We start from the raw sequence: 127,458 nt of genomic DNA on the forward strand, positions 1-127,458 counted from the left end.
GCCTAATGGAAGAAGACATCTACTTGGCCAAAGTCCAAAGGGAGGAAATCTATGGACAGAGGCCAAGAACTATGGAGGGGAGGAGGTGGCAGGTCCTGTCATCCCTGTCCTTCTCTTCCACTGAGGGGGAGGCCACACCCTCTCACCCCAGCACCTTGGGAGGGCAGCTCAGGCAGTTCCTTAGAGTGCTGGATAAGATTCTCTCTTTCTCTCTCTCTCTCTCTCTCTCTCTCTCTCTCTCTCTCTCTCTCTCTCTCCCCTCCCTCCCTCTACCCCTCTGTCTCTGTCTCTGTCTCTATGTCTCTCTCTGTGTATGTTCATATGTGGCATACATTTGTGTGGCAATCAGAGGTCAATGTCAGGTGTCCTCCTTGATTGCTCTTAAGATAATCTTGAAATCTGGAGCTGGCCAATGCAGTTATACTGACTGGCTATGGAGCCCAGAATCCTCCTGTCCCTGCCTTTCCAGTGCAGGGCTTACAGGCACATGCTGCAGAGCCCAGCTTTTTAAGATGCAGAACAAGCACTTATGGACAGAACCAGCCCTCCAGCTCTCTCACTATTTCCTTGAAGAAGTTGCCAAGATCCCCTTTAGAACTGCTGGAACCACCTGTGAGCATTTATCTAAGGTGAGCAACCTCTCTTCTCTGTTAATTCACTTAACGTAGCACTTGGCACCCTACTGCATGACTGCAGCTTCTCTCCCTTTTCAGGGGTACTCTTTCAGAAAATCAAAGCTGACAATAGTGAACTTTAGATATAGAGGTTATAACGAAACCCACATATAACTATAATCCCAGCATTCAGGAGGCTGAGGTAGGAGGATTGTGTAGGTTCAAGGCCAGCCAGAGCAACACAGGAAAACCTTGTCTCAAAAACAAACAAATCCCACAAAACAAAAAGCAAATCCCTAAATTTTTGTGAGAGCTGGGGATATAGCTGTGTGACAGGATGCTCTTACCTAGCACACATGAAATTCTGGAGAGAGAGAGAGAGAGAGAGAGAGAGAGAGAGAGAGAGAGAGAGAGAGAGAGAGAGAGAGACTCTGAAGTCATGGAACAGCAACTGTTTCTTATTCTCTGCAGTGGGTGTGGGCAGGTGACTGTTGGAAGCACACCAACATTCAAAACAGACTACCTGAATGTCAGTGAAACAGGAAAGCTCTGCTGTGGGAGTAAAAGTGTTTGGAATTAGACTGGTTCTGATCCTAAGCCCTATCTGCATCTTCAGCTCCAAAGGCATGGAGCTGGTCCCTAGACCTGTCCAGTCATCTACTTTCCAGACATCCCTGCCTTTGCCCCACTCATTCTTCCCAAGGGATCTAAGGACTAATTTCCAAGGCAAGTAGACTCCATTATGTCTCACCTGCCTCTGCTTCCTGGTGAGGCATTGCCTAAGCACCGTGGGGATAGCACCTCCTAGCCCCATCTCATCTCATAACCAGATCACCATGATTCCTTCCATGCTCACACAGAAGACCCTGCTCGGCAGGAATCTTGCCATCTCCTTATCCACTGTTGCTGCTAGGAAGGGATGAGAGAAAACCAGTGTGTCTCTGTGAAGACAAGTGCACAGGGAACGTACACAGAATAGATCCATGGCTGCCTGGTTCACTGTGGGCTGACGTAAGTGAGCAATACATGCTTTCTGGATGAAGAAATGGTTAATGGAGGAAGGAAATGTTTATCCAGTCACTTGCTCTGTTCATTGTAGTCTCAGGCACTAATCAATTATCTCTCCAGCCCAAGAAAGGGAGAATGTGTGCTCCCACAAAAAAACACCTGGCCCCTCTACATTTGAACTGCATTCTCCAAGAACCTTTCCTTCTGCCCACTCCTTGTGGCCACACCCTGTGCCTCATCATCAGTTGAAACTGCTCCACCTCTGAAATCTTGAGTTCCACTAACCCACTCTCTCACCACAAACTGCTGCTCCTCCCACCCTCTGCTTCCCTGACCCTGCACCTCCTCTCATTCTGCTTTGCATTCTGTCACCTTCTACTTGTCTCTTCCAGCTGGGACTGAGCCGTGGCTGGCTGACCCACTCTCAGTAGTGGATTCCATGCATCCACCTCCCCTGCTAGTCCCCCTGCCTTGGCTCAGTAAGGGCCTCTTATTTAGAGCGCTCCTCCTGCATCTTGGCCATGCTGGAATGAACCACACTGCTGGGCCAACTGGCCCCACTATTGGCACAGGACCTTTCCCTAGCTGTCTCTTTCCTTTGGCTACTTGGCCATTCATGCATTCAGCAAATACATGCTGCACACTTGCTTTGGGTCAGCACTGAGACTGTGGGAATATAGTTACTGGCAACACAGGCCCTGATCTTGGCACTGACCTCTTAATGGGAGAAGCGGTAAACAGATGCATAATCATAATCAAGGGGCAGAATTAAGGGATGTAGTTCAGGGGTTATCATATACATAAGAAAAAGTTTGAAAGGAACTACAACAGGAGAGGAGCTCACCATTTCAGAGATTTAGTCTATCACAGTGCAGAAGGCATGGTGGCATGCCTGGGTGACAGTGGGAGGCTGTGGTGGAGGCTTCTTTTTACAATTATTTTTATTTTATTTTTAATGTGTCTGGGTGCTTTGCCTGCATTGATAACTGTGAAGCACATGCACGCAGTGCCCGAGAAGACCAGAAGGAGGTGTTGTATCCACTGCAACTGGAGTCACAAATGGTTGTGGCCAAAATATGGACTCTGGGAAACAAACCTAGTCCTCTGCAAGAGCAACAGACACTCTTAACCACCCAGCCATCTCTCCAGGCCCCAAGGTTCCTTTCTTGTTGAAGACCAGGAAGCCTAAAGAGCTGACTAGAACCAGGAGCAGGTCCCAGCCAGAACAAGGCAACTTTCAAAGCCCAGGCTGCAGTGGCCTAACCCTGCCAGCCAGTCCACACCCTAGAGGATACAAAACTAATGCCACAAGCTAGAGATTATGGCCAAACCACAAGCTTATCAGGGAGGACATTTCAGATTGAATATAACAATTTCTAGAACTCCTGACCTCCCCCCCCATTTACTAAATACTGGGATTACAGGCATGAGTCATGAGGCCCCAAGTTTGATCTCACCATGACAACAAAACAGTGGCCTCCTGTGATTGGAGGTTTTTGTTTTTGTTTATTTGTTTGGGTTTTTTTTCAAGACAGGGTTTCTCTGTGTAGCCCTGGCTGTCCTGGAACTTGCTCTGTAGAACACAATAGCCTCAAGCTAAGAGATCCCCCTGCCTCCTGAGTGCTCGGATTAATTAAGGCTTGTACCACCACCACTTGGTTAGGTTTTTTTTTTTTAAAGCTGGCTTAAGTTTTTATGTGCATGAGTCTTCTGCCTACATGTACATATGCATATTGCAATGTCTAGTGTCCAAGGCAGCCAAAAGAAGGGGCTGAAAATCCTGGAACTGGAGTTAAGAGCAATTAGAAGTCTCTGTATGAGTGCTGAGAACCTAACCTGGGTCCTCTACTAGAGCAGCAAGTGCTCTTAACCACTAAGTCATCTCTCCTGTCTAGACCTGTTTTGAGACTGGGTCTCAGGTAGACCAGACTGGCCTTTAAAGTGTTAACACAGAAGATGATGACCTTGAATTCCTGTTCCTCTTGCCTCAGTTTCCTAAGTGCTGCTATTATAGATGTCAGCTGTCATGTCAGGCCAAAGCCCTGGACTTGATCCCTAGCATTGCAACAAACAACAGAACAATGGCTTCCTGGAATTAAGAATATTTAATTTAATGTTATTACTATTGCATTTATGTGATTTGTGCATATTTTGTGTGTGTGTGTGTGTGTGTGTGTGTGTGTGTGTGTGTGTGTGTGTGTGTGGTGGGGTATACATGCCATTGTCATATAGAAGTTAGAGGGCAAATCTGTGCAGTCAGTTCTCCAGGGGGTTTGTTCTGGCAGCAATACCTTTACCACTGAGCCTGCTCACTGGCCCAGAATGTTTTTATTTTAAACAACCAGATATTTATGTACATTGTTTGGTTCCTACTTTCCTGATGTAGCCGACATCCACTTTTTTATTGGTCATAAAAATACTATCGTATATTTTATTAGATTACTTTATCTTTATTGAGTACCAGGAGTTTCTGTTTGGTTTTGATTAGAACTTATATTTGTTTCCTTTATAGTCTTGGAGATTGAGCCCAAGATCTTATATACTAGGTAAGTAAGTGTTCTACCACAATTACAGCCATTTTAATTTTATATTTTTCAGTATTGAGGCAGTATCTCCATAAGTTACCTAAGATGGCCTTGAACTTGTGATATATATCAGACTGGCCTCTGGGTTGTTGGGGTTATTTATAGAGGGGGTGTCTATGTGGTCAAGGCTGGCTTTTGTTTTTAATTTAAAATTTATGTTTTTATTTATTTTCCCTACAGAAAGCACTCCCACAAACACCTTGAGACAGGATTTCTATGTGTAACCCTAGGTGTTCCAGAACTCACTCTGTAGACCAGGCCAGCCTCAAACTCGGAAATCTGCCTGACTCTGATTCCTGAGTGCTGGGATTAAAGGTATGTACTACCATACCCAGCTAATTTTTTTTTAATTTTTGTATGCTGTGTGTCTGTGTAGGAGAAATGTGTGCCTAAGTTGCCCTTTGAGGCCAGAAGAGGACATCAGATAGATCCCCTGGAGCTGGAGTTCCGGTTGTGAACTGTCATATGAAGTTGCTAGGAACAGTAGGGCAGCAGCATCGTCTCTCCAGCCTTGCCTGGTGACCTAAGTTAGCCATGGACTCAGAATCTTCTTTCTTTAGCCTCCCATGGGCTGGGATTACATGGGTATACTCTCATGCCCCTTCACAGATCCCAAACACTAGTCTGTTAGATGTGTCTTGATATATCTTATTTTCTTAAACAAGTCTTTTAATGATCACTGGCTACCACCTCTTGATACAGCAATAGTGATGGGAAGTGCTAAGACATGTGTAGTAGGCCTAGTTATCATCTCTGCTTGACTAAATCATTCGCAAAAGGGGTTGTGTTCCTAAACAAGTGTATTCTGTCTTTTAAATTCTTTTTTCTTTTTTCTTTTTTTTTTTTTTTGAGCTGGGGACCGAACTCAAGGCCTTGTGCTTGCTAGGCGAGCGCTCTACCACTGAGCTAAATCCCCAACCCCGTATTCTGTCTTTTGTCATAGCCTGTTCACTATGATTAGTCTTGTTAAGTTAAACATTCACAGTACTGTGGTTCAGTTACTCAGACCTGACCACCAGAGTTAAATGGAGACCATGTACCAGTGTTGTGCACATTACACAGTTAAATTGCCAACCGATGTTTACATTAATTGAAAGCTCACCCTGGGAGCAAGGAGGACTACTGTTGTCTCCATCAAAACTCTGTGTCCTGGGTCAGGCTGACCACCTGACTCTGAAAGGGGGTAGAAGAAGAGAAAAACAAGCACCTAAGAGAATTTAAAACATTTTATCAGGCTGGAGAGAGGATTCAGCCATTAAGAGTACAAACTGCTCTTGCAGAGGACCTGGGATTGGTCCAAGCACACACATTGGGCAGCTTACAACTGCCTGTAACTCCAGTTCTGCAAGACCCAACCCCTCTAGCCTTCGCTAACACTCACATGCACATACCTAAATACAGGTGTTTTTAACACCTAATTTGATGTTTTCTTGTTTATCTGCTGCTTCTGTCTGCTACTTGATATTTGTTTTAATTTTGCTCACTTTATATTTAATAAACTCACTCATTCAAAACCCAAAGTATGGCAATTATAGGTCATCTCCTGGGCTGTGCAGAACAGGCAGTGAGCCTCTGTGGTCAGGCTCTCCAAGTTTTCAGGGAATAAATTCAAACATGGTCACAATGTCAGGCATCAATTTCATCATAAAGATGGGTCAGGACTGGGAAAAGCACATGCATAGTAGTCTTGTGGCTAGACTGTAGTTCTCAGATGTAATTAGTTAGCTTACACTTGTTTTCAGTGGATATTTGACACTCTTTAGCCAAAGGATCCTGTTAAATACATATTAAAGCATTTGTAAAAAGAAATGGGGAGACAGATATGTGGGGTCAGAGGATACCTTGTTGGACTCAGTTTATTCTTCCTACCTGGGGATCAAACTTAAGGTTGCTAGGCTTAGCAGCAAGCACCTTTACCCTGTGAGCTACTTCTCTGGCCCTTTCTCAAAGGATTCTACAATTAAACAGCTCGAGCCTGGTGTGGTGTGGCCCACACTTTTAATCCCACTATTCAGGAATCTGAGGCAGGTGGATGTCTGTCCCAGGCCAGCCTGGTCTGAGTGGCAGACTCTGAAGTCACTGACTTGCAGCATTTAACTTTCACAAGAGCCAGCTGCAGTAAGCACAGTTACAAGCCTCATTTCCTCAAAGGAGGAACCAGAGACAGGGGATTAATTCTCACTATGCAGCAGCGCATTAGAGCCAGCAGTGAAGCCCAGTAGTCTAGCTCAGAAGTCTGTGTTCCACAGCCCCTCATCAAAGTTCACCGCCCACAGGGGGTGAGGGGGGACGAGGAGGGCTGGGTACCTTGTCAGACAAGATGCTGCAAGCACTGGAGCAGCCACTCTCTGAATCCAGCTACTCCCTCAGTGGCTGTCTGCTATGTGAAGTGGGTCAGTCCCTTGGGGGTGAGTGTGTGGAGACTTTGCTCAAGTTGAAGCAAAGCCTGTGTTCTCTTGTGTGCAGCTGCTGACTCTCAATTGCCCTGTTCTTGTTGGAGAGACAAGTGGATGTGGTTGAATAAAAACCATCTTTGTGGAGCTGTGTGGTATGAACACAGGCTAAAGCGTATCAAACACTGAAGGACTTTGGGTCAGGATGACTTTTCCCCTTTCTTTTCATGTGTGTGCTGGGATCACACCCATAGCCTTGAGCTTGCAGGCAAGTACTATACCACTGAACTAAATTCCCAGCAAAGTGTGTTTCTGTATGTATCTCTTCCCTCAGATTTGTATGTTGAAATCCTGTGCCTCAAGAGGATGGTATTAGAAGAAGGGATCTTGTGGGGGCAGGTGTGTATGTGACCAGTCAGCCTTCTGCAGCTGTGACTAAACACCTAAGAAAACAACTTAAAAAGAGGACAGGTTTGCACTGGTTCTTATTCTCAGAGATGTCGGTCCCACGGCTGCAAGACTCCATTGGCTTCAGGGCTGGTGAGAAAGAACACCGTGGTGGCAAGAACAAGTAGCCCAGGACAGGTATGTGCCTCAAGATGTCAGGAAGAGTGAGATAGAAAAAGGTAGGGGTTGGGGATTTGGCTCAGTGGTAGAGCGCTTGCCTAGGAAGCGCAAGGTCCTGGGTTCGATTCCCCAGCCCCGAAAAAAAGAAAAAGAAAAAAAAAAAAAAAAGGTAGAAAGGGGTTGGGGATTTAGCTCAGTTGTAGAGCGCTTGCCTAGCAAGCACAAAGCCCTAGGTTTGGTCCCCAGCTCTGAAAAAAAAAAAAAAAGGTAGAAAAAGGTAGATAAAGAGGAAGAGGGAGAGTTTTCATAGACATGTCCCCAGTGACCTACTCCTCCAAGCTGCCTTTAACTTAAAATTTAAAAAATCCTTTACATTATTTCTTTACATGTGTCTGGAGGCCACAGAACAGCTTGGCACAATTATCTCTCTTCTTTACTACATGGGTCCTGGAATTAATCTTAGATCACCAGGCTGGGTGCAAGGGCTATTACCTGTTGAGCCCAGGCCCCAACTCTTTTTTTTTCTTTTTTTAATTCATTTATTATATATAGGTACACTGTAGCTCTCTTCAGATACACCAGAAGAGGGCATCGGATCTCATTACAAATGGTTGTGAGCCACCATGTGGTTGCTGGGATTTGAACTCAGGACCTCTGGAAGAGCAGTGGGTGCTCTTAACCGCTGAGCCATCTCTCCAGCCCCAGGCCCCTAACTCTTAAGAGCATATTCAGCTATCTATCGATCAAGTTGGAGCTGTTATAATCCAATCACTTCTCAATATCACCATCAGCTTGGGATCAGTGTTCAACACATGAAGAATTTTAGGGAGTATGACAGTTTATATACAAACCATAGTGAGGGATGATAGGGTTGAGGGCAGGGTTCTTATGAATGTGATTTATGGGTTTGTTGTTTTGTTTTTTAAGACAGTGTTTCACTATGTAGCCCTGGCTGTCCTGGAACTCACTCTGTAGACCAGGCTGGCCTCAAACTCATAGAGATCCAAATGCCTCTACCTCCAGAATCCTGGGATTAAAGGCATGTGTCACCACTGCCAGGCTGTGACTTGAGTTCTTATAAAGTAGGTTTTAGGAAGCTCCTTGTCTTTTCTACCATGTGTCTTTCTTAGCAGTAAGAAAATGCCCATGAAGGAAGTCAGTTGGACTAGAGTCTGAGGGTACCCTGACTTTGGACTTACTTGCCTTCAGGATTGTGAGAAATTTCTGTTGTTTATAAGCTCCCCAGTCTGAGGTGTTTTGTTATTGCATTCAGAGTGACCAATTATTTCATCTTATCAACAAATATTTACTGAAAGGGTCCTATATACCTGTATTGGCTCAGGCAGGAGCCATGAAGATATCGCTGACTGAGGATGAGGGAGGTGGCCAGAGATGCTAACATAGGTTTCCTTCAAAGTATCCAATAATCCAAGGATGCTGAGGTGCCATGGTAGTGGATTGTTGAGGCTTGGCGACATATAGAGAGTCTAATACATTATCTAATATTTAGTGACAAATACCTAAAAATAGACCCATCCTAAGATGAATAAAGACTTGTGGGTTCTCTAAAGAGTTGGGTTTTTGGAGTTGGGAGAAATGGCTTAACGGTTCAGAGCACTTATTGCTCTTCCAGAGGACTCGACTTTGGGCCCTAGCACCCTCACAAACACCTGCGACTTCAGTTCCATGGGATTCGACGTCTTTGGGTGTAGGTACCTGCACTCCTGTGCAAATACATACATACACAAAATTTAAAATAAAAAACAAATGAATTTCATTAACTACGATGGACTGCTATCTTAAGGGAATTATAGTCCCTATAGAAAAAAAGCCAAGTTTAAAAACAAAACACAGCATTACATTTGGCTCAATACTATCAAAGCTGCAGGGTATGTTAAATAATCACACATTTTGCTCATGTAAACCTCGAATCTGCTGTTAATGGCATTTATACAGCACAGGAAAATAAGCAAAATATTTAACAGGTGAGTCTTGATAAACCAGTAGAACTTGGGTATAAGGGTATGGGAGGTGTTCTGAAGTCTAACTCAGCAAAGCTTCTCATACAGAATGACACCAAGTGCTCAAACATCTAGGGGCTGCAGGAAACAGAACTGAACTGAAGCAAAATGGCCTAGAACCTTTAACTGCAACATTAGAAATAGAACACATCAATAAACTGCCCAATACTCTTGCTTCAAAATTCTTTTTAAAATATTTATATATTTACTTATCTGTCTATGGACATGAACATGTCACGTGGGTTCCAAGGACTCAGGCCATCAGGCATGGTGGCAAGCACCTTTACCTACTGAGCCATCTGCCCAGGGTGGCCTTGAATTCACTATACAGGTATTACTTTCAATGCCTCATCCTTTTGCCTTCTCCTCTGAAGTGCTGAGACTGGATGCACACACCACCATGCCCAGCCTTTTTTCTTCCTTTTTAAATACAACAGAGATGCCAAGGTTTAGATCATCAATATGGGAACCAGAGGCAGGAATGGGCTATTCTACAGATTTAGCCAAGGCGGTTATGAAGCCAGCACTGAATTTAAAAAAAAAAAAAAAAAAAAAAAAAAAGCACGGAGGGACACTGAATTAAGGAATCTGGTTATGGATGAAGGAAGGCATGGTGCTGGCAAACAACTGTGGTGATCACAACTAGGGTCTGGAGGTCAGAGAATATTCTAGTTTTGAAGATGTAAAATGACTTTTGGTTGAGTTGAGATATTACATGCTAAGTTTTGGGATTCCAACCTTTATACATTTATTTATTTTGTTGAGACTGTAACCCAGGCTGGCCTTGGTAATTCTACAGTCTTTCTACAGCCTTTCAGATACTCGAATTTTAGATGGGGATCACTATGCCTAGCTTTAGAATCAGCAATTCTCCAGTCTAATTTGGAAGAACACAAGTGTAAGAGGGTACTCTGTCTCAATCACCTAAGTCAAAAATTCTTGAGCACATCTGCGGGTGCTCCCAGAGGAAAGATCAGTTGTCCCAGAAAGGAGTTGAAGCAGCTGTTTTAACTTCAAGAGACTGACAGGGTCTTGCAACTGAAGCACGAGGTGGTCTGAGTGCAGTCTACATGGCTCCATCTTAAGAACTGGGAGTCCGGAGCATGTGCCAACACTACTTGGATGGAAAAGTTGCACAGAAAAGTCCTGTAGCTGATCCGCTTTGCTCAGAAAGGTCTCCACCGAGAGTACAATCCTTCCTAATGCCAATAGAAACTAATGAGCCACAGCCCAGGGGCAAATTAAGATAAAAGTACCCGACCGTTGCTGAGCGGAGGACTAGAGGGGGCCTTGAGTATGATAGCTTAAGTGCCTACCAAAGATTCTCGAGCCAGGATTTGATAGTGGTTTTCACATGACTTTAGAGAAAACATTACTTAACCATTCTCTCCTTCCCAGATTCGTCTTTTCATAATGTGTTTGGAAAAGGCTAGAAAGACAGGAGAAGGTCCTCTCTAGCAGACAGCCTCTGCTGTTATAAAGTCATCCAAAGACCTCAGATGAGGTCAACAGAGGCAGCCTGTACTGAAAGAGCAGTACAATTTACGAACTTCCTAAAAACGATAAGTGGCTATAACTGTTACATTCTAGTCTCGAACGATATCAGGTTCAAACTCACTTCCCCATCTCATGCTTTCTCGTACGATTTTTCTTTTCATTTTCGCTTTTTCCAACCCCAGAGCAACTGCACATCTCTTTGGACTCGCTCTGCTCGTCTCTAGTGTTTCCGCCCTCGGGCGTCCAAGTGGGCGTGCACTTCCGGAGTCAGGAAGTGCGTCATCAACTCGCGCCAGTTCCTGCACGTTGTGCCGGTTCGCCTAGGATTTGGATTCAGGCGTATTCTCCTGGGCCGGCGTTCTGTGACTGCGTGCCGTACTCCGGCTTCTCTGCGCCGCGATGCAGGTCTCCAGCCTCAACGAAGTGAAGATTTACAGCCTCAGCTGCGGCAAGTCTCTCCCTGAGGTGAGTCCTCATCCTCTCGCCGCCGCTACTCCTCTCATTGCCCTCTTTATATATCTATAATTTATTATTGGCTGACTGTGCTGGCTGGTTTTATGTCAACTTGACACAAGCTAGAGTTAACTGAAAGGAGGGAACCTCAATTGAGATAATGCCCCCATAAGATCTAGCTGTAGGACATTTCCTTAATTAGTGTTTGATGGGGAAGGGCTTGGCCGAGCGGGCCAGTAAACAGTATTGCTCCATGGCCTTTGCATCAGCTCCTGCCCCCGGCTTCCTGCCTTGTTTGAGTTTCTGCCTTGGGTTCCCTCAGTGACGGACCGTGGTGTAGAAATGTGGCTGATATAAATTCTTTCCTCCCCAAGATGTGACAGCATAGAAACCCTAAGACAACACCTTTGTTTTGCCTGTAATAGATTCTTGTAAGATCATGCTGACTATCTAGAAACTACTCTACATCCTTTAATTGAAACATTATTGCCTGAAATACAGTCAGAGCAATACAGTCACAGACTGTAAGGCACTCACTTACTGCAGAGAGAAGGAAAATTATGGCCCACCCCTAGGCTCTTCAAAATATCATGTTCCAAATGCAGGCTGCCTCAGTGTATACTTAGGGTCTGGAGACCGCATGTCTAGAGACTTCAAAAGATTATTTTGCTAGTAAGAATAGTACATTGGCTTTTTTACCTTTTAGAAATTTTTTTTCCCATGGGGGATGTTTAACCTCAAATTTATTGACATTTTAAGCTGACAGTTCCTTGCTGCTGGTGTTGTTTTATATAATGTTTGCCAGCATCCCTGGTCCACACCTAACCAATTGGGATGACAGACTAAAACTTAAAAGTTGCCATAAGCCCTCTGGAAAGCAAAATTGTCCCAGTAGAGACCTGTCCACTCAGTGTCACTGTAACTGACAAGTGCTTTATCGTTGCTGTTCATTCTACTGTTGCCTGTAGAACAAAATTGGCTCTCAGTGAATGTGTTATTAAAAACCACTTCTTGGGGTTGGGGATTTAGCTCAGTGGTAGAGCGCTTGCCTAGGAAGCGCAAGGTCCTGGGTTCAGTCCCCAGCTCCGAAAAAAAAGAACCAAAAAAGAAAAAAACAAAACAAAACAAAAAAAAACCACTTCTTATCCAAGGTCAGCTGTTAGGCCAGTCCTATGTCTGTTCCTACTCTTTGTGAGAAATATATTTGTCTGGCAACGAGACACATTTATAATCCCATTGCTTGGGAAGCTGAGGCAGGAGGATTGCGAGCTTGTGTTCATCCTGGGCTACAGAGCTACATAGTGTGACTCTGTCTCAACACAGGAACATGCACACACATTGGGGGCACTCACTCCATATAGAAATTAATTAAAACCCATCATTTCGAGAATTTGCATTCTCTTAGCTTACATGGATTAGTTTTATGCTTTTTAAATTTTTTTTAAAGAATTATTTATTTTTTAGGTATATGAGTAGTACGCTGTAACTATCTTCAGACACACCAGAAGAGGTCATCGGATCCCATTACAGATGGTTGTGAGCCATCATGTGGTTGCTGGGAATTGAACTCAGGACCTTTAGAAGAGCAGTGAGTGCTCTTAATCTCTCCAGCCCAGTTTTACACTTTTAATGCTTTGTAAAACAGATGTTTTAAAAGATTGTTTAATATATGTAAATATATTTTCTTTTTAAAAAATCCAGAATATGAGGGCTGAAGAGACGGCACAGCGCTTATAGCACTGACTGCTCTTCCAGAGGTCCTGAGTTCAATTCCCAGCAACCACATAGTGGCTCACAACCATCTGTAATGTAATGGGATCTGATGCCCTCTTCTGGTGTGTCTGAAGACAGCAACAGTGTACTCACATGTATAAAACAAATATGTCTGTTTTAAAAAGCTGGAGAGATGGCTCAGTGGTTAAGAGCACTTTCTGTTCTTCCAGAGGTCCTGAGTTCAATTCCCAGCAACCACATGGTGGCTCACAACCATCTGTAATGGGATCTGATTCCCTCTTCTGGTGTGCAGGCATACATGCAGACAGAGCACTTATATACATAAAAAAAATTAAAAGTTCAGAATATGTGTTATCATGGAGTTAAGAGTATAGAATACTCCCACTTCCCATTTTATTCCTGTAAGCTTACATTTTCTAAAGTGAACATTATTTTGCAAATAAAAGATAACTTAGGTGTGTTTTAAAGCATGCCGTCTGTTTTCTTGTAGTGGCTTTCCGACAGGAAGAAGAGGGCACTGCAGAAGAAGGATGTCGGTGAGTATGCAGGGTGCTCCAGCTTGTCAGCTGCATGTGGGGACAGTGTCCTCAGCTCTCTAGCTCTCAAGTGTGGGAAATAAGCCTTCTCTCTTCGACATTGTTGGTTCCTGTCCCCCTGGTGGTGTGGAGTCTCCCTTTCAAGTTAACGAGGTAGCCTCTCCTTCTTTCAAGGATGGCAGCAAGGCTCCTGGGTCAGAGAGACTTTAGTGTTCATGACATGGCACGATGGCAGGAATATTAGCATGTTTATCTCAGTTGCCCCTTGGGTCCCTCAGGAGGGCTTTAGCATGGCTCGGATGAGGCCTGCACGCAGTGGGTGTACGTTTCAGGGAAGAGCCCAGAGGTGGGAGGCCCACTGCTCAGATGAAAGTGGTCAGACTCTTGCAGGACTGCCACATTCAACAAGATGGCCCAAGGAAGACCTTCTTTCAAAACAATTCCAGAAGTGTTTTGTTCCTAGTGTGTTAGTAGAATCTCTTTTGCAATAGAGAGACAGTAAACGTTTTCTTTATAAACAGAAGAACTTTGTATGCAGAATGTCTGGATGTAAACAATGAGATCCGTTTGTAACTCACCTGGCTTTGATGGGTTTATTCCCATTGAATGCTGTCCAGGTCAGGTTGCCGATCCTGAAAGGAGGCTTACCTTCCTGTAGATTTCAGATTTTAGCCAAGTCTCTAAAAACGGAGCACTTGGAGGGTTTCGGCTGTGAGATTGAGATCTTTTGGCAAGCTTCTCGGAAAAATGGGCTCTATGTAGTTCTAAGTCAGGTAGAAAGTGAGATTTTTAACTCAGGAGGAAACAAATGCTCAGAACTTACAGACTGGGTTTTTATCTGCTCCCCTTCCAGGGTGCTCATGTGTAACAAAATGGATTCAGGTTATTTATGGGAAGAAACTGTTTTCTGGCCTGCTCAGGACTAATATGTCTAGCAATTCAAGTGGTTCAGTATTTGAATTTTTTATTCTTTGTGGTGCTGAGGATTGAACCCAGGGCCTTGCACATGCTAAGCATGCTGTCTAGCACTGAGCCACACCTACAGGCCTTCCTCTGATCTTAATGTTTGGGTTTTATACACAAGGCATAAATGTCATAGATAAGTCGTGTTCACAGTAGTGACCAGTCAGAAGAATTATTACCTTTTTTTTTTTTTTTTTTTTGAGAGTAGGTATTAGTGTTGTAGTGCACAGAGGCTGCACTAGGTCTTCCTCTAGACTGGGTACTCTTGGCCACAGAGAGGCAGAGCTTACAGGCAAACATCAACTCTATGCTAATCTCCTAGATGAGCCTGAGATTTTGGAGGCGTATGCCTAGAACTGTTTAGGTGAAAACACTGATTTTTGTTGCAGAAGTGACTAATGATAGGTTAGTGTTCCTCCTTGACCCAGATCTTTAAACTCTTTCTGATTATTATTATGAGCTTTTTCTTTTCAGTTAAAGAAGATGTTCCTTTCTAAAAAATGAGGGAAAGAAAAGTCAGTTTTCCATTACAGTAGCAGAGTACCTGAGATAACTCAAAAGGAGGAACGTTTTGTTTTGCCTCATGGTTTTGGAGGCTTTGTCTGTGTACAACTGGGTTTGGGGCCTGTGGTGAGGCAGCACATGCTGGTGGGAGCTCATAGTGGAAGGGGCTGTTTGCTGTTTAGCATCTAGGAAACAAAAGGAGACAGAGCAAATGTATATCCTCTAGTCTCCTTTGAGGGAGGGCCTGACTCCAGTGGATAAGACCTCACTACCCCTCCCCTAGAAGTTTTATACCTCTCAATTAAAACATGAGCCCAGGAACCAGACATTTGGACACTGGGGTCCCTGGGGGAATTCAGATCCACTGTTAACTGGTAGGAGCTAAGAAGAAAGCTGTGCTGGGGTCGTTCTTAGGGCTGGAAGCCATTGGGTTGTATACTGTTGCCTGCAGTAGCTGTTCTTGTCCTGCATGCTCTGTCCTCCCCTGATGCCCACGTTGACCTAGTTTCCATCCCACCCCCTTTTCTATTTGTAGATGTTCGTAGGAGAATTGAACTTATCCAGGACTTTGAAATGCCTACTGTGTGTACTACTATCAAGGTGTCGAAAGATGGACAGTATATTTTAGCAACTGGTAAGCATCTTTGGAGTTACAGTTCGCGTGTGTTCTATAACAGGAAGTGCTCTGGTAGGAAAAGTTCACCCCCTTGTTTACCTCAGTGTTTCACTGTAAACATTTTCAGATATACAGAAATACTCAGAAGAATTAAATGTGCAACCATTTAATTTGACCTAGATTCCCCACTGAATAGTTTACTGTGTTTGTCAATTATTTTTTTTAAATGAATTATCAGAGTAGGTCACAGATAACAGCTCTTCTAGGTCCAGAAATACTGAATGATGGGTCCAGTGCTCTAGGGGGTAGATCAAGTGGGAGGGTTTTGTTATGGTTTGTTTTAAACAGATTCACACTATGCAGCTCTGGCTGTCCTAGAACTGGCTGTGTAGACCAGGCTGGCCTAAAACTCAGAGAGATCCACTTTCCTCTGCATCCTAAGTGCTGAGATTAAAAATGTATCACCATGCCTAGCAAGAGAGGTTTAATGTTAAATTACACTTTTTTTTGTTTTGTGAAATCATTCTCTACTCTTGACAAGATTAATTGCTTTCTTACTTAGAATCCTTAGGTTTTACTTTTTTGTTGTTGTTTTTTGTTTTTTCGAGGCAGGGATTTTCTGTGTAGCTCTGACTGTCCTGGAACCTGTTCTATAGACCAGACTGGCCTCAAACTCAGTGATTTACATACGAGCCTCTGCCTCCCAAGTGCTGGGATTAAAGGCATGTGCCACCACTGCCAGTTAGGTTTTACTTTTACCTTAAAAAGACTTTATCTGTAGATATTGATGGTCTCAGAACTGAAGTTTTGATTGTAACTGCTTTTCATTTAAATATCTCTGTACAGCTAGTGGCGGCTCTAGGATTGTGGTTGGGTGCAAGGTCCTCTGTTTACCTCCACTCTGGCCCTTTCCTTGAACTTACAGAGGTGGATTTAGGGAGCCTCGTGCTGTCTGCTTAGGGCAGTAGAGCTGGTCCTTTCATCTCTGGCTTCTGCCACTGCCTCCATGTTTGTCACTGCTCTGGGACTTGTTTGATCTGGTGAAACAGGAGGGGTGGGGACGGGGTGGGGGAGGTTTTTTGTTTTTTTTTTTTTTTCCCCTGGAGCTGGGGACCGAACCCAGGGCCTTGCGGTTGCTAGGCAAGCGCTCTACCACTGAGCTAAATCCCCAACCCCTGCTCTGAGACTTGTGACTAAAAACAAGTTGGATAAAATTTGTCTCTGGAGATAATTTTAGTCAAGATTGGGAAATTGACTACCCACGGGAATCAGACCAGGGCATGTACAAACTGTGGTCTGTCACAGAGCGAAGCAGCCTCTTGGTTTCTTTTGGAAGCATTCAGTTTAGAGTCAGGCCAGATTCACACACTCCTTTCTTTCTCATCAGCACTGGGGACCAAACCCAGTGCTTTGAGAGTGCCTTGCAAGTGCTCTCGAGACCGAGCAATGTCTCAGTGACCTTCTTAGACTTTATGATACGTAGGGATGGAAATGGAAACAGAGGTGCTGATTTTATCCACATGCATGTTTTTGTCACATTTCCTTTTCCCTGAGAGTCGAGATGATGCAAGTGAACCTTGTTGACAATGCAGAAATAAAAGGAAAAACAAATTCAAATTCAAAGCCAAGGCCCTGCATATCTTAGTAGTTTTTCCTAAGGCCCATCACATAGATGTCATCATCTATCGGTGGGCTCAAAGTCTGCATGCTTTTCTGCTCTGGGAGGACTTGCTGTCCTGTTGCTTTGGGAAACAGGATGTCTTCTCTAGCCTGAGATCATATGCCTTCTGCCTCAGCCTCCTAGTGCTGGGGTTATAGGCGTGCATTACCATGCTAGGTATATTTTTTTTTTGGTTTTTAAACTTTTCTTTTTTTAAATGAAATCCTAAGTTTTGATTCATGCTAGAAAACTATTTCCTTTTGTTTGGTTTTTTATAATGTTGTTTTGATTTTAAAAAATGATCTTTATTTTTCCTCCCTGCAAGCATGGTACATTTATTTGGAATGCAAACATTATAGAAGAATGTGACATAAGATGTGAGCATCCCCAGATAGTTGCTGTGTCTGCACTTACTCTGCCCACCGTCCCTATGCAGCCTTTAGCTTCACAGAATTGGGATCATACGCACTGTGTTGCAGTCTTCACCTCTGGTCTTTGAACTCACTTCCCTTATCATTTTGGGGGCTGCTGAGATGGCTCAGCAGGTAAAGGTGCTTGCTGAGAAGGCTGAGTTCGATCCCTGGATCCCACGTGGTGGAAAGAGAAAACTGACTGCATAGTACACTTTGGGAGCATGTTATTGGTGCTACAGCGCTGCTCATCTTTGTGAGCTACATGTTTCCTGGTGGGAGTAACCACCGATTATTTAAGCAGGGCTGTATCAGTGGAGCCTGTTTGCTTTTAATCTTTGGCCATGTGTGGCACAAGTTGCAGCAAACATTCTTCCTGTAGCTGTTATGCCTGTGGCTAGGTTTCTGTAGTCCAAAATTGGGGTGAGTTGAAATATAGTTTCAAGGTGAATTTCCATCACATACCTTACATGTATTGGACATTATCAGGGAAGTTGAATCGGTTAGTGTATGAATAATTTTTTGACCTTTCACTGACACAAATATTAAGCATCTTTTTTTGTCTTGTTAAGCTGTTTGATTGTTTCTGTCTTTTACTGGATTACTGTGAATCTTCTAGGGTATTTATATTTCATTCTCCATGGCTTGCTTGTTTTCCCTTTGTTGTCCTCTTTGGGATGTTTGGTGGGGCTATTCTTTGATTTAGGGATAACTGTCTTATCTCAGGACAGAAAGGACATGCACCAGTTGTATAGGATGTGGCTACATAAATTGTAACCTTTGGTTTTGCATCATGCTGATTTTCTTTTATAGGAACATATAAGCCTCGAGTCCGGTGTTATGACACCTATCAGTTATCCCTGAAATTTGAAAGGTGCTTGGATTCTGAAGGTAAGAGGCCAACTCTAAGCTCATAAATAGCTTTTCATAATTGTCCATTGCACTGCTCTTTAAATTGGGGTGGGTTGTGCGGTAGAATGGGGTGGGTTGTGCAGTGGTTTTGGTCGCTGTAGATGAAGTAGTTTAATATGGTGCTGCACTTAACAGACTGCAACCTGCACAACCATGCTCTGGGCTCTGCACAGGGCTACCCTTGAGGTCGGCCAGGTCTCTTATCTTTAAGGCTGGTATAAAGTAGGCTTCCAGCCTCACAAAGGTTATGGTTTCTTGCTGGTTCTCAGCTGGACTTCATTTGCTTTGTAAGGCTGCCAGCATTCTGCCCCAGCTAGAGACCTCAAATCCTCTTCTTTCTTTCTTGCTTAGCCATTCAAAAAAACAAAACAAAACAAACAAACACACACACACACACACACACACACACACACACACACACACACACAAACACAAACCCCTTATGTGTATGGGTGTGTTTTGCCTGCATATATGTATGTACCATTCATTTGCCTGATACCTCAGTAGGCCAGAAGAGGGCATCTGATCCACTTGGACTGGAGTTACAGATAGTGAGCTGCATGTGGGTGCTGGGACTTGGACCTGGGTTTTCTGGAAGAGCAACAAATGCTTTTAATCACTTCTTTTAAGGGATTCATATGATTAAACAAATCTTTCCCCTTTGTCATATAGTATAACATAATCTCAGAGAGCAGTGCATCAATAACTCACAGCTCCACCCTTACTCTCACCAGGGAGCATTGCACCCTGTCAAGGTCACAGAGGCCATTTCCAGAATTACATAGACAGCAAGTTAAAATGGCAAAGTTCAGCTTTGGTCAGTTAGCCCAGTGTTTAGGATCAATGGGGAAGACATAAATGGGATACAGTGCTGTGTAGAATTACCAGCATATCGCCCTGGTCTCGTCCTTGCTTCTAGAGAACATAGAAACTTTGTATGCCATTAACAACTGCTCTTTCACTCTGTTTTTGAGTAGAGGTACACTCTACACAAAGAGTAAAAGAACACCGTTGCCTTTTTTCTTTCTTTTTGTTTGAGACAGGGCTTCTCTTTGCAGTCAGGGCTGGTTCAGAACTCATGTCTAGACCAGACTGGCCTCACACTCATGGAGATCTTCCTTCCTCTGCCTCCCAAGTGCTAGGAGTAAAGTCCTGCGCCACCAGTTGAACACCCAGCCTTTTAAAGAAGCATTTTAAAGGCTGCTCTTTAGTTTATATTTGAAAGTCTTGAATACTACTAAGAACTTCTCAGCAAAACTATGGCAAACATTTTTAGGAATCATTCTAAATTTACTTTAATTCTGTAAGAAACTTTAGACGATAGTAATGACTTCCCATTAAGTATCAGTGGGAATATTCCTCCTGGCGTATGGAGAAGTAGGACAAACAGCATTTGTGTATAATTATTCACCAGTTAAAACCAGTTAGAATCCTCACACGAAGTTTGTGGTTTTGTTAGAACACAGGTGGATAATTGCATTTTTTTTTTCTATTTTTCAGTTGTCACCTTTGAGATTTTATCAGACGACTATTCAAAGGTATGTTTTGTAGTATTGGCTCATACTTTCTGTGCTCAAGAATTGAGTGGGAAGTTACTTTCTAAAAATATATTTACTTTTTATTTTTATGTATATGTGTATGTGTCTCTGTCAGTGTGTGTGCAGTTGCCCTTGGAGGCCAGAGGGGCCATCAGATCCCCAGGTGATTGAGAGCGGCTGATCTGAACCCAGGTCCTTTAAAAGAGCAGCAAGTGCTCTTAACTGCTGAATTGTCTCTCCAGCTCTGGAACTTATTTTTCTAATAAATAAATATTACCCGTGTTAAATTAAAAATCACTGTGTAATAATAGGTAGTATATCATTTTTTGTGCAATATCTTTTAAAAAAAGTTGGGAGCGAACTTTTGGTCAACCTAGTGTCAAGTTGGTTCTCAGCATCTCGGGGCCTCCCCTTTATTCTAAGGGATTGGTAGCAGTCACCCTTTGTTAGGTACCTATGGTCTTGATCTGTGGTTTTGATTATTGATGTTAGCCTAGGCATGTTTGTCTTCATCTCCTTATTTATACAAGAAAAGGAAGCCAACAGTTTGTTCAGTTCTTGTAGTGTGCTCTGGTGCAGGTTTGAGCACAACTGAATAGACATGACTTTTTCTAATACCATTGGTCCATCTTTGACTTTTCGTGGTCATCATCAGTGGTTTTCAATTGTTAGAGAAGCCCTTTCTCAATTTAAAATGGGAATGATGGGAAGTGTGTGGTGCCTTTAAGTATTCACCAGGTAAAAGGATTTCAACAAAACAAACTTTGTAATGTCACTTGCATCTTAGAAGAAAGTTGAGTTTCGTAGCTGAAGTGGCTTTTCCTTCTGGCTTCAGTTCCTCCAACTGTGAGGCACAGATTGTTCTTTAGCTGTTGTAGCTGCTTATCGAGGACTTTGGTGATTTTATAACTTTTTCTGGTATTGATAGGTTTGCATTTAAATACTATGCTAGCTTTTCATATACACCTCTGTCATATGCTAAATGTGCACATGTGTACACACATCTGTATATTTGTACAGAGTGAGCAGGGGGAGAGATGAGAGATTTTCTTGCTTGGGTAGTTTTAGAGATGACGAAAGTTAAGCAAACAAGCCTTGATTGTTTCCTTTTCAGATTGTCTTCTTACATAACGACAGATATATTGAATTTCACTCACAATCAGGATTTTACTACAAAACCAGAATTCCCAAGTTCGGCCGAGACTTCTCTTACCACTATCCATCCTGTGACTTGTACTTCGTAGGTGCAAGGTACTGATGAGATTATTTTTGCTTTCCCCTTCCCACCTCCCACACAGCTAGCTGGCTTCTCTTCTTAGATTACTTATAGACTTTATCTACGTAAGTGCTCTTAATAGAGAAAGTGATGTGTCATTACTGTGAAAGGGAATTACTCTTAGAAAAAGGGATTAACACACACACACACACACACACACACACACACACAGAGTCTATGTGTTACGTACGTAGTTTCTAGTAGGTGGTGTTATAATATTTTTTGTTTTGTTCAGTATCAGTGATGAATTTCTCTGTGGGCTGTTTTGTCACTAATGGCATATGTAGTTGTAGAGGTGGGATGTGGCTCAGTGGGTGGAATTCTTTCTCTGCAAGCATGGGGGCCTGAGTTAAGATCCTCAGCCTGGTCGTGCAGGCCAGTAAGTCCACTGCTAGACTATGGAAGGTGACCCTTGGGACTTGGGTTACAGATGGTTGTGAGCAGTCTGAGGTGCTGAGAACTGAACTCTCGAAGTCTCAGGTCTTAACCACCAAGATGTAGCAAATTCTGAGCAAAGTGTATAGATTTCGAATAAGTTTTTATCAGCTTTTCAAAGAGGAGTGATGACTTGTGAGTGAGAGCTGTGCATGAGCTTCTGAAGTTTATACTTACTCCCAGGAAAATGCTTGTAGTTCACCAGATTGTCTTTGTCCCTTGCAGCTCTGAAGTTTATAGATTAAACTTAGAACAAGGGCGGTACCTGAATCCTCTCCAGACGGATGCTGCGTGAGTACTTCAATTCTACTGCTACACATATTTTGCCCAGGAGGTGGAGCCAGAGGCTCCTGTTGTTATCAAATGACCTCGTTGCTTTAAACCAGCAACCTGTGCTGTCTTTTAAAAGAATATCATTAACTACGTTCTTATTCAGAACTGAAGGTGGTGTTCAGTTTCTTTTCTTTTCCTAACAGCACCACCACCTGAGCCTATGATTTCTTAAAAGTTTAAGTTCTTATAGAAAAAAGAGTTGTAATTTAATTCCAGCACTCAGGAGGCAGAATTGGTTGGCTCTCTGAGTTCAAGACCAGCCTGATCTACATAGCAAGTTTCAGGCAAGCCAGGACAATGGAGGGAGACCAGGCCAGCCAGGACTTTATACAGACACCCTGTCTTAAAACTACAACAATAAAACTTAAAATCAACTTTTAAAACTCAGTTTATTATTTTTACTTTCAGTATTAAGTTTTGATCTATCATTTGTTTTGCGTTACTTTTTTCTATTGATTTCTTTTTTGAAACAGGGTCTCTTCCTGTGTAGCTCTGGCTGTCCTATATCACTCACTATGTAGACCAGGCTGGTCTTGAATGCCAAGAGATCCGCCTGAGTCTTCCGCCCAAGTGCTGGCTTAAAGTGTACACTGCCACACTCAATTTGTGGAAATTTTAAAAATTTTATTCTTGATGTTTTTATTAGTAGACATAAATTTTTAGTTGCTTTTGCTTTTTCCTTTACTACATATTCTAATTACGTTTCCTTTTAAAAAAAGCTTTTTGGTAATTTTATTGTTTTATACTTGCTCTTTTGTATATAGTTTGCTTTCTGTTTTGAGACAGTGTTTCCACGTATCCTGTGTGGCCTGGTATTTAATATAGGCCAGCTGGCCTCCAGCTTGTGGCAGGCCTCCTGTCTCTGCCTCCACAGTGCTGAGGTAACAGTCATTGCCACCATGCTCAGATACACTTTTATTCAAAAAGGAATTCTTCAGGAGTGACCCTACCCTCTACCTCCTTATAATGATGAATAGCAAGTGAGCAGCAGAGTGGGCGCACTCCATGCCCAGTGCCATGCAGCCTTCTACCTGTTCAGCAAACAGTAACAGCAGGTTCAGGCAGGGCCCATGCTGTCTCCATTCACAGAAGGCAGCCGCACTGGGGTAGGTGGCTTGCCCAGAGCCCTGCAGCCTGGAAGCTGGAGTGCTGCCCATCTGTACATACAGAGCTTACCAACTTTGCTTATCTCTATGAGGGGATTCTGAAAGGAGAACATGGAGTGATAAAAATCCCGAGCTGGAGAGATGGTTTTGTTCTGCCCTGGTTTATTATGTTTAAAAATTTGTAACTTCTTAATACTTTATTGCATAATGGAAAATTACCTGCTCTTCAGCTGTTTAATTTCGTTCATAACCTCTGTTATTTATTACATATCCTTTATACTCTGGACTGGAGCATTTTGTTCTTTGATTTAATCCTCACAGTAACCTATCGAGGCAGGTCAAAATCCCCAGCGAGTAAGAAAATGAGGCTTTGTTTGCACATCCAGGTCTTGAGATTGCCATAGTGATGGCCTGTGTTCCTAAGAATGCTGCCTTGCCTTGAAAGAAAATAGAAGGGCCTTTCTTCTCACGGTGGAATAGTATTTCAGAAGGAGGGCCTCTTACCTGGCATCCAGCAGGTAGTGTCACCCTGGGTATCAGTGCTCTGGTAACTGTGAGCCGAGCCTTTAGCTCACCCAGGCCTCGATGTATTTCATTCATGGATGAGAGTCTGCATGTTTCTGTCCACAGGCTTTGGATGTGCTGCAGACTTAGACTGTTCATTGAGTGTCTCTTCCTGTGAACTAGATGCTCCCTAATACTTTTTCCTGTGTTTGTGTTACTCTTTAGGGAGAACAATGTTTGTGACATAAACACAGTGCATGGCTTGTTCGCCACAGGAACAATAGAGGTTAGTGGGTGTTCACACTGAAACAAACACGGTTCAGATTTTCTTTAGTATGTCTTTTTCTTGTTATATTTATTTAGTGGGTGTGCATTCCACCCTTGCCACTGTGCTTATATAGAGATAAGAAGACAACTTATCACAGTTGATTCAGTTCTTCTGTGTAAATCCTGGAGATTGAACTCAGGTTGTCAGGCTTGGCAGCAAGTCCCCTTACCCACTGAGCAATTTTTCATTTCAAAAAAGATAATTTCTGAGGCTGGTGGGATGACTCAGCAGTTACGAGTGTATTCCTCTTGCAGAGGACCTGAATTTGGTGTCCACCATCCAGGTAGAGCAGCTTACAACAGCCTGTGACTTGAGCCCTGGGGGACCTGAGGTCATCTTCTGGGCTCTTTGGGCACATGCACCCACAGACTCATACCTACATACAGACATACATGTATACGTAATTAAAAAATAGAGACTTGCCTAGCATTGTGAAACCTAGGTTTGGTCCCTAGTGGTGTCTAGATACACAAGTCAGTCAGATAATCAGTCAATTAATTAGTCTTTAGCTTTTAATGTATTTAAGAAAATTATGGGCTGGAGAGATGTCTCAGCAGTTAAGAGCACTGACTGCTCTTCAGAGGTCCTGAGTTCAATACCCAGCAACCACATGGTGGCTCACAACCATCTGTAATGGGATCTGATGCCCTCTTCTGGTACGTCTGAGGACAGCTACAGTGTACTCATATAAATAAATAAATCTTTAAAAAAAGGAAATTACACCTTTAGGTATGTAGGAAACAGTTCAGCAATAATATTCTACACATTCCTTTTTAAAATAAAAATGTTTTTTAAAGGTTTTCTGAGCTATTTGAAAGTAAATCACAAACATTATGACATTTCATGCTTAAGTATTTGAAATGTAATTTTTAAAAACAGGACTGAAGCTGAGAATGGTAGATCATACCCCAACCCTTGGTAGTAGGTATTAGAGAGGCCGAAGGCTAGCCTTGTCTACACAGTGAGTGCAAGCTGATCTTGGCTATAAAAGTCTTTGTCTCAAAAAAGCCAAAACATAGCTAGGCGTGGTGAAGCATGCCTTTAATCCCAACTTGGGAGGCAGAGGCAGGCAGATCTCTTGAGTCTGAGGCCAACCTGGTGTACAGAATTGAGTTCCAGGACAGCCAGGGCTACACAGAGAAACCCTGTCTACAAGCAAACAAACAAAAATCTCAAACTAAAACAGTAAAAAGTAATACAGATAAAAGCAAAGATTTATCCTGTGGTCTTAGCTACTCTGGAGACTGACTCAGGAGGATCAGTCACTTGAGCCCAGGAAGTCAAGGTTAGCCTGGATGGCAGTGAGGTTCTCGATTCAAACAAACTGACGAAACCATAAAGAGCTCTTTCATAAAATAGAAATGTCTTTATTGCTCCTTCCTCCCATAGGAGCCAACTCAAGGGGTCATGTATATAGTTGGGACTTTTATCATTTTCTTTTCTTTTCTTTTTTTTTTTTTTTTTTGGTTCTTTTTTTTGGAGCTGGGGACTGAACCCAGGGCCTTGCGCTTCCCCTAGGCAAGCGCTCTACCACTGAGCTAAATCCCCAACCCCTATTTTTTCTTTTCTTAATAATGAAAGTAGATCACCTTGTGGTGAAACACCAACAACTGCCAGGATTACAGGTTAAAAGCTAAGCTTTGATTCTGCATGGAACTAGTGGTAGCAAATCTTATTTTTGGTAAATGTTCGCTAGTTTTCTAGTTGCAGCTTTTACTTAAATGTGTTTTTCCTCTGTTCAGGGTCGAGTGGAATGCTGGGATCCAAGAGTAAGAAAAAGGGTTGGTGTGTTAGACTGTGCGTTAAACAGTGTCACAGCAGATTCAGAGTAAGTAGCAATCAGTTTTCAGTAGAGCTGTCAATCAACCTTCTGACTTAAGTCAGTGTGCCGGTATGAAATTAATTGCCAGAAGATGGAACTCTTCCTGACTCGTGTCTGAAACTGGTGTTTCCTATAAAGCCATGGGCAAGCCAGGGAGATTCCTGCTCTCCAGTTCTGCTCAGAGCAGCGTGGGTTTCAGTTTTCAGTCCCGCAGGATTGGTGACTGGGCAGGGTGAGAAGGTTTGTTTTGAATACTATGGTGAAGGAGGCAAGGGTGACTTTTTCTTTTCTTGTTCTTATTGGTCAAATTCCTATGCTTAAAACATTTAGAGAGTAGTACGTACTTGGAGAGAAAAAACTTGTTACACAGGTAGGAGCTTAACTAAGAAGGAAGTGTCTTTATCATGCACTCACCAGCGTGGGCTGGCAGAGGTTGGCAGCACTGCCCAGGTGTTGGCTGTAGGATGAATAGGATGAACAGGCAGACCACCCTCAGGCAGGTCTTCGCTCCAGGCTTATCTGTTGCAGTCAGTTCAGAAAAGCCTTTCTGCGAGCTTGGAGCATCCACTGCTGCTCCAGCAGTCCACGTGTACTTCAGGGAGAATTTACACACCATCCACTGTCATGTGGATGTCATGTGTGATGGTGGCAGGCTGCAGTGAAACCAAGGGCCCTTAGATTATTGCAGAGTTCTGTATGATTCCTTTTGGGTGGGACTTCATAACTCCTTTGACAAGATGTTTATGTGGAGCATCTTTGATTAAAAACAATTAAGACTGACTCAGCTGACCGGCTCAGGAGGGTGAGTGTCTGAGGTGCGTGCAAGGCTGCAGGGACAACCCTCGGGACCACAGGAGCAAGCAGTACAGTGTAAACAAACTAGGAGTGACGGGATTAGAAAGATTCATCTTTCCAATATGTAAATCTTACTCTGCGTTGAGAAATAAATTTGTGTGTTTGTTTTAAACTGCTACATTTAAAGTGATAATAGAAACATTTCTTTTTCTTGATTACTGTTTATTTTAAAATGATAATCAGCTTCACTAATCATGACATGGTGTAGAGAATATTAAGCAGTTTTAAGCCAGGAAGTTCACTTTCACGCAGAATAAACTAATACAAGAAATGCATATTAAGGTTTTTTGTTTTTGTATAAGGTGTGTGCCTGTGCATGAGTCAGGTGCCTAAAAAGGCCAGAGGAGGGCACTGCATCCTAGAGGCAAAGCTTGAGTCGCAGGCAGTGAGCAGCCCAGGGTGGATGCTGAGAACCACATCCTTCTCCTCCTAGAGCAGGTTGTGCTGTCCCCTCAGAGCCAGCTCTTCAGTTGCCACTTTGTTTTAACCCATCAGCATTAAAAAAGAATCGGAAAAATTAGTACATTTAGGAAATATACTAATACCAAGAAAATAATACTAAGGAAATCAGTTATGTTAAAGATAATTTACTCGTTCTGTAGGAAGCAGAGAGATATGTCGAGATGTGTGCTCTGTGTTCACTGTGCCCTTAGCATCACAGTGGCCTTTGTTTCTCTTTTTTGTTGTTTCTTGTTTATTTTCTTTTTGTAAAATAAATAGTCTCACTCCGGCCTACCTGGCCTAGTACTCTGTGTATACCATGCTGATCTCAAATCACAAAGATCTACCTGCTTCTGCCTCCTGAGGGCTTGGATCAAACAAAGGCGTGTGCCTGATGACTTGAGTTCAGTCTCTGGAGCCCCCAGAGGTGGAAGGAGAAAACCAGCTTCATTGAGTTGTCCTTTGACCTCCGGGTACACTCCTGCATGTTCACACGATTCTTTGTTTTGTTCTGAAGCAAACAGATGTGTAGGAGTCGCTGATCATATATCTTAAGGCTGTTTCAAGTAGAAGTGCAATAACTGTAGGAGATGGGATACTACATAATCTGAGGGAAAGGACAGAAAAAGGCCATCTAACTTTGGTCTTTAGAAATATGGGAGTACTTTTTTTGTTTTTTTGGGTTTTTTTTTTGTTTGTTTGTTTGTTTTTGTTGTTTTTTGTTGTTGTTGTTTTTTGTTGTTGTTGTTGTTTTTTTTTTTTTTTTGAGACAGTATTTCTGTATCCCTGATTATCCTAGAAATCATTGTGTAGATCAGGCTGGCCTTGAGCTGGGAGATTGCCCTCCTCTGCCTGCTAAATGCTGACATTAAAGGTGTGTACCATTATATATATATCTGGTTGAAATACTAAATGAAAATTGATTCACATTCTGAACTGAATTTTTTTTGTTCTTTAGAGGTAAGGGATTTTCATCTGTTGTGATAAAATATTTTGAAAATAATTATATTTAGTGTAACAAAAGATACTAAGCAGTTTCTGAAACAGAAGGAATAACAGAATGCTATGTAGCAGAATTTGGCCAACCAGAACCTCCAGGAGTATATCCAGTGTTTGCAATTCAGTGATTATTTCCCAAGCATCTAGAACCTCAGTTTCTGGGGTTAATGCTACATTGTTTTACAGAAAACCTAATACAAATAAATGTAGGTGTCTACCACCTCATTGAGTGGACACTGTCTCCCTGTCCTCAGCTGAGGCTCCTCCCTGGCATGTCCTCACCATTCTTTCCTCCTCTTTTTTCAGTTTATTACATTTGTTTGTTTGATCAATTGATTGATTTTCATGGGCAGGACACACCCATGCACCTTCATGTATGTAGAGGTCAGAGCACAACCTTGAGAAGTCTCTTCTTTCTTTCTACCTGTGGGTCAAGTTGTCAGGCTTGGGAGCATGGCTGGCCCCGCCGAGCCCTCTCTGGCCCCCGTTTGTTCTTTGAGCTAGGCTCTCCCTTATCCATGCAGGCTGTAACCCCTGGATTTAAGGGGCTCTCCTGAGTATCTGGTACATAGTAGACATACAAACTCCACACCCATACTGTTGTTAGAACAGAGGTAGCAATTAACTAAAGCTATGTGATTGCTTAACACGTAGTGATTTTTTTTTCTCTTTATATTAAAGCATAAGCTTCAGGCTGCCCTCAAACTCACTGGGTGACTGAGACTGGGCTTGAGTTCCTAATGCTTTTCCCTCAAGTGCTGGGATTACACCATCCCATCCCTACCTTAGTACTTTATATTTACCAGAGACTTGGTGAGTTCTTTATACAGAAAATGATGTTTTGTTAGGTACTTTAATTTGATGTATTTTGTAAAAGAAAACTCTCAATCAGTGACTTACTCAGTGTTCAGCATTTGAGAATTCTGTTTCAGAAGTATGTTTATGTAGGGAAGGGTATATAAATACACATTTTAGATACACCTTTCAGTGAGAAAAACATACAGTTGTTATAGAGGTTTTTTTAATTTTTGTAACATTTTTTATAAAAGAACAATGACCATGTCTGTTTATTGTCAGGGGAAAACATCCAGAGGCATAAATACCAAAATGTTAAAATCATTGGGTTTTTTTTTCGCTGATTCAGTTTCAAGTGATTTTATTGTATTTTATTTTTTTTAAAGATCTATTTTTAATTATAAATGTCTGTATCTGCACATAAGTGAAGCCCAGAAGAGGGTGTTGGGTCCTCTGAAACTGGAGTTATGGGTGGGTTCTGGGAAATCAGATCCTGTTCCTCTAAAAGAGCAGCCAGTTATTAACTTCTGAGCCATCTCCCTAGACCCAGTATTTTTTTTTTTTAATTTAGTTTTATGGTTTTCCTACAAACCTTGCAGCCTGTCACTTGTGTTATTTAGTAAATTCTAGAAAGTGGAGAAGTTAGAAATGGTCGCTAGAGTAGACTGTTGTTCTTTTCCATGATTGACTGTCTGCCTGAGGAAGTCAGCAGGCTAGCCTGGAAACCAGGAAGAACCAACAGGAGAGTTACATAGGCTAGTTAAGAAATAATGTGCAGAAGTCAGTGAATTTGGTATTTATTAGCAATTCCCCAGGAGGAGGAGGAGAAAGCGGTAGAAAAGTTCTCATAACATAAACCGTACAATTATTGAAGGGATTCCTTTACCTGTCTGAAGACAGTGATAAAATTGCATTATGAAATAAGCCTCGGAGGAGTAGGAAAATAACTGTGTATGACGTTATTCTAAAGTTCATTTTGAAGAGGAGCAGCAGCCTCCTTTCCAGCCACTGCTCAGTGCAGCTCCAGGCTAAGGCTGTAGGTGTCAGGAGAGCCTCGATAGTGCTCCAGGCATCAGTCTGGCCTGGACTCAGGGCTGGTAGCATGTGGCCCATAAGGAGCGGAAGCAGAGTGTTGTCCACTTCTTTTTGTGGGACATGACCTCACTGTGTAGCCCTGCCTCAGCCTCCTGAGTGCTGGGATTGCAGGCACGCATCAGCATGGCCAGCTCTTGTCTACTTCTGATCTAATCTCTCTCTCTCTTTTTTTTTTTTTTTCCATCTCAGTCTTTGGTACTAGTGTTTTTATCTGGTGCAGGAGAAGCATAGTCTAGAATTGTAGCCATACTTTTTGTTCTTCAGTACTATAGAGGTTTAGGTCTTAGTCTTTTATTTTAGATGAATGAAATTGATCTATTTTATTTTTTAAACAATTTTAGATTATGAGTGTGTGTGTGTGCCCATGAGCGCAGGTGCCTGCAGAGAGCAAAGGTGTCAGATCCCCTGGAGCTGGAGTTATAGGTTGTTGTGAGCCACCTAACTTGGATGCTGGGACTTTGAGTTCTTCGCAAAAGCAGCACATGTTCTTAATCACTGAGCTCTCTCTCCTGCTTCCATGAAATTGATTTACATCAGAAGTAAGCATACCCACCCACATCCCAAGGTAGATTGTTTCTCTGAGTAATGATAGGGATGTTTTGGGGCTTGGAGGATGGCTCATTCAATAAAGTGCTAGCTGTGCAAGACATGACTTAGTTTACTAGGCTCAGGGCCAATAGCATGTGGCCCATAAGGATCAGAAGCAGAACTGTTGTCCACTTCTTTTTTGTGGGACATGCAAACCATATTCACTAATCCCAGATCTGGAGAGACGCAGACAGGAAGATCCCTAGGGGTCCCTGACTAGCAAGCTCCAAAATCATTGAATATTCTATTCAAAAGCACATGTGTATTACAGATATCTGATGTTGACACACACACACACACACACACACACACAGAGTACACACATACACAAATCCTGGAGAAGTTCCTGAAAACACTGTTCTATTGTCTGAATAGAATGGAAGATGAAGGTGGGTTTGGGGTTCCATTTGTATAGGAAGTGTCTTTTTTATTATGAAAGTTTGGATACAGACTGTAAACAAATAGCTGGTAATATGATTTTCCTTGTTAGATTTGAAGTGAAGATAAATGATGACCCTGTTACTTAGTCACAGAGGACAAACTCTTGCCTTTCAGGATAAACAGCTTACCCACCATCTCTGCGTTGAAGTTTAATGGAGCCTTGAGCATGGCAGTTGGAACATCCACAGGGCAGGTAAATGTCACTTGTGAGCATGTGAGCCAGTTTTCTAGACATGTATTGGAGGCACCTGGGATAGTGAGTGAGGCTCTTCTCTTTTGGCTGTAGTAGAGAGGGTACTCCAGAATACCAGATCCTTTTAGCACCTCAGAAGATTAGTCTAGTCCTTTGGAGTTAGAGTTGAATTGAGGTAGTCCTCAGACATTCATGATAGGGGTTTGAATAGCATTTTTAGAGTGTGTGGCCCAAATTTGGAATTCTACCAGCCCTCTGTTCTTGGAGAGTCACAGTGGGTTTAAGTACATATTTTGAAGACCCTGGGAATCCTGCACGTAAAAATTGTGTTCACTAAATATTTCCAAGATGTGTGCATGCAAGGAGACTTTTTTTTTATTTTGAGACAGGATCTTGACATACAACCATAGCTGGCCTGAAACTTTGGGTAGAAGCAGCTGGCCTTGAACTCACAGAGATCTGCCTGTCCCCGCCTCCCAAAGGTGTGCACCACTATGCTCACTCAAGGTCACTTGTTGTAGCAGTACCTGCTGTGTCTCAGGCCACGGATTTGCTATAACAAGTGAAACATTCTTAGGAACATCTGTTTCTTTCTTAGTATAGATCACTAATTGTCAAATTAGTGACCCTAAAAACTACTCCTAGGGTTAAAGTTGTCAAACTGTTCCAAGAGCTGACTTTAGTGTTGGGCCCTAACTGAATGTGCTGTCATGTTCATAGAAGGTTGTGGAGTAGGTGGCAGTCATTATTCCAACTCTTTTATTTTTTTCTTTTTCTTCATGTGTATGTCTATGTGTGAGGAGGGGCGGGGTCTCCTATACTCCATATTGACTTCATTCTTGATATTTTGCCAAGGATGACTTTGAATTCCTGATTTTCTTGCTTCCATATCCCAAGTGCTGAGACTACTGGCATGTGCTGCTGTGGCTGGTTTTGCTGGGCTGGGGAATGAACCTTGTGGGTATGGGGTCAGCACTCTGGTAGCTGAGCTGCCTCCCACCTCCCAGTATTCTGTATTAAATGTGTTGTTTGAAAATTGTTTGACTAGAATTAACTTTTCTCTTTTAGGTGTTGTTATATGATCTTCGCTCAGATAAGCCATTGCTAGTTAAGGATCACCAGTATGGACTGCCCATTAAGTCAGTTCATTTCCAGGACTCACTAGATTTGGTTTTGTCTGCAGACTCCAGAATTGTCAAAATGTGGAACAAGGACTCCGTACGTACTTTCTACTGAAATTGCTCCCTGTTTTCCTTGCCTGTTCCCAGTGCTTCTTCTCTTTCCATGTGCTTCTGGGGCTTCTGTGGGTCCTTGAGAAAGGGGTTCTAAGTAGCCATCTGGGAAACAGCAGGTCAGTCACCTTAGGTCAGAGCATGTCTGTGTTTGGGTAAAGCTGACTCGAGCCTGTCTCCAGTTAAGTAGCATCCTGATTTGTGTGCACTTGTCCATGAGGAGGGATTGAACTCAAGTCATCAAGCTGGTGGTTAGGCTTTTTACCCCCTGAGCCTTGTTGCCAGGCCCCTGGCACACATTTTATTGAGCATGTGTTAGATGAAGAGAAAAATCACTGTGAAAGGGAATCTGCCTCTGAAGCCTTTGGTCCTGCCACCACTATCTTGATTTTATTACTACTGCCTACGAGGATGGCTGTGTGCTATATGGAGGTCAGAGGACAGCCTGGATATTATTCTTCCACCGAGGGTTCCAGGGTTGGATTCAGGCAGCACAGCAAACACTTTCCCCTGCTAAGCCAGCTTGCTGGCTCCTTCCTGGGACCTTTCAGCTCACTTACTTCCCCAGCAGTTCTGGGAGTTGTTGATTTTCCTCCAATCCAGAGTCAGTGCATGTCCCAGGTTCATACCCTGTCCCCATCTCAAACAATTTTGTATGCTAGTCAGTCTGTCTGTCTGTCTACCTTTCTTTGGTGGTAGTTCTAGGGATTGAACCCAGGCCCTTGTGTATACTTAGCCAGTGTTTTTCTACTGGGCTACATCCTTGGTGGTCTTTCTACTTTTATTTCAAGAGAAGGGCTTCAATAATTTCCCAAGTTGGCCTTGAGCTCACTCTATCCTAGGCAGACCATCAGCTTGTGATTACCCCTGCCTCAGTCCCCCAGTTGGTAGTATTACATGCCTGTGTTCAAGGGCCAGCTAGCTATGTTTCATTTTTTTCAAGTAGTGTTTTCTTAAGAATATTTTAGTGTTTTCTTTCAACTTCAAATGTTATTTTAAAAGTAACACAGTTCTGTACTGCTGATTTTAATCTGCCTTCTGCTTTAATTGAATTTATTTAAAGTTTTTTTTTTAAAGATTTATTTATTTATTTAATGTATATGAGTACACCGTAGCTATCCTCAGACACACCAAAAGAGGGCATCAGATCCCATTAACGATGGTTGTGAACCACCATGTGGGTGCTGAGAATTGAACTCAGGACCTCTGGAATAGCAGCCAGTGCTCTTAACCACTGAGCCATCTCTTTAGCCACACCTTCTACCTCCCCCACCCAAATTTTTTTTAAAGACAGTGTTTTATGTAGCACAGGATAACATCAGATTTGCTGTGTGTTCCACCTTACCTAGGCTCAGTTTTTTCATTTTTAAAATATAAGTATTAGCTGGATGTAATGGCTCATGCCTGTCATCTTAGTACTTATGAACTGAGGTAGGAAAAGCAATTCAAGTTCAAGGCTAGCCTGGGCTATGGTGAGACGTCTCTCAAAACCATTTTGAGAGAACTGAAAGTAACTTTATTACATTAGTAAAATGAATTTAGTACAGTAATTCTCTTATTCTCTTTTAAAAATGAAAAAAGTTTTATTCATGTATATGTGTGTATCTTATGTGTCTGCTGCATTGTTCAGGTGACCTTCTGGGAGCAGGAATTTATAGGCATTTTGTGAATTGCCCTAACCAGGGTGGTGGGAACTGAACTCAGGTCCTCTGGAAAAGCAGTAAGTGCTTTTAACTGCTGAGTTATCTCTTTAGCCTTACAGACTCTTAATAATTTTGATTTCAATATATACATTAATTCTATAGCCTCAAGGGTTAAATGAAAAACAATGCTGAGATGACACTGGGCAGAAGGCCTGTGCCCTCCACACTCACTGCCTTGAGTGGGCGCTGGATTCTATAGGCAGCTGTTGTGTTTGCTGTAAGGACACTGGTAGGTCAGGCACAGTCCAGCTACCTGTCACTCTGGCTTTTCTAGCCAGTACTTTGACTTTTGTTTTTGTTATTTTAATATTGCATTTTGGGGCTAGAGAGATGACTCAGTGGTTAAGAGCACTTGACTGCTCTTTCAGGACCCAGGTTCAATTTTCAGCACTCACATGGCAGCTCACAACTTTCTGTAACTTTGCTCTCAGAGGATCAGACACCCTTTTCTGGCCTTTTCAGGCACTGCACACACATGTTGCAAAGCCATACGTTCAGGCTTACACCAATACACATAAAATAAAAGTTCTCAAGATTTTATTTCTAAGAATTGTGTTTTAATCTCTGGAAGTGGTGACCTTGCTTTATCCCTCTGCTCTGCTTGGTGTTCATAGCCTTCCTTGAAGTGTAGCCTTCCCAGGTACTGTTCAACTTAGCCACAGATGACCAATTCAAGGCGTTCCCAAATTCTTGGAAACACTACCCTGATGCTTGCAGGGGTTAAACTTTCTGCTTTGCAGGCTTTGAGTTTAGGGGTTTTGAGGGCTCCTGGGAGATTTTATCTGTACAGGGTGTACTTACCTAGGCTGCCCGAGGCAGGAGGACTAGGACTATGCAGTGAGACTATACAGTAAGATCAAAATAATAATAATAATAATAATAATAATAATAATAATAATAATAATAATAACAACAACAATAACAATAGCAATAAGTAGACGTATTGATTATTTTTAATTGTATAAGTACATACACTATATTTATTTAGAGATAATGTCACTGTGCAGATAAGCTTACCTGGACCTCACTCTGTAACCCAAGCACACCTCAAAGCGATACCTCTGCTTTCTGAATGCTGGGGTTATAATTGTGTGCTACCACACTGGCTCTTACTTCTTAGAACTCCCAAGATACTGTAAAGAAGGTGTTCCTTTGATCTGGCTCCCATCCTACCCAAGCCAGAGACTAGTTCCACTTGGATGTGTCCTTCCAGACCCCTTACTGCTGTGTTTCCTGTGCCGTGGTCCTCTGGGACCAATGGCCCCTTTTGTCTTTGTTGGTCCCTGCTGTCATAGTTCTTGTTCTCTTCTTTTCCTTGTCCTCTCCTTCCCACTTCAGTGGGAGATAGCTAAGCAAGTTTCACTGTGTTAAATGAGAACTTGGCTACTGATTTTCATCAACCTTGAAATGACCATCTTGCCTGGTTATTTAGCCATCTTTAGCTCCACCCACTTCTGCCCTGGGAGCACCACATCCTGGTGTCAGTCTTCTGCAAGAGCTGGCAGAACTTGTCAGCATCCCCATCGGAAGACATCACGCTGTAATTATAGCAATCAATTTTATTTTGGTACTTTTTGTTTCTTAAGACTAAATGCTTCCTCTTGACTAACAGATTACCTGGCTTTGTGTGACCTGCTTTCCTTGTTTCTCTTTCTCCTTGTGTTTTTCCACTCCTGCCTACTTCTGGGCCTTCTTAGTTTTCAGTAGTGCAGTAGATGTCTCCCCGCACTTAAGGTGGAATGTTGGAGCCTCACACAGTACAGCGACTGAGGCTCTGGCCTCACAGGATTCTGGGTTGTGCTTCATTGTCTCTTTGGTGGCGCTGCTGCACAGCCTCCCTTTGACCCTGACACCTTCTGCTGTGCACTGGCACCTCTGAGACTCTGAGTCTTCTGTTCTGTTTTGAACAGGCCAACGCTCTGCCACAGTTTCTTCCCTTCTAAAACAAGCACTTGGTATGCTGACAAGACTAGTAAGGTTTTCCCATTTAGGTTCTTTCTTCTATGTGGCACTATCTGGATTGTGTCTCCATTTCATTTTCTCTATGTGCCATTGCTAAAAGCTGTCTTTGATAATTTCAGTAATTCACTTTTTGCTTACGGTTTTAGGGGAAAATATTTACTTCGTTGGAGCCAGAACATGACCTTAATGATGTTTGCCTCTATCCCAGCTCAGGTAGGCTCACGCGTGCTCCTGCACTGGAGTTTTAAACTGCATTTGCTTCATAAGATAACACTTGGATTGGTCAGGACAGTTCTTGCGTTTTTCATCTACTTGGAAGAAGACAGAACAGGAAGTGGTCTGGATGATTCAGAAAGGGCGCTCTTATGACTCAATGCTCAGCCCGCCTAGCTATTAGTAGAAACTAGTAACAAATGCAGCAGGCGGCAGGTGAAATGCTATTTTGGTGTATTCTTTTATGTGATTAGTAATGGCATGTGGAAATTGAGGTTAGAGATTTGAAGGAGGATGGAGTCACCTGGTAATGAAGGTTTGGGGATACTCTGCATCAGGTACTGTTCAGCAAATTATACGATACGTTTCAAGATTGAGCAGCACCTTCAGGGCAGATCCCAAATGGGGTCTGAGAAAAGAATGACTCTCAATGTCCTCTGAGGACAGACACATGCAAATAATTCTGCTGACAGGGTATAAAGGAAAATCTGAAATGTCCCACTGCATATACACAAACACTACTGTTCTAGTGCGTTACAGGGAATCATGAGCCAGAGTTGGGGGTGGGTCTGAGAAGCAGGGGATGCTTCAGGGGCTTGTGTGGAAGGCAGTCATTGAATGGGATTAGAGTGGCTTTGTGGGTAAGGTGATTCACCAAGAAGACAACATCAGAAGAGTAACAGGGGCATAGGAGGGCCGAAGTGAAAGGACAGGTGGGTGCAGGTCCTCACCTGACCAGCTGGGCTCCATCTGTCACCAGAGGCCCCACACAGGTAGGAAGTGGACTGGCTTAGAACTGCAGTACTCAAAAAGTAGTGTCCTGAGTTGAGCAAGCCAGCACATGTGTGTTTCTGGCATTTAAGTATCAGGCAGTGACTATGAAGGGTAGTGATTGTTTGCCACAGTTCAACGCCTGGTACACCATAACATATGTGTCTAGGTAAGCAGGTAAGAATGTTCTTAAGTGAGTACAGATTGATCACTGAAGAAGCCAGAGTGCATATGAACACCCAAGGGGACATGGGAGACTGGAAATAGCAGGAGCCATTCCATTTAGAGCAATGGGGGAAGAGCAAATGGAGACCCTTCCCAGGATTGTATACAGCAGTACCGAAGGACCAGGCTTCACTGATGCTCAAGTAGAACCTGACACAGAGCCTGTGGCCTTGTAGCTGGGGCCTGGAGGAAAGAGCAGACTCACTCACTGCACTGAGTCTGAGCGAGAATGGCAAGTCTATCACTTACCATATTATGACCCTCTGTTGTCAGCGGCTGGCCACAATTATCCTTTCTATCTGGCTTTTGAGTTTATTTATTTATTGTTTGCTATTTATTTTTGTTTTATTTAGAGTCTCCCTATATATTCCAGCAGCTTCCCTGAAGCAGTTTCTAGCTCAACCAGGCTTCGAATTCATGATCCTTCTGAGTACTGCGATTGTGGGCTGGTGACAGCATGCCCAGCTCTCTGTCTTTCTCGCACCATGAGTGGTCATAGGAGCTGGGCAGTTTATCAGGGTTAGTTACCTACCTGGTATACACAGGGCCTTGGTTAGAACCTTCTGAAATGGACTCAGACTACAAGCTCTTAGGGAGGAGGGGCAGGCAGTGGAAAACCTTGTCATTTTATTTGTAAGAGTTGTGCTGTCTTTTTTTTTTTTTTTTTTTTTTTTCTTTTTTCTTTTTTCTTTTTTTTTTTCAGAGCTGGGGACCAAACCCAGGGCCTTGCGCTTTCTAGGCAAGCACTCTACCACTGAGCTAAATCCCCAACCCCGAGTTGTGATGTATTATGCAGATGGGTGTGTGGTCACTTCTGCAGAATTTAGGGACTTAGTGAAGGAAAGGTGCTAAGATATTGAAATACTCTTATATGGATTCTGGACTACATAGAAGCTGAGTGAGGCCAGTGAAGGAGAGGATGAAAAAGGGGGAGAACAAAGAATTGGTAGATGAGAGAAGATTAGAACATATTGCCAAAGTTAGTATGAGACCAAGCAGAGCAGTTTAGTAAGAAACTAAGAGAAGCTAACAGTCTAAAAGGATGGCAGAGAGTGATAAGCGGACCTCACTCTGGAGTATACTTCCTCCTCTCCCCTCAGTGCACCCCACGGGCACACACACACACACACACATCCAGAATTTCCACTCCCTCATGGAGTTAACTTTTATAAGGTCAGGCCAGTCTTCTGGTAGAGTATCTGTCTCTTGAATATGTGTGGTTGTTCCTCCTAGTGTCACTTAGCTTGTTTTCTATCCCTTGCTGAACCTAAAGTAGCAGTGAAGGATTGACTAAATTTATCCCCCAACTTGATAGAATTTAGTGAGGTCCACCTGCTTGGTGAAGTGTGTTTAGGTCAAGGATCATGGACAAGCCGGTTTGGTGGCATGTACTTTCAATCCCAACACTTGGGAGGCAGTATGTTGCAGAATATTTGATCACACTATGAACCCTGAGAGTGTGATATTTACTGGAAAGAACTTTTTCTAGTTGTAGTATGGCTCAACTCTGAGCTCACACCTTTAATCCCCTTGGCTGGAATACAGACATGCCCTTAGTGCTCACCTTTAATCCTAAACAATGAAGGTAAAGTTAGTTTGTAGAAAGAACAACCCACAGTTGAAAGTGACGTCTAACTGATTGGCAGACAAAGTGATGAATCGAATAGGATGTGCCCAACTCTAGTGAGAAGAGGGAGGAAAGGAACCTACTTAAGAGAGAGGCAGAAGAGAAGGCAGTTTTACTGGAACAGTAATAAAGAGAGAGGGTGCAGAAAAGAACAGAGGATTAGAACATACTGCCAAAGTTAGTGTGGGACCACGCAGAGCAGTTTAGTAAGAAACTAAAAGAAACTAGTCAGCTTGAGGTGGAGTTGAGCCAGAGCAGCTGAGTAGGACCAGCCAGAGATCAGAAACCACTAGAAAGGGTGAGCTTATTCAGCAGTAAGTCTCGGGCTGAAAACATTCTAGGCCTAGATTAGATTGTACAGAAGCTAAAAGCTTCCAGGCCTAGGCCTAAGTTAGTACACAAAGACAGTAAGCCTCCAATATGACAATTACACCAGGAAAGTAAAAATTATTTTTACAGACCTAGTTCTAGGTCAGCCATGGCTACACAGAGAAACCTTGTATTTTGGGGGGAAAAAAAAGTCATGGCCACACGTGAAGCCAGACTGCAGGCCCTGCATGTCAGGTCTCATTCCCGCAGATTATCTGTGTGGAGAGGTAAAGTTGGTTCAGTGTGTTCAGGAATCTTTTACCATGTGTGATTTGGAAAGGAATGGCCTTTTCCTCTGAGAGGAGTTTGCCAACCAGGCCAATAGTTGTTTCACAAGACGATTGTAGTGTATGCTGGCCTCCCGGTTGGCTTGGGCTCCTTGCTGTGCTCAGAGGTTGTGCTCTGCGCTGGCTTTACCCATCATCCTTCCACTCTGTGCTGTGTCTTTATTACTGTGTGCTTAATCTTAGTTTAGAGAAGGTAAAACCACCTTCTTTTTCACACACTCATTTTTGGAGTAATTCAGACCTAATCGTGACACTCGTTTAGTAATGTTTTTTGTATTTGCAAGGCAGCTCAGAGTATTGAGAAATGATTTTGCCTTCTGAACCTTACCTGGCTGCTCAGGCAACCAGCCCTTTACGTGGTTTCCATACATGGAGCATCCATTCTGCAGGTCAGGGCACTGTCAGAGGCAGCACAGCTCTGGGACCCAGTGTGTATGACACGATGACACAGGAAGCATGTAAAGAGGATACACGTGTGAGTCCTGCCACTGCCTGCTACAGCAGGACCAGAGGTCCAGAGCCATTGGTAGAAAGGGAAGAAGGTGGGCTTTGGACTTGAGAAAGACCCACTTCGGGCTTAGTTATACCCATTATGACCCTCAGCTTTCTCACCTACCACAGAGCTGCAGGAGACCAGCTTGACTGTGGGAAATGCCATAGCTCTTGTCTCCAGCAGCATCCTCTGGCACGGTGGTGTGAAGAACAACCATGGGACATTTGTATATAGTGCTCACAAAGTGGAGTTTCTGTTCCCCATGTCATTGAGAAGCTGAAGGTCAGACAGATGTGTCCCTGCTGCCTCTCTTCCCAGAATGTCTGCCTTGAGCCATTTAGAATGCCATCGAAGCTTTCTGTTTTAGTGTGGTGTTTTTTTTTTCAGACAGGTTGGCTAGCCACCAGCCCATTGCCTTCCTCTTTTTCTCTGTGCTTTTAACCTTCTGACCCTTTGCAGATTGATACTTTTGTACACCACAGTAAAGATGAATAGCTATCAAAGCGATCACACATTGGGATAACACTGCTTGTGGTTTTGTTTTGTCCTTTCTTGACACTGCTGTGTTGAGCTGCTACAAGCAGCTCTATTTTCTGTACTTTATCTCACAGCTTGGTAGCAAGTTGCGGATGGTGCAGGGAGCTCCCCCAAGCATATCTGCCATAAACAATTTCTGGTTTTGTGTTTTGAGTGTTGGTGAGCATATCCATGACATACACCCAGATGAGTTCTGATGTGGGCGTGTGTCCCAGGGGGGCTGCTTTATCAGATCTCTGTCAGCACTTAACGTCAGAGGAGAGAGGCTTTGACTCCAGTTGCTGGGCTCGTTTCCTTCTCTGAACAGTTTTGTCTCAGGAACACTAAGCAATAGCATTTTGAGAAACTGAGTAGAAATGCTGTCCATAATGCCAGTCTCCTCAACAAAACACTACTGCTCATTAGAGAAAATGGCTACAGGAACTCCAGGGTCTTAAGTTTCAGGTGGCCTTTGTGCTGCTCTTGCAGTCAACTTTGCTATTTTGACATTACGTTAGAAGCAGCAAGAAGGCGACCCAGCAGATCCCACGTAGAGGGTGGGATTCTTTTTCATTTTGTTGGGTGGTATTTAGACTACTTAATGGTTTATTTGGTGACAGAAGACGCCTTTTCATTTTATCTATTTTGAATGGAGTTTATGCTCCACATTACATGGGACTGGTGATGTTTATTTTGAAGGAGCCATGCTTGCTGAGATCATGTACAAGCCTATGAAGGGACCTGCATTACCTTGTTAAGGGTCGGGACATGCTGGCTGATGCTGTCTGCTGTCATGAGAGCGTTGGCTGCAGAGTATCTTGCCACCTTGGAGGTGCTTCAGGACACTTGGGCATACTTGCTGGCAATTGAACTGTCTGATACTTGACATGAAGTAGAAAATGTCAACAAATTATGGATTTCTGGGTTTCTGTTATAGGAACTCCTTTGTTGAATGATAGAGTTGCCCTCCAACCTGGTTTTGCTTTCTTGAAATGTGGATGCCATGGAGACTAAAATTAATTTCTCTAATGGTTCATTCTTTCAAGATTCCCTAAAATGATCATGGTACTCTAAGGGCTATTTAGTGACATATGAGTCTTAAAAATATTTTATGTGTGTGAATATTTTGCCAGAATGTATCTTTGTATACAACATGTACTTTTGGTGCCTATAATGGTCAGGAGAGGGCATCAGCTTCCCTGGAGCTGCAGTTATAGATCATTGTGAACCATCATGTGTGTTCTGGGAACTGAACCTGGTTCCTCACAAGAGCAACAAGTGCTTTTAGCCACTGAACCATCTCTCCGACTCTGACATGGTGTCTTTGGGGGAGTTCTATATAATACTCGTATAATCATTTTGGTCTGCAGTTGGCTGTGAAGTTTAAGGCAGAAATTCCAATGTTGGGCCTTTCGCTTCCTTGACTCCTGATTCCAGGAGGGGAGCCTCTTATTTTCACACCGTGTATCCTATGCATGAAGCTGGAAACTCCTCAGACCTAGTGTAGAGCTGAGTGCCTCCCTGGAGCCTGCTCATGGCTTTAGCTCATAAAGCCTGGGTAGTTCACAGACAGGGAGTCAGCAGCTCCTACAGCAGAGGTCTCTTGCCTAGAAAGGCAAGACTGACAAAAGGGCAACTCAAGCATTTTACATTTTGTAGAGATGGGTACTTCTCTTCATTTGTTTAACTTGTTCATTGTATTATTTTTAGGAATGATTCTTACTGCCAATGAATCCCCCAAGATGGGCATTTACTACATTCCGGTAAGAGTCAGCAGGGGCAGGCACAGAGAGAGAGTTTCTGTGTTTGAACTGGTAGTGTTGACAGCCTCTGGGCTCTGTGTGACTTTGCTGCACTGTAGATTCACTGTGAATTTAGGGTGCTCTGCGGCCCAGTAAAGTATTGTCTCAGTATTCTGCTGGCCAACTGTTTCGTGCTGTTTAGCGTGGGCTTGAAATCTAGTAGTCTTCAGATGCGCTTTGTTGTTTGTTTTGCTGGGGAGTATTTCAGAATCTAGAACTAAGCAGAAGTCAAAATCAAAACTAAGAGTCTAGAGCAGTGGCTCTCAACCTTCCTAATGCTATGACCCTTTAATACAGTTCCTCATGTTGTGGTGACCCCCAACCATAAAATTATTTTTGTTGCTACTTCATAACTATAATGTTGCTACTGTTATAATGTAATATCTGATATTTATGTAGTATAAATATCTGGTATGCGACCCCTGTGAAAAGGTTTTCAATCCCCAAAGGAGCTGAGACCCACAAGTTGAGAACTGCTGGTCTAGTGTTCTCATTACCTCACTGTAGTTTGCATCTTTTAGAAATAAGTTGCACACTCAAGAAGCTGGATCGTCAGGATTATCAGTGATGACATACAGTTTAAATTATCATATTGTCATTCTCAAAGAATTGTCCTACCCAGGAACTTCCATGTTTTACCTTTTAGTCTATAGAAGGAAAAAAAAAAACAGGGATGTGTTCTCTTATTCAGTAAGGCAGCCTTTTTGTAGAGCTGGCACAAGTGACGGGTGTTACCGACAGGGGAATGTGAGAGCAGGGGACGCTCACTGCTGCCGGCCTCCCTCAGAGAGCCGTCGCTGGAGCAGCACAGCTGTCTTGGGTTGGTTTTCACCGGCCTCCACCTGCTACTGCGTTTCTGTTGTCTTAGGAGGCAGATTCTTCAGCACTCTGTAGTTGTTGGCTCTGAGTGATAATAAAGTGAAGGCTGTCTAAACAGGAAGCTGCTGTTCTCTGTATTGTCATATGCTCCACTTCCCAGCCTCACGGATGCCAGTTCACCCATGCATGTTTCCATGGCTTAATAGGCATTTGTTGCATAGGCTGTGTCAGGCACCATGCTGGATGCCTGCAGTATTACAGTACATATTACATTACCATTGCTCCATTCTCAGGGTTAAAACAGGAAGAAAGATGGCTTCAGGTCTGCACCATGAGCTGTAGGAGGAAGACTCCGAGAGTGCCTGGGAGGAGAGACCCTTCCTGCAGAGTGGGCTAGGTGCCTGTGAGAAACTCAGTAAACTGCCCAGAGTGACTTAAGGGAGATTGGAGCTTGAGTCTGTAGACTAAATGGAGAGGCGGGGTGAGCAGCAGGAGAGTGCCTGTGGAGAGCTCAGGGAGCCGGATCTCATGGAGCAGAGCAAGTGCCAGATTGGGAAGGGTCTGTAACTGTATGTGTGTGTCAGGGGGAGAATGGGTAGGAAGACAGACTTGGTAATAAGTTTAGATATGGGTTATGAGGAAGAGGAAAGAAACAAGGGTGACACCAGGACACATGTGTGCATGCTGATGTCATTCCTGTCCAGGAAAACATGGGTGAATAGTAAAAATATTTTCCTTTTGATGTTTTTTACATTGTGAAATGACCTTTTGCAGAAATGGCACAAATGTTTTAATTACACAAATAATGTATCTATGTTCTTATTATCAGTATTTTATAAAGTATGAGGCGAAAAAAAAATACATATTCTGCCCCCATAGATGCTGTTAATATTTAAAAACATTGTCTTTTCTGTTATATTGTTAAATATGTGGATTTTATTTTATGTTTTTAATTTTCAGTTTTGCTTTTTTGTGTGTATGACTAAGTCTCATGCAGCCCAGGTTGGTCAGGGATCTGCTATGTAGCCAAGGATAACCTAGAGCTCTCCTGATCTTGGCTTTGCCTCCAAGGTGGGGAGATGACAAGTGTGCTCTATCAAGAGTGGTGATGTGGTATTTTATAAGTAAATTGTATCTAATTGTATAGAATTAATCTTAGGTATATTAACTCCAAAATAGTAAGTCACCTAAAGCTAGTATTCACAGGCACTGGGTTCAATACCTAACACTGTAATTAAAAAATCACCTCAAATAGCCAGGCACAGTGGATATATCGAAGACTACAGAATTCAGGAGCAGAGGACAGCCTAGGCTACATAGCAGCCATTTCCTCTATATTTCTCCCTTTTTCTTTTTGAGACAGGATCTCACCGTCTGGCCAGGTTGGACTAGAACCTGAGCTGTGTAGCCTATGTTGCCTCAAGCTCTTGCCTCAGCCTTCTTTGCTTTCCTTTCATTTCTTTTCTTTCTTTCCTTTCCTTTCTTTTCTTACTTTCTTTTTGGGTGTTAGTGGTGGTTTTGTTTCATTCTTTCTTTCTTTTGGGGGTAGTGTAGTAGTAGTTTCGAGACAGGGTTTCTCTGTGTGTAACCTTGGCTGACCTCAAACGCACAGAGATCTTCCTGCCTCTGCTGCCCCCAACCTCAATGCTGGGATTAAAAGGGTGAGTCACTACTGCCCATTTCTGCCTAGGCCTTCTATAGTAAGTCGGATTGCAGATGTGTGCCACCTTGGTTTCTCTGTTGTATTTTATTGCTGGCCACGTATGGGCTATTTTAAAATTGAGGAGACCTCTTTTTCACATATAATTTTTTGGTTTACTGTTTTGGGATTGTTTGCTCCTTTGCTGTCCTTTCCTACACTGGGCATCACACCAGGGCTTTGCACCTCATTCTGGCCAAGCACTTTGACCCCAAACTGCACTGTAGCCAACAGTGGGAGGTTTTACTTTTGTTGTAAGTAATGAGGGCTTTGAGCTGCAAGAGCAAGAAGCGCTATGGTGGTTGGAAGCTGCTATCTTGACTCACAAGCCTGCCTCCCAAGGCCTCTGAGTCTCAGCTTGGTAGCTGAGATTTGACAGGCAGATATGAAATGGGCCCAAAGCCCTCTCCCAGGTGCCTGCCTGCACACGAGGGACCAGTGTGCACAGAGGCCTAGCGAGGCCAAGTGCTGAGCTGCAACTTGGCCTCTGCTCTCCTTCCTGACCCCGTGGTCTGCCCTGCCACTCTTGCACCAAATCATATTCCACAGCACCATTGTCTTCACTTGGCACCTGCTTTTTTTACTGCTCCTTCAAAGCAGAGAGCAAGCCCCAGGGCCGAAAGCTTACCATTTACCGGAAGATTAATATCAAACCTAAGGAGCTGCACTCGGCTCCAAGGCTCATTTGAGGCCTGTAGAGCCAGAGAACTGCGAGTTTAATACGTGGCTTGTGCCAAGTTTAGGAGGTCTGACCTGCGATTTGTACGAACATCTTATAAATCAGTATAGCCGTCCCACACATCCCTGCAGGCTGTGCTACAGAAAAGGCAGCAAGATGTTCTCTCTGCTTGTTCGCTTTTGCCCTTCTAACTGATACCATCTTTCCTGGTTATGTAGACTCTCTGGAGACTAACACAGTTCCTGACTTTAGCGCCCCGCCCCTTACCTATGCTAGGGAGACCAGGTAGGTTTGCCCTCATCCTCCTCCCACTTTCCCAGTCCTGTCCTTTGTTCTCTCTCAATGGAGTTGTATTTCTTTCCCCACTTGTTTCAGCATCTGCTTTATCAGTAGTTTAGTGACACAGGACAAGAACAGCTCTGACTCAATTTCAGGCTAGTTCTGCATAGTGAACACCTTTGATAACTGCAGACTCCTGAGGGAATCCAAGTGGTCTGTGGCACCCACCTCAGAACCCAGCCCTGAAGTTGATAGTCCAGTGGGAATGCTCCTGATGTTCAAGGCTCTGTGTACACCAGGCTCCTATAAATTCCTGGCTCCACAGCCAAGAACCCCTGCATCCTTAGTTGCCTGCATGTTCCATTATGGATGTGCATGCTTATCAAAGGAAAATGTTTTATTACTTGTTTTGAAAGCTGTTTGATTTAGAAAACAAAATAAGGTATATGTTTTCAATTTTGTTTGAAACATAAATGTAAGCTGCTATAAAGATTATATGAAATGCCATTTAACCTACCTTTCAAACCTGGCAGTTATTTTATTTCAAGATAGTTTATTAGGAAGAAACATTCTATATTTTCTATATTTTTGATTGCTTATTATAAATCATCAAATATAATGATTAAATATTTTAACACTTACTATTTAGTTTAAGAACTGGAAGGTATTTTGGGAATACTTAGTCCTTATAAATAGGGCAGAGTTAAAAGCTTGAAGGATGGGGCAGGGGTGCTAGGGAGATGGTTCTGTTGGCAGATGCTTGCTGTGCAAGTATGAGGACCAAAATTTGGATCTTTAGCAGCCATATAAATGCCAGGCGCAGTGGTGTGTACCTATAACTAAACCTGTTGTCTAGCTGCACTACTGCCTCTGGTAAGAAATGACATTTGAACTTGATCCAGACTGGCTTGGCACGTAGAGGAGACAGAATGCTCAGCAGCAGAACCTTGTCTCAGTCTCTGTTGTACGCGGATATTAATAATATTAACCCCCATCCCTCTTATAGATAGTATGCGAATATTTTAAAAGTGGTATCTCCATTTTCAAGTTTTTAAGGCCTGAGGCTTGATCTTTGTCTGTGATCACAGCACAAACCTGGGTCTGTATTGTAGATGTCTGGAAGCATAACAGTAGCATGGTGAGGGTGGCCAGGGTCCAGGCTCTGCTCTTCCTGGACCGCCTGGTGTACTGGCAGTCAAATTCCCTCTGCTTTGATGTGCATTCACGTGCACATCAGCTGTCTTCCATGGTGACCAATGACTCCATGCAGCTTTGTGTCACATGTAACACTCCGTTCCCGCTTGGCCCTTTCATTCTCTACTGGCTCTTATCTCCACTGATGTGTCCTGGGGCTGGGGCCGGGGCCTTGACTGGTCTCCCTCCTAAAGGTTCAGAGACTGCCTTTCTATCTGAATTCATTCCCTGGCACCTCATTGCCCCCTGCTATGACCAGCTACCAGATTCCTCTTCAGCCTTCCTCTCACCTGATGTGTCTCCTCTGGTCCCCTCCCCTCTTCCACGTGGATGTTTCAACTGCATATCCTGTGTCCATGCAGAACCTGTGCCCCACAGGCTCGCCTTGTCCTCTCAACCCAGGTTTCTTCCTGTACTTTTGTCCCACCTTTGGTCTGCCTGTTGTTGTTTTTGTTGCTGTTGTTTTGGTTTTTTGGGGGGTTTTTTTGTTTTTGTTTTTGTTTTTTCTTGTCTTTTAGCTACAGTCTTCCTGTGAGATCCGAGAAGCTATTACACCCTTGGCCTCCAGTATTCTGGGATTGGATGAGTGCACTACCATAGCTGGCTTTGCAGTGTTTTTCTTACAACATCTAGATTGACTTAAGCAGTAAAAATACAAACAAGTATAAATCAGTCCTGCCATCTGCTTGGATGCTTGGAGAGGAAACTGCAACAAACTGCAACACAGAATAATAACTCCTCCCAGTTTAAGATGTTCTGTAAGGTAGACAGAAAAGGCTAGAGACCAGATTCTCTGTCTCCTCTCTTGTAAAACCATTTCTACTTACAGGGGTCACCAAATGGTCAGACCCAGATTGCCAGCTAAGCCAGCCGTATATTAATCAAAATGAAATTATTAGAGGGAACTTTGTTTTTGGAGCGGGTGATGGCTACTGGTATGCTGATTAGTTTTTTTGTTAACTCGACCCACTCGATAGAGTGATGGGAAGTGAAAACCTTTATTGAGGTGTTAATTGCCTTTATCAGGATGCCCATAGGCAAGGTGGGTATTTTCTTGATTACTGATTGATGTGTGTCGAACCCATGCTGGGCTGTGGTGCCCTAGATGGTCCTGGGTAGTGTCAGAAAGAAAGGCGTGTGGCACATGCCTTTAATCCCAGCACTTGGGAGGAAGAAGCAGACAGATGGATCTCTGTGAGTTCAAAGCTAATCTTGTTTCACAGTGAGTTTTAAGCTAGCCAAGGCTACATAGTGAAACCCTGCTCCAAAAGAAAGGAAGAAGGAAAGATGAAGGCAGGGTGTGAAGAAAGGAAGGAGGCAAGCCGAGCAAGCTATGAGAAACAAGCCAGTAAACAGCAGTTCTCCATGGTTCCTGCCCCGATTCTGCTTGAGTCCTGCCCTGACTTCCTCAGAGGTGGACTGTGCTTGGGACATGTAAACTCAATAAGCCCATTCTCCCCAACTTGCTTTCAGTCATGGTGTTTATCACAGCAGTAGAAAGCGAACGAGGATACCCAGGGATTATACATAGGGCCTGTGTGTGCTAGCCAAGCACTCTACCTGTGTGCTACATTCCCAGCTGTCTGAACAGAAAACAAAAGTTGAAATACAGAGCCAAGTTCTACGGCTCCTTGGCTTCTCCTGTGGGAGCCAAGGCACATGGAAGGTGGACAAGGAACGTTTACTCATGTCTGTCTGTGGGGCATCTCCAAGAAACCTCCAAAACTGTTAAAGGATAACTTTTTTAAAAAATCTGTTGTTTGACTCTTGCAACATACTACAAAAACTTTTTTTTTGGAAAATTTAACAACCTATAAATTAAACGAGGGAAGCAGACGTATTTCATAACCAGATCCTAAGAGAAGTCTAGAAAGATAGAAGTTTATATGGAATAAAGTTACATTGAGTGGAGATGTACAGAGACACAGGAAGCTTTTCCAGAAAGGGGTTGGGGGACTAACTGGCCACCAGTCAGCTTTTGGCATTCGTTTGGGGCTGCTCCTGGCTTCCTGTGTCAGGTCCCGTCACACCGGAATCAGACCATCTTGGTGCTGTGCTGTAGACCAGGGACCTGGTGAGCACCAGCACCTGTTTTGTAAGCAAGGCTTTATTAGAAAGCAGTGTGCCCCAGCATCTCACTGATGACACAGCTGAGTAGCTGTGATGCAGACCATGTGGCTGAGAGCCCTCTCATACCCCGCTGTGCTTACTCACCTGCTTCTCTGTGAGTCTCCCACCTCTACATAAAACATGGGTTGAAGGGAAGCTGTTACTTTTCCCCAGCACCCAAAGCAGTTTTGTCTCTCTTTAGATCCATCTGTGTTGAAAATCAGTGAACAAATAGCGTATGAGACATCCAATGATCAGATGTCAGGAGCTCTAGTCAGTGGATGTATATTTTGACAAGGATGGTTTGCGGTGAAATAGCCATCTTTACACCAGATTGACATTTGCAGTAGTTTTCCTTTGCTACCATATTAAAATTCAGAAGTGGGGCCTGTGGTCTGTGAGCCTGGGCTGCTGAGCTCTGGAGCCATGTTCTGATCAACCAGCGCAGAGCAGCTCATTGTGATGCGGCACCTCTGTTTGGGAATGCTGACACATTTCTACAGCTAGGACTTTATTCCGAAGATTTGATGGTGACTCTGATTGTAGGACAGATTGGTTTAATCCTTTCCCTAAAAACTACGAAAAGAGATGAAAGCCAGGAATATGGAGCTTATGCTGTATGTTTATTGACATTTCAGCAAAGTTGCTTTGTGTGTAGGGCATAATTGCTGCTGTGGTACACATGTGAAAGGCCAGAGTCTTTGCTTTTCTTCATGTATGGACCCGTGCTGTTCACTGGGGCTTCTGGAAGTTCTGTTCAGTCCCCTGCCGGATGGGCCCTGTGGAGTTGCTTCAGCGCAGGCTCATCTTGAGCACTAACTGATATTGCAGGGAGCTCCCTAGATGAGCTATCTATTGGCACAGTACCATGTGCTGAATTGTTGTTACTCTAGTATGCACGTAAATTTTGGAAATGATTGATGTCATTTTCCTATAAAAGGCTCATTGAATCCAAGAACTGTTGGATGCAGTAATTGTGTTAGAAATCTCTATTTTATAGGACTAGTAGTAACATATTCCTTTGGTTTGGGGAAGTAGTGCCATAGGCCAAAAAAGAAAGAAAAAAAAAAGGAAAAAAAACCCTATCCCCCAGGGCCTCTGCCAGCAAGCAGAGGATATACAAGACAGAACACAAGCTCAACAAGTAGCTGCTGAGTGCCCTCCCCACTACAGGAGCGTTGAGTGTGCTTTGAAGGGAGAGGAAGCTTTTGAAGCCCAGAACAGAGAGCAGGAAGGAATCTGAGGTTGGCTAAGCCAGCACCTTGATTTATAGCTGAGGCATCGGATTACTTGCTCAAGGTCAGATAACTGCTTGTTAGCAGAGTTGGATGTAGGGTGTCTTTCCTTACTCTGTTGCCCAAGGGAAGGAGCTTAGATTTCCCAGTAAGGTAGAGCTGAGTGAGTACTGGCCTTGCCAATGACTCACTGGCATTTCCAAGTCTGTTTCCTGGACAGGGTGAGAGAGAGAGAGGAGACAGAGCATGTGCGCACCTTTTGAGTGCTTTCAGTCAGGGCTTGTCTTTTGCTGCACCCTGAACACTTGTCTTGGACTAATCTTGAACTAGGAGTGCTTTTCAGTGGAGAGTGGTGGCTTCTTCTCTCAGCTCTGATTCCCAGGTCCCTTCCCGTTCCCATCTAGGACGGACCTAGAGATGCATCGTTCTTGGGAGGTTGGCATAGCAGCTGTGCAGTTCTTTCTGTTGTGCTCTGTGGTCGATGAGCAGCAGCACCAGGACAAATGGTGTTGTTTCCCCACGATTTCAGTGACTGCACACTGAGAGAGCCCCTGATCACTTCAGATAATGGGCTTCTGGGCACTGCTCGTCACTGGGTGCACATCATCTGCTTGTGTAGTGTTGCTCCAACAGAGGGAATGCACCAGAAGGTTTTTAAGATTTGATTTGGTTTGGTTTTGGGACTAAGGATGGACGCTGGGCTTTTATGCATGCCAAGGAGCCTGCTACCTCTAAGCTGTGCCCCAGTCATTTTTGCACTTGATTTTGAGATAAATTCCTAATAAGTGTCTAGGCTAGCTCTGCAATCTAGCGACCAAGCTTGCTCTGTAGTTCAGGCTGAGCTTAGCCTCAGTTAGCCAAGTAGCTGGCACGGTAGTGTTGCTGGTCTTTGCTACTTTGTAAGTTCTTCTTTTAACCCACCCTGAGCTCTGAATCTAATTTCTTCAGGTGTCTTCTTTGAGGATGACTGTTAACAAACCACTACCAATCTCCCTAAACAACCAACAGCTACCAACCCCACATAGTGAGACTCTAGCATTTATAAACCCTCTGAAATTTTCCCAGAATTCCAAATGTCACACAATCGCAGAAACTCTGCAGCTGGCAAAGCCAAGCAAGCCTCTGCTGTAGCACCAAGGCAAGTCATGGTCAGCTGCTCCAAAGTAGCCTCCTGTCCTCACACCTGGGATTAACAGGAAACATTCTTATTATATTTCTTCTATGTTGTTTTTGAAAAAACCAAAATTCTAGAATTCTTATCATACAATAGGTCTGTGCTACCAGATTTTTCTTTGTGAGACAAGGTCTTATCACAACCCTAGCTCTAGAGTCTCCTGCCCCCACTTTCACCTTCCAAGTATTGAGATTACAGGCATTGCCCATGATATTTTAAGTTCTGTTCCATTTGACTCTATTCACTTGACTTTAAAACCTGCTGTCTGTATAAGAGTTTAAAGCAATGAAATTGAAGTTAAGAAGCATTAAATATAATGACTAGAAATCCAAAAGCAGGGAGATTTATAAGATATAGTTAGAAAGTTCAGAATAGGCAAGGAAGACCTTAGCAGCCACATCTGTAAAAGACAGCAGAAGACTGTTGAAGTCTAAGAACTTTTGAGACACCCACGTACACGGGATGTATGACAGGGAACAGTGAAGGGTTCTCCTGAAAGCCTTTGTATTCATGGAGAAGTTTTTCTGGTAGCTATGGATTGGCAAAACTCATAAGTTCAGGAATTATCAGGTATAACCATTCTCAGAAAGCATGTTTTCAAAATGTAAGGAAAAGTGAGATCTTAAAAGCAGCAGGTGTGAGGTGAGGAAACACCAACAAATTGGACTAAAGCAGAACTCTTCCATCGTTGACCGTGTAGGAAGAGTTCTCGGGCATGAGAGGAAGAGCACCTTGGAGCTGCCAGAGCCAAGAGAAGATGTGGTGCACTTTAATTACATTCTAGTTTGTCTGAATGTTTTCACTCACTTTTCAACCAACAAAAGCAGAGGAGTGGTCTTCCATTTTCTTGTTTGTTTGTTTGTTTGTTTACTAACCCAAGCTCACAGTATTTCTTCATAAGTGAATTTTATCTGTGCATGAGCTTGCTATCCAAGGCAATGCTCTTGTTTGGTCCTGTTGTTCATTTATGTTTGTAACTGGGAAGTGAGAGGAAACACGCAGTGTTAGATTGCAATGTGTGCTCTGTTTTCAACTTTCCAAAGAGGAAATGGGAGCTTCCTATTCTAATCTAAACACTCTTGGGCAGTAACATTATCTGTGGCATTTTTCTTAACAGAGGAAACTCTCCACTTCCCATCACAATTATTGGGCCACAGAAATAGCAGACATACCTAAGGCATTAATATGTGTAAATCAGGAAGTAATTTTCTGAGCATCCTGCCACATTTTCAAACATTAATTTCAGTTCTGGTTGGTTTAAAAATATGTAATTTACATGTGGAAATATTTGATACACATATGGCCCATCTTACATTATGTTAATGTAATCAAATGATTTTTGTTTTTTCTTAAGTGGGCACATGTCTAATGTTCATTCTTGAAATGAATGACTTCCTGTCTGACACTAGTTTGAATCTAATGATGGCCCAAGGCCTTGCCTACAAGCTGTGTTCTCCCTCTATCTTGGGGCTTTCCAGGCTGATCTCTCTGTCATTCTTCTTTGGAAGTAAGCCTGTAAACAGTTTCCTGTGAGTGATGTCACTCAGATGGCAGAGGGAGAGGACAGTGTTTGCAGAGTGGTTGGATTTGCCTCAGGACATCAGACTGAAATTGGAATGCATTATCTTTTATTAATATTCCCAGTAGCTATATTTTCTTTTCTTAAACATAGAAGGCAAAGGGCCAGACATGTAGCTGAAAGGTGGAGTAATTTGGGTTTACACAGAGTAAAGTAAGAGAGCTGTTGGATGTGTACTGTCTGTCCTTCTGTTGTCTGTGCTTCCGCAAATCTGACTTCTGGGCCCCTTTCCACAGCATTATTCCCCACGAGGGAACAGCTTTGTATGGCTTTGCTTTTTTATTTTTAGTTATTTATTTTTAAATTAATTAAGTTATTTAATTTTTTAAAGGCAGGGGGGTCTTGCTGTATAAGCTGACTGACCTTAAACTCGGTGGTCACTTGCTTTCTTTGACATAAGGTCTCAATTGTATTGCCTAGGATGATCTCAAACTCTAGCTCTGAAGCAATCCTCCTGTGTCAGCCTCCTATGTAGCTGTGACTAGAAGTACACCCCATCACACCCAGCTTAGTATGTTGTTACCTTCTTATGGAGCACAATGGTATTCCTGACTGAGATTCAAGTGACACGTGGTGCTAGGACACAGAAGGAAAGGTCAGTGTGCCTGTCTGTTCCTTGAATGTCTGCTCATGACCATATACCCTCATTCATCCGCTTATCACGACAGTGTCTGGATCACTTTCTAGCTCACAGCAGAACAGTAAAAGGACATCATTCTCATGGCTGCCTGCCTGCCTGCCTGCCTTCCTATCAGGCAGTATTCTGTACAAAGTAGCACATCTCTACATTTGCTGAAGCCGCGCTGACTCACCATCATCAGCCTCAGTCTACAGCTTGCATTAGTTGGCCACTCAAGGTGTACATTGGTGAATTTTCACAGATGACTGTGCCATTGTATGCCATGATGGTGTCCTATCAAAACCTGAACCTTTCTCACTCAGCCTTTCAGGCTCCCAAAGCCCTTGACCTCTTACTTGTCAGATAGGTTTGCCTTTTTTCTAGAATATCCACTACATAGTCTATCCACTACATAGTCATTTCAAACTGATTTTTTCCCATAGTAATTTGCTTTTAGGTTTCCTGTATCCCTTCTAGTGGCTTACTTATTGTGTAGATGTACAACAGATTGTTCTACCTGCTGACAAATTCCTTATTTACCCATTGCTGTGACAATAGACATTGTGTCCACAGTCAAGTCCCAGATTGGGATCTGCCCTGAGCCTTACAACCGGGATGCCTAAAGGACTACATTTTTAAATTTGTTTTCATTTTAATTTTTCTTTAAATAGCCAGATGTTACTAGCAGTGGCCATGTTGGAATGTTGCATCATTAAATATTCCCAGAGTCAGTCTTGGCCATAAGTGGTGTAACTTAGACTACTTAGCTTCGGTCTTCATAAGTTCAAGTTTTGTAAAACCCTCTGAAAGGGTGCCCCACATCCTGACAGGCCTGTGGTAGCCTGCTTCAGCTCTGTTTTAGTTGAGTTTCTCCTCCTGAGTTACTGCTGTGCTTCCTGCACCAGGTCCTCTTCCTTTGCTTTGGTTGCTAAGCACCATGGGGCAGCTGCTTCCCACCAAATTGCATGGTTCCTTCCCTGCTCAAAATCTCTCTCCCTCTCTGCTTTTCCTCTTCCACATTCCTTCCCACCACCCTCCTTTCTTCCCTCCTTCTACTTCCTCTCCTTTCTTTTTATTCTGAGATTATTTATGTAAATCTTTCTTCACAGCCATGATAATGGTTGCTTGGGATCTATCTTGAGACATCACTAAAAAAGACTCTTCCCTTTTCCCAGCTTTGCACACACATTTACTATCTTCAGATCCTTGATATGGTCAGTGTGGGAGTCTTAGTTGACCTCAGAGGGAAACGAGAGCATTAAAGTCTCTCTAGCACTTTTGAAGTTGACATTTTATCTGATTGAATCCAGATTGGTGTTTTTTGTTTTGGTTTGGAGGGTTTTGTTTGTTTGTTTCCCATTTCTCCTGTGGCTTTATTTTGGGATGTAGGAAGTCTTTTGCTGGGTTTGAAATGTCTCCTTCAGGATTTCCTGGTCCCCATGCATGCCCCCCCTGGAGGTAATGAGTAGCCAGTAAGAGGCAAGAGAGTTTTTGACCTTCCTAGGATAGCACTGATAAAATGTACAACTTTGAGAAAGTGTCATAAACCTTTAATAGTTTTATTCTTCCTTTGTTTTTGTGACGTTTCCTTCCCTGGGTGTTTTTTGTGTGTTATAGTGCCCTTGGTTTTACATAAACTTCAGACTTGATTCTGAAAGCACAGAGACTGTGCTGCAGACGTAGTAGCATATCCTTTGCTAGCGGAAGTCAAGTAGAGCGGAAGCAACTGGTGTGCTGACAACCAAGGACAACTACTAAGCCATCTGTGATTCTTGGCAGAATAAAACGACAAAGCAAGATTGTGGGAGTGCTCGCTTCCAGGTGCATGATCAAAGAGATAACTCTATTCTCCAGTGGTAATGTTGGCCTGGTGCCTCATGTCTGTGGGGCCTGGAGGTTGAATTTAGCAGTTAGGAAGGTGTAAGAGGAAAAGGCTGTAAGCATAGGACGTCGCCCAGCATCTTGTTACTGCAGGCTCTGGTTGTGAACTCTAGGAAACGCTCTGGGATTCAAGTGCAGTATGATGACCGACATCCAACTGTAGTCTATAGCCGAGATACAAGGCCAGGTTCCTTGGGAAAGTGGATGGGAGAATGTTAAAGAATCTGTGCTTCTCATTTAGCCAACAGAAAATGAAACCATGGTAACATTGCCCTCCTCCTTGTTTGGCTTTTCAATCAATGCTAAAGGAAAATGGAGTTTTTATGTTATTTAATATGCCGTTTGTGGGGCTGACGTGGTGGCTTGGCAATACTGTTCTTCCAGAGGACCTGAGTTTGATTCCCTGCACCAATGCAGGGCAGCTCACGGCCACCTAAAACTCAATTCCAGGGACTCTGATTCTTCCTTCTCTCCTCGATGATACTGCATTCATGTGTGTAAACCTATACATAGACACACACACACTTAATTAAAATTAAAAAACCTGTATGTCATTCATATTTTTAATGTAAAGCAGAGGTATGTTTTATTTTTACCTCGGGAATTAGGTTTAAACTCTCTCTCCCTCTCTCCCTCTCCTCCCTCTTTTCTCCCTCCCTCTCCCTCCCTCCCCCATTTTTTTTTTTTTTTTTTTTTAAGATGGGGTCTATTTAGTAGGCAGTCTTCTCATATGGGGTGGGACCTTGAGAGTACTTGGGTCTTTCTGACCTCTGTGGCTCAGCTTTGCCAGGAATGGCTTCTGCAAGTTGGCTCCCAGAACCAACTTGTTGCCTCCAACTCAAAATTTGGAAACAAATGAAAAGATAAAAAGATTGATACAAATATAAGACCCAGGAAGCTGAGCACCTAATGCAGACAGTGTTTCCATGGTAATCTTGGCACACGCTCCCTGAGACTCCTGCCAGAAATGTTAACTGGATCTAATTAGAGGAGCAGTCTGTATGATCTCCTTATGAGGAGCATACTTCAGGATAGGAAACTGGACAGTTCTGCTGGTCCGAGCCTTCCCCACCGCCACCAGAGAATGTCCCCATCTGAAAGGCAGGAGTCTTCCAGGTGAGTACAACATGTGGTCCTTAATTTGATTTTTAAAAAACAACTTTGTCAAAAACTCTAGTGTCTGTCCTTTAAAGGGTATAATCTAGTGGCTTCTCAAGTATTCTGAATCATGTCACCACTGTCTAACTCGCTGGTCCTTCACAACACAAGGAAGTCCCCTGCTGCCTCTCTCCTCTCGCCTCGCACAGTCCCACCAACCACTCTATCGCTGTAGTGCTGTTTTTTAACATTGTGTGCAGATGGAAGGCTCTTGTAGATGCTGTGGGGTTTCCCCTGTTTGCAGGGTCCATCTATGCTGTGCTCATTTTTTCCCTTTCTACTGAGTGACAGATTTAGTTCTTTCTGTGTGAACTACACCCCTCCCCCATTTGTCAGTTGCTGAGCATCTTTAGGACTTCATGCAGGAAGCTAACCGTTCTTCCTAAGGCAGATTCTATTATTCCATCTCCAGCACATACAAGGTGCCCCTCACCCCCTGTGCCCCTCACTCCCATGTGTCCCCTTACCTCTGTGTCTTGTCATTTTTTTGTTGTTGAAAACCAGAAACTTTAGAGATAATGTGGAGATTTGGGACAGCTCCCCACATCCAGAGTTTGTTGCTTGTGCAGTGTTGCTCCTGGACTAGCTATACATCTGAGTTCTTTGTTATACAGAGCTACTGAAGTCTTCTTGTCTTGCTCGGTTGTCAGTTAATGATTGAACAGAATTTCTTTAAATACCTGGAATCAGCAAGTCTCCCAGCCTCTATCAGTGATCTTGTAAATACAAGTCAGAGCGTGTCAATCCTACGCCAGAGTCCTCTGATGGCCTCATTTCACTCAGTACAAGAGAAGTGAGCAGCCCGCACGAAGGCCTCTTTTGGCTGTACCAGGCAGGTCTTTTTGCTGACCTAACACAGTTCTGAGCATACCACCTTTGCAGTTGCCAGATATGCTAGTCTCTAGTCCGTCTTTGCCCACAATGCCTGTTAACAGTGGAACCTTTTCTTTATGGTTCCTGGAGGGCGGGGTTCTGCTTAGCTTTGCTCACTTTCTCTACGATGGAAGGTGTTTTTGTTTGATGGTCTTGGTTGGATAAGTACATCTTTGGCAGTCTGTTCTTGCTTAAGAATGAGGCCATGGAGTGCTGCCTGTAGATCCTCTGTAAGAGTGAATCAGTGTTGCTAGGGATTATGACCATGAGCAGGGGCTGTTCCTGGGTCCCCTGTGAGAGTGAGGCAATGGACTGCAGCTGCGAATCCCATCGCACCTTGTCTTGTCCCTGGAAGCTTTCCTTTTGACCCCTTAAGCCACTGTTTGCAGACACCAGTGCACCAGTGCACCAGACACCTTTGGTTTTCTGCAGAGAATACTTCCTGGGTTCTTCCTGAGGGGGAAGCACAACAGTGCCCACTTGGCCTCTGGCATTTAAAGGACCGGGACAAGGGAACCCAGGATCTGATGTCTAGACGAGTTGTCATTCTAGCCCCACAGCTTGTCACTTCCACCTTTGTTCCTTCTGGCCCCAAAGCCATGTGGTGCAGCTTGGGTTTTCCAGAGATTCATGTCCTCTGGTCTCCTTAGAGATGGTGGAGATTAGGTGTTCCCAGCCTGTCATCTCCTTTCTCATGCCATGCTTCCTCCTGTCTGCCCAAATTCACCATGAGGGCCTCTCTCTGTCTTCCCACTCCTGTCTGTGCACTTGCTGACGAGCTGTGCTCCCTACACCACTGTACCCTCCTCTGTCCTAAGGTCCTTTTTATATTTGTTTACTGTCGTTTTAACAAGGCTTGGGGGTAGAAAGCTGCTATTAGTAACTGAAAGTTCTTTGTGGGTGTGAATATCAGCTTTAATTTTGTATTTAACTGTTTGCTTGGGATGTCCAGTCTCCCTTGGCTCTTAAAGTAGACATGCTGTGTAATGCTCATTTGTACTTGCAGAGCCTTGATAGTCTAACTGTTCCTGACCAGCTGACAGGGAAAGAGTACCATAAACAGGATTTGTTTGTTTTATTTAGCCTTGTTTTTCTTATTTTTAATATCTAAACTATTTCTAAACTAAATCAAAAGTAAATCATGGCAGATAATTTTTCCCCTTTTCCAAAGTAAACACTGCTGCATTGTAGCACAGCCCATGATCCCAGCACTTGAGAGACAGAGGTAGAAAGATGAGTGAGTAGTCCAAGGCCATTCTGAACGTGGTGAGTTGAGACCAGCCTGGGCCCAGATTGTTCTCAGTGGGTGTAAGCACTGAGATTAAATTATAGTAATGCTAATCTGAGTTTTAGGAACGGGACAAAAGGCTACAGCAGAGCATTGCACCTTTGAATGACTCATAATTACTCAGGCTAATGCATGTAAACTTGGATGTGCAATTAGGCAGCTCATTATGCTGCAAATGCAATTACATGCTAAAGACAGCTCCTCCCTTTGGCTCACCCAGTCTGTGATCACTCATTATAAAGCCTCAGCTGTCAAAATTGGAAAATACATGCTGGTGCTGGTGGGTCTTATAGTCAACATGGAGTAAGCTATAGAGAGAAATTTTTATATTATAGTTTAGCTGAATTTGGTATATATTTGCTACAGGAAGCAATATTTAACACACACACACATACACACAAACACACACACACACACACAGAGAGAGAGAGAGAGAGAGAGAGAGAGAGAGAGAGAGATTGAGATTATAATACCATCATCTCCTTCTTGCCTGTAATTTTTATATTTAAAAATCTATTGTTTTCTTTTTTAATAACTGACCTGATCCCTTAGGACTCAAGTTTTACCTGGATCGGTATTAATGAGGCTCTTTCTTATCTTTGTCTTAAGTCAATGATAAGAATATATGTGATTCTGCTATAGACATTCTTAATGTGTTTAATAATGGGCCACTAGCCCAGACTGCACCTGACATTTCATATAACCTATAGTATATTTGCTCTATTATTATTTTTAAGATGCCGAATTTTCTGTGCTGTAACGCATAGACCCAGTTATTTCTGATGAGGATCAAAGGCTTCATGGTGAGGACCGCAGCTTGCTGTTTGGACCTAGGGTTAAGGCCCAGGAGTCTGGCTGTCCCTTAGAGTGGTCAGTCACTGGCCTGGTCATGGAAGTGGCAGCACAACAGTGTGCACTCGGCCTCTGTCACTCCAGGGGCTAGGAATGGTGGTGTTTTATTGCTGAAATCCCACAATTTATATTTCTGGTTTTTTTTTAGAATGTCCTGAAAACAATTAAAATAACTTAATAGTTAACTCATGTGGCTGCCAAGTGATAAGATTATTCTGTCACCTGCATCAGCATTGCTAATAGTCAGCAAATAGAGTTCTTTTTTATTTTTTAATTAGATTTGCTTACTTATTTGTGTATTGTATATTTATGTGGCTGCTTATGTATTGTGGTCAGAGGACAACTTTTCCCACCATGTGGGTCCCAAGGATGGACTTAGACTGCCAGGCTAGGCAGCCGGCATCTTTACCCATCCTCTTAGGAATGTGTTAAGTGCACTCTCTGAGCTATAGCTCCTAGCTCAGAAAACATGACATGGTTGATGGAAAGTTAACAGACCATCAGCTGTTAAAAAAAAAAAAAAAGTTTTCCTCAAGTTATAAAAGCAAAGCTTAGTAATCAGTGTGTCTTTAAGGATTATCAGACATGTAACATTATGCCTTCGAAGACAGCAAGGGATTTTGACACATTAATATGCAGTCATTATAAACATAGCAAATCCATGACCACGGTTTTTGCAACTTACTGGTAGGCCTATGAGCAAAGCCCTGATGTGCAGAGGTGCACAGTTACTAACTTCAGTAGCTCTGCTTCCTAACAGTGACTGTGAGGTCTCTCTGGAAAGGAAGTGTGAAATATGCTCGGTCAAGTCACAGATAGGTTTAATTTTGGATTTGGTGGAAAATTTATTGGCCACAAATTTGTTTGTAGAGATTATTTATCATAAGTAGGCCTGTTTCCTGAGAGACAAATTAAAACAATTCCTTGAAAATCCAGGTAGGTAATCAAAAGGAAAGTCACAAGACATTCTGAAAGAAGCCTGGTGGCTCAGCAGGTAAAGGTGCCTGCCACTAAGCCTCACAACCTGAGTTTGATCTCTGGGACACACATCGTGAGGAAGAGAGCCATTCCCTGACAGTTGTCCTCTGACCTCCATATGACACCTTGCCGTCCCCCACCATTCCACTAATAAATAAATGTAATAATATTTTTAAAAGAGGCTGTGGAAAACTAAATTTGCATTTGCATCTGGTCTGACGTTTTGTTATTCCTATCACCATTTCTAAGAGAAGTCAGAGCATGAAGTCCATTCTTGGTCCTACAAGTTCATGTTTATAGTTGCCTCGATGCTAAGATTCTATCTGGCCTCATCCGTGCTTCTCTCACCTACAGTCAATGAGCTACAGATTGAAATACTTGTAAAAATATGATCTACGGACTGGAGAGATGGTTCAGTGGTTAAGAACACTGACTGCTCTTCCCAGAGGTCCTGAGTTCAAGTCCCAGCAACCATATGGTGACTCACAACTCTCTGTAATGAGATCCAATGCCCACTTCTGATGTGTCTGAAGAAAGCGACAGTGTACTTATATAATAATAAATAAATCTTTTTATAAAATATGATCTACATGCTGAGTATATACAGACTTGATGTTGTGTGACAAAACTTTTCCTGGGAAGATGTAACACATGTCTACTCACCCAAATAGGTATCCCATAACAAACTAAAGTACGAATACCACCAAAGTCCAGCTTGGTGAACCATGAGTTTATGGGTTACTTACAGGAAAAGAAATGACTCAAAAAACAATTGCATCACCAGAGTCTACCCCAGCAACTCAAAAAAACTGGGAACCTAGAGCACAGTCCACAGCCTGTAGTCAGCTCACAGGATGAAGAATGTCTCCCAGGTGGCTCAGCTCAAGTGGTCGAAGCCTCTTCCCAGTAGCTGCCTGGTCTCAGTCTGCTTTGCAGCTTCTCTTGAGAGTCTTATTTGCAGCTCAGCTTATTTAAGAGGGGCTGTCAGCTTCTATTGCTTATTCTGTTAGGTAAGGCCTAGTGAATCTGGTCAATAACAGGGGCTTCCTGAAATTGTTTTGAGTTGTAGAGCTTCCTACTGAGTGAAATGTTTCAATCCTGGAGGAAACTGTTACACACTTGGGTTTTGGGTTTTTAGATTCCAGGACTTTGGAGGTCACTTTCCTCCAAGCAATTTATTGTAATAGTTATTTACATAGCACTTAAATTAGCTTTTAAAAGAACTTGTTTTTGTGTGTGTGTGTGTGTGTGTGTAGTCGAGTGTGTGGTGTGAGTGTGTGTGTGTTTGTGGTCGCATGTGGTGTGTGTGTGTGTGTGTGTGTGTGTGTGTGTGTGTGTGTGTGTGTGTGTGTACCATAGAAGACTAGAAAAAAGTTGGGTTCCTTAAAACAATTACAGGCAATTGTGAGCCATCTGATGTTAACTGAACCCAGATCCTCTGCAGGAGCAATAAGCACTCTCTAACCCAACCCTAACTCCCAAAATTATTAAACAAATAAAATTAAATTGAAGTACTTGGTAAGTAATGTAGAGATGGTGTTTTGCAGTGATGGGGATTAAACCTAGGCCCGCACATCTGTCAGCCAGTCTCGCACTGTGATTTAAACCACAGAGGAGGGCTTGTCTCATTGACAAGCAAAGGCTGTGGTGTTCCGTCAGCACCTGCACACTGGCATGCGTCTTAGGGCTGGTCTCCTGGTGATACCAGGGTACACCTTTGTGCTGTTTTGCTGTTCCGTGAATGACAGTCCCTTGCTTTGGAGTCAAACTAGACCCAAATGTGACTTTATAGCTGATAGTTTTATAAGCTACATAAACATTTTTATCTGAATAAGAAAAAGAGACCATTTGGAAATAGTTTTGCCAGGGACATTTTAAACTGTAATTTCCGTGTGTGAAGCCTGTACATGCTTCTTTCAACTTGGAAGACTGTCCTAGGTACCATGAATTCAGCATTAACAAAACTGATGAGGGTCTCACATCTTGATATCTGGGGCCCTGTGTTATAGAAAAGTAGCAGTGAAGCACTTCTCTGTGTCGAAAAGAAGAAAGATGGCCCCCGGGAAAAGCTTTACTCCTTTAGGTTCCCAAGTGGCACATGCTCTTGGCAGCTCTCCCAAGGGGCCTCAAGCTTTCTGACTTGTCACTGTTTATTTCAGCTGAAGTCACTTTGGATTTGGTTCATTGCTTTGGTTTCATGTGATGTGTGTGTGTGTGTGTGTGTGTGTGTGTGTGTGTGTGTGTGTGTGTGTGTGTGTGTGTGTGTGTGTACACACTTGCATGCCTTTTCTCTAGGTATAGAATTTAAACTTTAGAGCGATCATGGCCAAGCAGTACTTCATGTATTGTAATGTTGAATATAGGTACTTGTTGATTTTAAGCCCCTACCCCACAATTAGCTAAAACCACAGCCATTCCTTTAAGAGGATCCTTCATGAATTTTTTTTTAGACACCTTGCATTTTTTGAAAATTTATCTGTGTTTGAAATCAAACCATTTCATTTATCATTTAAAATAGCATAGGTTGTAGTACTGGGAAACTGATCTGTAAGATTCCTCTATGCTCAGTAAGACTTGTTTTCGTGTCATAGCCTGGTAGCCTGTTCAGTAGTGCATTGGCTGCTCCTGCCTCCCCTTCCCCCTTTAATTGAAGAGGCGTTAATAGAGGCTATTTTCCTCTGCTCCGCCTCTTCCTCTTACCGTCTCAAAAGAGGTTAAATGCAATGTCATAACTTTCAGTATGATTTGCTTGTCCCCCATCCCCCATAATTACTGCTGAAGTAAAAGTTGGAAGTTCCATTATGCTGACCTTGGGTTCCTTTGTGGTATTTTCTAGGAATGAGCATTTTTCCTTTGAAGTAAGCACTGACTTCAATGGATGTGGCATGGTGCAGAGAAAGATAACTGTTAACAATAAAAAGCTATCTAGAAGTCACAAGCTAAATATACATTATAATATATTTATGATACTAAATGTATGTTATCGAATTCTAGTACTCTTGAGTGAGGGACATGATGAGTAACTGGATAGATGCCGTAAGTGTCTGCATTGCTTGTTTGTATTCTGATGGCTGTAACAGCGGAATACCTAGTACCTTGGCATCTTTATCCTTTCTAGCCTAAATCTTCTACTTTGTTTATTCCCTTCCCATTATATTCTCCGCCATGTTTACATATGTCCTAACTATCTTTCCCCTGGTTGAACCAAATACTTGCAACTATGGTTAAAGAATTCTGGCTGCAGGGTGAGTTGTGTTTGATCTTTTAATATCTCCTTCCAGGTTTTGGGTCCTGCCCCCAGGTGGTGTTCCTTCCTGGACAACTTGACAGAAGAATTAGAAGAGAATCCAGAGAGCACAGTGTATGATGATTACAAATTTGTCACCAAGAAAGACCTTGAAAATTTAGGTAAAATGTGATAAGAATGTTCACGAAATAGTCTTATTTTCACGTTTGTGAGTTTTGAACATTAGAATCAACTGGGCCATTTTTATCTGATCTTTCCAAACGTTCCATTTCTGCCAAATCAGATATCAAAATGTTCTAAATGATCAACTTTATAATCTCTGCTCAGAAAACCTTTGGTAAACTCAACTGGCCGAAGTTTTTTGTGCCTTAACTGGGGCAGACTCCCTTTTAGCACACCGACATCCTGTCCTGAGAGAGTGGTGGCTCTCAGAGGTATGTGATTCAAATGCGACTTTGAGGGAATGATAAATGTAAGTAAATATTATACCTTGAAACTCTCTCCGACTGTAAGCAGATGGTTCTTAGATCTCTTAGATTTATTCATAAAGGACCTAATCCAAAACTTGGGATTCAAACCTTTCGGTAGAAAGGATTCTTTTTTTTTTTTTTTTTTTCCCCAGAGCTGGGGACCGAACCCAGGGCCTTGCGCTTGCTAGGCAAGCGCTCTACCACTGAGCCAAATCCTCAACCCCAGTAGAAAGGATTCTTAATGCAGGCTGAACATTCCAGCCTGAAGTCTGAAGTGCCCTGAAGGTCAGAAGTTTCAAAAGTTTTGAGTCCGGATTTTAGAATTAGATATGCAGCTTTCCATCCATGTAGCAAACACCTGACTTAGTTTTCACAGAGTTTTATTTTGGATCAACGTGTGTAGATTTTGCGTTCTGTCCCTGAGCACACTCACAGCTTTTAGACCTGTAGTGAGACCCATCACTAACAAGCAAGACCCTCAATTCCTAAAGACCTTCAAATGACATCATTAACAAATACTTTTATATTGGGTAATTAATCAGACCACATACTTTAAGAAAATTTTGGGTGCTAAGTCCATGCAGACACATGAATAAATTGTATGTTAGCTCCTGTAGTTACAATAGAAGAACACCCTAAGTTTAATTTTTCTCTTTTATTGTTGTTGTATGCATACAACTTTAAACTGCCATGTGATTTTCTTCTTCAGTCTAATTTTCAGGTCTAAATATGGAAGTTAATAGTGAACAGCAGCGAAATAGCCTGTAACCTATTGTCTCACCCCAAAATCTGAGGTAGAAAGATTACAGAATCAAAGCTGTCTGGGATACTTAGTGAGACCATAACTCAGAATTAGAAGTAAAAGGCTGTCTCAGGGCCAGAGAGCTTGCCTGCCATGCACAGAGCTCTTCTTGGTTCAGTCTTTAGCACCACCAAGAAAAGAAAGGGAAGGAAATGACTTGGTACTACACCAAAGCTGTATTTCACGCATCACACATGGTTTCCTTTGAAGATAGATCGTTTCATAACATCCATGTTTTTTCTCTCTGAATATTTGCACCTCAATAATTTCTAGGGAGTGGAGAGATGGCTCATCAGCTAAAAGTCCCTACTACTCTTGCAGAGAACCCGAGCACCCACATCAGGCAGCTCACAGCCACCTATAATAACTCAAGCTACCGGGGATCCAACATTTTCAACACAGGCACTTGCACTAACACATGTACAAACACATACACACGTAAAACATGTTCTTAAAAGAGCAAATTTCTGTGACACAGCAGAGAGTTCATATGTGTTCCCTATATATGTGTGTCTACAGTTAATGTGTTCCTAGTCTAAATTTTTTATTGTTTTATTACTACATGTGTGTGTGTGTGTGTGTGTGTGTGTGTGTGTGTGTGTGTGTGGCATTCATGTGGAGGATCAAGGAAAGCTTTATAGAATTGGTTCTCCTTTTCCTTTATGTGGGTCCCAGGGATCGAACTCAGGTCATCAGGTTTTCACGTCAGTTGCTTTACCTGTTGATCCCCTTACTAGCTAGCCCTTGTATTCCTATTCTAAATGTAATCATGTAAACATGAGAGAAGATTCCCGAGCACAAACTGATACTGAGCTCCAGTATTGCACTGGCAGCGATGTAGATGTTGATGATGCTGAGACTGTGCGTGCTGTAGAAGTACTCCACCTGACCTGTGCCCCAGCCGGGGATGGTCCTGATGTGCATGAGCATTGTGTATGTGAGTTAAGTTTGTCAGCTTTGTGCATGGGAAGGCCATGCTATGACATTGTCCTTTGTTTCTGGAAATGTTGACAACACTGCCTCAGTTTTTGCTTCCCCATTCCCACCTAACTGTATAAAGCTGGGAGCCTACTGCTGATTCCCAGCACACTGCTTTCAAATCAAACTGCTCCAGCCCTGCAGGTGGTGCCAGCCTTAGTCCCAGCACTCAGCAGGGGCTAGGGGTGGGGCAAAGGCAGATCACTCCAAATTACATTAGAGAGTAGAGTTCCAGGACGGACAGAGCTACATACAGAGTCCCTGTCTCCATAAATAAATGAAGAGTCTGTTTCAAAACCTAAGAACCACTATTATAAAGAACCCTCTTTACCATAGTCACAGTTAATAAAGACTTTTCCTTCTTATTTTATACTTAACATGACATTTAAGACAAGGAGAATGGTATTAATGGAATTACTTGAATATTCTCCATGAATATTCAAGATTAACAGTCCTTAATTATATTACTCTAAGGGGAACCGTATCTTAATTAAATTGTTGTTCGAGAAAAGCTTAAATTCTAAAGGCTGGAGAGAACTCCATGATTAAGAGCTGCTTAATCTGCTTAGTGGGCTCCTGTAGGTTCAATCCCCAGCGCCCATTGGCTACTCACAACTTTCTGTAATTCCAGTTGCAGGAGTTCCAACACCGTCTTCTGGTCTCCACAGGCACTACATACATGTGGTGCACAAGCATACATGTAGACAAAACACCTATACACATAAAATAATTATTAATAAAGAAGGAAAGGAGAACTTAAATTTTAATGAAGACGTCATAAAGACCTCCCTCTTCTGGTTAACTTTGGCAGGGCTCACACATCTCATTGGATCACCTTTCCTCCGAGCATATATGCATGGGTTTTTCATGGATATCAGACTCTACCACAAGGTAAGTGTGGGCAACAACGGGTATTTCAGGTGTTGGTAAGCCGTCCATAGATGCTTCTGCCTACTTTTGCCTTCATAAAGCATACTACTGCATTGTGAGGGATCCGCTTTCTTTGGTACAATAGTCATGGCATATATATATATATGCATGCTACTAAATACTGATTCTGATCATTTGTTTTGTTTTGAAAAGGTGAAATTGATGGTCAATCCATTTGCTTATGAAGAATATAGGAAAGATAAAATTAGACAGAAAATAGAAGAAACACGTGCACAGAGAGTCCAGTTAAAGGTAAAGATTCTACTCATCATTGTGATTACCAGAGGAAAATAGTTAATCTTCATTTGGTGTGTTACTCTGAAGAAGTCTGCCATCATATCCACGAATTTCCATCTTTTAGTTCACACCTTTTGCTTTCTTGGCGTACTTTGTCATGAGGGTGGGTAGTCAGGTGTTTGGGTAATAAAATGTACTTGATAATAATCAACAGGCAAAGACACTGGGTGTTAGTGCTTTGATCTACAGCAGCTGCTGTGGGCTGCACTGAGAACACCTGATTGACAGTTCCGGCAGTTTTCAGTTTGACAGATGTTAGAAATCTGCCAGTGTCCATTTCCTCCTAGTATGCTTGGTTCTCAGGTTCTGTGCATCACAGGGTGTTAGTGGACAGAGTCAGGAAACAGCCAGCACTAGCTGTATTGATGGAGAGAATTTAGTGTCTGCCAGGCATAGAGCACCCAAAAGACAGAAGCACTGAGGTAGAAGGGGGATGGTGACTTAGACCCAGGTGGCAAGAAAGGTGTGGCAGCAGGAGGATCCAGACTCCTAAGGGATTTGAGGGTGATCCTGGGTGTGTTGAGAACTGCACACTGGTGATACCACTGCTTCCAGAGCCACCTGCTATTCCCCCGGTAAAGAATTGCTGTTGGTTATTCCAGTCAGACCATGAGCAGACAGGGAGGAGCTTCCTGTCTGCCTACTCCTGCCTTCCTGGCTCTGTAGCATCCCACCCATTAAGTCAAATCACTGATAAAATATTTATAACTGAACGTTGGCTTAAAATGTGTATGTGATATACACACTCTCAGCAACAAAAGGACTAGCCTTTCCTGCGATGACCTCAGTGCTTGTTCTATTTCCACAGCTTATTCAGAGTTTATAGCAGCAGAGATGGTGAGTGTGCACCTGCCCGAGTTACAGTTTACTTATACAGAAATGAGCACAGTGTGAAAGAAGACAGTAGGCAGCCCATCGCTTATCTGAGAGTCCCTCTGCTCCCATCTAGACTCCAAGAATGCATTACAGAGCAGGAAGCGTTTCAGAGGTTCCCACACCTGCAGCAGAGAGCGAGCCGGGCAGGTGGCTGCAATTCCAAGGGTCCCAGGCCCTCTGCAGCCAGCTTCCTGGTGACCTGGGAAGACAGTATGCTCCCAGCAACAGGCCATGCCACAGTTCTGTGCCATTTGGCCCACCTGCTGCTATTCCTTGCATAATTCTTTTCCTACCATGGACACTAAACTAAGAAATGGGAGTGAGCTGCCCTTTGTGAATTTACACCACTCACAGACCTGCTGGCCTTTAATGTTAAGTGTATTTATCTCAGTGTATCTTATTTCCATCTATTTACCAGAAACTTCCAAAAGTTAACAAAGAACTGGCACTTAAATTAATTGAAGAGGAAGAGGAGAAGCAGAAATCGACACTGAAAAAGAAAGTTAAGGTAAGATGTTGTAAGGCACAGAAAGTATCAGTAAGTTTCTTTGCAGTTCAGTTCATGGGTAGTAAGTAATGTGTATCTTTTTATTACTGGGGTCCCCCCACCCCTATACTTGCTCAGTATGGGAACTTTGAAAATTTGAAGAAAAAAGAAGAAAAAAGTTAAAAGCCAACCCCCACACTCTATAGAGAGAAAGCATGATTCCTCTCTGCCAACCCTTTAAAGGTTTACACTGCATTAGCAAGGTCACCATGTGTATGTTGAAGATAACAGTGATAGTTTCCCATTTTGTTAAATTCTTTGTATTTTAAATGGCTACATAGTCTGTGTTATAATTTAATCTTTTTGTTGCTCAATTGCTGTTGCTTTTTTCTGTACTGACTAGGTTTATTGTTTCATTTTTTTACTTTTGTTTGCATTTGTTTTATGCTGAACGTATTTCTGTGCTCAGGAACAGTTTGCTTCTTTTGGTTAGAATCCCGTGTGTGCTTTGGACGGACAGTCAGCGATGCATCTGTTAGCTCACAGTGTGGTCAGTGACTAGACAGTCTACGACAAAACTGCTGCATTCAGCATTACTCTCTACCCACACCGTGTGTACCACCGGCTTGTGTCCATCCCACTGTGGCCTGGACACCCCTCATGACTCCACCATTATGTCATGAACAGCACACATTGCTTCCTTAAAGTGACACCTTTCAGGCATGTGGTGACTTTTCAATTGACCACATGAACACCCTTGATGACCTGGGCAGTTTCACCAATGTTCTGAAAATGAACATGAAAATTTGAACCTCTTGATTTACATGATTTTGTAGGATTTTCTGGTTAAAAGTTTTTAAATTCTAGAAGTAACTGCCTTTTGTTTTTGACATGGCATTATGGGAGGGTACATGTTGTCCTATAGCTCCTACTTGCCTGCCTTTTCTGAGGTAATGGTAGACGGGGACCAGCCACAAAATAATAAAAGAGCGAACAGGGCATAGTATTGTCCTGAGATGAGAAGCTGTGTCTAGTTTTTCCAGATTTATGAAGACTCTGGGGTCCTCCCCAGTCCTGTTTCCTCATCTGCTGAGAGCAGACGTGCAGAGAACCAGTTAGTATTCACTGCCTCCAAACCCTTCCCAGCAGGAGAGCATGCAGGACCAGGAGGAGCCTTGGGCCACCCAGGCTTCTCGTCTGGTAACCTATCCTCCAGTCAGGTGGGTGACAGCAAGCTATAGTTGCATGAGTTGGTTCCTTTGAACCAACTCATGTGCACTGGCTGTGATGCTAGATGGCTCCCTCAGCTTCACTTTCACCTGTAACCCGTAAGGACAGGGAGGGTCCATCTTGGTACTGTCACTTCTGTGGGGTCTGGACCAGATGCTTCACTTTGCTGCCTTCTCTTCCTTAGCCTCTCCCAGTAGCCTTTCATCTTAGCCTATTATATTCTTTAAGTAAATTATTTAAATCCTCAAAGCCCCTTTAAAGTAAAATACATGGATGGTTTTCTGTTTCCCTGTCCTTTACATAAATAATAAACCAATCTGAGCAAGCTTACTCATTTAAATTCACATTTTTGTAATGTAGCTGTGTATGCCAGTGTGTGACCAAGTGTGCATACTCTGAGTGTGTGTACCTACAGGGTGGAAATACGTGGCTTCCTGCTTTGCTGACCATCTCCCCAGAGCACTCACACTGGTCTTATTAGCTGAGCCTGAGGATGATTAGCCTATGACTTTTTCAGCCTTATAGTGTCATTTTACAAGCCATGTAGAAGTGATCATTGTACTGTCTTCCCGAAGCTCCTAGAGGAAGAGAGTAGAGCTAATTTCGACTGTAGATGAAAGCATTTCAGGTATGCTTTGTCTCAGAATCCTTGGCATAACCATGCTATAAGGTACTAAGCTCAGTTTTGCTGTTACGGGCAGCATGGCATATGACAGAGCCTTCTTACAGGTCGTGGTGACGAAGGTGTGGAAGTTGGTACATTCCCTTTGGGAAACACTGTGTGTTGGAGAAAGGGTCTTTGTATGTGTGTTCATGTTTATTCCTGTAGTCCTCAGGTGCTGACCATACTGGTTTTTGAGACACTGTCTCCTGGTACCTGGGATTAGGCTAGGCTAGGTGGCCAGTGAGTCCTGAGTTTTGATTGTCTCTACCTCCCCAGTGCCCAGATTATAGGGACACATTACCATACTCAGATTTTCATGTTGGTGCTGGGGACATATTTAACCAACTGAGCCATCTCTTTCAGCCCTGCAGTTGGGAGACTTTGAGGTTGGATGGAGGCAGGGTAGTATGGAGTGGTAGAAATGACCTGGAAAGCTGGATGCACACACAGCACTGCTCATTTCAGTGAAGAACTATCATTGCACCTCCCCTAATGGTTTTCTCAGAACTTAAGGAACTCTTCCCTGGTCTAGGAAAATGAAAATCGGCAGCCGAAGCCTTTTAAATGTACTGTTAATCAAAACAGTAGAAAATATCCTAGTATTTTACTTTTTTACTGATTTGTAAAGACTGTCAAGAATAATTTGAACAATGCCTGCTATCTTCTCTTCCCACACTTTTTATACGGACTCAGTGTTTTCCTTTGCCCTAGTAAATTTTGCTTTTCAAAGTCTCGTCCATGGCCCTGCTCATGTCATTAACTATCTCTAAGAGCACATTCATGTCTGCAGTACTGGGATTAAACCCAGGGTCCCATGTACACTGGGAAAGCTCTGTGCAACTCAGCCCCATCCTAGCCATTCTGAGAGTTCCTTTAGAAGAAGGGCTTTGCTGGTGTCACTGCAAGTGAGATATTTACCTTCTGTTACTATTTTATTTTGAGACATTCCCTTCACACTGTTTCTCAGTTTGTATCTATGAAGTCCTAGCCAGTGGCAGTGTCCCATTTCCCACTCACAGCTCTTTCTTCTGTACCTTCTCTCCTCCTTGCCTCCTCCCTCCGTCCCTCTGCTACATTGTCACCTTTTTCTTCATTAATTACCAACTTGGTGAAGTAGGTTTAATTGGGGCTGCAAATGCTAGCAATGCGATGCTCCTGCACTGTGTAAACTGGTGACCACAGGGGCACATCCCTGAGAGCACTGAGAGAAACACCTTGGTGCCGTGGTGGCTGCTGCTTGTGAGCCTGGCTCCTGTTCACATCAGAGTAGTGCAGGTTTACACTTCATGTTGACACCACAGTTGAGTCATTTCAGAAGTCCTGTTGTTAAGGGCCTGATGGTTAACTTAATCTGTGGGCTCTGACTGTCTGGGTGGTACTTCCAGGCAGGCTGTCTCCTCTGTTCCCGCAGCATTAACTCTGGCTTGCACCTCTTCTGTACTTCGTAACCAAAACAGCGTGCATTTACTTCAGCGTCTGTCTTAGGGGGATAGTTACTGGGCTTGTAGTGTTTGTGCTGGATTCAGAGGACAAAGGCCTAGAAAATAGCACATTCCTCATTCAACAGCTGTGTCTTCTTCCTGACTCTTTATAACCAGTTGTGTCTTTATAGCCACATCACCTGATCACTAGATTCTCCTAGGAAGCTTCGTTAGTAAAATGGACCCTGATTTGCTTTGTATTGACTTAGTCTAAATCAGACCCCATTATTAGAGTTCAGTCTCACTCTTGGAATACAGACATAATATATGGTCTTTTAAAAATCTGTTCTTAGACAGAGTTGTATAATTTGTCATGTAATGCTTTTATTTTCAAACCAAATTGTTTGTTCACAAATTAAAGAAAGAACCCCTTATCAGTAAGGAATGCTTGAAAGAGTTGCAAACTATAGCAGCCATCAGTTCCACCCATGAGTGGGACTCTCCAGAACCTTCAGAGCGTCACTGCTTCCTCCTGACCCAAAGGAAGCTCTGCCTTGACTGATACTGGAGCCTAACGGAGCAGATGGAGAAAGCTGTTTGCTACTATTCCCAATGATAACATCATGGCGTCTGATAAGCTATCTACCCTCCAGTTGATGTTGTGTCCACAACAGGAAGTGACCTGCCATGTAGTCTACCATGCAGACCATCAGTAAGCACTGTCTGGATGCTGTAGGAACTTAGAACTTGGTGGTGTTAATTACAAGTACCTTTCAACAAATACAAATTGAGCTTCCCATATGCACAGACGTCTTGAGATGCATAGGCATCTGTACCCCATTTGGCTTTAAGGGTCCATCCAAGCGGGTGGGACCATTGCCCCACAATACATGTTCTCCATGCCAGCCCCTTTTGTTCACTTTCTCTCTGTTGCTGCAGTCTGTGTTGAGCACCGTTCCTGGGCTCTGTGTGTGTATTGAAGGCCACAGCAGTCTCGGCTCAGTAAATACCATTGACACTTTATAGGGAAGTAGTGATTTGTCACTTTTGGGAAAAATATGACTATGTTATCATTTAAAGTTTTTTTAATTGCAAATTACAATGATATGAACACTCAAAACTAGATGTTTTCACAGGGCCTCCTGGAAGGGTTGGACATACACTTCATATTCCCTTATCTTCCCTTCTGCCTTGCTTGTGTTTCTGTGAGACACATGTCCCCTCTTTAGCTGGTTATTTTGGTGTAAAAGGCTTTCCTGCTGTTGCCTGTGGTGCTGCTCCTTGACTTTCTTCCCGCTGAAGCTGGGCAGTAGTTTTGCAGTGTCGTGACTGTGTAAGTGCTATTTGTAGCCGGGTCACCTCACATGATTTTGATTCCCCTGCAGTTTGGAAATCGTTTCAAGTTTCCGTGTCATGATCACCGATCAGCCCCTTGTTCGTACCATAAGTCTGGACCTCATGGCAAGAATCTGTGTAGCTCAGATATATTTGTTTGTGCATTGCTGAAGAACTCACTCCTAAGTCTTTGTGGGCTGCTCACCTTCAAATCCTGGGATCTCCCTGCTCTGTTACGTGGAATATTTTCTGCATAGTCAAAGAATTAGAAAAACCCTGGGTTTCTGAAAGAACGTAGTTTCTCCCTTAATACTTTCCATTCACCAGATGAGTGCCCAGTGAGGCTCATGAGGGTAAATACAAAACACAAATTCTTTTTTTTTTTTTTTTTTTTTTTTCGAGCTGGGGACCGAACCCAGGGCCTTGCACTTGCTAGGCAAGCGCTCTACCACTGAGCTAAATCCCCAACCTCAAAACACAAATTCTTACAGCAGCTTCACACTCCGTTGGCCTGCACCCTCCAGACAGTGATGAGAGAGAGGATTTACTCCTGAAGTAGGAGAGGCAGTATCTTGGCAAAGCTCTTGTGACCACCGTGCCATATACTAGGTGCCTTCCTGGCTGCATTCTGGTCCAGATACATGGATAACTGGCTGCTTGCTGAGCCACTCAGCCTAGAAACCTAGGTCTTTAGTGTAGAGGGAATTCTTTTGGAAGAAAAAATTATTATTTTCTGCCATGGTCTTGGTTATCTGATCATAGTCGGGATAGGGAGCTAGAGAGCTACATGAGAATACAGAGGAGAGGACAAGCTGCGGTATTTGGGGGAGTACCCATGTCAGCACTGTCAGGTCTATGCATCTTCCTGCTGGGAGGTGGGGTTCCAGCTCAGCAGCCTGAGGATTGACACCTGTAGGCTGGGAGAGCACCTCCCCCTGGCACACCAGCCTTCCTGTTACTCTTCACTTCCCTCTCTTACAACCTGCCCAACACCCACGAGACCTCCCCTCCCTCCTTCTGTAGGCTAAGATGTGGGCCTAGAGAGTCAGGGTTTTAAGTAGCAGATAGTCTTTGTATGTTTCTATATTGGGACAAGATAATAATAAGTGTCTGCTCGGAGCTACAGAAGTGATGCTTTGAGGTAGTGCTGTTCACATGTTTTCCAAACACTGAAGCAAGTGGTAAGCATGTGTGTGTGTATATTTATAAGACAGATCACTAGCCAGACACTTGTAAACCACTTCAAGAACATACTATCTTATTCCTTTTTCTTTTAAGATAGCTGTGAAAATAAGCAATTAGACAAGCAAAGTCCCTAGGGGAAATACTTTTACAGATGGGTCAAAGGAGTTTTTATTTTATAATCATTCATCTAAAGCATTCTTGTCTTTAAGCAGGATAATTTATTTGTTGTAAATTAATGGGAAGAAAAAAATTTTTAAATACCAACAACATATCTTTGTTATTTTTAAATTTAATAATTTTAATAAATATAGCAAGATATTAAAATTTTTTCTTCTTTGTTTTTTAACCTAATAGACCCATGGCTTTTGACCTGAAATATTGATTGATTGCTAATAACACCTTTCTCACATTTACAAGTGACTCCAAAATTTCCCTGGTAGCCCCCTCCTCTCCTGAGTCCTTGTGTGAAATACTACTCCCAAGACACCTACTGGTGTCTGTTGGAATGTGGATGATGTCTATGTCATCCGTAGTCTTAAATGAACAACATCATTCCCTGCCCTTCGCTCTAGCCCACACCTTTTATCCTGATGCCCTAGTGTGACTCTAAGCTCATTCCCAATGTCTGCCTACTTACCAGGCAGCTAAAAGCTGATTCCAACCCCATGTCTAAGCCTTAGCTCTCTCATCTCATTCCGCTGCTGCTGCTGCTGCTGCTGCTTTAGTTCCATAGAAGTGTGTTTCACAGGGATTGCTCCCTGGGTGGAATCAGTCCCACCCTTTGATTTCCATCACTCTAGTCCAGGCCCCACCTCTTCATCACTTCCTAGGATGCCTCTGAATCTTGTAATGGCTCTAGTCTGTTCTTAGCCCTGTGCCATGCACCATGTGGCTGCTACCTCTCCAATTTATCATCATGTTTGCCTCTCCTGCCTCCTTCTCTGAATAGTGGCTCCCCCAGGTCTTCGGAAGAACAATCATAGAGTACTGAGAGTGTTTATAGTCTGCCTTGATTATTTTTAATTTTTGTCTTTTAAGATATCTTTTCCAAATTGCCGGTCTGCTCTTGTCAGATGATTCACTACTCCTCAGTCAGTTGAAATGCTGTCTTCATATATCTTTTTTTTTTTTTTGATTAAAAAAATGTTATTGTGTGTGTGTATGTGCGTGCGTACACATGCATGCACACACCATGCATGCACACACAGAGGCTAAAAGATGTGGATCCTCTGGAATTGGAGTTGCAGATGGTTAATTGTGAGCTGCCTGCCTAGTGTAGGTACTAGGAACAGAACCTAGATCCTCTGCTAGAGTAGTACGTGCTCTTAACTGCTGGTCATTCAGCCCTTCTCTTCAAACTTCTACTTGTGGAAACCTATTTGGTTTTAGGTCTCCTTGGTGCTGTCTCCCCAGGATACCATCTTGGATATTTCTATTAGATTCCTTTTTTTCCTCTGAGTTCCTTCATGCACCTGACCATCCTTCATACATTCTGGATGCCCTTTATATATTCTGGACATTTTTTCATACAGAGCTTTATAACAAACACATTGCGTATTTTTCTCCTCTCTGAAGCTGGGGTCAGACACTAGGACTTTTCTTTCCTTGGTCTATTTTAGAAATGATATTTACTCAAGGATGACTTTTGAACTTGTATCTCTTGAAATTTTAGTTAAGGGATTATCAGTTTATAGTTTCATACAAGTAATAAGCAGGCCATACTTCACCATGGCTTTATGTAGCGCTGCTACACAGATGCAGCATTCAGAACAGAGGTCAGAAGTGGAGCTCCAGCCAGTGAAATAAGGTCTGTTTGGTGAAGCGAGAGCCATCTCAAGTAGGCTGGTGCTTCCCTGCTCTGTTCTAGGCTGTCACTCTGATTTATAATCGTTATTGGGTGACTGGTTTCCACTGGCTTCTAGGCCCTGAGTGTGAAATGACCATCATCTGAGTCAGTGAGCAAACGTGTTTGTTATACGTGTTAGGAAGCTCGCTACCTAAAACAGTACAAATAAAAAGGAATTTAATGTCAGTTCTGAGCTGTACAAATGAATCTGAATAGCCAAAGCTTTGCTATGTAGAGATTGTACTGTGTCTGAGAAGAATAATCCCTGGTCCAAGGCAGAAAACCAGCGGGTTATCCTTAGAATGCAAGGAAGTGTCCCTGCTTCCTAGTTGAGTTCCGTAGTTCCTTAGTTGGAGACAGTAAACTGCACCTGCCAGCCACACTACCACACCGACTGACAACTTAAAAGTCCTTCCACGTGGAGGTGGCACTGGATAGCTTTCTTAGTCTACTTTAATATGGTAGCTAAGCCATATCCTAGCTTGGTGGTGGGGTACACACCTTTAGTCCTCATACTTGGGAGGCAGAGGCTGGTAGATCTCAGTGACTTTGAGGCCAGCCTGATCTATAGAGAGAGTTCCAGGAGCTACACAGAGAAACCCTGACTCAAGCAAAGCCATACCTTAAAATTTTATGTATTTCCTTGAAAAATACTGGGTTATTTGTGTTTGTTTTGCACTAAAAATATCAGTTGAAAAAAATTCTTTCCTATATAGTAAGCATAATATTAGCTCAAAGATTCATTTTTAGATCATTATATGTAATGGCCAAGAATTATCAATCAGAATGTATCAATAGAATTTGTTTTGTTGTTGGAAAGTAAAACCTAGAATCAATCAGAAAGTTCTAGAAATTGATTCTAAAGACATTGTGAACATTTTATAATGTTAATAGTTATACCTTATGGACTAAGTATTGTAAAACCATTTTCTGATGAGAGTGAGTTTGTGTGCATGCATGCATGCGTGTACACATATGCAGAATCCCTCTGTCTTAGGGTTTTATTACTGTGAACAGACACCATGGCCAATGCAAGTTTTATAAAGGACAACATTTAATTGGGGTTGGCTTACAGGTTCAGAGATTCAGTCCAATATCATCAAGGTGGGAGCATGGCAGCATCCAGGCAGGCATAGTGCAGGAGGAGCTGAGAGTTCTACATCTTCATCTGAAGGAAGCCAGGAACTGGGCACCCTCAGACAGCTAGGAGGAGGGTCTCCAAGCCCACCCCACAGTGACAGACTTCCTCCAACAAGGCCACACCTTCTAATAGTACCACTCCCTTGGCTGAGCATAGGCAAACCATCACATTCCACTCCCTGGCCCCCATAGGCTTGTTCAAACACACGAGTCTATGGAGGCCATACCTAAACATAGCATAATAAAAAAGTACGTTTAGTCCAACTTCCTAAGTCCCCATAGTCTAAAGCAGTCTCATCAGTGTTAAAAGTTCAAAGTCCAAGATCTCTTCTGAGATTTATCCAATCACTTAACTGTAATCCCCAAAGCAAGACCGGAAACCACCTGGGCAAACTCCAAACTCTGCATTTCTATGTCTGATGTCAAAGCAGTCTTCAGATCTCCAACTGTTTTTTCATCTGTGTTGACTGCAACAAACTTCTTTCACCTGGATTGGTTCCACTCCCTGTTACCAGATTTTCTCAGTAGATAGACCTCAACTCTAGCATCTCCAACATCTGGGAGTCTCCAAGACAACTTCAGTGTTATAGCTTCTTGTTTTAATGTTTGAGATCCACACATGATCTGGGCTCCTCCAAAGTGCTGGCCTCACTTCTCCAGCTCTGCCCTCTCTAAGCTCAGGTTGATCCACTCCACTGCTCTTCTTGGTGGTCATCCCATGGTACTGGCATCTCCAATATGCTGGGGTCTTCCACTGCAACTAGGCTTCACCAATAGCCTCTGATAGGCTTTCTTCACGATGCCAAGCCTCAACTCCTTTGCATGACCCCTTCAGTCCTAGGCCATCAACTATAGTTGAGGCTGCACCTTCACTAATGGCCTAACGTGGCCTCTCACAGTGCCAAGCCTCAGCTGCTCTTCATGGCCCCTTCATGCCTTCAAAACCAGTACCAGCCAGGTGACTCTTCCACATTATGAAGTACACCCTTGGCTATCTCTGGAACACAGCTTCTTTATGCTCTCAGAAAACACTTCCCAGAAGATTCACCTCAGTGATGCTGGTTTCTTCTTAATCACCACTAATTTCTTAGCTCCAGCTAACCAGCATCAGTTTTCCCAGTCGCCCCCTTTATTCTGGACTCTAAAGCTAAAGCCATGCGGCCATCAGGTTCTGCTGCTTGCTGGGGCTGGAACATGGGCCCCTTGTTCTATTACATTGTCACCAGCTTTCTGTTTTCCAATTCCTTCATTGCCTAAGCTTGGCTGTCCTGGAACTTGCTCCATAAACTGATTTTGAGCTCAGAGATCTGCATGCCTGTCTCCTAAACACTGGGAGTAAAGACGTGGGCCACCAAGTCTGGATTTAAGTTTTCCTTTACCTAGAACTTGCTCTGATCTTGAGATTTTGGTTTTTTTTAATTCTGATACTAACTTATACTGATCCCTGTCTTTCCTGCAGAGCCTCCCTAATATCCTCACGGACGATCGATTTAAAGTTATGTTTGAGAACCCCGACTTCCAGGTGGACGAAGACAGTGAAGAGTTCAGGCTTCTCAATCCACTTGTCTCGAGGATTAGTGAGAAGAGGAAGAAGCAGCTGAGACTCTTGGAGCAGCAGGAGCAGCTCAAGAATGTAAGGCTTGCCTGTCGGCCAATAGATGGGGATAGCTTCTTTCTGTTTGCCTGTTTTAAAAACCTTTTGTTCTGAGGTGTACATGGCACTGTGTTGCATAAGGACACTTTGACACCAGTCTACATTGAGCTGGGTCCCCCTTCCCTCTACTCTGTCCCCTCTCCTCCTATTAGTCCTGTTGTTCCACTGGACACTCTTAACTTCTACTCTCATGTCCTAAGTGCACACATGAGTATGTGTGTGCACATGTGTATTCTGTATAAAATCTAAGAGCCTCAAATGAGGAAAAACATGACATTTCACAAAGCCAGATACTGTGTGTTTCGGCTTCTTGACATACAGTTTCTGTGAATTACAAAGCCTCTGATTATACATGAGAGGTAATTAGTTTCATACTAATTGCTTGACATTCAGCCCGGAGTGTATCTTATTAATTAAAGGCATTTCTTCTGATGCTCCATGGAGCAGCTGTCACGTACTCTGATGGGCTGTTGCCTCTAATGGTCCGTGTTTGGCTGGGGGAAGAATTCTTTCTGCTATTTTTGATTTCAGGAAGAGGAGGAAGAACCGGAAGGAAAACCCAGTGATGCAGAAAGTTCAGAGAGTTCAGATGATGAAAAAGATTGGGTTGAAGAAGTCAGGAAGCAACGCAGACTCCTGCAGCAGGAAGAAAGAGTGAAGCGGCAGGAGCAACTGAAGGAGGACCAACAGACAGTCCTGAAGCCCCAGTTCTACGAGATCAAAGCAGGCGAAGAGTTCAGGAGCTTCAAAGAGTCTGCCACCAAGCAGAAACTGATGAAGTAAGTAGCCTGTGGAGTCCAGCCATGCTCCCTCCTCACACACTGCCCCGAGATGGCACCTGTTCTCTCTGGGTGGTAGGTACCAGAGGAGAGGGTGGGGATATCCTCCACCTCCAACCCAGCAGGAAAGTCATGGTAAAGCCACTGGCCCCTAGCTGCTCCTTAAATAACTCTTTGAAGTCTTCATATATTAACATGTGTTAGAACACTTTTAATCTCTAAAAGCCACACTCTTGTCCCGTGTTTACCATTGGGCTGCCCAGCCGGTACTTGCTGTGTTCACACCCTGCAGGTCAAACAGCATAGCAAAGGCCTCTGAACAGAAGTGGTGTTTAATTCATTAGTTTGTTCTGAGAAGGTTTTGTTATGAAGCCCAGGATGCATCGACTTTCCAGTCTCCTTCCTCACATCACTTTTGAGGCCTGGAAGTATAGGTAACAGGACCTCTGCTTAACAACCAGACCAAGGACTGTGGGATTCCTCAATTGGTAAAGTGTTTGCTGTTCCAATGTGAGGGCCTGAATTTGATTCCTAGCAGCCATGCAAAAGAGCTGGATGCAGTTAATCCTGTCTGGGAATACACTGATCCCTGGGACTTGACCAGTCAGTCTAGCCAAATCAGTAGGAAATCATGTCTCAAGAAAGAAAAAAAGGAGAAGCTGGGTGGAGTGGCACACACCTTTAATCGCAGCACTCAGGAGACAAAGGCAGGAGAGTTACAAGTTCAAGGCCAACCTAGGCTCCTAGTAAATTCCAGGGCTATACAGAAAGACCCTGTCTCAAAAACAATTAATTAATTAATTAATTAATTAATTAATTTTAAAAAGTAGAGAGTAATTGAAAAGGGTACTCAACTTTGGCCTCCAGCTTCTGCATACATGTGTGTGTGTGTGCGCGCGCGCACACACACACACACACACACACACACACACACACACACACACGGCAAACATGCTAAACACCTTACCCTAGCTCAGTTATCTGATTATTAGAAATTTACTCAAAAATTTGCAAGAAATTTTAAGTCCTTTACAACTGAATGGAGAGATAGAAGATCAGTAGAGTAGTCAAATGCAGGGAGATAAGAAGAGTGGGATAGGGCCTGGGAGAGAGGAGAATGAGGAGCTCGTTCTAGTGGGTGCAGAACGTCCATGTGAAACAGCATGTTCTGGAGATGCTGTTGCTTTGATGGCTGTGGGATGCTTGCTGCTCTCAGGCGGTCCACCTCATATGCTCTGTTGACATGGTTCTGTTACAGATACTCACCATAATGAAAGAATATCAGCCCTCAGAAAAGTCGTGCTGTTTTACACTGTTTTCGGTTGTCAAGTATCAGATGGTGCCTCCTCCCCTTGAGACTGTAACGTTGGACGCTCTAAGTGGTGTGGGGAGCAGCTGGTGGGGCTGGAGAAGTCAGGCAGAGCCAGTGCCACTCTGCCTCTTGAGCTTTTTTCTCCAGCACCCAGTTTTCCCTTCAGGGAAAGGTGATTTTAGGGGAGAAGGTGGGGTGGGGAAGGCATCAGTGTTGCTTCTGGGGCTCAGACATGTCTTTCTCATCTTCACACTTCAACAGCCAACCTGACACATGCTGGGTGCGGCTCCTTCCACTCAGGGCCTAGGAACACGTGTTCTAGTTAACCAAAGGTGTGTTACAAAGAAGCTGCAGAGAGAGAGAGAGAGAGAGAGTGTGAGTGAGTGTGTGTGTGTGTGTGTCATGGATAGAGTTTTGTCTGGGGCATCCATTTGGTTAGTTTTGGTTTCTTAGAGACAAGAGTCTCAATCTAGAGAGCCCAGATTGGCTGAGGCTTAGCCATAGCTCAGGCTGACTGTGTTCTCACCTACGTGTGAGTGGAATTGCAGTCCTGTTGCCACTCTGTCCTTAGCTTTTTGAGAAACTGCTAAATAGCTTTGCAGGGTGGGTGCACCATAACTGTGCACCTTGCTTTGTCCCGTGTTACTCTCAGGCCACTGCTGCAGACTGCTTTTCTTTATGTATTTTCTGCTGCATTTGTCTTGCTTCATGTGCTCCCAACTAGTGCTTGGGATGGAGAGACTGTCAGTTACCCCTTCACGGTCTTCTCCAGAAAACCTCATTTCCTGGTAGAAAACTGCAGTGGTTGTTTTCAGTGTAAACATAGGAATTAGGCCACTGGAGGGAGTGGGGTGTGGAAGTATGACTTAGCTCACTGGCATTCTTCCTGTGGGCTGGAGCTGGATATTGTGAAAAGCAAACAGGATAAAAGTTTGTATTTAGGGTAAAGAGATGCTCAGCAGTTAAGAGCATGTGCTGTTTTTTGTTTTTGTTTTTTGTTTTTCAGTAAACAGGGTTCAGTTCCCAGCACCAAAATGGTGGTTCACAACCATCTGAAACACCAGTTCCAGGGGACTTGATGCCCTCCTCTGACCCCCACAGAGCCAGGCCCACACATGATACATATACATATATGAAGATGAAATACTCATACACATAAAACACAATTTAAAAATGTTTTTAGGGGTTTTTAAGATTTGTATTCAATAGAGCAGAAGAAATGGCTCCATGGTAGAGAGAGCTTACTCTTCCTTAAGAGGACCTGAGTTTATTTCCAGCACCGACCATCAGAAGGTTCACAACCATGGGTAACTCCAGATCCCAGGAAACCTGACTCCCCCTTCCAGCCTCACTCTCATACAGCACACGCTCATGCAGATTGTCTGTGTAATTTTAAAAATTTTAAGAATAAACAGCAGGTCTAGCAAGATGCCTTGTGGGTAAAGACACTCGTTGGCAATCTGCGTTTGGTCCAGGTCCCACGTGGTAGAATGAAATAGCTATAGAAGTTATTTGACTATCACACATGCTCTTCTCTGCACACTAATAAATGAAATGCAGTAAACTAAACATTTTTAAACAAAAAATAAGCAACAGCTGAGGGAATCCTGCAGGACAGCACTCTCAGTGAGTGAGAGTCCCTTTGAGAAGAGCTAAGTGCTTGCTCCTTAAAGGGCTATCCCAGTGGGGCTGGCTGGCACTGGCAAAAGCATTTTCCTGAGTGCTAGTCTTGACTGGATTATTGTGGCAAATCCTGGGCTTGCAGATTTTAATACTGCTTAGTAAAGCATTGAACCATTATCCTTCAGAGAACTGAAATAACTCCTTATGTTTATCCCATGAGTCACCACAAGGCAATCCAGAAAAGACACCATCAAAATGAGATGTATTGTGTTGAAATATTCACTCAGACTTGCCCAGCTTGAAAATTATTTTTGTAACAGAGAAAGTAAACAATCAGTAGTCAGCAGGTTTTAGATAAATACACATGTCCATCAATACAAACTTTCATGCTTTGCACCCTGCTAACTGTATTTGTGAGTTATTCACCCACTATCCATTCATCAAATATCCAAGGAGTGCCTGGTATGAATGAGCTAAGACCCTCCTAGACCCTGAGAACAGGAAGGAAGGACACATGTCTGTTACTCCTATCCTAGCAGATATCCTCTGAGTCAGAGAGGTGTGGAAGAGAGAGAAAAGAAAGGGGCTTGATTGAGGGAAAACTCAAGAAACTGTGAGAGTCTTGTTGGAACTGGCCTTTTGAAAGGTATAGTATTGAGCACTCAGTGGGGTGGGGACAGGTCCCACAGGGCCCTGGAAAGCCATGGAGAACTGTCCAGCTGAGATTAACATCATCACATCTGTCTTTATCAGTCCTTCCCTCAATACAAACACTTTATATAACAATACTGTGTGTTTATCATAGAATTAAGTCATAGAAGCAGAAAGAGTCCTGTTCAGAAACCCATAGCAAAGTATCTCAGCTTTAAAACAGTGGTATGGGAGAGACTGTACTCCCAAGTACTCAGACTGTCAGAGAGTCTGAGAAGAGAGCTGCCGCCACCTCCCCACCCCCAAAAAGGTCCAGGTGCCCAGACCCTACCCAAGGCCAGAGGCTAGCGGAGCTGGCAGACCCAGAGCCAAGTTACTACCCAAAAGGCTATGCGAGGGTGGGGGGAAGGCAGACACCAACTATAACACTGGCTGCTGATTTAAATCCAAAAGCAGACTGGAACAGTTGAGGGTAGTCTAGCATGTTCCCTGTGAAGTGAAGCAAATCTGACATTCAAAGTATAGAGCTGGGTTTTCAGCTTATGAACTCCACAGAGCCTATGTCTTCCCAGTGTATCTCGTAGACAAGTGGAGACCTAAGTCTGGGCTTGTGGTATGTGTTGATTTGAAAGATGCTAGCCCTTTCGTGTGATGTGAAAGACTTCAGTGTGCTGAAGATATGTTTAGTATGAAGATATGTTTAGTAAGAAGTAGAATCCCAGGGAAAATATGTTTGTGAGTCAGATAAAAGCCATACATCTGTTTGGTTAAGTGTGCTGAGAGCGTCACATTTTTTGGCTGCTTAAATTAATCACCCTCACTGGACCTTTTGAAGCTCCATTTGCAAACTAGCAATATTGAGAGCATTGAAACTTTTATAGGAAAGGGAAAATTTTGTCAGTTACTTAAAAGACTTACTTAGTATGTATGTACATGCGCTTACCTGAGTTTATGCACATGATTATATGCATACCTATAGGGGCTAGAGAGTGTCAGGTACCCTGGAACTGCAGTGTTAGATGTGAGCTGCTGATGTGGGTGCTGGGAGTCAGACTTGGGTCCCCGTCAAGGACAGAAAATGCTCTTAACCAATGAGCCCCCAAAGTTGGTTATTTAGGAATACCTAACATTGCACTTTTAAACACTGAAGCACTGTTTACATCTTATATTTGGATTGCATTTGCCTTGTAACTAGAGTCTGTCCTGAGGAACAGTGAGGTATACTGCCTTCTGCTCTTTAACTTGCCCTCCCCTGCAGAGGGATTAATAAAAACTGGTTGAGGAGTGATTTTTAATTAAATGTTGCTAATTAAAGAAATTTTAAAGTGTGTATTTTAAGCCTCAAAGAAGTAAGTCATTCTCCTTTCCTGGGGCAGCTAATAAATATCTCATTTGATTTTTTTTTCCCCTTGTAGTTTATGCCTGGTTCCTTTTTCATATTAAGGAATCCTTACTAATCGTGTAGGCTCTTCCCTTTCTGTTCTACCCTGGATAGCTGGGTGTCTCAGCTTCTAATCTTTATTTCTGTGTCTTCTCTTTGTAGTCACCATCATGTTTTTATTAACTTGTCCTGTTTACATTTTTTTCCCTGAAATACATAATTGTACCAACTAGAAAGTGTCATGTGTTGTCACCTTCCATCCCCAGACCTGAAGCCTGGGGTGGGGAGATAAGGAGAGCCTGAGGTAAGAAGGGAAACCAGCTGCTGCAGCTGTCTGTCCTGCAGCTTCTCTCTGACCAGTCACACTCAAGCAACAGACGATGACCTGCCGGGTGGCAGCCACACACTGACTTTCAAAGGGAGAGGAGGGGAGCTTGCTTTAATGTAGAAGTCTGCACACCATCCCCAGCTGTCTCTGATCTTCTGCCATGGCTCGTCCTAACACTCAGCTTGCCTCTCTGAGCAGCCTAGACAGAACAAGTTTTTACAGGCACAGGAGGAGAGAACATTGGGAGAAGGCAGTTATGTGCCCTACTGTGGAGGAAGTCAGGGCGTTCTTAAAGAGTAGTAATTTCCCACAATTGACTTGAAAAGTCTTTTACTTCCCAAATTAAGGTTCTCTGTGGCCCACTTTGTCTCAGTGGCTCCATAGTTCAGAATGCCTGTTAACTTTGAAGCTCACATTGAGAGCAGCCATGAACAGGCTAAGGAATCTGCCTAGGTGGACAGTTTGCACTGCAGTTAGCTCATGCCTCACTTTTGAGTTATTTAAAACATTGCAACTGGATTTTAATTCCTTCCAGTTTGTCATGTGGGAGCTTGTCACTGGGACCACTTGATGGACACGTCTTCTGAAGAGAGGTGTAAATCCATGGTCTCCCACACACCTGAAAAGTAAACTCCCGCCTGGAACCCTGGTTTTAGACTTGATCCACATACTGCCTGGGGCAAGTCATTTAAAATTTACCTCCCTTTTGCCATCTATAAAGGATAAATACTTCTGTCTCAGGGATGTTGAAAGGATTAATTAGTTAGTCTGTAAAGAACTTTGAAGATGAAAAGTACTTTAAAAGTGCTTCTTAATAACGTTATCGCCTAGAAAAGAGCGCCACTTTTATGCTAACCACTTATGCCTCAGACTGTGCAACGAAGGTGTGCTTAGCATGCTACAGATAGCTAGCTATAAAGTGAGGCGAGCTTCTCATGGTGTGAACATCAAACATTGGTTTCAAAATCTCAAAGGAACTTCACTGTGTAGCAGCTTCCTCAAGAGTGGGGATCCACTCAAAATTAGTTACAGAGATCATTCCGGGAACAGAGGACAGAGGGTGGTCTCTCACAGTCGCCCCTGCTCCTAGTTCTATCAGGTTTTTGGGTCCCTCAAAGAAAGTGGAAGATGGAAGGGTCCTCGAGCTTTGTTTTGTTCTTGTGCACTCCTAGGTTTGCAGAGGGAAGAAACAGAACTGCAAGGCAAATGGCACTCTTCCTTTCTGGTTCCTTCTCCTGTGCTCTAGGATCTCATCTGGGGGTGGGCAAGTATTGCAGCCATCCTGGAGCAGGCAGATCTCCAAAACAAGTTAGTGGGGTGGGGATCTAAATGTTCTGGCTTATGATAAAAACATTTCAGTAACATGCAGGTAAGTTTTAAGTATCAGTGCTATTGGAATTTGAATGGGATATCAGTCCCGGATGGGCATATGCATTCCTGTAGTCCCAGAACTAGGAAGGCTGAAGTAGCTTGCCTAGAGTTTAAGACCAGCTTGCACTATAGAGTACAAAGTCTTCCTCTCAGTACGGGCGTGCGCTCTGGAGTGGAGTGTCAAACCTGAAGATACCAGCAGATTTCTCAATGGAAAAGGTATCAGGTGAAATTTACCCAACATTTAAATTGTTTCTGTTCCCTGTCAGTGTGAACAGAGGGATTTGTGTTCAGTTGTCCATGCAGAAGATGGGGATTGACCAAGGCTGATGAAGAAAACCAGAAGTGTCAGGGGACCCCTGTGACAGGGAACTCAGCTTGCACCCAGGTCCTTGTAGGAGGTGAACGAGGGGCCGCATGTCCACCCACCTCAATGGTTTAGATACAGAGTGACCAAGAATCACCATCACTGCAGACTATCCCAGGATACCACAGGCCAGAAACACTGTTCCTTACATTTTGGTTTCAGAAATATAATCCAGTGAGCTCAGTGGCAGCCATTGAGGTTGAGGTCCATAACCATTGAATTAATTAGTGTTTGTGTCAGCCACTGTTTTTACAGTGCACTTATGGAAAATGACAGTTTGAGGACAGCTGACTCTCTGGGCTCTGTTAAATGAGTGTTACTGTTTACCATGTGCATGAAAGACGTGTTCATGTGATCAGCCCTGATTAAACCTATCCCAAATAGTCAATCAAAGCATGTTAATGAATATGTCATTCTTTTAACCTCCTACAGCAAAACTCTGGAAGATCGCTTGAAACTTGAAGCAAAACATGGGACCTTGAGTGTGTCGGACACCACTGTTGGCAGCAAGCAGTTGACATTTACTCTCAAGAGGGTAAGTAGTTTCACAATTGTCGCCTCCGTCTCCATCCTGCAGAAAGGAGCGACACCACAACGTTCTTCTCAAAGCAGTTTATTCAGGAACCTTTCTTTCTGCATGCAAGCAGCAATCTCTCTTTTCTTTTCTTCTCTCTTTCTTCCTCCCCCCCCAGCACACTCCCTTATATCCTCCCTCAACTCCGCCTCCTCAGTTCAGACTGTGTAATCTCAGTTCATAGGTCCACGTCACATGGCCTGATCTTGAGTCATGGTGCACCTGCGCAGCTCTCACAATGGACATGGCTAGTTTCAGGTGTGTGAGGAAGTCAGGTGCTAGTCATGAGACTTAACTGCAGTCCCGGCGCCATCTTGGGACTGCCGCCACACCCGCTCCCCACATCCTTTGTGACTGTATAGCTCAGAATGGCTCCCTACACACAATATTATTTTAATCCACACAGGAAAGCTCTAGGTATGCATATGGCTTTGGGGCCACTCTCCCAAGCTTCTCTCATTGAGGAAGCCTTGTTTCCTACCCCAGTGCTTCCCTATAGCCAGAGCCCCAGCTGGGTGACAGCTACAGAAGAGTATTCATGGGAGAAAGGCCTCATGCTGGAGTCAGCCCTGCTTGGCAACCTATGTTCCTCTGGGTCTCTGTGGCCCATTGTGCAGTCCAGCTTCACAAGAGCTCTGTCTGAGCTCTGTCCATCACCCAGTACTTACCTACAAAGGACTATGAAGTGATAGCTTTGCGATGGTACCATCTGGCTTGCCCAAATACAGGCATTTCCCAGAGTGATTTCTCAGTCAGTAGTAATCTGTTTTAAATTGTCTTGAAGATCCTTTTTTTCTTTCTTCTTCTTTCTCTCTCCCCTCTTCCCCTTCCTTCCTTCCTTCCTCATTTGTTTATTTTGGATTTGTTTTGTTGTTGCTGCTGTTTTGAGACAGGGTCTCTGTATATAGTCCTGGCTGTTCTGGAACTCACTCTGTAGACCAGGTTAGCCTCGAGACCCGCCTGCCTCTGCCTCCTGAGAACTGGAATTGCAGGTGTGCACCACCACTGCCAGGCAAAGAGCCATTTCTGAAGCATGCTGTAGTCCTAATGCCTTTTGCATATTGTGGGAGGGACTAAGTTGCTTAAGTATCTGCCATTAGCTAACAAATAACACAACATGGTCTCTTTTCTCAAAAAGATAATTTTTTCCTTCCCAGTCATATCACTCAATGAAGTCATCAAGTAAAAAGGCGACTGCAAAGACAATTGCCATCCCCTATGGCTCCTTCTCTAAACTGACATGTCACTTACATGCTGTAAATCCCCCAAGGTTTTCTTTTTAAGTGTATGTTCTTCACCTTTTAACAATATACACAGAAGGAGCTCTGTGTTTCACACAGGAACATACACTTAACAGTGGAGTTCTTGCAGTTCTGTCAGTCTGTGATTTATTCTTTTAAATAGGTCAGAATTTTTAAGCTAAAACTACTTGATATGTTAGGCTTTTTTTCTGAAATCAAATGAGCAGAGTATAACTTGTTAACACAAGGCTTATTGTCAGCTTTATTGTCTGTAATCTATAAGGAACACCTTTATGTCTCCTTTGAAACAGGAGCCGTCTCTAGGAACAGACCCACAGTGTCTCTGCGTGGCTCTGTCCGACAGACCGTAGTGCAGCACTGCTCTCATTCTATAATCATAGCCACTTGTCTCCAGAATGAGACAAGCAGGAGCCCTGAGCTGTCTGAGTGGCTGCTCATCTGGTCAGTTCTTTCAGCGAAGTTGGAAAACTTGACAGGAGAGGACTTGCACACCCACTCATGCTAATTAATCCCTCACACTCTCTTTTTTTTCTCCTTCTGATGCTTACTATTGGTTCTCCAGGTCCGTGCATATGTAGGTAACACTCTGCAGCTAAACTCCACCCCACACTCAGCAAGACAGGCAGTGACTTCTAATAACATTCACTAGGTTTATAACTGTCCTGCTCGAAGCTTTTGTCTCAGAGCTGGGGAGATAGCTCAGTGGAGGAATGCTGGTCACAGACCCCAGCTCTGGCAGTGAGACGGCTCAGTCATCCCACCCCACAGAACTGTTAAGTCAGAAGGCACAAAGTTGAATGTCACTTTGTAAATTTGTGGTAAAACAAAAAGATGAGGAGATACCCTGAGACTTGCTTGAAGTGACATCAGCGCTGAATCAAAACCCTTTGGGAGAATATACTATGTCAATTAATGATTGATTTATGAGTTGTATTACTTGATTGGCATGCTCTTAATCATTTAGTTTATCAGTGTTAAATATATGTTTAAAGACGTTTATGTATTTATAGAAGTTTCTTTTTGTTCTATGTTCATTGTATATGATACATTGAGGCAAATCGAGGTGCTTTCTGCAGTGCCCGTAGAGTTCACGGGGAGGCTGCGTGTGCTAACACTGGAATCAGAGCTGTTGCTTATGTCATCAGCTAGCATCTGTCCTCTCCCCTTCCCCACAAGGGCTGCAGGCTGCAGCTGCACAGGAACAAGGAGAAAGAAGAAAAGCTGACTTGGAAAAGAGCTAATTGCCCTGTAAATCTTGATGAGTGGGTGACACAGTGGCATGGTCTTCCAGTGCAGCCCTGGGGAGAGAGGCTAATGATAGACCTTGTGTGTGGGGAGCTTTGTCTACAGAACAATAGAGGCCTCTTCCAGAACTGCCCCCACAGTCCTGCTTCACACTGTAACGACAGGGCCACACTCGCACATGAAGACTCCAGAAGTCCTTACAGCTCCTAGCATCCTGTCTGTCTGGGTTCAGCATATCTAAAGAAATGCATTTTATACACCAGACATGGTAGTGCATACCTACATCAACCTTAATCCACACTTGGGCTGAAGCAGGAAGATCATGAGTGTGAGGCCAGTCTAGGCTACACAGACACTGTTTAGGGTGGGGAGGATTTAAGGGAACCTTAATGTGTAGGACAGAATATTCTCCCCCTCTTCTGCCCCTGCCCCCAAGTACTCACTGAAACAAACCCAGAGCCTTGTTCATCAGAATTAAATAGTTGTGCTAACTCTGAGGGTCTTGATGATGTGCAGTGTGGTCTACAGGACAGGTGCTGTCCCCAGGTTCCAGAGTCTCCCTTTTAACACAGAAAACCAGTGCCCTGACTGGCCGCAAGGCTCAGCCCTTTCTCTCTGCTAAGGAAACAGGGCAAATGACACATTTACAAAATTAGCCCAAAATAAGAACTCCAGTGGAGGAAGTGCCTGCGAGCCCACGGCAAGGCATCTAGTCAGTGTTTTAGGAAGCAGAGGCCTACACTGACATGCCACATCTTTTTATACATTTTATCTATTTTTATCTGCACAAGTGTGTGTGTGTACACACAAGTGCCATGTCACACATGTGGAGGACAGAGGGCAACTTGAGTTATTTCTCTCCTCCACCATTTGGTCCCCAGGTGATCAAACTCAGGTCACCAGGCTTGATGGCAGATACCTTCACTACTAAGCCACCTCACCAGCCTGACGTAATGTTGCCCAGGGGAGTGAACCAGGAGGCTGTGGTTGCATCTCCATCCCTACCCCCGCCCAGTGAGGGAGGGAGCCCCGAATCCCAGAAGGCTTCCACCTGAGTTGGAAGGGCACGCTGGGCAGGGTTTAGTTTGAAAATGCACAGGATGTACTGATCATCAGAAATGGACTGGGCGTCATATAGGAACCCCAAGCCACAAGAAGGCAGAGAGGCAGAGGGGCCATGAGGTCACCAGTTGCTTCCCTACCCTCATCTCCCCACACCCTCTCTTTAAACTCGCATGGTTTTTCCAGAGGAACATACTGGTGAATACCTGCATTTTATCCATGTGCCAGCAGCAAGCATTGGTGTAGATTGCAGACTCCTTAGCTCCTCTGTTCGGTGGATTCTGCACTGATTGTCTGCTGAGTAGGGGTGCCATTGGGAAGAAAGTGGGGTCTCATATGGAAACCATCCCTGCCAGCCTGCCAAGGGTTAATAATAGCAAACCTGTTGTGTCCATCCATCAACCCTTCCCTCTCCTCTCCCTCCCTCCCTAGCACCCAAAAGCTTGTTGGAACCGGTCCTAATGAGTTATCCAATCAGGTGTAGGTCATAGTACATTTTGATAAGTGTGTGATAAAATACATGTCTGATCGGTATTTGATAAAATGCAGTATTTCTTTGTTTGCCTTTAAGTCTGTGTGAATGAACTCACAGTTTTCAGTGTGCATGCAGAAGGCATGAGTCCTCTAAAGGCATTCCAGGTTTCTACTTTGAGGTCAGGCTGGTGTATAGACGTTTCTCCTTTTGCCCAGAGATTCAGAATTTCTCCTTTGCCAGTGAAAACTGCTCGTTGTCTGTCTGCTGCCTCCAGGGTGGGCTGTCATCCAGCAGCCAGAACATGATGCTGAGTGCACAGCACGCTGACTGGCAGCCCTGTGCCCCACCCTGGGGTCATAGCAAACCCTTTCCTCTACTCACCTCACTTTCTTTTAGTCTGAACAGCAAAAGAAGCAACAAGAGGCTGAGAAACTGCATCGTCAGGAAAGGAAAAAGCTGCGTAGGTCTGCCAGCCACCTGAGGTCCAGACCCAGAAGAGGCCGGCCCTTTCACTGACCAAAGGAGTGAGCCTACAAACAACTTGGAACTGTTTCTCCCCATGGATTCTCACAAGGGCACCACACCCACACGAGGGAGTGTGGTAGTTAAAACTACACGTCGATGTGTGTGTGTGCATGGTGCTGGTGGTCTGACCGGCCCACTACCCGGCTCCACTAGTCCCTGGCTCCGGGAGCTTTTTCCAAGTCACTGCCCTTTTGAATATTGTCTTCTCCCCTGCTGATGATCAGAGAAAGCAGACATCATTTCTAATATTGGAAAGATCTACATGAAATGAAAAGTTTTATTTCTGCTGGAAACAAGGGATTATCATGTTGTAAGAATGGTTTGGTTTTTTGGTTTGGTTGGTTGGTTGGTTTGTTTGAGACAGGGTTTCTCTATGTAGCCTTGAGTGTCCTGGAACTCATAAAGATCCACGTGCCTCTGCCTCCTAAGTGCTGAAGTTAAAGGGAGGCACCACCATGCCAGCCAAAAAGTCTGTCCTCACTGTCTTCTACCCCTCAGGACTGAGTGAAGTCCCGCCCTTATTTGCCTGGTATCTGCTGATTGGCCCTGTCTGTGTGCATGAGTATGTTGGCAGGCTTGCTTGCTTGCTTTTGTATTCCTTTGGTATACTGTTTAAACTATTTTTATATCAAGAGTGTAAATCAATGGTAATAAATAATAAGTGAACTCTACTGGCTGTTTGTCTTAGCTTGTCACGAGATTACATAGTTATTTTCTGTTGAAGTACTATTTGATACAGGCAAGGCCTCTAAAAGGGGATGCTTTCATTTGGACAGTTTCTCTGAGGACTGCTACCTGTGGAAATTTTAAAATTTACTTTGGCTTCCATGCTCAGGAGTTTCTTGTGTAAACAAATGGAATGGGAGCTCTTTGAACCATACCTGTGGTGAGTCCACAAGGCAGGACACAAGGACACGTTAGTTAGCAGTCAGTGTTGTAGATTTGGCCACTGTCTTCCTACATACAGACACACACACACACACACACACACACACACACACACACCTAGGGCTACACACACACACACACACACACACACACACACACACACACACACACACACACACACACACCCCCTACCTATTAACTCTACAGATCCTTCCTGGGGCTGAGCCCCTGGGCCTCTTCCCTTTCAAAGTTTCCCATTTTAAAGTCACCGTGCATGCTGGGTCTCCTGCGGTGTCATTCCTGTGTTCCTGTTAGTTGCTTTGGTACAGCCGTCACCAACATACTTAATGTAGACGTAAGGGATTCCTCTTGCTCTTGGTTTCAGAGGGTGTCGTGTGTGCAGAGGCTGTTCACATCGCTACAGGCAAGGAAACACTCCCAGCCTTGGCCTTAAAGGGCTTGCCTGGGCAACCTGTGGCCGACTTCTGCCAGCTAGCCCTGCCTCCAAGAACACCCCTACACCTCCCAACTACTGTCTGGGGACAGATGTTTAAGTTAGAGGCCTGTGGAAGACCTTTCAGGCTTAGACCCTCACCCATGATTGTTAGTCACCAGCATTAGGATGTGGTCAGCAGTTGTCCTTCTTGGTGTCATTATCAGCTAGTTTGAGAATTGCAGCCCCAAAGCCAGGCACCAGGCCCTGGGGGACTGGAGTTCCTGAACCATGTGTCCTCTTCTGCTCCCTCTCAAAGCTTCCGTACCCCCATGCCTAAATCTTTTGTTTCAAGTAGTTTCAACAGTGACCCTCCTTTGGAGAGAAGGAGGCATGCTGGGAGAGACATGATTGACACAAGCCAGCAAGTAGAAAGTACAGGCCCAGGGGTGAGGGACTAAGAAGGGCTTCCAGGAAGAAGATTAAGTTCAGATCCTTTTCTCAGAATCCTCCAGTGGCTCTTCTCATTCAGTAACATCCTGAGTCCCTGAAGGACCCTTGCCTGGCACAGAATCCTTTTGTTTGCTGTCACCACACTGACCTCCCTCTTTCTAAAACATTCCAGGCATTCTCAACCTTTACCCATTCCACTCCCTGGGCTCCCTCTGAATGCTCCCCAGGCCTCTCAGGTTACTTTCTCTCCCTGTCTGGTCAGTTCCACCCCATTTAAATCGTCACATTCCAGTGCCAGCATGCCAAGTTTACAAATGATATTCCATCTAAATATGCTTTCAAAACGTCACCGTGGGGACCACCGAGATGGTTCAATGAGTAAAGGCACAAGCAGACTTCCTGGGTGGAAGAAGAAAACCAAGTACAGTAAATCCTACTTTGACCTGCACACATGTGCACACACGAGTATTAAATAAATTTAGAACCTTACTGTGGGAAGTGTCAGATGAAGAACGGTTGATGTCCTAGCAGCATGCAGGTTGCCCCCCGTGAATGTTCTCAGCTAACATGTCCAGTGTTGGCGCCTGTTTCCAGCATGTCAGTTCAGTAAGGGTTAGGGAGGATGTTTTAATTAGTATGTTTTGTTTGTGGCTGTGTAATCTCTAGAACAGTCTCTGCCACATGGTGTATATTTACTTAAGCCATTATAGGGTGCCCACCAGAGAAAAACACTCAAGCGTAGTCCATAGCCAAATGGAAGTCTTCTTTTCCAGCCAACTATGGCTACACTCAGGTATTTGGGACCCAAGCGTAACACCAAGCTTTTAGCATAAGGGGTTTTTAAGGCAAAACCACATCCTGGTATCTCGCTTGGCAGCCACAAGGGAAGACCTGTGCAAGCAAGCAGTTTAACAGAAGCCAAGATAAATTAGCGGGAGCATCTTGACCTCTTAGAGTTGGGTAATTATTTTCCACAGGATTCTCCCATCAAGGAGATCAAATTCTAGTTAAACCTAAAGTGGCCTCAGCAAGAATAGAAGATGGAGGAACCCTGTGTCATCTTGCCCTGTCACAAATGGCTGAATTGAGTGGAACTGAACAATAAACTTTATACTTAATGTCAAGATGTTAACCTCATGCCTGAGGTGTGATGCCCACCTGAGCTTTCAGAGAGGGCAGGATGCAAAAAGATTACATTGGAAAGGTTGGCAGAGGAACTGGGAAAAGGAAATTGAAAATATCCATTATCCATAAATAACCCTTGGAGGAAATTGTAACATAAGGAAACAGAAAATAGGGTGTATGAGGTCGAGAGAGTCCGAGAGAAGTGTCAGTGTGTCAGTGAAGGACTGGCTGGTGAAGTGTCTCAATAGGTAAAAGTCCGATGACCTTGAGTCCAGGTCTGAACCCCACGTGGTAGGAAGAGAATTGACCCCCCTTAGATGTCCACTATGTGTGTGCATGCTGCCACACATGCACACAACTCAAATAAATGTTCTAATAAAGTTTTTAAAGAAGAAAACATGACATTAGAGAAGTCGGTTCTGGGCTGGTGTCTGTAAATGGATGGAGTGCTGCCTAGTTTTCTGTCAGCTAAACACAGCTAGAGTCATTTCCAAAGAGGGAACGTCAGTTGAGAACGTGTCCAGCAATGGCCAGGGAGTGGGCTTCTATAGAGGCATGGCAGGCAGACACACACACACACACACACACACACACACACACACACACACACACACACACACCCCATATGGAAGAGGAAGCTCTTTGATGATCCTTGCTCCCAGCCCAACCCAAATACGACTTCAAAGCTGACAGGTGGGAAGGAGTCCAGCTATGTACTTCAAGTAGCCTTGAGTTTCTTTTAGATGTAGGACAGAATGATGAAACCTAGGCTCAGGATTTGAGGGGTTTTCAAGTCCAGCTGGCCGGAACACCTTCCCAGTTGGATTTCCCTATCCGACTGCCCTCAGTTCACTGCTCAGTTTCTGCTCACACACCTGACTGGCCCAGGGGCGGCCTTCTCTTCCTCTAACCCTTCTTGAGTTCTGCAGAATGAGTGTAACTTTGGAATCTCTCCTCCACAGGGCCCCACTCCTGCCATTGTACCCTTATTCCCAGTGACCACTGTTCCTCTGTTGGAGCCCCACTGTGTCCCTCCAGTCTTGCCCAACTTCCCTTGCCTAGTTTGTGGTGGCCTCTTTCTGAGATTTTTCCTTCTGGACTTTGTGCCCCCCCAGCCTCCTCAGTTCTCCTTCATATGGCACTCAGACAGGTTCTGGGGTCCCTTCCCCAGCCTTCATCATTATCATTACTACTACTACTACTACTACTACTACTACTACTACTACTACTACTACTACTACTACTCGTCCTTCTTACATAGTATCTGTTGTTTCTTAATGTTCTAGAGCCACCTACCAAATCCGTTGCCCTCTGGTCCCTCATACTCAGAATAAAACTCATCACTGCCCCCTCCCTAATGCCTTCCCTCCTCCTTCACTGCCCCCCACCCCACCCCATGTCACCCTTACTTCCTCCTCAGGCCCAACAGCAAAGCCATGGTTTTTGTTCAGTTGATTGATTGACTGCTCCTAGCAAGTGACTAAACAGACACCCGGCTCTGGTGCAGCTTCTGTTTTCACCGGAAGGCAGAAGAGTCCCAAGAATACAGGCAATATAGCCAGGCAGTGGTTCCAGCACTCGGGAGGCAAAGACAGGAGTTCAAGGACAGCCAGGACTATACAAAAAAACCAAATGAAGCAAACAAACAAACAAAAAAGTTTAGGTCTCGTGAGGTAAGATAGCTCAGATGGTTAAGAACACTTGCTCTTCCAGGAGTCCCAGGTTCTACCCCTAGCACCCATGAAAGAAGGAGAGGTTTGGGGAGGAGGAGGGAGACAATGAGTAGTATGGAATAAGGCTGAATGAAATCAGAATAGGCCCCAGAGCATGCAGCAGAATGTAAACCAGTTCCGGAGCCTTAGAGCCTAACCTAGGAATCCCAGAGCTACAGTGGAAACTTAAAGGTGAACTTGGCTGTGATGCTCAGGGAGGACAGTCTTGGCCACTGTGACTGGCACAGGACAGAGGACTTAGACTAGAACAGGTGCGGCTTGATGTCATCTTTGTGTCCCCTGCAATGTCAGGATGGCTGGTATCTTAGGTCCTGTCACTCTCGCAGGTGGGTGTGCCCTCTGCAGATCTTCTCATTTCTGTGGTCCCACAGCCGTGTCCCCTGCTTGCCCTTTTTCCATTGCACCAGATCAGTGTTTGTGCATAGATGGCAGAGTTGGGGATCCCCAGACCAGGCTGTGAGAAACTAATCCTTTAATGATGGAAGGCCTTCCAAAGCTAGCATGGAGTCTGTTAGCAAAGACAACAGAGGAAACGAGAGGAGATCTGGGTCTGGTCTAGACTTGCTCAAGGCTAAGTTGCCGGTTAGTGGCACAGCCATTTAACCTGCTGTTCCTTGGTGTTTGCATCTGTAAAATGGGTTTAATAGTATCTGTCCCCTGAAGACTTCAGAGAGTGTTTGTGGAGCTTAATGAGTGAGGTCCATTAAAGCCCTCAAAAGGAAGGTGGAGCTAAATACAAAGCACTATTGTAATTACCCTTCATGTTCTCTGAGCCAGGTCGCATCTTGTTTTAAGAGGGTTACCATGGCGATAGGTTTGCTTTAAAAAGTTGAGTTTCAAAGGCATAGCTGTAAGTCTCCAGTAAGGAGTGAATTTCATTTCATTTCATTTCATTACATTTTGTCATGGGGGTGGGGGTAGACTCTCATGGTTACTTAGGGACTGTCTTGGCATGACAGCTACTGTTGCTGCTGAGTGACAAGGACCTTTTTACCCCCTCCTGAGCACCTAGTGCTTTAAATAAAAATAAAAAAAATAAAAAAAAGATTTATTTCATATATGTGAGTACACTGTTGCTGTCTTCAGACACACCAGAAGAGGGTATCAGATCCCATTACAGATGGTTGTGAGCCACCATGTGGGTGCTGGGATTTGAACTCAGGACCTCTAGAAGAACAAGCAGTCAGCGCTCTTAACCACTGAGCCATCTCTCCAGCCCCACCTAGTGCTTCTTAATGAAGGTTACTCAGTCAGTAAATCCACAGCGCACCCAGCATGCCACAGGCTGAGGGTGACTGTTGGCTACATGGAGGTGACACACGTTTTTCTAGAAACAGAATTTGCTAGAAAGTTGTTTCATTGAGTTCTGAAAGGTGGAGAAGCCTCCAGAGTCTGCAGTTGGCAAGCTGAGATCCAGGACAGCTTATTATGATAGACACTGCAGTCTGCTGGCCACGGGTTGCAGACCTATGAAGAGCTGATATTTCAGACCCATTCTGCCTACAGAAAGTGCCAGTGGTGTCCCAACTGCAGGGCATTCAGCAACACCCTTCCCTTCCACTCAGGCCCTCGATGGGTTGGGTGAGACAGCTCATAGTCATCACTTTGTTCAGTGTGTGGTTGGGGCCCTGTCAAGCTGACATAGACTTCCTGTCACGCTCACATGTGCCAAATCCAGTAACGTGACAGGAATGAAGCTAAGTGGTTTCCATGCCATCTCATCTGAAGTTGGATCATTTACCTACTCACTGGTCTGAGGCTAAGTTCTTTCCTGTCTGGACCTCCATGTTCTCACCGGTAGGATGGGACTAGCAACCGTGTCTACCTCACAAGTCATGCCCAGTCAAGGTGTCAACAGCAAGTCAGCTCACCACCCTTGTGTGTCACAGGAGGTCCAGACCCTTGCCTCAGGCCCATTTCTCCTTCACAAATCAAGATCCACTGGCCCCTCTAAGGCCCTATTGGGTTATCTTTGCCAGTAGAGACCTTGCCACCGTGGGCCACCTAAGGCCAGATGAGTTACCCTTCCTTCTCAAATACTTCAGCAGCCTCCCTCCTGTCACCTCTGTGGTAACTATGGTAACAGAGACTGGGGTGGAGGGTGGAGCAGTGAGCACACAGTTGATGGGGCTGAGCTGAAGTAGGTGGCCCAGCAGCCTGCACTGTTGGTGTTAATGGAATGTGGATGTATGGAAATCAGAGACTGGAGGTGTGGCTCAACCCTGTTTGAGCCTTGATATCGTGATATCGACTAAAATAAAAGGTAAGGAAGGAAGTCAGGGAACCACCCATGGAGGCAGTTAAGAGTCCTCCCAGCCCACCTTTAAGAGCCCTCCCAGTCTACCCTTAAGAGTCCTCCCAGTCCACCCTTAAGAGTCCTTCCAGTTTTAGGCCAAGTCTGAAAATAGTTAAGAGCTGTAAAAAACAAACTCTAGGTGTCATTTGCCTTCTCTGAGCACTGTTTTCCAGAGGTGACAGTCCTACACCACAGGGCACCTGGAGGGCAGCCTGCCTATCCTGAGCAGCAGGACATCAGCTCCCTTCTCCACCTTCTCTCTGGTCCTGTGCTAACCCAGGGGAGAGTGTCAGACAGTGAGTTCTTCCTCTACTGAGGCTCACAGAACATGTCTGTGGAACAGCAGGTACCAGCACTTTGGCAGCGTTTGGGTATGTCAGTGAAGAAGGTTTGGAACCAGCTGTAAGGCTCGGGAGTCAACACCGATTTTCAGATTAGAGAGCATCCCTCTTAACTTGTGACATTGAGGACAATGGTGAGGTCAGGATCACAGATAAGGAAGGTTCACAGCTCATTACCCACTCAGCTCCTGGTGTGAGAGTTTCTTACCTCATTGCTATGGAATATTTTCTGTGTACCTGAACTTAATGGGGCTACATAGAGTCCTCCCAAGCCTGAAAAGTTGGATCCTTAATCACAAGCCAGTCTGGAGCACTTCACCTCAAGCAGGTTTGCCTCTGAGCTCATGAAGCACCCAGAGAGGCTGCTTACTGAGGCTATAGGACTATGCAAATAGCAGTGGGGCTTGGGCTCATGTGTGTGGGGCTCACTGAAAAGGAGGGAGGGCACCCCAGCTTGTCTGTGCCTGCAGCATCCCTAGGGACACAGATCTGTGGATAAAGGCCCCCACTGCACCTTGGGAAGATCTTACATGCCACAAACTGTGGGAGATTCAGAAACTCATGCTTCACAGGTTAAAAAAGAGGAACAGGGTAGATAGAGCTGGGACCCAGTTGGCTGAGCAGTGGCCTTGATGGCACCTGGCACAGTCTATGAGGTGACTGAATTCTTATGGGGGACAAAGAAATAATTGGCTAGGGTTTGAAAGCAGTAATTGGCAAGTCCTGGGGACTGACAGAGTCCTGGCAGGAAAGTCCCCTTGTGTAGCTAGGACCCACAAAGAAGGTATACTTCAGAGACAACTGACTCTGAGGGTTCTGAGGCCAGCACAGAAGCCTGGGGCTCCCTAATAGAGCTTTCCGCAGAGGGGAGAAACAGAAGCAGAAGCAGGAGGCCTGACAGGGTTGGGCTTCACTGGAGAGGTCAGATGTGAGAGCCTCCTTTATTAGGGCACTAGCTGACTAAGAGTCTCAAGCTTGGATTGTTCCAGTCCTGTGAGCTTCTCACCATGGAGGGGATGAGAGCAAAACACTCTTTGAAGAGTCACTGAAGACATTTCTGCTGAAAAATGGTGATTTCCCCCTCAGGGTTTGGCCTCACAAGTAAAGAGCCATTGCCTTTAACTGTAACCAAGCAGAGCTCCCCATGAGAAGTAGGGAGAGGAGCAGGACTGTGTGCACTGTGGCTTGCACCCACATCTCCTCTGAGTACCAGCAGCCTGAGAGTTCTCAGGGCCACATTCAGTGCATAGGGCACCACCCTAGAGTGGCCCATCCCCCACTGCTCTTAAAAATCTTAGCTCCGCTCTTGACAGGCCTGGCTCTTGACTTAACCCTCGCTTTAGCCACTCCCAGCCATGGCAGGTTCCAGGAAGAACACTGTGTGTGCTTGGCTCCTGGCCAAGTGATCCTAGGTGACCACGGTGATAATGGGCAAGGCCAGGAGCAGAACATGTCCCCTTCCTGGGGAGCAGAGTGTTCTGAAAAGCCATCAGCCTGCCTGAATTAGGTGAGGGCTACCAACCATTCAGACTAGGTTTCCCAGTAACCCGTGATCCCATTGGCAACTCCACCACTGCCACGCTGTGCCCTCACCCGCAGAGCCCCAAGGACCATGATGACCATACACACTCCAGAGAAATGAGCAGGTCTAATACCAGGGTTTGTATTTAACTGAGGGGAGCAGAGGTACCAGTGGGATACGTCAGAGGACACGGCCGCCCATCTGGAGATTAGCCTCATCCTTCCCAGTCAGGGCCCCAGTCAGGCACATCACATCTGTGGGCTTGGAAATGCTGAAAGAGAAAGGAGCGGGAAAGTGGGGCAGTGAGAACACTCCACAGGGGTTGGGGCAGAAGCTGGCGCTTGCTGTAGGCCTTCTGTGCTAGAAGACACATGCAGGGGAATCCGGTGGGTGGATCTGTGGGTTTCTAGGCACCGGGGAAGAGAAAAAGGAGGCTGAAACCCAAGCAAACACAAACAGGATCCTGGGGGGATGAGACCGGGGGGGGGGGGGGGGGGGGGGGTGGGGGGGGGGGGGGGGGGGAGAGAGGGAGAAGGAAGGATGGGAAGGGAGGTGTGGGGAAGGGAGTTCCCCACGCCCAGACTGGGTGACCTTCTCCATTCTGCCCCACATTCTTTTTGATGTTGCAGGCTTCCAACTCCCTGCAGGGGCTGGCCTTTTTTTTTTTTTTTTTTTTTTTTTTTGCCCAGAAAGCAACCTAGGAGACCCCAGGCTTCCTGCCAGCTTCAGCCTTTTTCCTGTATAAGCCCTGGAGGCACCGGCCCCAGAGCTGGAGCATGGCCCGCTCCTCCCGGATGTGTTTTCGGAAGTGTTCGCCAGCACGCTCCATTTGGAAATGTCTTAAGATGAAACACAGTTGTCCCTGATGAGCAGGCTAGGTGACAGGAGAGGCTGCAAAACAAGGTCATTTCCTCTGAGGATGCCAAGTTTGGGGGTCCTGCCGTCACCGCCTTTGTACATCCTGCAGTGATGACTCAACTTCAATTTCCCTCCCAACACTTTAAGTGGTTTCCATGCAATAGGCCAGTGCCTGAAGGAGCCACATCTGCAGGCCCAGAGAGAGGCAGCATAGCCAGCCTTCTGCTCCACTGCCGTACCCTTTCATTCCGCACCCGGGCCCTGCGCTCCAGCTTCGCACTGTGAATTGTGACAAAAATAACAGAAGCGACTAGAGAAAGGAAGGGTTTATTTTGGATCACGGTTCGGGAGTACAGTCGTCATGGCGGGGAAGGCACATGCACGGCAGCAGGGGCACTGCGAAGGCACCGGATCTCATTGCATTTGCAGTCAAGCAGAGAGGTGGATGCTGGCACTCAGCTCTCTGTCCCTTTGATTCAGTCCAGGACCCCAAGCCCAGGGAATGGTGCTGCCCACGGTGAGGGTGGGTCTTCCCACCTCAACAATTGCACCTAGAAACTCTCTCTCTCTCAGGCATGCCCAGAAGTTTGTCTCCTAGATTCTAGATCCTGTCAAATTGACAAATGAGCCATCATTTGGGGGTGTGTCCCAAATGGCCTTTTAAACATTTTTTAAAAATAATTTTTAAAATTTTGGGGGTGGGGGGTATGGGGCTGGAGAGATGACTCAGCACTTAGAGCACTGGCTGTTCTTCCAGAGGACCTGGGTTCTATTCCCAGCACCCACATGGCAGCTCACAACCGTCTGTAACTCCAGTTCCAGAGGATCCAACACTGTCATGCAGACGTAAAGACATATGTGTAGGTAGAACCCCAGTGCACATGATATGAAAATAAATAATTTTTTAAAAATGTGTGTGTGTGTGTATGTGTGTGTGTGTGTGTGTGTGTGACTGTGTGTACTGTGTGTAGGTAGTCTATGTGTGCCTGTGCCGTCGGGGACTAGAAGAGGGTACTGGAATTACTTGAAGTTGTGAGCTGCCCCATGTGGGTGATAAGGACTGAACGTGGGTCCTCCTGCAACACAAGCTCCTTTAACTGCAAAGCCATGTCCCCAGCCCCGACGTGAGCATCTCATTAAGCATGAAATTCAGTGGCACTAAGTTTGTGCACACTGTGGGGTGGCATCTCCACTGTCCACCTCCAAAGCTTTGTTACCTGGTGACACCCTGTGCCCCGTGACCGCTAGCCTGCCCAGCTGCTGGTGACCTTTGCTCTGGCTGCTGACCGTGAAGTTGCCTCATCTTGTGGGACCGTCCAGTCTTGACCTTTTGTGTCTAGCTCATTTCGCTAACTATGTGGTGTTCAAGGTTGATCTCTGTGGTAGCATGCTGGCATGCCACTCCTTCCTGTGGCTGCGTAAGAACCCTGTTGTATGGGCGCACACCACATGCTGCCTCTCTGTTCCTTTGTTACCAGGGACACTGGCTCCCTCCCTCCTGTTTAGCATGCAGTGTGCAGCTGTGAATACTGTTCAACTATGTAAGGAGTTACAATGCTCCCCCCGCCCATTGTTGTAAACAAAGATTTAGTTAGTGTGCATGTCTGTGTGCCCATATGTAGGTCAGAAGACACCTCTAAGGAGTTGATTCTCTTTTTTCACCTTATGGGTCCTGGGGATCGAACTCAAGACAGGCTTGACAGCAAGCACCTTTACCCACTGAGCCACCCCGTGGCCCCTCCTGTGTCTTTGATTTGCATTTTCCTGTTGCTGCTTGGCATCTTTCTGGGTGTGTAGGGACCATCAGAAGCCACTATCCAAGACCGTGTCTGTTTTTCAGTTGGGTCCTATTCTTTTATTTATTTATTTGTGTGTTTGTTTTGTTTTTCAAGACAGGGTTCCTCTGTGTAGCCCTGGCTGTCCTGGAACTCGCTATATAGACCAGGCTGGCCTACAATTCAGAGATCCTCCTGCCTCTCTGTCTGTCCAGTGCTGAGATTAAAGGTGTGTGCCACCACTGCCCAGGCGTCCATATTGTTATTATTGTTGTTTCCTTAGGGAAATTATTTACATACTCTGGGACACTGTCCCCTGTTCCGGTATTTAATTTCTACCTACGCGTGCATTTATAGCTGCAACAGGAAGTCAGATTCGTGAGTAGTGGACTGGAAGTCTTCTTAGCCACTTCCTGCTCCCAGTGTTACTAGAGGGAGTTTCCAGGGTACCACACAATCAAGGTCTGGGTCCAACAAGAGCAGAGTAGAATAAAAAAAAAAAAATACAGATTTATTAGAGGTGAGCATAGAACCAGAGAATACGGTCCACAGAATGGGAGTGCACTCAAGAGCCCCAGTCTGGGGTCCAGAGTCTGAAGGGTGGACTCTTCTTTGGCTTCTGTAGGTGATGGCTTTTCACTGTTTGCTGGAGGAGGGCATCTAATCATGGTAGTGGTCTAGGGTAGTCTGAGTGACAGGTCCTTTGAGTGTCCTGGAGTTAACATTTTTAATGCCTCATAGCCATGTCTTGCTAATTCTCTCTTCCTGCCTCACAGGGAAAAGAAAGGGTTTTCAATTAATGGGGTAGCTGGAAGACTAACCCGGGAACAGAAGGGGCAACATCAGAGTCAAGTCCACCCAACTCTTCTACATCCATAGCAAGCGATGTCTGTAGTGCAGAGTCTGGACAGACCTGACCTGACGGGTCGTATGTTAATGGGACATAAGCTAGAGTCATCTGAACGGGAGGAACCATTGAGAGCTTCCTCACAATCTGTGAAGCATTGTCTTAATTAGTGATTGATTGTGGGGGTGGGGGGAGGCAACCCATGATAGATGGTGCTGTCCCCTGGCTGGTGATCCTGGATTCTATAAGAATGCAGGCTGAGCAAGCCAGTAAACAGCATTCCCCACCCCCCACCCCCATGGTCTCTGCATCTGCTCCTGCCTTTAGGTTCCTGCTTTGTTTAAGTTCCTGCCTTGACTTCCTTTGGAGACAGGTACACTTTCAGTGCCGGACCTGGAACCTGCTTCTTTGCAGCTTCCATAGTGGATACATCAGTATTCCCAAAAGTGACAGCATGCCCACTAAAGCCAGCAGGTCCTTGGGTTGTCCAACCCAGGCAGTCCTGGCATCACCCAAGAGAGCTACTTACAGAATTCCCCTGGTAACCCTAGTCAGGTCGGTTCCCAGGCAAGGGTCACCATGAGTGGCCTGTTCCTTCTTCCAGCCTGACCTCTGGCTGGCTGCCTCCAGGCACAGTAAGCTGCCTTTGTCCTGTTTCCACAAGGAAGTGCAGAAAAGGTACTAGGTAAGTTGCTTTAGGCTCAAAGCTACCAAGACAGAGGGCCTGTGAGTCTCTCCCCATAGGGAAACTTGTCCTGGGGTGTGTACCAGCAGGCAGGAATCTGGCCTTGGGAAGTAGCTGTCTCTCGTGGAGGAAAACAGGACACTGTATTGAGTTAACTGTCAGTTCTGTGACTGAAGGCTTCTACTCTGTACCCCCTAAACCAAAATCAGCATGGCGAATGAACATCTGAGGGGGGACAGTCTGTGTCTAAGAGCCCTGCTTCGGGCTGACAAAGGATGTGCTTATCCTGAACCCACATATTTGTATGCTAACATGCACCAAATGAACCTTCACCCAGCTAGATTTGTGGGTGGTTTTCAAGGCTGTGAGGATAAATACAGATTGTTAAACTCCAGCACAGTGGTGCACCTAGCGTATCCCAGGCACACATGGAAACCCCCTCCAGTAGCCCTTGAGACAGAAGCAGGAGACTGGCTGTAGTTACAATCAGAATTGGGCTGGTGACATGGCCAATGGTGGGGACCATAATGTCATTGGACAGCACTTTAGATGGACACAAAGGACAGCTGCCCCTACGCTGAGATTCCCTCTCTTACACACCCAGAGGACAAGGGGGATTGTGTGTCCTAGTCTCGCCACAGAGAAACGTGTTCTGTCCTCATGCTGACTCAGCAGGGAGTCCCAAAAGCACAGGGACTGGTGACAAGAGGTTCTTCCTCGAGGTGACAGTGTAGAACTTCCCTAAGAGCTGGGGCACTGGGATGGCTTCTGCAGGGACGTGCTGCTGTGACTTGGGGCTGCACATGTTTTCCTGAGAGCAGGGCACACAAGCAGCTCGCTGTGAACGGGATGACCGGGACTGGCCACCAAGCCTGACAACCTGAGTTAAAACTACATTCCAGTTAATGCATAGGATCCCCACATACGAACTAGGAGCTGAATTATATCCTGTCTGTCCCCTCCCTCTGGCAAATTTACACATTAAGTTCAGGTCCTATAGAATCTCCAAATATAACCTTACTTCTCAATTGGATCTTTATTTATTCTTCTCTCATATATCACATCGGACCTTTACAGAGACAATCAAATCAAGACTCTATGATTAAGGTGAACTACAACCCCATGTGCCTGGTGTCCCAAAGGAAGTAAAATTTGGACACACACACAGACACACACACACACACACACACACACACACACACACACACACACACACGAGGATATCATATAGAAATGGTAGCAGAAACCAGAACAAGAAATCCATAAGCTGAGTCATGACGTCACAGCAAAGTGCTGACACCAGGAGAGAGCTAGGGCAGACCCTTCCTGCTAGCCTGAGAAGGTGACACCCCTGCCACACCAGGGCCCCTGGCTTTTAGCACCATAATAAGCTGGTGTCCAAGCCACCATTGGCAAAGACCCATTACAGCAGTGACATTGAGCCAGCCAGCATCTTGGAGACCCCAATCATAGCACTTGGGTTTGCTCAAGGTGACCCTGGTCCCAAGGGGACCTTTCTACTCTGTTCACACCCTTATAGGTCCTTGTGGCATTTATTGTTTCTCCCCCTCAATTCCTCAAGGGTAAAGGACAGTAAAAGGACTTGGTGCAGTTGAAGTTCCACCCTGTAAATCAGGCTGGAAAATAATGTTCTACGGGGGGGGGGATCCAAAGGTCCCCCCTGCCCCCAGCAGCAGGGGAGGGTGGCTGTGGGTGCACACCCCTGAGGAGTGTGCTGGTGCATGGAGAGCGGTATCCCAGGGGACTCAGTGTTCATGATCTGTGGACGAGGCCTGCCGCCTGCCATGCCTCTCTCTCAGGGCCTGAAAGCGAGGTGGGATTATTGCTTCCTTGATGGCAAGGGTTAGGTTTCCTTCCTGTGACCAGCGGCCCCCAGCCTTGCAGCTCCCTCCCTGGAAAAAAGCTCCAGACACGTGTATCCTGGCCATCTGGGGCCGAGAGTATTTCCTCTTGATTGTTTAAAGGAAAGTTCACGGGTAAATATGGAAAAAGCCAGCAGAGCTTGGGCAGGTCACCTCAAAGTGTAACCCACCTGAGAGTCCGACCCCTCTGCTGCATCCCTGACAGGCCCCAGCCCTCCACGCCACCTCATAGCACTGATAATCCCACCTTTGCAGCAGGAGAGTCCACGGAGGTCTGGTAGGACAAAGGGGCAGGGAGGGGGTGTCATTCAGAGTGTGGGGCTCCCCACTGCCTGCAGCAGTGTGTGCTTTTGTATACCCCTAGAATTTGAGGGTTGTAGAATGGGCAGGGCCAGAATGGGAAAACTGCAGAGTGGAGATCTCCCGTGGAGAAATGACCCATGACTCGGTGTTTAAGAGCAGTGACCCTGGAGATCAACCCTTAGCTGTCCTTGATGGCACCAGCCACCCTTATGCTGCCCCCTCGAAGCCTCACTTTCTCTAAGGGTTTCTCTCCTTCGCCACACAGAAGGGTCTGCTTTTCAAGGTCTTACCCATGTGCACACCTCAGAGATGGCAGAGACTTATTTGCCACCTGTCACCATTCCTTGGACTTAGAGTGACACTGATGGGAAACCCCTCCTCAGTCCCCCAGCTCCTCCCTGCCTCGCACAAAGCAGGCTGAGTCTCATCCCCATGAAGGAGTGTTAAGAGCACCCTGGAGATCAAGAGGAATGAGGCAGTGACGAGCAGGTGACAAGAGCCTGCACACAGATCTCTTCAAACAGGAGATGTGAGGACAGAGGCCCTCGTGAGTGGAGATTCTGAGAGTCCTTGTGATGAAGCTCTGCAGTCTAGTCTGCGTTAGGCCTCTGTGCATGGACCCAAGTATAGTCAGCTTCTGCCAGCTCACGCCATGCACGTGTGTTTTCTTGTGTCCTGTGGTATGGATGGATGGCCTCCTTCACAAAGCTTACACCCCAGCCCTCCTCCCATTTGCCCAACACATCCTGAGCAAAGACTGCCAGCCTCTACTCTTTGTTGTGTACAAGGAGACATGAGCCAAAATGAATACTAGCCACATCTGGAAGCTAGTATTCCTTAGGAAGTGAGGAGCACGCTGCCAGACACTGGTGGTGCACACCTTTAATCCCAGCACTCAGGAGGCAGAAGCAAGAGGATCTCTGAGTGTGAGGCCAATATGGCCTACGGAACTAGTTCTGGGACAGCCAGGGCTACACAAAGAAGTTACCCACATGGCAGCTCACAACCCTCTGAAACTCCAGTCGTAGGGGGATCCTAAGGACCCCTTTGGACTCCATGAGCACCATGCACACACGTGGACCACAGATGTACATGAAAGCAAAACACCCATACATATAAAATACATCTTTAGTAGAATAAAAGGATCCTTTCCGATACCTTCTTCCTTCCCAGTGGCTGGAACTTCAAGGTTATGGATCAAGGTCATAGTGCCAGCAGCTGTATTGGGGCAGGACAAGAGCTGAGGGATCACACAACCTGGGAACTTGTAGCCAGTACTGAGAGGCTACAGACTAAATGGCTTCCTCCTCTCTCTCCTCCTCATCCTCTTCCTTTTTTCCTTGACTTTAGGGCAAAGTCTCCATGGCTCTGGGCTAGATTTGAACTTGCTTCATAGCTAAGAGTGACCTTGAACTTCTGACCCTCCTGCCTTCACGTCTTACGAGCTGCAATTACCGTCTTCCGACTTCACGCCTGGGTTTTTACGTGGTGCTGAGAGTTAAACCCAGGTTTGGGCATGCTATCCAAGCACTCTACCAACTAAACTACATCCCTCAACCCAGTCCTGATCTCTTGAACACGAGATGACTCGAGACTGCCAGACCTAACCACTGGGACTGGTTTTCCTTGGAGACACGGTGCCTTGTGTTTCCTTTCCCTCCCTGTAGCAAATAGTAAGGTCTTTGGTTTGATTTCGATGTGTGCTTTTAAAATCTAAAGCATGACACAATTTGCATGACTTCCTGCTATCTCTGACAACCCTTCCTTTTTCCTCCTGAAAACTGCCTTGACACAGACAGTTCCTGACAGGCTCCCTTGGAGCTCCTTTTTGACCCAGTCCCTGCTGGTCATGCTAAGCCCAAATGACCTCACTTCTTAGATCTAATCTTCCAGATGGAGAGGCCTGGGCGGGGGAGAGGAGCTGCATGGAGCACTGGCTACGTGTCGAAGGATCATTTGAGCGAGGCCACACGTCAGGCTGCAGAGGGAGCAAAGAAAGGCTTCCCGGAAGGAAGGGCTGAGGTCAAGACAGAGGCGCAGCCCAGTGGTCTGGCCCTCCACACATGGGATGACTGCAGCGTGAGGTCCTGTGAGCCACTGAAAGAAGCTAAAGGGGCCGCACAACACTTGCTCCTGTGCAAGGCGTTTGCAGTGACAGGAACAAACAGGTCACCATCTATCAGGGCCATAGGGTCACTTTTCTTCAGGTCTAATCTAGGGGTGAAATAACTGGAGGATGTTTTTCTCCACCAGCCAGAATCTCACCCTGGTTGGACCTCCTTCCCCGGATACTGGCGAGAGGTGAGGAAGTTGGGATGCTTTGGATTTCTCTATATACACACATCAGTATTGTTCATATTTTTTTTTAAGTTTATTTGCTATTCCTGCCACTTAGAATCGTTTCAAGTAGACTTTCCAGTAATGAGTAAAATGCGACCCCTGGGGTCCAACCACTGTCTTCTCTGAGAATGGGACTTGACAGCCTTGTGGTTCATCAGACAAAATGTCACTGGCAAGAAACTCCAGTCACTTGAGGTCTTCCCATTGGAGCAAAATGTTCGCATCAAAACAGTCATCAGGGCGTTGGAGATTTAGCTCAGTGGTAGAGCGCTTGCCTAGCAAGCACAAGGTCCTGGGTTCGGTCCCCAGCTTTGAAAAAAAAAAAAAAAAAAAAAAAAAAAAAAAGAAAAAAAAAAAAAAAAACAGGCATCAGATGGCTCTTTCCTCTGAGCACAGGACTGTCCCAGCTCTCAACATGTCCCATTTGTCATGTGTCCAGGAGCCAAGCTTGCTCCTGGTTTTCTTTCCTAGGAAACTGAGACCTAGTGGTAGGGGCGGGTGACGGCTTGGGAGTTGGGTGATGGTGGCAGCCCATGAAGACCCATCTGTGCACAGGAGAAACAGTGTGGTTGGGAGTTTTGAGGGCAAACTGATTATCTTATTTCTCTGAGTTTCTCTCACAGCCAACTTTAAGGAGAGCCTCCTGCCTCAGAGCTCTAGGGGTTACTTCCTGGTGAGGACCCCAGATCCAGGTTTGGGCGGGGAGGGAAGTGTGCCTTCTGCCATGTCATATATCTTGGGGACCTGACTGGACAAATAGGTTTCCCCAGGCAAAGCAGACCAGTGGAATGTATGGACACATCCAGAAAGAGGGCGACCATTAAAGAAGCTGGTTTGTGCTTAGGGGAAGAAAGAGGTCCCAACATCCATCCAGGGTCTGGTCTGAATCTAAGGACCTGGGAACCTACAGCTTCAGCATCCAAGGACAGAAGATGGATGCCCCAGCTGAGCAGAGAGCAGTTGGCCCTTCCTCAGCCTGTCTCTCTGTGGTTTGGTGCCCACCCACTCTGGTGAAGGTAGAGTGCATTTGAATCAGCCCATCTGATAATTTAAATGCTAGTTTCTTCTGGACACCTCTTCAAAGGCACACCAGAAATAATATTCAATTGGCTCTCTGAATCTCCCTTAGTCCAGTCAAGTTGACCCATAAAATTAGCCAATATCCTAACCCAAGAAAGCCTCTAACAGCTATACATACTATACATACTGCATATGATCCTTCCTACTTGGTCTCTATCAGTGTCCCAAATGGCCACTGAATGGCCCAGAAAGAATGTGACACCATGCCCATCAGTCCTCCAATCTGAACTGTATGTACTCCAGGGTGCAATGGTCCGGGCTGACTGAACGGACTAGCAGGTACTCTGTGTGCCTTAGCACTAACTAGGGTGTTAAAATGAAGGCCATTCCTGTTTCTACCCTTCATGTTCACTTACCAGCCATTTGCTGTGTAAAGTCTCATAGCTCAGCTGAGGTAAGCGAGAAGTGACACCAAGTTTTCATCCCAGGAGCCGGCATGTGGCTGGGAAGCAGACATATATGAAAGACAGAGAGGCCCCCAAGAGACAGAGAAAGCCATTCTGGGGACACAGCTGTCATAGAGGGAATACTTGCTGTAGGAAACTGGGCCCGAGCTGAGCTGTAACACACAAGTGAGGCTTGAGGAGGTGGAGAACATTCCAGAAGGGAGTCATGGAATAAGCAAAGTTCAGAGGCAGGCATTGGCAAGGTGTGCTGGGGGAAGGGGGAGATGACAAGGAATAGCCTGCCCAGAGTGACAAAGTTCGAGGCACAGCAAAATGAAATCTGATTTAGCCTTTAAAAAGACAGAGATTCAGACACCCACAGTGGCTTCCCTTTGAAAACATTAGGCAAGGGAAAATAAGGTACTCAAAAGGACAATCAGGTACCTGAGATCCCTGGAGTGGCCAAATACATCCAGCCAAGAAGCTAAATAGCAGTTGTCGGGGGCTGGTAGGAGGGGGGATGAGGAGTTGGTATTGAATAGGTTGTGAGTGTGAGTTCGGGATGAGAAAGTTCTGGAAACGGGTGTTGACCACGGCTGCCCAACAATCTGAAAGTATGAACACTTATGAACTACGCACTCACACACGGTGGGGACACCATGATGTAGGCTATGATTGCAACCCAGGAGGTTGAAGCAGAGGGGACATGAGTCTAAGGCCAGCCTGGGCTACATATTGAGATCCTGTGGTGATCAGTTTCATGTGGTGCTATTGAAAGGCTAAATGTCACATGCTAAGGAATTTGCACAGCAAGCCATCTCAAAGCCTAATGTCTCCCAGTAGCCACTGTTTCAGCAACCACAGTTCGGCAGGTCTAGGAATCTGGGCAGGGCTCAGTAGGGATTCTTTGGGGCCACGTGTCGTTTGCATGTGTCCTAGCTGGTTTTTTAACTCAACTTGATACAAGCCAGAGTCATCAAAGAGGAAGTCCTCTTAGTTGAGAAAAATGCCCATAGTCATCAAAGAAGAAGTCCTGTCAGTTGAGAAAATGCCTCAGTAAGGCAGTAGACAGCTGTAGGGCATTTTCTACATTAGTGATGGGGCAGGGTCGAGCCCACTGTGGGTGGGGCCATCCCTGGGCTGGTGGTCCTGGGTTCTATAAGAAAACCAGCTGAGTAAGCCATGGGAAGCAAGCCAGTGAGCAGCACCCCTCCGTGGTCTCTGCATCAGCTCCTGCCTCCAGGTTCCTGACCTGCGTGAGTTCCTGCCGCCTCACTGCTTTTGATGATTAACTGTGATGTGGAGGTGTAAGCTGAATAAACCCTTTCCTCGCCGAGTTGCTTTGGTCATGGTGTTTCGTCACTGCAATGGGAACCCTGACTAAGACAGGTGGGGTTGCTATCATCTGTAGCCTGGGGCACCCAAGACGCTCTACTCACGTAAACTCAGATTGATTGCAGGGATGATTGAAGACCTGCACCTGTCTCTGCTCACTGGCTGGCTAAATCCAAATGTGACTTCTCCTGGTGACTAAGGCAGACCTCGACTATCCTAGACCCAGACTTTTATAAAACCATAGAATATGAGTCTATCACCTTCTACTGCTCCACGAAGGCCCAAGTTCAAAGTGAAGTGAGGAACTACCCACTAAGGAGAGAGGTCAAATCACTTTGCAGAAAAGCAGATGTGGAGAGATGGCCCAGGCCTGGGTTTGGTTCCCAGCACCCACACAGTAGTTCACAACCGCCTGGAACTCGAGTTCCAGGGGGATCCTATTTCCTCTTCTGACCTCTGTAGATACTGCACATGCGCACACACAGGTATATGCAATCAGACATGCTCACTCAATTAATTTTTTTTAAAAAATAAGTGAAATAGAGATTATTATGGGCCAGAAAAGAATGTCTTGGAACAATGTTTATTTGTGTTTCTTTATTACAAACTATGCACATGAGTTCTTGCTCTCATATCTGTTTATGAAGTTTACACTAAAATGGAGAGGCGCGTACGGTGTGAGAGGTAATGCCATTCTATCATTCTAGTGTGTGTCTCCATTAACTGCATGAATCCTTCACCCTCAGACATTAACAGTGATGTGTTAGTGGTGGGACACCACCGCAGGGGACAGTCCCTTCCTTAGAGAGACACCCTGCCTTGGTAATTTGCTTAAAGAGCTGAAGGTATGCTTCTAAGTTGTTGACTTATTTCAGATTTGGTTGGGAAAATACCTAGTCAAAGATACAGAGGAGGTCTCTCCTCTCTCTCTCTCTCTCTCTCTCTCTCTCTGTGTCCCTGTCTCTCTGTCTTCTATGTCTCTCTCTGTCTCCCTGTCTCTGTTTCTGTCTCATTCTCTCTCTCTCTCTCTTGTATGTTTTGAAACAGAGTCTCTCTATATAGCCATGGTTGTCCTGGAACTCACTATATAGACCAAACTGGCCTTAACTTCACAGAGATTTCTCTGCCTCTGCCTCCCAAGAGCTACAATAAAAGATGTGCACCACCATGTCCAGGTTCTGTTTTACACTTTTAATAGCTGTGTTGAAAGCTCACCTGCTCTTTTCATTGGAACAGATTTTAAGTCAGAGAATTGTGCTTGTTGTCATTGCTGGTCTCAAGTTTTTTAGGTGTACAGATGTGAATTTTTCTTACTGGACACTGATTGTTAATTGTTTACATAGTCTGGTAATGTTTCTTAACAGATTTTTCAAAATGCTCAATAGGACAAATAAAGCAGTTGCTTTCCTCTACATAAAAGTTATTATGGTGCTGGAGATTGAACCCAGGGTTGAATGATTACCAGGGTTGAACCCAATGATTACTTTCTTAAAATGATCTCATCACTTTTCCCTGAGGGTACTTGTGTGTGTGTGTGTGTGTGTGTGTGTGTGTGTGTGTGTGTGTGTGTCTATGTATTTTCAGAATCTAGGGAGCTACCCACTAACCACGCCAACTACCATCAGAGGAAAGGTCACTGGGTCCAGAAGGTTAATCTTTGTTTTTGAATTCACTGGATCTTTTTAATGTTCTGTCCTGTGATCATCTGTGTCTCTTTGGAACAAAAGATTCTATTCCCTCATTCCCTCATTTCAAAGCATTGGAAAAATTCATGTCTGCTTTAAGTTCCTGTTTTTATCGTAGGGACAGCCCCATGGAGTGCTTGTCCTCCCCTTCCCCCTGCCGTAGGGACAAGGCCATGGATTCCTGCCCTATCTCTGTAACTGGAACCTGATTTTTTTTTTTCTTTTTAAATTCCAGGTCAAATGCCATTTCAATGGCTCTGAGTATTTCAATAACACATTGTTTTTACCTGGAGAGGTCAGGTACAGTTGAGAAAATACTCTGTCTCCCTATGTGTCCTCAGTGACTGGAAACAAAAGCAAACCTTGTCAGCTCCAGTTGCATTCCCAGGGCACAGCAAAGCTCCCACTGGACAACCATTCCTCTGACCGTTCCCCTTTCCAGGAGTTGGTTGTTGTTTCTTTTCAAAAAAAAAAAGGGGGGGGGTCTCACGGAGCTCATGTTGACCTCAAACTCCCCACGTAGCTAAGAATGACCCTTGAACTTCTGGTCCCTCTGTATCCATCTCCCGAGTTTTGGGGTTTCAGGTATGTGCTCCCATAACTAGTTTTATGTAGTTCTGGGGAGCGAACCCAGGGCTTTGTACATATTAGACAAGTACCTACCAACTGAGCTACATCTCCAACCCTTAATAATAGTTTATCTGTTAATCTTTCTAATTAATTAAATTTTAACGTATTGTGTATATGTGTGTGGTATATGTGTGTCTGAACACTCACCAGTGCCTGCCAGAATGGGGGCTGAAGGCTGATGGTAGGATGTCAATCCTCAGTTGTTCTCTTTGAGACAGTCTCTTGCTCAACCCGAAGCTTGCTATTTCAGTTAGACTGGCGACGTCAAGCCCTCGGATCTACAGACTCTGTCCTTCAACACTGGGGTTACAAGCTCACACGGCTGTGCCTGGTTCCCACGTAGGTTCTGGGGAATCTGAACTCAGGCCCTCATGTTTGCACCGTGCGTTGGATACTTTTATGTCAGCTTAACTAACACAGGCTAAAGTCATCTGAAAGGAGGTAACCTTAACTAAGAAAATGCCACCATAAGGGCTACAGACAAGCCTGGTATTAAGAGCATGTTAAGTACTCCGCCGTAGTTACTGTCTCTTAAACACTTTCTACTAAAGCAACACAAAGCCGAAAACTCTCCAAACAAATTTCCCAACAGTTTTCACTAAGCGCTCACGAGTTTATAAAAGAGCTCAATTGCACAGCAACAGCGGCCACACTGAGGTTTGTCAAGCTCCATTCTCTGACGGAAGTGGCTCCTTGAGTTATCATCCTGGGAACGGCACCTCCGGAGAGCCAGTCAGCTCCTCAGGCACCTCAGCAGCTGCGGCATATTTGACATCTGCACTCTCTGTGATTCCTGGCGCAGCTTATGTTGGCGCCAAATGCCCGACACGGTGCGAGAATCGGTAAAGCCTGCAGGATGAAAAAAAACACACACACACACACACACACACACACACACACACACACACACACACACACACACAGAGGTTATCGTCAAGCCAGGAGAGGGAGAGAGAGAGAGAGAGAGAGAGAGAGAGAGAGAGAGAGAGAGAGAGAGAGAGAGGAGAGAGAGGAAGAGTGGAAGAGCAGAAGGAAGAGACAGAGTCTCCTGTAGCTTTATTCACCACTTATATACCCAAGTCTCCAGGTAGAAAATATCTGGGAAGCACAGTGGGGAAACCCTGGCTCATGACTACCTGGCTTATGACTTCGTGACAAAAGACCGACCTGAGACCTGGAATTAATTAGGGAGAAATCCGAGAAGACCAGCCTAAATCTCAAGGATAAAGGCTGAGGAAGCAAAAGGCAGGAGTGAATTGACCACCACCCAGGTGTGGTCCAGGTGTGTCGGTTCCACAGGCATCAGCCGGGCTCAGCAGTGGAGACACCAGGTGTTTACTACTTGGCCTTTTCTTCCTGTGCCGTAAATACAAGGGAGAGGCCTCTGTCCAACAATCCCATGACTTTTACAAAGTGGCCAGGCCCAAATCCAATATGGCTCACTACAAGCTTACACACTTTGCTGAGTTGTGTCTGTTCTCACCAACGGTCAACTTCAACACCAACTTTATATCAAGCAGTTTAATCCAATCCTGACACTATCTGCCTACAGTTAGCCCCCGACTTCAGAAATGGAAGGCCTCAGTCCAACAAAGTGACTCAGGTCACTTGCCAGCCATACATGGGGTCATCAGAGTCCAGCTCTCTTACCTGGTTAATGTCGTGTATGGCCCCAGTCCCCACCCCTCAGCTGTGGTGGGCTCTTAGGACTCTCAGGGCTCAGGGAAGCACTGTGTTTCCCGTCACCATTTATCATAGAGGATGGATGCCAAAGCACAACCAGACGAGGAGGTTCATCAGCAAGGCCAGAGGGTTCCCCAGAGCTCGAACATCATTTCTGGCACATGGATGTGTTAGTCAACCTGAAAACACCCTGAACTCTGTCATTTACACGTTAAATTTACCTATCAGTCATCTCACTTTATTTTTAGACATTTTACACGGAGTGTGTATGTGTATGAGCTTGTCTGTATGTGTGTGTGAGTGTGAGTATGCCTCTGTGTGTGTATGTCTATGTGTGTGCTCGTCTGTGTCTGTGTGTCTGTGAATTTGTCTGTGTATGTATCTGTATATCTGTGTGTGTGTGAGTATGTCTGTGTGTGTCTCTATCTGTGAGTGTGTGTATGTGTGTGTGAGTGTGTGGTGTGTATGTGTGTTATGTGTGTGTGTGTGTGTCTGTGTGTTTTTGTGTGTGAAGATGCCCATATGCACCAGGTACCATGACATGATAACATCTTTGTAGATGTTACAAGACACCTATAGGAAGTTGGTTTTCTCCTTTGACCTGTGCATCCCAGGGATTGAACTTTGACCTGTGCATCCCAAGTCGTCAGACTTGGCAGCGGGTACCTTGATCCACGGAGCCAACTCTCAGGCCAGGCTGGTCCTCTTCTCTATTTTAGTTGCTTTGGTTACAATTAGCTAATATAATCTATTATAAACTTCATAGAAATCTTCTTTACCAGACACAGGTGATGATAAATGTCATGTGATGAATCAAAGAGATGGGTATGGGTGGGACTCTGTGTCCTCTTCGTGCAATGTTAACTTGACCTCTGTCCCAGAGGGCGCTGGCAACAATCCATGTGATAAACATTTGTAAATCTTACTTTGTTGAGAAAGAACCTGAAGCGTGGGGGATCCTTGAGAGAGGATGATGACTCATGGGGCTGTCCGCCCCTTGAACATGCCCTGGGTGAAATCACAAGGTTGGATGATAGCACCCTTGCCCTTGAGAAGCCCAGTGTTCAGCCATCAAAAGACAAACCAAAAAAATTCCATCACAGGACACAAGAACGGTCCGGGGGGGGGGTCGGAGATGCTGGGGCAAGAGAAGTGGCTTTGGGTTGGTCCTGAGTCACAGGGAAAGGGTCAAAGATAAACTTCCTGGAGGAAGTGAAGCCTGTTGCTCAATTTTGAGGGTCAAAGTGGAGCTAGGACCTATGTTGTATCAACAAGGTTCAGGAAGCTACTATGGAAGACTGGAGTCAAGGCTGAGGCTGGCCTGGAGGAAGACAAAGGTCAGAGGGCAGGTCTTCATGTACTGGGCAAGTAGTTTTGACATTACCCAGAGACTGACAGGAGTTATTCAGAGGAGGCCAAGGGTATCGGACTCTGTGAGAGTGTTAAGACAATCTCTCTCTCAGTAAGTGGAAAGAAAATAGCAAGGAAGAGCCAAGAGGCACAAGACCAGTCAGAGAGGTCAGCATTGCTCTCTGAGACAAAGATGAGGTCTCCAGAGAGAAGGTGCTACCTAGAGTCAGCCAAACTCAAGGGTAAGGACAGGCCACACAAGGGCGGGCAATGGTCTCAGTCCAACGTCAAAGGTCTCAGGCCACCTCACTTTAGTGCAACTGACTAATTGCAAAGGTCTCCACTGACTCCCTCAGTTTCTAGAATCCCTTAGAATGACTCACAAAGCTCAGGAAAGCACTGTTATCCTGAAGGGTTAGTTTAACTTTAGTTACTGTTATTGTAATGATGTAGTATGTGGGTGTGTGGGTTTATGCCATTGTGTGCATGGGGAGGTCAGAAAACCACCTCCTGGGACTGGTTCTCTCCCTCCACCTTTACGTGGATTCCAGAGATTGACCGGGTGTTTGGGCTTGCAAGGTCATTGCTTTACCCACTAAGCTATCTCCTGGCCTTGTCTGTTCTTGTTTGGTTGGTTGGTTTTTGTTTTGTAGCAAATGGGTACAAATTAGAACTGACCAAGGAAAGAGATTGGGGAGGAACTAGTAGGCTCCCAACAGGAAGCTTCTGTCGTCCTCAGTGTCTCATCATATTGAAGAGTGAGATGTGCAAAGAAATCGCCACTCAGGGATGCTTGAATGTCTGGCCAGAGTCTCCATGTCTGGGTTTTTACAAGGGTTCCATTACACACAGGTATAGTTGAACTCAGCTACCAATCCCTTACCTCAGATTCCACATTGCTTTGACCTCTTATGGTTCAAACACCAAAAACCTTCTAATGACACACTGGTTTCTGTGTCATCAATCCTTACCCTGAGTTCCTAGTTAGCTTAGTTTTCTAAAAAGAATTACCTTGTTAGTCACTGTTAGCTGTGGTCCCAAGAGCCCACCACGAATGACACTTGTGTCTCAGGGAATCCATACGGCTTAGAGGCCCACCGCCCCAGGCACTGGCCAGTGAGGTGCTTCAGGAGCTGAGGTGAGAATGCAGAGTGAGGGACACGGGCATGCAGAGTCCTATAAGTCAGGTGAGATGGATTGTGGGATATGGACGTTTTGAGTATTGGTGGTAGGCTCATTCGTTGCTGAGGGGAGAGCTGCTAGGGAAATGGAGCCTGTCATTCTTAATGTCGTCATTAGTTGAGGAGTTCTTGCTGTAGTGGCTCAGCCAAGCACAAGCAAGCAGATGCAGTTTGGACTTGATCGGGCAAGTTTCAACTCACTTCCTTTTTCCGTGTCCTTTCTTTTTTCTCTGGCTTCAAACCTGTCCATGTGGTACTGCGACAGACTGGTCCTGCCCTTCACATCACTTTATCTGTCCTCCAGACGAGGGCCTTGTTTTGGTCCTTGGTCCCTCTTTTTGCAGACACTACAGGTATGTAAGCACGAATTCACAGAGGGACAAAACCTTTCTTCTGCCAGTCATCTGATGATCTCTACCCTGAGAAGGAGCCTGTCAGAGAGAGAGAGAGAGAGAGAGAGAGAGAGCAACAAGAAAAGGACAAACTAGTTTACCATCAGGTTCATGTGTCAGCTTTTAGAAGACACTCGGGCAGATGGTTTATGCATATTATCTGGTTTGACTGATAAATGTTCCCATGGTCTACGGGATTTGAGTACTTGGTTCCCAATTAGGGGTTCTGTTTGTGGGAGCTTGGGAAGTGTGGCCTTGCTAGGGCAAGTGTGCTACGGGCTAGGCATTGAGGTTTCAACCATTTCTGTCAGATCTCAAAGAAACACTGGGGGAAATGGCTAGCTGTGGTGCCTAGTAGCATACAGAAGCGCACTATGGCTCAGTACCTTTGGCCCCTCTCCCCTCTCCTCACCCTCCACCCTAAACCTCTCGCACCCAGGAGCTTCCCTTTCTATTCCAAACCCCAGCTTCTCATTCTTATATAACCCTGCACTCTCTTGGTCCTCTTGGCTTTCTCTCATCTCTCTTCTCTTCCTCACTTCCTCTCTTGCTCCCCCATGGCCCAGTTCACTCTGCCGATCATCTCTATCGTTTTCTCTTCCTGCTCTGGATTCTTCCAGATGCCTCGGGCTAGCCTCTCCCTCATATCTACAATAAAATCCTTCTCCTCAACCAAACCTGGAGCGGGTCATGTCTTCATCTTCCGTCAGCTCCCAGTGTGCTCTTTCTGCTTTCTCGCGTGTGTTTTAAGGTGTGAAGTGTAAACAGCTCCACCCACCATGCCTAGCCTGCTGCTCTGCTCCCCACCATGACGGTGATGGGCTCCCCACCATGACGGTGATGGGCTTCCCACCATGACGGTGATGTGCTCCCCACCATGACGGTGGTGGGCTTTTGTCCCTTTGGAACCACACACCCAATTAACTCTTCCTTCTATAGGTTCCCTGTCACGGTGTTCTGTCAATAGAAAAGTAACCATTACACACCAGTCATCCCAGCTAAGCCAAAGGGGAGGAGCTTGGGCGCCAGGAAGGGAAGAACCAGCCTACCTCCGTCTTAGGTTTGAAAGCCATCTTAGAGTAAAAACGCATTAGGCTCATTCCCTGTTTATGATTGATCTGTTTCTCAAAGGCTGAGCTGTAACCTTAACTACAAATGGTTCTATACTGCCTGGTTCAGTGGTGGAACTTTGAGTGCCTTTTCTACTGATTCTCGGTGGCCTTGAATTCCAAGCCAGCCCATTGGGCTGATTCTGGCCCCTCGGCTATCCTTTTCCAGGAATCTCCTAGGTTCTCCAAAATGGCATACAGGGCTCTGATGACAGTTCTAGATATGGTGAGGCCCTCTACCCCCGACCCAGTCAAGTTAGCACCAGCTATAGAACTCGAAAGTCCATTACAAAATAAAAACACGGGGCCTTGGTTCAACGGCATTCGCAAATTTCAGGGTGCAGACAGCAGGGTTCCTATGGCTGTGTCAGCTGTATCCTGAGGGCTGGGGAGGAAACACTAGGCAAGAGCCCTGCCTCTGCTCTACACCTCCAGCCTCATTTCCAGATGTTATGTTGTCTGTGGGGGGTGGGTTCTAGTTTCTAAGGCCGTCCTCAAGATATATCGGGGGATGAGAGACTCGAGGGGAAGAGAAAGTCAGAGACATTCAGAAGGCCCATCAGAGACACTGTGTTCTTTCCATGTTCTAGGTGAGGGGTTTGTCTGCTGATTGGCGAGCCTGGCATTCTGGACACAATTTAATAGATTCTCAAATGTCTTTACTTACTGATATAGATAGCAATTATCAACGTGTGCCTCCTGGCACCTGGCAGGTGTGATGGATTCATTAAACAAGATGTCGAGTCATTCTTTCTTGAAACTTATACTCTAAAGGGAACGACTGGGGCCACTGCCGCTGATTTATGAGAGGGAGGAATGTAAGGTAAGGCTGAGTAGAGCCTGAGAGCCGCTGTTACACATGGAAAGGAACTCCGCAGACCCTGCCAGGTCCCCCACAAACAGCACATCTTCTACTTCCTTCTGGCTGTCTTATCTTGCTTCCTGAACACCCATAACCAAAGCCTCACAGGTTTGTGACATGAACAGTAGCGGGCTTTTTTATTTTTATTTTTTTGCTGGCACAGACCTCCCAATATTTGGAGTGGCAATGACCTGGCAGAGCCAGTGGTGGCTCCGAGTGTCTTCATTAACCCAGAAGGCGTTGCAGGTGCTAAGGGACCTAGCAAAGCCATGAACTCTTCAGGGAACACCTATGTTCATTTGAAAGATGTATCCTTGATGGATCCACTCAAGGATCACAGTGTTCCCCAAACATGAGCCCCTCCCAGAGCTGACTGTGGTGGGAGTGAAGGAGCCACAGATGACAGCTACTCCCTGGGGAGGTGAAAGCTGGGCCAGAGAGGTGCTGAGGGCATAGGTAATTTGAACAAGCCGGTGGCTCGCACTCCCTAGCTCTAACTAAGCCTGTATCCCAAAGAGCGGCGTCACCCACAGCCGCTTGTGCGGCTCTCTGGGGGCTTCCAGAGCAAAGCGCCACAGTCTGATGACTTAAACGACAAAATGCATTCTCCCACAGCTGTGGAGGATGGAGGTCCCAGGTCACCGTGTGGGCAGGGTTGCATTCTCTTGGAAATCTGTGAGTGTGGGGGGTTCTTCCTGTGCCTCCTAGCTCCTGCTGGCAGAGATTTTTGTGTTTCAGTGTGTGTCTGTGTCCCCTGTGACTTTTGCTCCCTTACTGGAGGCCTTGCCTGTGCTTGGCTCTCCTTCCTTCCTACACAGATCATACTGGATTAGGGCTCTGGTGCGTTCCAGGAAGGCAGTAACGACTTCATTTACAGACAAGGTTGCAGTCCAAGGTGTTGAGGGCTCAAGACTTCAGCCTGTCTTTAGGTGAGATACATGTACACTGGGGAGAAACCTGGACCTGGTTTAAGGGGGATTTTACACCACCAGCCGACATGATGCCTCCCATTGTGATCTCTTCTAGTACCGCAGAGCCCTTAAGCCCAATTCTGAGGGTAGTAAGCAGCCCACCTGGTGATCCGCATCCACAGTGAGACCAGAGAGCATCCACCCAGATTTGCTCTTTGGTCTTCTGGAAATCAGACACCTTGCAAGAAACATCTTCTCCTGTCAAATATCAAGAGAGGGCTGAACCACAAGGCGGGAGGGAGTAACATGGTGTTCCTTGTGTAGCTGCAAACAGCAGCATGGAGGGAGGGGCTACTGTGTCACTTAAGAAATAGATAGCTCGCCTCTAGGGCGGCCCTAGCTGCTGGTCCTGTACCTCTATGGTCTCACCCTAGAGCTTCGCTATTTTGGGGCAGTGGCCGCAGTCGTGTTGGTAGCAGGCCCCAAGTGACAGCAGCATGGGAGAATTCGACTCTGAAGACTTCTCCACATCGGATGAGGATGAGGACTTGCGCCATCGGGTGGCGAGTACAGTGAAGATGATGTCAATGAATCGGTGAAGGAAGGTGAAGTGGATGGTGAAGAGCAGGCTGAGAAAACCGAAGGGAAAAGAAGGAAGGCTCAGAGCATTCCAGCCAGGAAGAGAAAGCAAAGTGGCCTCTTGTTAGACGAAGAGGACGACGGCAGGGAAGACTCAGGAGGTAGCAGTAGTGAAGAAGATGAAGAGGAGCAAGAAGGAGGCCTTGGGTCAGAGAATGCAAGGAAGAAGAAGGAAGATGAATTGTGGGCCAGCCTCCTTAATGATGTAGGACCAAGGTCAAAAGCAGCCCCAAGTCCACAAGTCAAGGTAGCAGCGGAGACTGAAGAGGCTAGTTCAAGTGAACCATTGGTGAAAGCAGGTGAACTAGAGAAACCTAAAGAATCAGAAAAGGTGAAGATTACCACGGTGTTTGACTTTGCTGGCGAAGAGGTAAGGGTGACTAAGGAAGTAGATGCCACATCTACGGAAGCCAAGTCTCTCCTCAAGCAAACAGAGAAAGAAAAACCACAGGCTCTTGTCACTTCAGGGCGACACCACTCCCTGCTGGGTCAGGGATAAAAAGAACAAGTGGGATGAGCAGCCTTTTAGGAAAAATTGGAGCCAAGAAACAGAAAATGAGCACCCTTGAGAAATCCAAATTGGACTGGGGGAGCTTCAAGGGAGAAGAAGGGATTGGTGAAGAGCTGGCCATCCATAACCGAGGGAAAGAAGGGTACATTGAACGGAAAGCTGTTCTGGAGCGCGTGGACCACAGGCAGTTTGAAATTGAGCGAGATCTCAGGCTGAGCCAAATGAAACCTTGACGTTCTGGGGAGAATTCATAGCGGCTTAATTCTGTTGACAACGTGAGCTCTTCCGTGTGTCTGTGAAATCTCCAGTGGTCTTCATCGTGTTTCCAGCAAGTCCCTTTTTCTACGCTGCAGTTTGGTTAATGTGTCTTAATCTCACCTGGTTTCATTTTACTTTTTAAAATTTGTTTTTAAATAAACAAATAGAAGCCCTCTGTGAGGTTGGTGAAAGAAAAAAAAAAAAGAAATAGATAAAGGAGGAGAGACTAAATGGGCAGTGCCCTGGGCTGGTTGCGTACTGGCCTCTCTGTTTTCATCTAAAGCCTCTATTAGGGCTGGGGGAAGGGGAGGGGAGATTAAAAAAAAAAAAAAAAACACGGACGGGGATTGTGGCCTCGAGGAGAACAGGAGATAGAAACTGGTCTAGTAGGTCAAGGACCCCAAAGCAGCAGCTCTGGAATGTTCTTGCTAGAGGCCAGGATGCAGAGAGAACTGGTTCCTTGTTATCTCATATCCCTGCCTGGGAGCTACAGTGAAAAAGTCTGAGGAATCCTGAGAGGAAGCAGCTGGACAGCTCATCGGTGCGGTGCCCCAACTGCACTGACCCCTCCCCATGCTTCGCCCCAGTTTCTGCCATCAATCCCACAAACAGCACCGTACCACTCGTATCTTGAGGGCATCCCATATTCGGGGACCAACATTAAAACTCTTTTTCTGTGGCCTGTAAATTTCATTCATTGGCTCGGGGCAGCTATAGCGGCTGTTGAATTTTCTGAGACCCATCCCTGCTCCAGGCTCAGCAAGAGGCAAGAAAGGCTCCTTTGAATTCAAATACACCCCAAAATATCCTGTATCATCCTAGGCTCTGAGTCCCACGTTTGGCCTCTTAGCAGGAACACCGCACGAAGGGCACCGGTCTCAGGAACTGCTCAGTGACAGTTGCCAGGAAACGGAGACAGGGTGGATCTGGGTTTTCTGGGCCCCGAGGGTTATTCTGTTTCCAAATCCTTGTTATTTTTTTTTAAAATATAAAACACAATTATGAGCACAAAATTGCTATCTCTAATTTTTGCTATTGTTCCCACAATAGCTGTGTCCAATAGGGTCAGGGGTCCATTGGGAGAAGCCTCGTCAGGACCCCTGAGGGAGCCTGAGTGGGGACTACTGATGGCGGAGCTTGGGCTGCCGGAGCTCAGAGGGCCCTCGGGGATTTGAGAAGGAAGGAGACAGAAAGACTCCTGGGAGGCTGTGTGGGGAGTCATCCTGTGATTACAGGAGGCTCAGGAGCAGTTGAGTAAATTAGAGGCCTGCCGTGAAGGGTGCCCTGAAAGACAAGGCAGGCAGCGTCCAATAAGGGGGGCATTCTGCTTCCGCACTGGGGAGGCAGGGTCTGCTTGCAGTTGGTGGAGCCCAAGGCTCTGCACCACAAGACCCAGATCAGGGAGGAGACAAGAATCCCACCCCAGGAGGAAGATGGGGGAAATTGTGAACCAGAACATCTGTAACTGAAGTAGGAGAAGAAGAGAGGAAAGGAAGAAGAGCTCAAAAGAAGCAGGAGGTTCATGCCTGTAATCCCAGCACTTGAGAGGCTGAGGAGGGAGGACCTACTGTGAGCTTCAGGCCAGCCTGGGCTACAGAGGGAACCCTGACTCAAAAAACCATGGAGAAGAAGAAAGAGTAGGGGGGAGGATGACAGTACCTAGTCTCTTTCCTGCTGCAGCCTCTTCCAACGTCTTGCCCACTCCCACCCCCACCCCCACCCCTTCACTGCCTCAACCAGAGACCAACACACACACACACACACACACACACACACACACACACACACACACACACACTCCACAAGTTTGCCCCTTCTATTGCTCAATGGTAAAGACCCTAGGTGTGTGGGATTGGGGCAAGATTGGCTACCAGTAAATTTGAAAGGAGACCGTAGCAACTGCTCTGGTTAAAGAAAGGTTTCCCCAGAGTGAACGTGGCCTGGAGGATCAGTGGATTGGCGTGCTGAGCAGAGAACCTTTGCAGATCTAGCCTTAAGAGCTCTGAAGCCCAAGTCTCTATTGTACCACTTAGGAAGACTGAGGCCAGAAGCTGGGACCAGAACCCAGCCCTCCCGTCCCTTGTCCCCTGCCTAGCTCCCTTCTCTGAACTCTGTCTTCCCCTGGGCAATAGCACAGACACTCACCCCAAGTCGAGGGAGAGAGGAGAGCAGAGGTCTGTGGAGAGGCTGTTCAGTAGCCATCTTTCGATTCTTTGCAGTGTGTGAGAGCAACTTCAGGGCCAGGTCGGGTGCGGCATGCCCTTAATCCTAGCACTCAGGAGGCAGAGGCAGGAGGTTCTCTGTGAGTTTGAGGCCAGCCTGGTCAGTTCTAGGCCAGCCAGGGCAACGAAAAGACCTAGTCTTAAAAAAAAAAAAAAAAAAAAAAAAAAAAGCAACTACAAGGTACCATAGCCAGGTCACCTTTGGCTTTGTGTATTGACTTCCTTAAAAAGAAGGCTATAATAGTGATTAAATTTCTCCACATCAATAAACATTATCCAAAAGCAAAGTTGCTAAGTCTTTTTTATTTTCTAATTTAAATGTTAAGTGGTTAAGACGTCCATGCTGTCTGGCTCACATTTGGCTCCCTGTTGCCAAATAATCCGTGAAAGAAAATTCCCCTGTCCCCACTCTCACTCCACACCCCACACTCCCACCCTCACCCTGAGCTGACCCTGTTCCCCTGTGACTTGGACCGGAGGTTCATAGGAAGAAACTCTTTGGAAGTCAGGCCTGCCTAGGACAGAGCGGGCCCTTTGAGGGCCGGGTGCTCTGAGGGATTCCATGCCCATCGTCCCTCTGTCCGTGTGTCAGTCTGTCACATGGGGCACTGGGGCTGAGGCAGACAGCTTTTCCCCAGTGATAATCCCTTCCTCAGAGAGAGGATCCCAAGTGTAACTGTTCACATGGCTCCTGGAATAGACACCACACTTCCCAGAATGCCTTGATACCCGGGAAAGCCGCATGGCCGACTCAATCCAAAGCTTTGCAGGACAGTGCATGTCTAACTTCTGGGCCATCCCTTCAAAGAGAATTGGTTAGCCCCACCACACACCTTACTCCTTCCTGCTAGTTGAAATGGGACTCGGTTGCTGGAGATTTGCAGCCACGTGAGACCATGAGATGGCAGCTTCCTGCTGAACTTGGCAGAACGGCAAGTATGGAGAGTCCTGGGTCCCCAGCAGATTGTGCAAACTCAGCACGAGCTCTGGTGTGTTTACCTCTAGGCTTTTACAGGCAAGAGACAAAAAACTGGGTCAGCGAGATGGGGCAGCATGTAAAGACACCTGCCACCGAGCTCGGGGACCCGAGAATGACTTCTGGTTCCACTTGGTGGAAGGAGAGAACCCAGTGTCACAAGTTGTCCTCTGACATCTATATTCTCATTCTCATTCTCATTCTCTCTCTCTCTCTCTCTCTCTCTCTCTCTCTCTCTCTCCACACACACACACACACACACACACACACACACACACACACACACTACAGTGAATATTTAAAGCCCTGGGCTCTTTCCACAGAGCATCCCTGCTATTAGAGAAGGCTGCTAATATTAATGGATTGTCTCCGACTTGCCAGACATGTACACATACTTTAATTAAACTTAAT

At 44.9% G+C, this 127,458-nt stretch overlaps 1 protein-coding gene and 1 pseudogene across 1 annotated transcript; both read left to right on the plus strand.

The window, feature by feature from the left end:
• Positions 1 to 10,989: 10,989 nt before the first annotated feature.
• Positions 10,990 to 93,026, plus strand: Nol10 (nucleolar protein 10). Its single transcript, XM_032907508.1, has 21 exons — positions 10,990 to 11,150; positions 13,363 to 13,408; positions 15,411 to 15,509; positions 18,375 to 18,452; positions 19,974 to 20,011; positions 21,126 to 21,262; positions 21,948 to 22,013; positions 23,891 to 23,951; positions 25,736 to 25,821; positions 31,144 to 31,222; positions 32,291 to 32,440; positions 36,266 to 36,332; positions 42,331 to 42,383; positions 64,120 to 64,246; positions 67,147 to 67,226; positions 67,419 to 67,517; positions 68,857 to 68,946; positions 79,206 to 79,379; positions 79,932 to 80,179; positions 87,645 to 87,747; positions 92,227 to 93,026. Exons 1-21 carry the CDS (start codon positions 11,085 to 11,087, stop codon positions 92,344 to 92,346), a joined length of 2,067 nt encoding a protein of 688 aa, XP_032763399.1. The 5' UTR covers positions 10,990 to 11,084; the 3' UTR covers positions 92,347 to 93,026.
• Positions 93,027 to 122,829: 29,803 nt separating this feature from the next.
• LOC116905649 lies at positions 122,830 to 123,824 on the plus strand (annotated as a pseudogene).
• Positions 123,825 to 127,458: the final 3,634 nt, after the last annotated feature.

This window comes from Rattus rattus, chromosome 7, assembly GCF_011064425.1.
Source record: "Rattus rattus isolate New Zealand chromosome 7, Rrattus_CSIRO_v1, whole genome shotgun sequence".
Lineage (NCBI taxonomy): Eukaryota > Metazoa > Chordata > Mammalia > Rodentia > Muridae > Rattus > Rattus rattus.

What these genes read in the sequence shown, in the direction of transcription:
- Nol10 (XM_032907508.1), top strand. Translation starts at nt 11,085, where the DNA reads ATGCAGGTCTCCAGCCTCAACGAAGTGAAGATTTACAGCCTCAGCTGC. An exon ending in AAATGTGGAACAAGGACTCC is followed by an intron (nt 32,441 to 36,265) that starts GTACGTACTTTC and finishes TTACGGTTTTAG; the next exon opens with GGGAAAATATTTACTTCGTT. An exon ending in TGACATTTACTCTCAAGAGG is followed by an intron (nt 87,748 to 92,226) that starts GTAAGTAGTTTC and finishes ACTTTCTTTTAG; the next exon opens with TCTGAACAGCAAAAGAAGCA.